At 43.4% G+C, this 116,267-nt stretch overlaps 2 protein-coding genes and 3 non-coding genes across 9 annotated transcripts; 1 reads left to right on the top strand and 4 right to left on the bottom strand.

The window, feature by feature from the left end:
* Positions 1-322: 322 nt before the first annotated feature.
* Positions 323-26,199, bottom strand: RPL4 (ribosomal protein L4). Its single transcript, XM_033920238.1, has 10 exons — positions 26,056-26,199; positions 24,194-24,365; positions 22,558-22,664; positions 22,036-22,174; positions 12,977-13,101; positions 9,878-10,007; positions 8,801-8,957; positions 8,443-8,526; positions 1,144-1,264; positions 323-431 (listed from the first exon to the last, which is right to left on the bottom strand). The coding sequence occupies exons 1-10, from the start codon at positions 26,056-26,058 to the stop codon at positions 396-398; spliced, it is 1,074 nt and encodes a 357-aa protein (XP_033776129.1). The 5' UTR covers positions 26,059-26,199; the 3' UTR covers positions 323-395.
* Positions 21,861-21,931, bottom strand: LOC117348720. The gene has a single exon (XR_004537041.1). It is a non-coding gene; the product is annotated as a small nucleolar RNA SNORD18 (small nucleolar RNA).
* Positions 22,246-22,346, bottom strand: LOC117348722. The gene has a single exon (XR_004537044.1). It is a non-coding gene; the product is annotated as a small nucleolar RNA SNORD16 (small nucleolar RNA).
* Positions 22,743-22,814, bottom strand: LOC117348721. The gene has a single exon (XR_004537042.1). It is a non-coding gene; the product is annotated as a small nucleolar RNA SNORD18 (small nucleolar RNA).
* Positions 26,200-26,341: 142 nt separating the features above from the next.
* Positions 26,342-115,856, top strand: ZWILCH (zwilch kinetochore protein). 5 transcript variants are annotated; one of them, XM_033920234.1, is made up of 19 exons: positions 26,342-26,650; positions 28,957-29,002; positions 34,214-34,309; positions 35,766-35,911; positions 39,072-39,271; positions 41,284-41,357; positions 42,967-43,122; positions 45,682-45,756; positions 46,163-46,253; positions 47,816-47,868; positions 54,023-54,134; positions 57,801-57,880; positions 60,550-60,706; positions 60,802-60,830; positions 61,865-62,001; positions 63,930-64,025; positions 65,763-65,881; positions 67,854-67,973; positions 114,756-115,856. In XM_033920234.1, the coding sequence occupies exons 1-18, from the start codon at positions 26,598-26,600 to the stop codon at positions 67,943-67,945; spliced, it is 1,812 nt and encodes a 603-aa protein (XP_033776125.1). In that variant the 5' UTR covers positions 26,342-26,597; the 3' UTR covers positions 67,946-67,973; positions 114,756-115,856. The 5 variants fall into 5 exon arrangements, with proteins under 5 accessions (XP_033776125.1, XP_033776127.1, XP_033776123.1 ...); XM_033920236.1 differs by having other exon boundaries at positions 67,854-67,964; XM_033920232.1 differs by lacking the exon at positions 114,756-115,856 and adding an exon at positions 69,192-70,293.
* Positions 115,857-116,267: the final 411 nt, after the last annotated feature.

A 116,267-nucleotide genomic window follows, 5' to 3' on the forward strand; every position in this document is an offset into this window, starting at 1 on the left:
ATGAAATCAGGCCTTGCCCAAAGTCCTTTAAAAGCAACTTCTGTCTACTCCGACATAATCCTGATGTTGCAAAGATACAAAGTGGTGGCTCATTCCTTTGTTAATATAATCTCATTTGTTGTATTTATATACCTCTTATAGCCTAAGTGGTTTACATTCAGGTACTCAACTTAGAAGGCTACAAAACATAAGGTAATTCTAGATAAAAAGCAGATCCAATTGGTTTGCTCAATTGTAATGCAGCTGTATTAAAATCAGTTGATCCGCTTCACTTCCAAACTAGGTGGCAGATATCCCAATCAATTCAGCATGACACTATACACACACTTCATAATTGTTTTATTATCGTCACCTTACAACTCTTTAATAGGAGACAAAAAAGTACTGCCAAATACTTATTTGGTGGTCTTCTTTTCAGTTTTCAGTTTCAGCTGTAAAAAAAAAAAAAAAAAGGGATAAATGTTAATTTACATTAAGCCTACACAATCTTATACTAAACCACTCTCCCTTGTACATTCAAAAGCTTACAAGAGTCTCATCAAAACTTCCTGGATGCCATTCATCTACAGCAATGGTTCTCAAAGCAGTCTAAGGAGCATGCCCAGTCAGTTCTGGATTCGACAATAAATATGAACTGTATCTGAATTCAAGAAAGCGAGGGACAGGTATGCTTGAAATCCACACGTTAACAGAACTGGGGACCGCGCGCCTCCACCGGCGGAAAGGCACTCGCACATGCACGGTGCGGCCTAACTAGAACTTTCTAAGTTCTTAGAGTGCAATCACTCTAAAATTGTCCGTATTGGGGCTCCGTCGGTGCCGTCACCCATCAGTTAAGAATATGCTGCCTGCTTGTCCTGGGATAATGCTTGAAATCCACACGTTAACAGAACTGGCTAACAGCACCTGTTGCCCTTGAAAAGTACAATTAGTTGCTGCTTTTCTAAGATGCATCCAGTACAGTCAATAGTATGTTTGGGAATGGAACAATTTCTCAACTCACTACTGCTAACAATTCTCCAAGTATCAACATGCACTAGAAGCACCATATGCAGATATTTTTCATGCCAACTGAGGTTAATTCTGAACACTGGGCTACAGAACTGCTATTTGGCATGAAGGTGACAGAAGTGCTGTACTCACGTTCTGAGCCTGACGCAGGATAGCACGGCGACGGACAGTCTTGGCATATGGGTTCAGTTTCAACATAACCCGCAAGTTCTTCAGTGGGTTCTTCTTTAGAACTCTACGTCGAATCTTCTTGCTGTTTTTAATGTAAGCATATGTTGGATTATGTGCATGTTTAAAATCAATAACCTCAATATAATATGGAGAAATTAGGTTCTTACCTGCTAATTTACTTTCTTTTAGCTTCTCCAGACCAGTAGAGGTTAACTTTACGAATGGGTATATATCTAATCATGACCAGCAGGTGGAGACTGAAAACAAAACTTTGGGACAGTATATCCTAGCCCCTCCTCTCTATTTCCCTCAGTCTGCCGAATAGCCAAGCAGAACCAAGAACTGGAAAACAACAGAGAGAAAAAACAATACTCCGAAAGGAGTAACAAATAACATACCCAAAAATGCTGTTGGAAAATGCAGAGGAGAAATTCCCGAAGGAAGAAGGTCCCCACAGCTCGCCAGCTAAGCCAGCCGAGCCACAGCCGCTGTTCTTCAATTCTCCCCGGCCCTAGAAAAATACTAGAACCCGCAGCAAAAACCAAAAAACTGCCCGCGCAACAGCCCCAACAACAACAACAACAGACAGGGTGGGGACCTCTACTGGTCTGGAGAAGCTAAAAGAAAGTAAATTAGCAGGTAAGAACCTAATTTCTCCTTCTTTAGCACTCTCCAGACCAGTAGAGGTTAACTTTACGAATGGGACGTACCAAAGCAGTCCCTCTCACGGGCGGGACCCCCGAAGGGCCGATACCAGAACACGCTCACCGAACACCGCGTCCCGACGCGCCTGAACATCTACCCGATAATGCCGAACAAATGAATGCAAGGAGGACCAAACCGCAGCCTTACAAATATCCACCGGAGGCACGAGCGACAACTCAGCCCAAGAAGCTGCCTGACCCCTAGTGGAATGAGCCTTGAGAAACTCCGGAACCGGCTTCTGACTCAGAAGATAAGCGGAAGCAATCGTCTCCTTGATCCAGCGCGCAATAGTAGCCTTAGAAGCGCCAGCCCCCCCGACGAGGACCCGCCAGAAGCACAAAGAGATGATCGGAGCTCCGAAAATCCCGGGTCCGCTGCACATAAGCATGGAGGACCCGACCGACATCCAACTTGCGCAGCTGTCGTTGCTCAGAAGAACCCTCCCGACTACCCAAGACCGGGAGGACCACCGATTGATTGACATGAAAAGGAGAAACTACCTTCGGCAGAAAGGAAGGAACAGGCCGCAAAACAACCCGCTCCTTCGAAAACTCCAGGAAGGGAGCCCTACAAGAGAAAGCCTGTAGCTCAGACACCCGTCTAGCGGAAGTAATGGCCACCAAAAAGACCGACTTCAGCGTAAGGTCCTTCAACGAACAGCCATCCAACGGCTCGAAAGGAGGGCGCACTAGAACAGAGAGAACCAGATTGAGATCCCAAGAGGGAATCGAGGGCCTTATGGGAGGCCTGATCAACTTGGCCGCCCTAAGAAAGCGAATCACATCAGGAATGGCTGACAAACGCTGACCTGTCACCAGCCCCCGAAAAGCCGACAGGGCCGCCAGATGAACCCGGAGAGAAGACCAGGCCAGGCCCCTATCCAGGCCATCCTGCAAAAACTCTAGAATGTTAGGCAGAGAAGCGCGAAAAGAGACCACTCCCCGCGCTCGGCACCATTCCTCAAAAAGACGCCAAACCCGTACATAAGCCCGAGAGGTAGAAAGCCTCCGGGACCCCAAAAGTGTAGAGATCACCTTGTCGGAATATCCCTTCTTACTCAGGCGGCCCCTTTCAAGAGCCAAGCCGTAAGACAAAAGGGAGACGGGTCGAACATGGGAATGGGACCCTGCGTCAGAAGATCGCACCCGAGAGGCAGAGGAAGAGGATCCGCCACCAGATGCCTCACCAGATCCGCATACCACGGACGACGAGGCCAATCCGGAGCCACCAAAACCACCAGCCCCGGATGGCGAACAATGCGAAGCAGTACTCTGCCCACTAATGGCCAAGGAGGGAACACATACAACAGCCCCTCCGTTGGCCACGGTTGGACCAGAGCATCCAGACCCTCGGCCAGACCGTCCCTGCGACGACTGAAGAAGCGGGGTACTTTGGCGTTGCCACTTGTAGCCATCAGATCCATCAGGGGCTGCCCCCAAGCACGCACTATCAACTGAAACGCCTCGGCGCCGAGACACCACTCTCCCGGATCCAAGAAGTGACGACTGAGGAAGTCCGCCTGAACGTTTTCTACCCCGGCAATGTGAGAGGCCGAGAGGTCCAGAAGATGCGACTCCGCCCAAACCATGAGCCGAGCCGCTTCCTGCGCCACCAGAGTGCTCTTGGTGCCCCCCTGACGATTGACATAAGCCACCGCCGTGGCATTGTCCGACAGGACTCTGACCGACTTGCCCAACAAAAGGGAGTGGAAGGCCAACAGCGCCAGCCGGACCGCCCTGGTCTCCAACACGTTGATCGACCAGGAGGCCTCCTCCGTGGACCAGGTTCCCTGAGCTGAGTGACCCAGGCACTGGGCCCCCCAACCCAGGAGACTCGCATCCGTAAGGAGCACCGTCCACCGCGGAAGATCCAGACCCACCCCCTGAACTAGGTGAGGGGTCCGGAGCCACCAACGCAGACTGCAGCGCGCCAAGCCTCGCAGGGGAACCGGAACATCCATCCCGTGCCTCTGGGGAGACCACCTCCGGAGCAGAGCATACTGGAGAGGACGCATGTGGGCCCGCGCCCACCTCACCACGTCCAGGGACGCCGCCATCGACCCCAGGACCTGGAGGAAATCTCGCGCCCGAGGACACCGGGACGCCAAAAGCAGGCGAATCTGAGATTGCAATTTGCTCACCCGGGCCTCTGGGAGGAAGACCTTCCCCAAGGAGGTGTCGAATAGCACCCCGAGGTACTCCAGACGCTGAGCCGGAACCAACCGACTCTTGGAAAGGTTGACCACCCAGCCCAGCGACCGGAGAAACTCCACCACCCGAGCCGTAACCCGGGAGCTTTCCTGCAACGACTTGGCCCGAATTAACCAGTCGTCCAGGTAGGGGTGTACCAGGATGCCCTCCGACCGCAAGGCTGCCGCGACGACCACCATCACCTTGGTGAACGTCCGGGGAGCCGTGGCCAGCCCAAAGGGAAGCGCACAGAACTGATAGTGCCGACCCAAGATCGCAAAGCGCAGGAAACGCTGATGAGAGGCCCGAATGGGAACATGCAAGTAGGCCTCCGTCAGATCGAGAGAAGTGAGAAACTCCCCCGGCTGAACCGCCAGAATGACCGACCGCAGCGTTTCCATACGGAAAGAGGGAACCTTGAGAGCCCTGTTGACCCCTTTCAAATCGAGGATGGGCCGAAAAGTCCCCTCCTTCTTGGGCACCACAAAGTAAATGGAGTACCTGCCCGTGCCCCACTCCGGGGGGGGCACTGGAACAACTGCCCTGAGATCTAGCAAGCGCTGAAGGGTCTGGCGAAACGCCAGCGTCTTCCCAGGAGTCTGACATGGAGAAGCGAGGAAAAAATCCGGCAGAGAGCGGGCGAACTCCAGGGCATAACCGTCCCGCACCACCTCCAGGACCCACTGATCGGACGTGATCTCGGCCCATTTGGGAAAAAAGTCGCGCAGCCGGGCCCCCACCGGAACCAAGGGGGGCGCCGGCAAGGCGTCATTGTGCAGGACGGGAAGCGGGGGAACCGGCGGAGGGATTCCCTGCCCCCCGACGGGCCCCCCGAAAGGGCTGCATGCGCTGGAAGAACCGACCCCGGGAAAACCCCGGAGACTGGAAAGAAGCAGCCCCACGCCCAGGGCGATACTTGCGAAATTCCCGCAAACGCCCCCGGGCCGCACCACCCCGAGACGCCGGGCGGGCACGGTCCTCCGGCAAACGGGGAACTTTCGAGTCCGACAGAGTCTGAATCAACTTATCCAAGTCCTCTCCAAATAAAAACGACCCCCGAAAGGGAAATTTAGTAAGCTTAGCTTTGGACGCAGCATCCGCCGCCCAAGCGCGCAGCCACAACACACGCCTTGCGGCCACGCCAAAAGCCAGAGACTTAGCCGAGATCTGCACCAAGTCATACAGAGCATCAGAGAGGAATGAGGCAGCCATCTCAATCTTCGCCACCTCCTGATCCACCAGAGACCAGTCATCAGACTCTCGATCCAAGACCCGCTCCGCCCACCGAAACACGGCGCGAGCGACCAGTCCCCCACAAATAGCCGCCTGGACCCCAAAGGCAGAGACTTGAAAATTTTGCTTAAGGATGTTCTCCAATTTGCGCTCCTCAGAGTCCCGCAAGGCAGAACCGCCCTCAACAGGCACGGTATGCCGCTTGGAAATAGCCGAGACCACCGCATCCACGACTGGCGAAGCTAACGTAGCCCGATCCCCTTCAGGAATGGGATACAGGCGAGCCATGCTGCGCGCCAGCCGAAACGGCGTCTCCGGCGTTTTCCACTGCTCAAGAATAATATCCCGAATATCCTGATGCATAGGAAAAGAGCGGGAAACGGAACGGATCCCTCGTAACAGAGGGTCCCCCACATGCGGAGTCTCCGGCGGCGCGTCCTCAAAACGCAAAACCGAAGAAACCTGTTGAATAAGGTCAGGCAGCTCATCTCTCTGAAAAAGGCGCACCACGGACGCCTCGTCACTGGAGAACGGGAAACCCGACAACCCGCCGCCAGCTTCCGTCCCCTCCAGAGGGTCCTGGAATTCCTCAGAAGGGTCCAGGTCCTCCTCCAGACCGACACGTTCCTCCGACCACAAATCCTCGTCCCACGACACCCGCGGACGCTTGGACAAGAGAGGCGGCGGAGGGGACGTCATGTCAGACGAGAGAGGCAAAGCCGCAGGGAGCGCGGAGGAAATCCCACCCCCCGAAACCCCCTGGGCGCAACCGGGACCCCCAGCCGCCTGAAAATAGGCTTTGCATAAAGAAAAGAAAAAATCAGGGGAAAAACCCCCCGAGGGTCCCAAGGGACTCCCTGCCACAGCAGGGGACCCAGCAGAAACCTGCCCCTGCTTAGACAAAACAGGGGGAAGGTCACCTGAGGTGGAAGACAAAATGGAGGGGCCAGACAGAGAAGATGGCGTCTTTCCCGCCAAAACAGCTCCCTCCATAGCCTGCAGCGGCTGAGAGACCTGAAAAGTCTCAGCCGCTAAAGCAGGCAAGCCGGCATCAGCTGTCAAAATATCAGCTGAGAGGGAATCCTCTAAAACCCGACCGTCGGCGGCTCGGGGAATCCCTCCGTGGGCGGACGGAGAAGACCGGGCTTCTCCACCGTTCCCTGCCGACTCGCGAGGCACCATCGGCGGGGAGCTCTGGGCGCCTGCAGCCGCTGCCGACGGAGCTCCTCCACCGCACCGGCCTGAACACCGCTTGCACAGGCCGGCCGCGAGTGCCTCGCGTCTGGAGCACAATGAGCACTTTTTCCCTTTAGAAGTGCTCATTGCTCCATACGCGACCTAGCTGTAAAAAAGTGCCGGTTAGATGAAAAATACAGTAAAATACAGTGTTCTTAAAGGGATACAACCCTCCAGACCAGCACTACCTCAGGATTTTTTTTTTTTTTTTTTACAGAACAGACTCCACAGGCTCTCTAAGCAATATGCCTTGCTTGATTTAGGGGGCAAGGCTTACTGCTGAGGCTCCTCTAAAAAAATATGGGGAGGTGGAGGAAGTGGGGGGAGGGACCCCGCTCGAGACCCGCCGGGTTTGACACCCCCGAGGTCGGACGAACCCCCAAACAGAGTCCGTCCAAGCTCCGTCCGGCCAAAAACAGGGACAATAAACCCCCTAAACAAATTCCAACAGCCCTACCAAGGGAGATGGGTACAGATCACATCAACACCTGCTGGAGACTGAAAGAAGACTGAGGGAAATAGAGAGGAGGGGCTAGGATATACTGTCCCAAAGTTTTGTTTTCAGTCTCCACCTGCTGGTCATGATTAGATATATACCCATTCGTAAAGTTAACCTCTACTGGTCTGGAGAGTGCTAAAGAAATTGTTTATTGTTCCTCAGAGATGATCCCCAAGTGTTATTACTTGAGAATCCAAACTGGAAAATGCAATCTTTTAGGTGCAGTAAATCTACCAGATTGGCCTTTTGGTACCATTAAAATGTTAAAGCTTGAAAGATCTCCAATTAGTTGTCAACACCTTGTATTTTATGGTCTCTTCACACATACAGCTCCATACTCCTGCAGGAACTCTGCACTACTACACAGAATATATGCGGTAGACACCATCTGTCATCTCCCGCACTCCTGGTCCTGCTCCTAACCCAACAACCCCCTCTCTCCCCTTCCCCCAATCAGGTCTGGTCCCCGATCAGACCCACTCCCTCTTCGAGCTGGTTTCTCTTACACGTGGGACCTCCCAAAGCAGCAGCAGTGGTCGGCCAGCAAAGGCAGTGCTGTAAACAAGCTGCTTGCAAGGTGGGAGAGAGGGTTGTTGGGTCAGGAGCAGGATGGCAGGGAGATGCAGTGTGTGGGGGGGGTGTCACAGCGAGAGGGCAGATCTGCAGAAGGGGGAGGGGACAAGGGTCCTGGACCTACAGGGTGGAGGGGAAAGGAGACAGATGCTGGACTCATAAAGGGGGTGGGGGGAGTGACCCAGACCAGATAGAAAAGTGGGAAGGGAGAAAGATGCTGGACTCATAAAGGGGGTAGGGGGGGAGTGACCCAGACCAGATAGAAAAGTGGGAAGGGAGAAAGATGCTGCACCCATAAGGGGTGGTAGGGGGTGTGACCCAGACCAGATAGAAAAGTGGGAAGAGAGAAAGATGCAAGAGGTGAGGGGACATGGATGCTGGACCTACAAGTGGGGGTAGAGGGAATGGTAAAGATGAGAGTGACAAACCAGAAAGGGATGGTAGGGAGGAAGGAAGAGATCCTTGACCATGGATAGAGGGAGACAAGGGGGAGAGGGGGAAGAGATTCTTAGCCTGTGACAAGAGGGAGGGAAAGTTGCCACACCATTGCGGGAGAGCAGGGAGGGGATTCAGGGTGTAAGTGAGAGATGGGATTTAGAGGGGGACAAAACTGTAGTTGGAGTGAGAGAAGGAACAGAGGAAGCTGAAATACCTGAGAAAGGAAAAAGAAGTTCAGGCCTTAGGATAAGGGAAGTCTATACAAAAGACACTACAAATAAACTTTGCAGACTTTTGAAATATTGTACACAGAATTTTCAATTATTTTGTGCAGAATTCCGCCAGTGGCACTTGCCTTCAAATGCCATACACCAGGCTAAGACTTACTTTGGAGCACGCAAAGCTTTCTGGATCTCTTGACTTTTCAAGATTCTACTAAGGTCGGTGTTTGTCATCTTGTGCATAGGAAGGCTAGAATACAAAAATGAATTTTCAGACATAATTATCCAACTCCTCAATAACTGATCCCTTGAGCTGTTAATCACTAGCTTTCACCTCTGTTAAGTTCAATCAATCTGTACCATCTTTTAATCTCTGTAAACCACATAGAACTTTACAGTCCTGCAGTATATAAACTGTTATTATTATTAACTCAAAACTGAAGTGCTGCAATGGACAGACCAGAGTTTGAGGCACAGCCCAAAACATTTCTTGCTTGTACTTCAATGGAAACCAAAGCCCTTACTTGTATTTGGATTTTAGGGTGGCAGCTTTGCGCCAGGTGCCATACAAATCATCCAGTTTGCGGAAGGCACCTTCTGTCCAGATACAGAAACGTCCAACATGCCCTCCAGGAGCCAATCTCAAGAGATTAAGTTTGTTTACATTAAGAAGAGTGATGCCTAAAAGGAAAAAAAATATATATCACAGTACTATTACGAAATCTTCCTTTTGCAGATGCATCTTTCGTCTATCCCATTGCATGAACAAAACGCATAGGTGTAGAGTACAGGGGAGCCAGCAGCTGGGTATTGGATGGATCCATGGTGATAGCTAGCCCTTTACTCAAACACTGGGTAAAGCTGGATAATGGAGAGGACTTGCAGATACCTAGCTGAAAGTAGGCAACATGTACCCCACTCCCCATAGATATTCACATTTCAGCAGAGAATGGTGGGACTATGCAATCAATTATTCATGGAAATACCAACTGAACAACTCAACGCCATTCACAGAGAAGCTCAGACTTCAATTCTCAACCACTGCCTTATCTGGTTCATAGTCTAAAGCGCGCGAGGACAAAGGCGTGCCGACAACTGAGCGCAGGACTTCATCACGCCGAAGAAAAAACGTATTTTAAAGGGCTCCGACGGGGGATGTTGGTGGGGAACCCCCCCACTTTACTTAATTTAGATCGCGTTGGGGGGGCGTTGTAAACCCCTCATACTGGAAACTTAACTTTTTCCCTGTTTTTTAGGGAAAAAGTTAAGTTTTAAGTATAATGTGGGGGTTACACAACCCACACATGGCAGTGTGAGGCAGTGCAATTCCTATTAAGTAGAGTGGGGGGGTTCCCCACCACACCCCCCCCATCAGAGCCTTTTAAAATACGGGTTTTCTTTGGCGTGATTAAGCCCTGCGCTCAGTTGTCCGTGCGCCTTTCTCCTTGCGCGCTTTTGACCCGTCACTGCCTTATCTCACTATACACAGCCTAAGTATTCTCACTACAGGAAATTAAACATACTGAAATGGACATGAGATTGAAAGGCAAACCAGACCAATGACGTGGAAATGACCATGCCATTCACTGCAGTAAGATTACCTGGAATATTTCTGAAAGCCTTGATGATACCATTGTTCTCATTGTATATGATGCAAGGCCCCCTGCGCTGAATGCGACGGCGATTTCTCATTTTACCCTTACCAGCACGCATGCGCTGAGAGGCATAGACCTAAAAAACACATTGTGAAAACTGACATGGTTTACCTATTAGTTTTCTTTATACTAGACCAATCCAGAACGGCTAGTGAAATCCTGCAAGTTACAAGGCATAGTGCTACCCATCACCTCAGTTTTAAAGTTAACCCCCACCCCCAAAAAAAAAAAAAATTATACAAACAAATTTCTCTAAGGGTTACCCCAAGAGAAGAGGAGATCCAGATACTACATATGTCCAACAGGGAAACCACTAAAGAAGAGACAATTGCATTCACATATTAAAATAAATTTTGAACAATCAGAACCAGCATCAACATATAAAACAAATTAGGAGGAATTTAATTTGAGTACAACTCAACTGATCCAGTAGGATTCAGGGAATTTCAGTATTCCATTTGTTATGGAATGGTTAGAGCACCCCATTAAACTATGAACAATGTCCTATTATGGATTAAGAACTGGTTAAAAGATAGAAAATGCGAGTAAGATTAAAAGGTGAATATTCTCAATCAAGATCTTAATATATCAATAATCTAGAGATGGGACTAACAAGCGACTAAATTTACTGATGACACAGAGCTTTTGTACAATCCCACTCTATTCCTAGACCAGTGGGTTATTTTTTCCATATTCACCAGAGCTAGTCCAAGAATTGTGTGGAATTACAAGAAAATATTAGCAACAGTAAGAACCTAATTACCTCCTATATGCCTTTTAAAAATCCAAATACACAATATCAACCGGTTCACCTTTATCCATGTTTCACTCCTTTGAATACAGTAGATTGGTGAGGCAAGATTTCCCTTGACTAAATCTATTTTGGCTTTGTCTCAATGTTGCTACTATTTGGGTTTGTTACCAGGTACTTGTGACCTGGATTGGCCACCATGAAGATAGTATATGGGGTTAGATGGACTATTGGTCTGACCCAGTAAGGCTATTCTTATGTTATCCATTCTTATGTATATGCTCTGTAATTTTATTTGCAGTTTTTAGTACACTCCTTAACAGCTAAGGAGAAATTAGGTTCTTACCTGCTAATTTTCTCTTTTTTAGTCCCTCCAGACCGGCACAGAATGGATGGCTTTACGCTCCTCTGCCAGCAGGTGGAGACAGACACTGACTTTTGGCTAAAGTAGAAGTGGGCTATGCAGTCCCATCTACAATCAGTCTGACGAATAGCCAAGCAGAAACTAACTGGACTTGGCCGAAGCCCGCAATAGATCATACATGGCATCAGAAAGATAAGAAGCACCAAGCTCAATGTTAGCCACCTCTTGATCCACTAAGGACCAGTCGACTCAGGGTCCAGGACCTGCCCAAACCACCAGAAACATGCCCGGCCTACAAGACCGCCACATCAAAATTGTTAGAGAGCCTCCATCTTACAGTCCTGAGGGTCTTTCAGGGCCAAACCACCCTCAACTGGCACTGTACATCTTCGAGCGGAGACCACAGCATCAATTACAGGAGACTTTAAAGTATCTCTCTATCCCCATCAGGAATGGAGTAGAGTCTGGCCATGGACCGTTCCAAGCAAAAGAGCATCCGGAATCTTCCACTGAGCATACACCACATCCCGAATATCCAGCGCATGATGCCAACCGGATCACTCGCAGAGGCTCCACAGCTTCGTCCTCAAAGCGTAAAACCAAAGACACCTGAAGAATAAGCTCTTACAGCTCATCCTGGTGAAAAATGCACACAGTTAATGCATCCTTGCCAACCAACGCCTCCAAAAATCCTCCACATCAGACCCCCCTTAGAGGATTCTGGAGTCTCACCCCAAGATCCAACTCCTCATCCAGAGAAACTAGATCTGCCATAAAATATGCTTGTCCCAAACCACTTGTGGCTACTTGGATGATGGCAGCAGGAGCCTGAACCGGAGCAGCAGGTAAAAAAACCCCTAGAAGGCCCAGAGTTCCCCGGGACAGATGCAGGAACCCCAGCTGCCTGTAAATAAGTCTTGTTCATGGCTAACACAAAATCAGCCTCAGAGATGGAGCCTACGCACAGTCAACGACTGGATTGATCAGCGTAGTTGCCACGCTCCTTGCTCCAATCAGAGTTGCAGGGGTTAATGAGGCTGTCACATTTTGAACTTTTATCTGAAATTAGTTGACAGGACAACACAGTGTAATAAGTTTGTAGTATTTTTAGATTTTTGTTTGGTCGTTTAAGGATAATTCTGACAAGATTTTTTCTTGTATGTAGTAATTTTGAAATGCCTACAACTCGGCCCTGAAGCAGCGGTTGCAGACATTCCCATGAAACGTTGGCCTCTTTGAAGTGGCATTTCCTGAGACCAAACACTGTGCTAAGCTAAGTGTGAAATTTAAATGGCGTTAAAGTCACTTTTTTCAGTCAAATAAGAGTTGTGCATGTATAAGTGTGTTAGTATGAAGCTATCTAATGAATATAGGTAATAAGAAGAAAAGAAAAATTTAAAAAATCTAAAAAAAATAGATACTTTTAGAAGTTAAGATTTTATGGTAAATTAACATTTAAATATTAATCACTTATTTAATGTGAGCGGGTTTTTGGTGGCTTGCATTAGGATAAAACCCACTTGTTCAGAATGACACCTATTGCACTAGAAAATTTATCAAGGTTTATTAAGAACATAAGAATAGCCTTACTCGGTCCATCTAGCCTAGTATCCCGTCTTCACTGAGGCCAATCCAAGTACTTGGCATAAACTCAAATAGTAGCATTCCATGCTACCGACCCAAGTCTGTCTCAACAGCAGACTATGGACTTCTCCTCCAGGAGCTTGTCCAAACCTTTTTTTAAAGCCATCTAATATATTGCCCAGAAAACACCCGAGCTGTGTACCACAACTAAAGAATATACCAAACAAAACGGTACCAAAGATAAGCAGCTACACCATGTTAGGCAACAGGTTTGTAAGACTTAACAGCATTCAGTATTTTTACAAAGTCCAAATTCTTAAGGAGACCTGGACAGAGAACAAGTCACCTTTTTTATGTCATTCCATGCTTTGAGCTTCTTCAAAAGTAGCACTGCTTCTTTGGTCTTTTTGTAATTCTCTACCTTATCTTCAACCACTAGAGGAACTTCTGGGATCTCTTCAATGCGGTGACCTTAAAAACATGTTAGCAAAACAAGTTATCCAATTGTGCTTATAGCTATACTTTACAAAGTCAGCCCCAATTCTATACCAGAAAACAATGCTAAATGTGTCATTAGGGGAATTTTGTAAGAGAAAAGGGGTAAAGATAGCAAACCACCCCCACCCCACATATGTCAACCATGGAATCATTTGCAGGAGGTAGTGCTTATAAAAGTTCACTCTTCGTACAGTGATCAAACTCAGATTCTCTAAAGTTTATTGTTAGCACTTAATAATTTTATGTATTATCAGAGGAGAAAGTGTCTTGATAATTTTCTCTCTCTTAGTCACAGCAGACAAATCCAGACATATGGGTTAAGTCCGACCACCAGAGCATCAATTTGTGATTGATATAAGATGACATGCTCCTTGATCACCCAGTATTCTTCCGACACACAGTAGAACTATCACGAACAGGACTCTCTCCTCACACAGCTAAATAGTCCCTACAAGAAATGACTCTTGAAGGAACAGAAAGAGGCAACTATGTACAGAGACAGACCTGAAAAAGAACCTCATCTAGCGTAAGGGCAGGGCTCTGGATTCGTCTGCTGTGATTAAGGGAAAGAAAATCGTCAGGTAAGAGTTTCTCCTTCTCTGACTTCAGCAGACAAATTCAAACACGTGGAACGTAGCAAAGCAGTCAACCTGGGTGGAAATTAACGCTGCTGGCAGACAGAATCAAAGTCTCAAGAGGCCTTTGACTGCACCACCACATCCACTCAGTAATGTCCGATTAATGTATGACCCAAAGACCAGCTGGCCACCTAGCAAATGTTTCCCCCAAAAAACTTATTCAACACTGCCTAAGTGCGCCCGGATAACTAAGGGTGATGCCTTTCTTACCAACGTGTAGACTGAAAAAACAGCCTCTTGAAGCCACTAATCACCTTAGATGCCACCAGGCCCTTGAAAGGACCACCAGAAAGTAGGAATAGATGATACGCTGCACATCCCAGGGAGCTGCCAGAGTCTAGTACTTGGTCCCCTGCCCTGCACACAGTGGCATTTAATGTTTCCTTTTATTTGGGGGGGGGGGGTTCTACTCACCAAAATCAAGGTAACTGGGGAAGAAGCCTGTTACTCTGGTTCCCCCCCACAAACTGAAGCCTGGGTTTAAAGGCTCTTTTTTTAAAACCTTTAAGGGACTGCAAGACTGGCTGTCAGTGACCCAGAGATGGAGGATCAGGGTGAGGGAAATTGACCTGGCCCTACCAGGCACCTAGGTAGCCGAACCCCCTGTCTCAACCAAGGGGGAAAACCCCAATGGAAGCTTGACCACACATCAATTCAGGAACATAGGGTAAGTCATCCATCTGCCTGCTGGAGACAGAATACTGGGCGATTAAAGAGCATGCCATCCAGTATCAATGATCACAAATCTCTCTTATCTCTGCCTGCTGCTGGATGGACTTAACACATGTTTGCTGCTGATGAAGCAAGAGATGATCTGATTGGTATATCTGATATACCACCTTTCTGTGATTACAATTAAAGCTATTTTACATTTGTATATACGAGTACTATCATAGGAGGGTTAAGCGACTTGCTCAGTCACAGGAAGCTGCAGCAGAAATCAAATGCAGTCCCCATGGTTCACAGGCCACCGTACCAACCATTAATCTACTCAACGTTCAGCTTGAAAGATAAGGAGAAATTAGGTTCTTACCTGCTAATTTACTTTCTTTTAGCTTCTCCAGACCAGTAGAGGTTAACTTTACGAATGGGTATATATCTAATCATGACCAGCAGGTGGAGACTGAAAACAAAACTTTGGGACAGTATATACTATCCTCCCTTCTCTATTTCCCTCAGTCTGCCGAATAGCCAAGCAGAACCAAGAACTGGAAAACAGGAAGAAAACAATACTCCGAACAGGAGTAACAAATAACATACCCAAATGCTGTTGGAAAATGCAGAGGAGAAATACCCGAAGGAAAATGTCCCCACAGCTCGCCAGCTAAGCCAGCCGAGCCACAGCCGCTGTTCTTTAATTCTCCCCGGCCCTAGAAAAATACTAGAACCCGCAGCAAAAAACAAAAACTGCCCGCGAAAACAGCCCCAACAACAACAACAACAACAGACAGGGTGGGGACCTCTACTGGTCTGGAGAAGCTAAAAGAAAGTAAATTAGCAGGTAAGAACCTAATTTCTCCTTCTTTAGCACTCTCCAGACCAGTAGAGGTTAACTTTACGAATGGGACGTACCAAAGCAGTCCCTCTCACGGGCGGGACCCCCGAAGGGCCGATACCAGAACACGCTCACCGAACACCGCGTCCCGACGCGCCTGAACATCTACCCGATAATGTCTAACAAAAGAATACAAGGAGGACCAAACCGCAGCCTTACAAATATCCACCGGAGGCACGAGCGACGACTCAGCCCAAGAAGCCGCCTGACCCCGAGTGGAAAGAGCCTTGAGAAACTCCGGAACAGGCTGCTGTTTCAGAAGATAAGCGGAAGCAATCGTCTCCTTGATCCAGCGCGCAATAGTAGCCTTAGAAGCGCCAGCTCCCCGACGAGGACCAGCCAGGAGGACAAAGAGATGATCGGACTTCCGGAATTCCTGGGTCCGCTGCACATCAGAGCGAAGGACCCGACCGACATCCAACTTGCGCAGCTGCCGTTGCTCAGAAGAGCCCTCCCGACCACCCAAGACCGGGAGAACCACCGATTGATTGACATGAAAAGGAGAAACAACCTTCGGCAGAAAGGAAGGAACAGGCCGCAAGACGACCCGCTCCCTAGACAACTCCAAGAAGGGAGCCCTACAAGAGAAAGCCTGCAGCTCAGAAATACGCCTAGCAGAAGTAATGGCCACCAAAAAGACCGCCTTCAAAGTAAGGTCCTTCAAAGAACAGTCGTCCAAGGGCTCGAAAGGCGGGCGCACCAAAACAGAGAGAACCAGATTAAGATCCCAAGAGGGAACCGAGGGCCGTAGGGGAGGCCTAAGCAACGTGGCCGCCCGCAGAAACCGAATCACATCAGGAAGAGCCGATAAACGCTGACCTGACACCAACCCTCGAAAGGTCAACAGGGCCGCAAGATGAACCCGGAGAGAAGACCAAGCCAGGCCTCTATCCAGGCCATCCTGCAAGAACTCTAGAATGTTAGGCAGAGAAGCGCGAAAAGAGGTCACTCCCCGCGCCCGACACCATTCCTCAAAGAGACGCCAAACCCGCACATAAGCCCGAGAGGTAGAAAGCCTCCGGGACCCCAACAGTGTAGCGATCACCTTGTCTGAATATCCCTTCTTGCTAAGGCGACCCCTTTCAAGAGCCACGCCGTAAGACAGAAGAGAGACGGGTCGAACATGGGAATGGGACCCTGCATCAGAAGGTCGTCCGAGAGAGGCAGAGGAAGAGGAACCGCCACCAGGTGCCTCACCAGATCCGCATACCACGGACGTCGAGGCCAATCCGGAGCCACCAGCACCACCAAACCCGGATGGTGAACAATGCGAAGAAGCACTCTGCCCACCAGCGGCCAAGGAGGGAACACATACAACAGCCCCTCCGTTGGCCACGGCTGGACCAGAGCATCCAGACCCTCGGCCAGCCCTTCCCTGCGACGACTGAAGAAGCGGGGCACTTTGGCGTTGCCACTCGTGGCCATCAGGTCCATCAGGGGCTGCCCCCAATCTTGCACTATCAACCGAAACGCTCCGGCGCCGAGAAACCACTCTCCTGGATCCAGGAAGTGACGACTGAGGAAGTCTGCCTGAACATTTTCTACCCCGGCTATATGAGAAGCCGAGAGGTCCAGAAGATGGGACTCCGCCCAAACCATGAGCCGAGCCGCCTCCTGCGCCACAGGAGTGCTCTTGGTGCCCCCCTGACGATTGACATAAGCCACCGCCGTGGCATTGTCCGACAGGACTCTGACCGACTTGCCCAGCAAAAGGGAGTGGAAAGCTAACAGCGCCAGCCTGACCGCTCTGGTCTCCAACCCGTTGATCGACCAGGAGGCCTCCTCCGCGGACCAGGTGCCCCGAGCTGAGTGGCCCATAAACTGAGCCCCCCAACCGAGGAGACTCGCATCCGTAAGGAGCACCGTCCACTGCGGGAGATCCAGACCCACCCCCTGAACCAGGTGAGGGGTCCGGAGCCACCAGCGCAGACTGCAGCGCGCCAAGCCTCGCAGGGGAACCGGAACATCCAAATCTTGCCTCCGGGGAGACCACCTCCGGAGCAGAGCATACTGAAGAGGACGCATGTGGGCCCGCGCCCACCTCACCACGTCCAGGGACGCCGCCATTGACCCCAGGACTTGGAGGAAATCTCGCGCCCGAGGACCCCGGGACGCCAAAAGCAGGCGAATCTGAGATTGCAATTTGCTCACCCGGGCCTCTGGAAGGAAGACCTTCCCCAAGGAGATGTCGAACATAACCCCAAGGCACTCCAGACGCTGAGCCGGGACCAACCGACTCTTGGAAAGGTTGACCACCCAGCCCAGCGACCGGAGAAACTCCACCACCCGAGCCGTAACCCGGGAGCTCTCCTGCAACGACTTTGCCCGAATCAACCAGTCGTCCAGGTAGGGGAGAACCAGGATGCCCACCGACCGCAAGGCTGCCGCGACGACCACCATTACCGTGGTGAACGTCCGAGGAGCCGTGGCCAGACCAAAGGGAAGCGCACAGAACTGAAAGTGCCGCCCCAAGATCGCAAAGCGAAGGAAGTGCTGATGAGAGGCCCGAATTGGAACCTGCAAGTAGGCCTCCGTCAGATCGAGAGACATCCAGGATGGGCCGAAAGGTCCCCTCCTTTATGGCCACCACAAAGTAAATGGAGTACCTGCCGGTGCCCCACTCCGTAGGGGACACCGGCACCACTGCCTCGAGATCTAGCAAACGCTGAAGGGTCTGACGAAAAGCCTGCGTCTTCCATGGAGTCTGACATGGAGAAGCGAGGAAAAGGTCCGGCAGAGAGCGGGTAAACTGCAGAGCGTAACCGTCCCGCACCACCTCAAGGACCCACTGATCGGACGCGATCTCGGCCCATTTGGGGAAAAATTTGCGCAGCCGGGCCCCCACCGGAACCAAAGGGGGCGCCGGCAAGGAGTCATTGCGCAGGACGGGAAGCGGGGGAACCGGCGGAGGGATTCCCTGCCCCCCGACGGGCCCCCCGAAAGGGCTGCATGCGCTGGAAGAACCGACCCCGGGAAAAACCCTGAGCCGGGAAAGAAGCAGCCCCACGCCCCGGGCGATACTTGCGAAATTCCCGCAAACGCCCCCGGGCAGCCCCACACCTAGACGCAGGGCGGGCACGGTCCTCAGGCAGACGGGGCACCTTCGAGTCCGTCAGAGTCTGAATCAACTCATCTAATTCCTCTCCAAACAAAAAGACCCCCTAAAGGGAACTTTAGTAAACTTAGCTTTGGACGCAGAATCCGCCGCCCAAGCGCGCAGCCACAAAATACGCCGCGCGGCCATGCCATAGACTTAGCCGAAATCCGCACCAAGTCATAAAGAGCATCTGAGAGGAACGAGGCAGCCATCGCAATCTTCGCTACCTCCTGATCCACTAGAGACCAGTCATCAGACTCCCGATCCAGGACACGCTCAGCCCACCGAAACACGGCGCGAGCGACTAGCTCCCCACAAACAGCCGCCTGGACCCCAAAGGCAGAGACATCAAAATCACACTTAAGAAGAGTCTCTAACGCACGCGCCTCCGAGACCCTAAGAGCAGAACCGTCCATAACAGGCACGGTATGCCGCTTAGGAAGTGCCGAGACCACCGCGTTCCCCATTGGCGAAATTAAGGTAGCCCTACCTCCCTCCGGGACGGGATACCCAAGAGCCAAGGCGCACACCAAACGAAACTGCGCCCATAGGCCACTGCGCCAACACAAAATCCCGCAAATCCTGACGCACAGGAAAAGAGCGGGAACCAGGACAGACCCCCTGAAGCAGAGGGGCCCCCATACGCGGGGTCTCCAGCGGCGCCACTGCAAAAATGCAGCACCAAGGAGACCTGCTACACAGGTCTAAAAGCTCATCCCTCTGAATAAAAAAGCGCACCACGGACGCATCTGCTCTGGAAGACGGGAAACCCGCCGCCCCGCTGCCAACAGGCGTCCCCTCTAGAGGATCCTGGAAGCCCGCCAAAGCAGCCAGGTCCTCAACCAGGCCAACACGCTCCTCCGCCCACCAATTCGCAATCCAAGCCCCCCCGCGGGCGCTTGGATGAGGGAGGAGGAAGAGGGGACGCCAAACGAAAAGAGGGAGGCAAAGCCATAGGGGGCGCGGAGGGAAACCCCCCCCGAAACCCCCCAGGCGCACGTGGGACCCCCAAAAGTCCGCACAAAGAAAGAAAATAAATTGGGGGCAAAAAACCCCTGGGGGTCCCCAGGGACTCCCTGCCCCAGCAGGGGTCCATGCTGAAACCTGCCCCTGTGTTCGCCATACAGGGGGAAGGTCACCTGAGGTTGCAGACAAAATGGAGGGGCCAGACAAAGAAAATGGCGAAGTTCCCGCCAAAAATGCTCCCTCCATGGCCTGTAGCGGCTGAGAAGACTGAACAGTCCCAGCCGCTAAGACAGGCAAGTCGGCATCAGCTGTCAAAAAATCAGCTGAGAGGGAATCCTTCGGGGAATCCCTCCGTGGGCGGTTGTGGAAGACCGGGCTTCCCCACTGCTCCAAGCCGACTCGCGAGGCACCATCGGCGGGGAGCTCTGGGCGCCTGCAGCCGCTGCCGACGGAGCTCCACCACCTCACCGACCCAAACCGCCGAGTTCAGGCCGGCCGCGAGTGCCTCGCGGCTGGACTAAAATTGTGGCCTACTCCCCCGGAGAAGGGCACAATTGCTCCAGACGCGACCTAGCTATAAAAAAGTGCTGGTTACATGAAAAAATACAGTAAAATACAGTTTTCTTAAAGGGAAACAACCCTTCAGACCAGCACTACCTCAGGATTTTTTTTTTTTTTTTTACAGAACAGACTCCACAGGCTCTCGAAGCAATATGCCTTGCTTGACTTAGGGGGCAAGGCTTACTGCTGAGGCTCCTCTAAAAAAATGTGGGGAGGTGGAGGAAGTGGGGGGAGGGACCCCGCTCGTGACCCGCCGGGTTTGACACCCCCGAGGTCGGACGGACCCCCAAACAGGGCCCGACCAAGCTCCGTCCGGCCAAAAACAGGGACAATAAACCCCTAAACAAATTCCAACAGCCCTACCAAGAGAGATGGGTACAGATCACTCAACACCTGCTGGAGACTGAAAGAAGACTGAGGGAAATAGAGAAGGGAGGATAGTATATACTGTCCCAAAGTTTTGTTTTCAGTCTCCACCTGCTGGTCATGATTAGATATATACCCATTCGTAAAGTTAACCTCTACTGGTCTGGAGAGTGCTAAAGAATTAAGTTGTGCCACTTTGCAACTTCCATTATCCAAAGTTCCTCTCTGCCACACCTTTTAAAGTAAGGCTCCAATATCTACTCAAATAGAGTTAATGTACAAATTTTCAGCTGGGTTGATCATCAGACCCGTTACCGTTTCCAATAGTGGTCCATCCAGATCACAAGCATCTCTCATTATGCCAAAAGTTAGAATCCACAATGCTTTTTCCAAGAATGAGCAGTAGCTTTTCCCTGAGCCCCCCCCCCCCAAACAGTGTATGGACTTTTCCTCCAGAACTTAATAAAAAGCCAGCTACAACCCTTGGTAAATACCAGAGCTTGATTACGCTTCGAGTGAAAAAGCATTTTCTTCAGTTTGTTTTAAATGTACTACTTAGCAGGGCTGTGGAATCGGAGTCGGAGGAAATTTCGGGTACCTGGAGTCGGAGTCAGAAGTACAAAAAACTGAGGAGTCGGAACATTTATCTACCGACTCCATTTTTGAACTTAGCATACCAATCACGAGCGATTCTTTCAGCTATAGCACCCACTATATACACAGCACAAATGTTGCGAGCAGCTTCTGTGGCCTTAGAACCTTGATTAAAAGCAAAAAGAAGGTGGTGTCGAAAATGCTCATTTCTCTCAACTTGACATTCCATTTTAACGATCTGAAAATTAACCAGTGCTGTGGAGTCGGAGGAAATTTCGGGTACCTGGAGTCGGCGTCTAAGTCAGAAGTACAAAAAACTGAGGAGTCAGAACATTTATCTACCGACTCCACAGCCCTGCTACTTAGTAATGTTCATTGCATATCGCACCCCCCCCCCTTTAGCCTCTATTTTACTAGGAGAGGACTCATTCCATCCCCTTTGGATCACCTCTCATTTTAATTGCACTATGTTTAATTGCACACAATGCTTAAGGTGTGGTTGTATCATGGAGCAACAGAAGCATTAGGACAGGAGTTATTCTTTCCCTAACATCCTACTTGTTTTGTCTACCACACAAATGATTTCAACATATTGTTCACAACTGACACTTGGATCCCTTTCCTGGTTGGTGGCTCCTAATATAGAATCTAATATTATGTAGCTATAATTTGATTTCTCTATGTGCATTTGTCCATATAAAATTTCATCTCTCATTTGGATACCAAGTCTCCTAGTCTTGCAAGCTCAAACTTAAAGTTCTTAAATCACAAGAGATTGTATCATCTGCAAGTTAGAAATGGAACAAGTATCAATATAATTTATAAAATGTTCCATCCAGTATACATATCTTTGGGAAGGGGGTATGATCATTCAAACTTAAATAATTTGAAATTGTATAATTGAAGGTGTACCAATAACTTTGTGCTCTAGCATAGAATTCATTTCTTCTAGATAAAGATCAGAACTTCCACTGAAATCATGTGTCTCAGAAACACGGACCAATGAAGTGGAAATCATCATTTCTAGAAAGAATTCTTAAGAACTATACTGAGTAAGTCTCCATCAGCACGATGGCTTTTTGCAAATAAGAGCTGCGAACATGCCATATTTCTGTTAAACTTGCACTTACCCTTGGACATAACCAGTGCTGGGAGGGCTGAAGCTGCCAGGGCAGAGCAAATGGCATAACGCTTCTGGGTTGTGTTCACACGGCGGTGCCAACGCCTCCACGTTTTGGTTGGGGCAAACATGCGACCACCACGACACATCTAAATTTTTTTTTCAGTCAAGAAACATTCTGAAAGTTCAAGGTTATTATTATTTTTTTTTTTTTAAGTGTTGCTCAGACAATAAATTTTCGTCAATCATCTGTACCAGCATAACGACAGCAGGCAACTGTCACCGTGTACAGAGTAGGACGCAAATTACAACATCATAGCAAGCAAAAGTAGCGTAGCATTCATTCCACTAGGAATTCATCACCACACTAGCTGAAAATGTAATGATCAAAATCTAACATAAGTACTCAAGAAAAAGAAAGCAGAGTAGTGTTCCAACAAATAAAAAATGGCTTTTTTCATTAGTGTGTAACTTTCCAGTGTCACAAAAGACTTTTACATTGGTCAGATGGAACACTAGTAGCAAAGGATACATTTCCAAAAGCACCTTGGCCAGAGCGATGAGTACCACCACCTCGCACACGGGGAATACGAGCAACAGCACGCCCAGTGCCCCAGGATTCAGCACTGGTTTGGTGCCCTTAAAAAAAAAAAAGTGTTTCAAATGGTAATTATACAAGTCCAAAATCATCCCCCACACACACACCAATAAAAAGTAAAGATCAGAACTTCCACTAAAATCATGCGTTTCAGAAACACGGACCAATGAAGTGGAAAATCATCATATCTGCACAAAGGTGCACATAGAATTAGCAGAATCTCACAATGGTTACAGACTAGCTACCATGTTGGACTTTCCTGCTTCAACATTTTCCCATAAAGAAGTTGCCTGGCACAATGCAAATTTTTAAATTTCTAGCAATAAATGGGCAAACTAGCCCATTTATCATTTTATCATTCTGATAAAAAAAACCAAACATACATCTGGTTAATAGAAATAAAACCTCCCAAAATGGTCCAATAAAAAGACGTTTTTGTCTTAATATATATTTGACAAGCTTTCAGAGGCAGTTCTTTAGGTCAGTGAATCATGGAAAACATTCCAATGACAATCTTGAGGTAAAAGTGGGGGAGGAGGGAGGAGCGAGAAACAGGAATAAGTAGATGGAATGGGTATCAGAAAATTAAAAGTAGTAGAATATATAATATGTTAAGAAAACTAGGCTATTTTATTTTTAATTATTTATATCCTAAGGGGATCCTAAACAGTTTACATTGAATGGTGATCAGGAACTGTAAGTTTTCCTATCTGTACCAGCGGGATCACAATCTAACTGTAGTCAAGTCTCGACAGGTGTGTGCAAAATATATCATCTTAACTTCAAAGGTCTCACCTTCGTAGATTGTTTTGAAGTTGCCTCTTAGTATTCAGACCTAAAGCCACTGATGCAGTGCCCAGGTTCTGAAAAATGCTCCCCCCCCTCCACACGAGATGTCACCTTTATCAGCTTTGTGGTGCTTCATGAGTTTATTCTCACTTTTAGCATCTATCCTGTCTCCTCGATAAAGCATCCTTCACATGTTCTGCACTGAATATATATAATCTAGGGAAGAGCACATGTGTACAGTGCTGCATAAAATCTGGTAGGCCTAAGTAATAGTTCATACTAAAACAAAACCCAAGACTTAATGGAAACCGTTTTAAGCCATGAACAGATTCTTTTACCACAGCCATAAGGAGAGTAATTTCATGCACCAATTTGAATTTTAGATTTATTCCTCACTTTTCTCCAAGCTCAGTAAGTTCTCTCTTTGCCTAATTTGGCTTACAATCTAGCTGTACTGGAGGCAATGGAAGGTAAGGCTCAAGGACAAAGAGAAGCAGCTCCTCTAATCACTACTGAGCAGAAGCATATGTTATAAAAGGTGAAATTCCTCCTCAAATACCCCTATACACAGCTAAACCTTGGCTAGCTTTTCCTCTCAAGCTTGCACCATCATTCTCATCACATCTATGTGCATATACCCCAAAGTAATTTTATAAGCACTTAAATGCACAAGGGCTTACATTTTGGGGAGGTTTTGTAACTAATTACAAAATTAACTAACACTAAAGCTCAAAGAATCATTGCTTTATGAGTTAAAAGAACTATATTATGTTCTACTCACCTGCTAGTTCACTCACAGCATAGGGCTGCCTGTTATTCTTACGTAAATTTGTGTGAACAAAATTTACAATATCAGGGCGAATGGGAGCCTTGAAGACAGCTGGCAGTGTAACATTTTTGCCTGATGCCTCCCCTTTTTCTGAGTACACCGATATTAAAGGACGCGCACAAGCCTAAAATTAGAACGGATGGAAGTAAATGCACACAATGAATACCAAGGAAGGTGACCAATTTATTCATTTCAGATTGATCATCAGGTGATAGGTATGCTATTTTCGACTACCTTATCAATAAGAACACAGAGGAGAGTGGCTGATAAAGGAAAGCTTGTTCTCAATTGTAATGCAAGTTGTAAGGTGAAATCTAGAGATTAGGGCCCGATTCACTAAAATCAGCAATCGTTGCTAAACCTGTTTCCACAGGTTTAGCAATGATTGCTGCTAACCGAACCGATTCACAAAACAGCCCATTTCCCGATCCGGTCATGCAAATTAGCCAAGCGATTTTGGCTATTTTCCATTTGGTTTTACGATCCTAAAAACCCGACTACTTTTGTAAGGAATTTAGGATGGGTCCAAAGAACCACCTCATGATGAAACAAGTTTCTGAGCCACCATCCACAGTAACATTGAAACATGATGGCAAATGGCCCATCTAGTCTGCCCACCCACAGTAACCATTATTTTTTTCTCTCGCTGAGATCCCATGTGCCTATCCCACGCCTTCTTGAATTCAGTCTGTCTCCACCACTTCTACTGGGAGACTGTTCCATAAACTACCACCCTTTCTGTAAAAAAAGTATTTCCTTTGATTACTCCAGAGTCTATCACCTTTTAACTTCATCCTATGCCCTCTCATCCCATTCAATTGAAAGAGACCTGACCCATGTGCATTTATGTCACGTAGTTAGATCAGTGGTTTCCAACCCTGTCCTGGAGGACCACTAGGCCAATCAGGTTTTCAGGATAACCCTAATGAATATGCACGGAGCAGATTTGCATGCCTCTCACTTCCATTATATGCAAATCTCTCTCATGCATATTCATTAGGGCTAGCCTGAAAACCCAATTGGCCTGGTGGTCCTCCAGGACAATGTCTCTAACATATCTCTCTTCTCCCATCTTTCCTTCAAAGTATACATATTGAGATCTTTGTCTGTCCCTATACCCAGGGGTCTCCAAGTCCCTCCTCGAGGGCCACAATCCAGTCGGGTTTTCAGCATTTCCCCAATGAATATGCATGAGATCTATTTGCATGCACTGCTGTCAATGCATATTCATTGGGGAAATGCGGAAAACCTGACTGGATTGCGGCCCACAAGGAGGGACTTGGAGACCCCTGATTTAAAGCCATTCCATTGGATTTCACAGATTCTGGAAGCTGTAGTTATTCTCCCCATCTTTCCTACTTCAAATTGCAGTTCCTCCCTCTCACGTGGTGCTTTTTAAATATCCTCTGGTGCAGGGTAGGGAACTCCGGTCCTCGAGAGCCGTATTCCAGTCGGATTTTCAGGATTTCCCCAATGAATATGCGTTGAAAGCAGTGCATGCAAATAGATCTCATGCATATTCATTAGGGAAATCCTGAAAACCCGACTGGAATAGGGCTCTCGAGGACCGGAGTTCCCTACCCCTGAACTTTCTATTAGCCGCGCACATGGTCATAAGTTTTACTCAGCTTCTTTTTCTCGTTTCCGAGGCACCATCAGAAAGCGCGGGGCGGCCGGGCGCCCATCCCCCACCGCCAGAGAGAGCGAGGGAGAGGCCGCCGCCGCGCTTAGGAGGGCTCCCTCCTCCTCGACCAGCGCCCCGTCTTTCCCTCACTTCGCCTCCCCCCGGACCCGACCCCTTCGCCGCGCCTCACCATGGCTCGCAGAGGGTCCCTCGGCCCGCTCGAGCTCCACGCTCCTCTCTCGACGGCGGCCGCAGAAGGAAAAGGAAGTGCGCATCACTCCCCGGGAACTATATGTCTCCTGGAGCCCCGTCACCTCGCTCGCCGAACCGGAACGGCCCCGCACGGCAGCGCTCCAGAAAATGCCCGACACGGCTCCCCGATGCTTTCGCCACGGAAAACGCTGCTTCCAGCGCCCCTTTCCCGAGCGGGCTCTGCAAGAAGCCAAGGACTACTTTCACCGCGGAGGAACATGTGAAAGGAAGCTGATGCGTGGCTCGCACTAAAAATCGCTTTTTTTGATGAATCCATAGTATTTTTTCTCGGACGCGAAAACTGATCCATAAATTTAAGAACTAGTACTTCTTCGACGGGTTTTAAACGATTATATTTCAAGAAAAACATTTCCGGAAGTCGCGCGCGATTTGGGGATGTTGTGACGTCAGGGGCGGGAGTTTGCTCCAACTTGAAAGACTTGAGTCAGTTGAGGCGGATGAGAATTCTGCCAATACAATATGTGCAAAACCCGCCATCAGGCAGCCGTGGACTGGCGAGCCTTTCTGCAAAGGTACGTTAGCTTTACACGCCTAACTCACTTTTTCAAACTTTAGCATTGTGAAGATCAAGTTGTGAAAGACATTTTTTGTATGCTATGGGAAGATCAGGTTCTGATGAGTTTTTTATAGATAAGAACATGAGAGTTGTCAAAACTGTTACAGACTGAAAGTCCATCAAGCCCAGTATCCTGTTTCCAGCAGTGGCCAACCCAGGTCCCAAATGCCTGGCAGAAACCCAAAGAGTAGCAACATTCCAGAGCTGAGATTGTGATGTCATAATGCCTCATTCCACCAATGCCTAAGAACCAACCTCACCAGTGATGTCACAATGGCTCGACTGTCCTATAATTGGCTCACATAAGAACAGCCATGCTGGGAGAGACGGAAGGTCCATCAAGCCCAGAATCCTGTTTCCAACAGTGGCCAACCTAGGTTCCAAGTGCCTGGCAGAAACCCAAAGAGTAGCAACATTCCAGAGCTGAGATTGTGATGTCATAAAGCCTCATTCCACCAATGCCCAAAAGCCAAACTCACCAGTGATGTCACAATGGCTTCATTGTCCTAGACTTAGTTGCATAAGAACATAACAATTGCTGTATTTGGAGAGACTGAAGGTCCATCAAGCCTGGTATCCTGTTTCCAACAGTGGTCAACCCAGATCACAAGTACCAAGGAGATAAACAGATTTTTTGCTGCTTATCTTAGGATAAGAGTAGGGTTATCATATGTCCTCCAAGTTTTGATTTTTTTTGTTTCGTTTTTAGGAAAATGTCCTCTTTTTTTTTTTTTTTTTTTTTTTTTTATGTGCCAGTGGCCAACACATCTTTCCACATATTGAAATAGTCTCGGGCCTATTAGTAAGCCTGGACACATGGGGGTGTTAAAGAAAGAAAGAGGCATTGCTGATCTCCTCTCCCTGCTAGTTGAATCTGTCAAAGGAATTTTGATCCTGTGCACAGCTTTAAGCATGTCATGCAAAGGGGGATGGGACTCAAATATATGCCATGTTAATCAGGTTTTCTATTCCACCTTTACTCATTCAGATCAAGATCTCGTTACGTTACAGGAGGTTGGGTCAATTACAATGACACAGACATTCAAAAGAGTTGCTAGTACAGGTAGATCGATACAGCTAGGTCATAAGTAGGTCATCTTTGGCTCATCATTTTGTCCCAGGAGTTGCATTGGACACTTTAGAAATGGGCTTTTACAAATACCATTTCAGTTACTTCAGGGTTGGCTCCCTGTCTTCATACAGAAATGCTTTTAAAAGTTTTCTGAACTTGAGACAATGGTCACACGATCGTAGTGTAAGTGACAGTTGGTTCCAGCATTTTGCTAATTGATATGGGATGGATAAAGTAATTGGCCTGGTAGACTTTACATCAGTGGTTCTCAAACCTGTCCTGGGGGACCCCCAGCCAGTCAGGTTTTCAAGATAGCCCTAATGAATATGCATGAGAGAGATTTGCATACCTGTCACTTCCATTATATGCAAATCTCTCTCATGCATATTCATTAGGAATATCTTGAAAACCTGACTGGCTGGGGGTCCCCCAGGACAGGTTTGGGAACCACTGCTTTACATTATTGCATTCTGGGAATTTTAAGTGGAAAAGATTTCTGGTGGAATATCTGTTGGAGGCCCCTGGCAGGACTTGCAGTTTTCTCTCCAATGAACACTAGGCTTTATCAACTGTGCAATCACTGACATTTGAGATGGCGTACACCCCCTCCCTTGCTTCCACCTCATTTAGGCCCCCTTTTATCAAGTCGTGGTAGCGCTGCTGCCGCGGTAAATACTCTGACGCTCATTCAATTCATATGAGCATCAGAGCATTTACTTTTCCCGCTTCGTAAAAGGGGGCTTAGAATTGAACCAAGGTCAGTCAGTTGATGCGATGATCTACCCCTGTGGTTTGGGACCTCAAATGGGATCACAACCTAGATTGCATCTCCATAGACGCATCATTGTTTTGTACCTCTAGACCTAGGGAGTCGCACAATTTTATGGGGTAGCACCAATCTACCCTTTAGATTTTGTAACTTTGCAGTAGAACTAAAAACTAGCTTGAAACCCAGAAGCAATTGCACAGGTGCTGCTGAAATATTTTTCTAAATGATGTTGGGAATATTTTTTATTGGTTTGTGTGTTGCTACTTTTCCAAACGGTAAAGATATGGTTCTGCCTGCTAGCCATGGTAGAACTTTTTCTTTTTCCAACTGCTTCCCCTGCAAATTCAAATTGCATGTTCTAAGAATATAAGTGCAGCTATCGTTTATTTAATCCATTTGCTTATTTCTTTCCTCTTTACAGAATATACAATGAAGGAGGAACTCCAAGTGTCCCATTTATTTATGAGGTAATTAACATTCTATCCTTATTCTTTGTCTCCTTGTTTTAATGTGGGTGATGCTAAGTGAACAGAAGAATCTTACTGACTGAGGGTTAGGATTGTTCTGAAAGCAAAACCTTCTGTTCTGATTTTTTCTAGCGGAGCCACGATACTTTCATGCCGAGATTTCCTCTGCATGCTAATCAGGCTTTAATTATGTTGGTTCTTAAACCACGTTGTCCTTCTGAGTTGTCAGACTCCTATAGGCCAATCTCGTTAATTAATGTAGACATAAAGTTGTTTTCCAAAATACTTGCAGGGCGCTTGGCTCCCTTCTTGCCAGATTTGCTGGGATTCAGTTCACAATGTCCGTATATTACTTTTGGCAATGTCTCATTATGTGGCTGGGACAATCCCATCTCTAGTGACGTTTGGATGTGGAGAAGGCCTTTGGCAAGGTGACTTGGTCTCTTTTGTTTTCAGGCCCTCACTGCATTTGGCTTAAATGGACAGTTTTCACAAGCGATAAAAACACACTATATATGCAACCGTCAGCTCAGATTGTAGATAATGGGGTGACCACTTCTTTTCAGACTCAACGGGGCAAAAGACAGGGATGTCCTTTGACGCCCCTTCTTTTTATTTTAACCCTAGGGCCACTACTTTCGTATTCAGGAAATTTCAGGGATAACATTCCATAAGAGTCTGTTTAAGGTCTTGGCTTTTGCAGACAGGGAATCTACTAGTGATATTGGCAAAGTCTGAAAAATCTTCACCACACTGTTTTACCCCAGATACAGATGGGATGGGTGACAGATTTTGCATTGATTGGGGAAGAGAAGAAAATTTTAAATATTAACATATAATCATACCAGTCTCTATGAAGTAGATAGAGATTTAATGGTAGACATTCAGAATATATCTAAAAAAGGGGAAGTCTTGCTAATAGGTGATTTTAACATGCCGGATGTTGATCGGGGTATCCCTATTGTGGGGTCTTCTAGAAATAGGGAGATTCTGGATTCTCCACAAGGAGAACTGTTCCAGAAGTTAGCCGTATCATGTTCAGTCCAGCAACCTCAGCTTTTGGTCAGTTTCCCCAGTTCTCTCAGGTTTAAAGTACCATAAGCCTGGTTCCTACTTCACTTGTTAAATAATCCAAACAGAAGACCATTTAGGAGAAATAAACCCCTTTTCTCCAGCAACAGTCTCAACTGGCTTCAGCTCAGCTACCACACCCCAAACACAGGACAGTCATCTTTAAAGCAGCAAGTTCAGTTTACAGAGGTCTTGGATTAGAAGCTCACCTCTCTAGTGTTTTCCTGGATGGGTTCTCGGCTAGTGTTCTCACTCTTCACTGGGGCTTGAATGCAGCCACGGCTAGGGAAGGGGTCTCTCCTACCTCCCCCTATTGATTTTCGTCTGTGGCAGATAAAACACCTCCCTGCTGACCCCCCACCTCCTGACTCAGCAGGGTTACCTTGTTAAGCTAGCTCAACACTGAGCTATAAAGCACAGTGCAGTCTGGGACATGTAGTCCATTCAGTCTTGTGCTGTATGGAGGTGGAATGGTAGCATTAGCGGAAGATAACTCCTTCCTCTTTCACTCTCTCATATACACATTTTGTTATGTTCAGCTGTACAATGTGAGATACCATCGCTGATAGGGAATAGACTTAGCAGATAAAGACAGGTTGTTCACCCTTTCCAAGGTAGTGAGAACGAGAGGGCACTGTCTAAAGTTAAAAGGGGATCGATTCCGTACAAACGTAAGGAAGTTCTTCTTCACCCAGAGAGTGGTAGAAAACTGGAACGCTCTTCCGGACGCTGTTATAGGGGAGAACACCCTCCAGGGATTCAAGCCAAAGTTAGACAAGTTCCTGCTGAATCAGAACGAACGCAGGTGAGGCTGGACTCATTTAGAGCACTGATCTTTGATCCGGGGGCTGCCACGATGGACCACTGGTCTGACCCAGCAGCAGCAATTCTTATGTTCTTATGTAACGTGTTGTGCCGCTATTGGTTGTTTTTCACTAATTATGCAATAGTACACGCCAAGCACAATGCTTTTTTAAAGCTTCTTCATTGCACTTGGGTGTTTTGTTTTTTTTTCCAATCCTTTTCGATCCCTTGGCACTGTTTTGAATGGTTCTCACATCATCATAATAACTTAATTTTTATACCACAGCACCTCTCAGTTCTATGCGGTTTACAATAAGAAAAAAGCTGTTCAAAACAGTGATAATGCATCAAGTACATGAAAAAGAATAATAATAATAATTTTATTTTTTATATACCACCTGACCAGGAATGGTTCTAGGCGGTTCACAAGTAAAACTGAACATACAGCGAAGAATACAATTTAAAAATGGAAATACATCAGATAGTAAAACATGAGCAATGCATAAAATCTTAAAAGACAACAGAATGCGTTAGGATACAAATTGATCAAATAATTGGGTCTTCAATCATTTTCTAGCATAATTTTTCCAAACCAAACATTCCATTTAGCAGCCTGAAAAGAGAGAGTTCTTTCAAGATTCCTTTTATAACAAGGGAATGTAAACAAACAAACTCTACGTGCAAACTTATTTGAGCGGTTCAAAGAAAAATGGGAAACAAGATAGCCGGGTGACAAGCCAAAGATTGACTTAAACAAAACTCTGGCAATGAAGTTTCTGATAATATGGAGTAATATGCTTCCATTTTTTTAGACCAAGAATATTTAAAACGGATGACTGCACTAACAGACGGAATATTTCTTAATGGTGCGAAGTTTCCAAAGCACCGAAAAATATTTCTTCAATAATAGATCAGTATGGTGTTTCAAAGTAAGGTGTCTTTCTATAGTCACTCCCAATATTTACCAAATAGATAATTTTTAAATGTTTCCTAAAATCTTGGTAGGAACAATTAAACCACTTAAGTTCTTACTCCATTTACCTGCTTAATAGGACAGAGTTCTTTCAAAAAATCTCTTATACATACATTCCTTTAAAGATAGAGAGCTACTAGGAAAAAGGGAAATTTACATTCGTGGCAATTGAGATGCAGAAATTTGGTGCTTAATCTCAATGCTCCAAATATCCCTCAACCCGGTTTTCTTTTTTTTATTCAAATATTCACTTAACAATTTATACCACTGTGCGGCTTGGTGACCCAAGAAATCTGCTTGAAAGCAAAGGAATTCCAAACTATATTGATTATTAAGATTCTTCCATTCAGGGAACCCCTCCTGAATAGCTTGCTTCAATTGCAACCATATTTATGTTGCAATTGTGAAAAACTAAGCAGCGAACCATTTAAAATAACATCATTCAAAGTACGAATACCTCCAAAAATCCATTGTTTCCAAACGATTTGAAACCCGCCAATTTTAATCTTGGAGTTTACCCAAATGGATTGATGTAATGATTTAGTAATTGGAATAGGTGACAAGTTACTAACATACCGTAATGTTTTCCATGTATCAACAAATATTTTATTTTCTCTATATCTTCTAGGTATTTTTATACTAAGTAAATGAACCAAATGTAGAGGAAACAGGAGTCGCCATTCCAAGTATAACCAATCTGGAACATTCTCCATGAGCTCTGGGAGGATCCAATACATACCCTGATGTAAAATTTAGGCCTGATGATACCTATAAAAATTTGGAAAATTTACCCCTCCCTCCATAATTGGTTTCTGTAAAGATACTAAAGCAATTCTTGGCCTTTTACCTGACTTTTTCAAATTAAAGATTAATTGCACTGCAGTGTTTTGGATAACTCTCATCCTCCTGATAATTTTCTTGTAGGAACCAAGGTAAATATTACAATAGTCCAATATATTTAGAACCAAAGATTGCACCAGCAATCTGAAAGACATCAAATCAAAATAGGATTTTATAGAACAGAGTTTCTATAGAACAAAGAAACTTTTTCTTCTGTTTTGTTTCTTTGTCGAGTCTCCATTCTGAAGATATGCATATAAATGTGAGTGCCTAGGTTATAGAATTGCATCACCCCTCTTATTAGTTATCTTTTTATTTATTTAAAACATTCATAATCTGTATATCAAAATATCTGTGCGATTAAGAATAAAAACATACAAAATTTGGTATATAAAACAACAAAATTGGTTTAACCCATCACTTCACATGACTACAAACTGCAGCCTGTACTTCATATCTTCTGTCATAAATTGCCAAGCTTTCACTGCTCTCTTTAGATTATCAGACAATTGTAAATCAACTGGATATTATGCAAAGACCTGCAGAAATAGATAAGTTCTTTTATTTCTTTGGTCATAGTATGCAATTCACTCAGCAATGCATTCCATAAAATAGATCCTGCTTCAGAAAACATACAGACTTGTATTAATGATATCGGTGGGGGGAGAACTCACGGCAGCCAATTTGCTAGTGGCTCTGCACGAGCAGAAGTGAAAAAGTTGCTCCTGCCGCGATTCACCACTGGACCACCAGGGATACTAAAGGTACATGGGGGAGGCGGGAGGGAGATGAAAATAATTAGAATCGGCTAGGACAGGAGATGAGAGGGATCCCTCTTGTCCCGGCCACTACTGGACCACCAGGTCTCATGGCAGGCCCAGCAGAGGCCTGCAAACAGGTTCATAAGGGGGGCAGATCAGCACTGACCCGAATATAAACTGAGACCTCCCCGGCCTTTTTTTTGGGGGGGTCCCAAAATCTCAATTTATATTCGAGTATATACAGTATATCTGCAAGGAAGCCTTTCAAACAGAAGAAGCGGGATTTAAAATTAAAAAGAAGACTAGCCTAGCCATAGGTCATCCCTCACTTTGCTGCTCTGACCCATTCTTCTGTTATGATAGAGAATTGCAACAGATAAGACCTTTTCTACTGTGATCAGTTTACCACCTCAGTTCCACTTGACCTCCTTTCCCCAAACAGCTGTTGGATCAAAGCTTCACCTTGTCCTTCAAATAGCATTACCTGGCAGAGAAAATAGTAAAGCTACCATTTGAATGATTATATTTTCATATTCCTTTAAGGTTAACATAAATGCTTAAACATTTCTAGGAATTAATGCACTGTCCATACTAATAAAATTGCTTGAAATTAATTTGGAAAAGTTATTTGTGAGGCAGTAGGTTGGAGGTGCAGAGCTATGGCCTTTTTCTTCTATTTTTAACTGAAATGATGGCTACATGTTTGATATATACTGTGTATATATATTTTTTATTTTTTTTTTCATGTGTGTCTTTTGCCAGAATGATCTCCAGGTGCAATTGATCAGAAAAGGTGACGATAATCCTTTAGAAAGCTTTTGGAATGAAAATGATATGGCATTTATTGTGGAGAAAAGGGTAAATATGATCTAATTCTTTCTTTTCTTAGGCACAAGACTAAGTTCATTATATCCCTGGTGTCTAGCAGCACGCCCCTCCTCCACCCCGATTTCTCTTCCCCTAATGTAAAAATAAAATATATGCTGGTGATCTAATGACCCACCTTCACAAAAACAATCCCTGGTAATCTAGTGTCAGGCCACCCAGCCAACCCCTTTCCTCACATGAGGCAGGAGCAATGCCCACTTGCTCATGCCTTCGGGTGCGTAATAGAAGTGCCCTGCCTTGTGCAGTGCATCATGGGATGCACTGGGTGGGGCCTTTCTACCATTTAATGAAATTCCATATTAAGGGAAGGGGTCAAGGGATTAAATATCGGGAAAGGGAGCAGGAAGGAGATGATGGTTTGAAAAGCAGTGAGGTGAGGAGCCCATTAGACTACTGGGGGAGTGGTTAAGCTGGAGCCAATGCACAAAGCAGTTTGGTTGGTTGAGTTGGAGGGAGAGAAGGGGGCTGCACAAGGAGCTGCTGCTATTTATCTTTGAGCATTAACATCCATTCAAATGTGTTTGATGTCGTCTGCAGTAATGGCTAAAGCCATTTGAGCATTGCTCAGCCAGTAAAACTTGTGGTAAAACCAGGCTAAAGCAGAACCAATGTTTTGGACATTGGCCTCTCAGTATTTCTCTGCCTTATTTGGCATTTATGTAAGTTTCCAGGGTATTTTTTTTCCTTTTTTCACACGAAGTGTGCTTTTGTAAAATCACTTTGCACTTTTGTACTTGAGCAAAATGGTGGTGTTATAATTTTTCCATTCCTGGAAACTGATTGCAAGGGAATCTCAAATGGTTATTTTTCAGTCACAAACAAGAGAAAAATCCAACAGGAACTGCAGCAAAAGCCAAAAACAACTGCAGACTATGTACAAGATGCAGGCACTGTTTATTTCAAGCTCTAATGGTATATACAACCTTATTACCAACCGAGGGACCCGACACGGTCTGTGTTTCGGACAACACACCTTTCTCAGGGGTCCTGAAATCAGCCACTACTAATCTCGGCAGCTTTCCTTCGGTAACCGCCCCTTCAAATGTGTTAGAAAATGTGCTGATACTAAAACTAAGCAAAACCGAGAAGAAAAATCTCTGCAGAAAAATGCAAAAACAAACAGCAGAAATAACTGTCCATTGATGTTAGAAAGGATATTTGAGGAAACCAAGGGGTCCTTTTATCAAGGCGGAATACTGCGCGTTAAACCACCTGCCGCGCTAGTCACTAACGCCTCCATTGATGAGGCATTAGTATTTTGGCTTGCCGCGGGGGTTAGCGCATGATTAAATGTCCGACATGCTAACCCCCGTAGCGCACCTTGATAAAAGGAGCCCCAAATGTTCATTGTAACGTCTTTATTTGATAAGAACACAGTTATTGAGTAGAATCTGCTTTCTTTGACTGACGCTAAATTTCTTGTAAGCCTTTCCGAACTGAAGGAGATGGCACCCTAGATGAATTGCAGACAGATGGCAGCCTGGATGAATCTCAGAAAGATGAAAGCTTTGTGTTCGAGGGCCTTTATCAGGAGCAAACTGGAGCCATTGCTTTGCCTGTTACAAAAGCGAGGTAAATCTGCAGGTTTAACTCAGTGATTTAAATATCTGTAGCTATTACAATAAAGTTAGAAACAAAACAAGAAAAGTAAAGATCATCATCACTTGAACACCTTTCATGGTATTAGAAGACGGGGCATCAAAATGGCAGATGACGTTTAATGTGAGCAAGTGCAAAGTGATGCATATGGGAAAGAGGAACCCAAACTAAAGCTACGTGATGCTGGGATCTGTGTTAGGAGTCACTGCCCAAGAAAAGGATCTAGGTGTCATAGTTGAGGATATGTGCGGCGGCTGCTAAGAAAGCAAATGGAATGTTAGGAATTATCAGGAAAAGAATGGAAAACAAAGATGAAAATGTTATAATGCCCTTCTATTGCCCTATGGTACGGCCGCACCTCGAATACTGTGTGCAGTTCTGGTTGCCGTATCTCAAAAAAGATTTAGGGGAATTAGGAAAGTTCAAAGAGGGGCGATTAAAAGGGATGGGACAACTTCCCTAGGAGGAAAGGCTAAAGCAGCTAGGGCTTTTTAGCTTGGAGAAGAGATGGCTCAGGGGTAATATAATAGAGATCTATGGAAAGGGTAGATGTGAATCGCTTGTTCACTCTTTCTAAAAATATTGATGAAGCTACTAAGTAATAGATTTAAAACAAACCGGAGAAAATATTTCTTCACACAATGTGCAATTAAACTCTGGAATTCGTTGCTGGAGAATGTGGTGAAATCAGTTAGCTTAGCAGGGTTTAAGAAAGGTTTGGATAATTTCCTAAAAGAGAAGTCCAAAGGCCATTATTGAGATGGCTTGGGGAAATCCACTGCTCATTGCTAGAATAAGCAGCATAGAATCAGTTTGCTACTTGGGATCTTGACTGACCAATGTTGGAAACAAGATACTGGGCCTGATGGACCTTCCGTCTGTCCCAGTACAGCAACTCTTATGTACTTTTGGCAGAATATGAATTTGACCTGCTTTTTGGAATCTGTCTGACACTTATGACTTGTAGTGGCCTCTGGCAAAGACAAGGTGCTGGGTTCAGTGGACCTTGATATGACTCAACCTGTCTCTCTTTTATGTATTCAATTTTCTGTACCATTCTCCCAGCTCAGAATGGCTTCCATGAATTTATTCAGGCATTTTTCCCTGTCTGTCCCAGCGGGCTCACAAGGGAATGGGGTAGTGACTTGCCCAGGGTCACAAGGAGCAGTGTGGGTTTGACCCCCAACCTCAGGGTGCTGAGGCTGTAGCTCTAAACCCTATGCCGCAGTCTCAGACTTAGTTTGGTAGAAGATAGCTTGGCAAACATTGTCTGACAAAGATGGTTATGAGAAAACATGGTATGGTGAGATATGCATGGCGAGTATAGTACGGGAAACATTATTCTTATGCTTCCATCTTAGTTCTGCTTTTCCAGTTAACATAGTGCAGACACTGGGCTTGTGTGTTGCTATGGACCGTCTGGCTTCCCACATGTGGGGGAAAAGATTAAGAGGCTCCAGAATATGAAACTTCCAGCTTCCGTTAAGCTGCCATAGCAGAACGTTTTGCATTTAGTGAAACAAAAGCTAGCTAGAAAAGGCATTTTGTTTTGAAATACTGTGCTGATAAGATTTTATTGAATGACTATTCAGCCGAGATGTAGGATGCTTTAGCAATCGCAAGCACTTAAAACGCATGAACTAGCTTGTAATATAAAGGGAACTCATTATCTATTAGTGCAGTGGATGATGTGCATCTTAAAGTGTGCAAAATTCACTGCCGATGCAAAGGATCATTTTTCTTTCTTTACAGGGAATTTTCTGTAGCTCTTCCGTTTGTGACAATATTGTTAAGATGTCCGATAACTCGATTAATCTAAGGCTGCTTATTCTGTCCCTGAGAAGATAGTTACATGGAATTGTCTATGACAGAGTGGTCAACACATTAAAAATATGTATTAAAGGAAAAGAAACATGCTAATAGTTCTCAACAATCTGTGCAGTTTTACAGCAGCATAAAAGCGCCCTCTTGTGGCAAAAGACAGTCTGTGGAGTCGGTACCCAAAACCAAGTTCCGACTCCTCTATCTAGGTGCTTGCAGGGACAGGAATAGCAACAAACTTTATCCCCATGTCATTCTCTAGGTGTTTTCACTAATATAAATGTCATAAAATATATTACATTTTGTAATCATCAAACAACTTGATAGCAAAATATACTCTAAAAGTGGCTTAATCAAATTATTATCTGTGAAATAAGAAATTGGCATGAAATAACAATTTAAACTTTATTAGGAGTTTGAGTTGGAGACTGCGCATTTCCACTGACTCCGATGCCACAGCCCTAAAATTGCTTTCGACACCAACTCCATAGCCCTGAAATAATATTCTTCTGTGTTATTTTTGATGTAGGAATGCAACTTTTTTAGCATTGAAAGTTTAACATTTTTTCTTCCTTTTTTTCTAGAGAATTCCATAAAAAGAGGAAGGAGTGCTATGTTTTTGTAAAATTAGCATGCAGATGTATAACTTTCTCGGATGGTCATTTGTATATTTTCTTGAAGCTAAACAGTTCTTAGAATTCTTTGTTTCTAAGGCAGTGGGTATTTTCTGACTATGTTACCCACCCACCCTTTACTAAGCTGTGGTAGAGGTTTCTACCATGACCCGGACGCTCATAGAAATCCTTTGAGAGTTGAATCATTTAGTGTTCTGGGCCGCTGTAGAAACAGGGCTTAAGAAAAGAGGGCCTCTGTCTTTTTTTCTCTTCTGTTCCTGGTATAAATATTTTTGTTCTTTATGAAAAAATTTCTTTGTTCTTGGCCTTTGTGGTGTGAATGAGATGATAATTTATTTCTTTTTTTTCCCCTCACTTTAGATTTATTGTATAAACTTTTAATGCTTTTATTCTGCTATATTTCCTTTCATATACTTAATGATATCATAAATTAATAAATTTAAAAAAAACAAAAGTTTCCGAAGACAAGAAAGTCTGGGATAAGCATAGAAGATGAAGAGAAAATTGGAGTTTAATTTGTTTATCTCATTGCACTAGGAAGTAAATTGAGCAGATTAGGAATGTCCTAAGATCCTTATTTGCCATCCTAAGTAGACGGAGAAGCAAACTTTAGGGTAAATATTATGGTGGTGGAAATTGGAGGACTATGATACACTTACCTTGTCTCTTCCATTCAGGCAGTTACTCTCCATCTACACTCTAGCACACAATCCAAACATGACTCAGCTGAGTGAGGGCGGTCCTGTTGCAGTGCTTCCTCCACTCTGGGTGCGATGTGATAGCTTGGATCCTGAAGGCATTTGTTGGCTCGGAGCAGAACCGATCAAAGCCAGCAACAACATTACTGGAATGAATCTCCACACAGTAACATCTAAAGGTAACTCCCGATAGGATTTCCGTTACGGCCCCTGCCATCTGGAATTCTAGAAGAGAAATTACATCCCTTGAAGGCCTTTCTTTTTAAAAACGCATTCGGCGTCCTTTTAAGGATGCTAATGGAAATCTGTTCCTTGCCATTTTTTCATCATTTTAGCTTATTTTACATTATTCTAGAGTATTTTATATTTTGTTCCCCTTCCTTTTGTCTTGATCCCTCTTCCCCTCTTTCTTTTTATACAAATTGTATTTCTGCCTTTCTCCATCTTGTATCAGTAAGTTTAATGTTTGTCAGTGCGTTTGATTGTTTATACTTTGTTTTTATATTATGTCAAACCACAATAAGGTGGTATATCAAATTTTAAAATAAACCTGAAACAAATTAACCCCCCTCCCCCCCTTTCACAAAGCTGCAATAGCAGTTGCCACTGTGGTAAATGCTCCGAAGCCCACAGGGATTTAAAGGGCTTCGGGGATATTGCTGCACAGCTTTTTAAAAGGGGAAGTGAATATGAAGAAAACCCAAAAGGTAATATAAGAAAAATGTCTCAAACATTTCTGAAAGGAAAAATAAGAATTCAAAAGCTACAAATCCTTGGGCAAGGAATTCTAAGTTTGAACTACCTGATGACGACAGATAAAGACCCGAATAGAAACATAGAAACATAGAAGATGACGGCAGAAAAGGGCTACAGCCCATCAAGTCTGCCCACTCTGCTTACCCACCCCCTGTCTATGCCCTAATGACCCAATTTCCTTATCTTGACCCTCGTAGGGATCCCACATGGATATCCCATTTATTCTTAAAGTCTGGCACGCTGTCTGCCTTGATCACCTGCACTGGAAGCTTGTTCCAATGATCAACCACTCTCTCTGTGAAGAAATACTTTCTGGTGTCGCCATGAAATTTTCCGCCCCTGAGTTTGAGCGGGTGCCCTCTTGTGGCCGAGGGTCCCTTGAGAAAGAAAATATCATCTTCCACTTCGACATGTCCCGTGAGGTACTTAAATGTTTCGATCATGTCTCCCCTCTTCCTGATTGAAACATTTAAGTTTCGATCCAATCTGCCCAACCTGATTCAATTTAAATTTTTTCTTCTTAGCTATTTCTGGGCAAGAATCCAAAGCTCTACCCGGTCCTGTGCTTTGGTTCCAACTGCCGAAATCTTTGTCAAAACCGACTCCAGCCCATCTACACCCTCCCAACTATTGAAGCCCTCTCCAGCCCAAGTCTGCCCATTACTGGCCTTAGTTTAATATTTCTGATTCTAACTGATTTCTCTAGTATCCTCTTGAGGCGTACCCTGAAAAAGAAGGAAGCAGGACTCGGTCGCCCTAGAAGATTTAGAACTATTGGGAAATCAAAATAAGCCAGTAAGATATTCCGGACAGGACCCTTCAAAGACCAATTTATCCTGAAGAGGCAACCGGTTTAGATGGATCAGAGAAGGAGTTGTACTTTCTCACCTGTCCCTGCTTTTCTCAGTGTCCAGGGCTAAATAATTCCTTATTTATTAAGGACTCCTTTTACAAAGGTGCGCTAGGCCTTAATGCGCGGAATAGCGTGCGCTAGCCGCTACCGCCTTCTTTTAAGCAGGCGGTAATAATTTTGCTAGCGCACCTTAGTAAAAGGAGCCCTAAAAGCCTGTTGGGGGGGAATGATCTTTTACCGTGCAGTATCTCAGTGCAAAAGTAGGATTTTCACCACTTATCTTAAGCCTGCAATGCAAGATTTTGGAGAGGATGATGGTTTATTAATGATTTGCTTTGTTAGGGTGTAAAAAAGTTACAAGTTTAAGAGACAGATTTATAAAGAATATTTTTCCCATAAATACAGAATGCAAGGAAAACCTTTTGCAGTCTTGCATTCAGCTCATGTTCTAGGAGAACAGGGATGATGTAGGTTAGTTTTCTCATTCTCAACTACTTTTCTTCTTATCTGCAAATAAACCTTATTTGCTCATTTTCTTGCAGTTCAGATTCTGGTATAGCTCATTTACTTGTATTTTTGCAGGTCCTGTGGCTGGGAAAACTATTGAAAATCTGGGCGACCTCATTAAAATTCACAAAGGAAGACATTCATCAGCTGTAGGTTTTCCAGCAAGTATGGAAACTGTGGTGCTTTGTATGAGTTTCCTCTCAGCTCGTGGGCAGGGCAAATGTATTGTGTTTGTAAATTCAGAGAGTTTTACTTTCTGGGAAAGATCGCCTGATCAGTGGACACTTACAAGCAATGTTGACAGGATTCAGGTTCTTAGACAGATGTTTACTTAGCGAGCGGTACCGAGGTAGGTTTCCTTAGGAGGCACCTTAGGATAGGTGGAATTTACCTACTGAGTCAAAGAGGTGGGGCTCAGGCAGGGAGGAGGTTAAATGCTCTAGAGCAGAATAGATCCAATGTAATATGCAAAATGCAACATATATCAATGCTTAAAGAAGAACATTGATATTAAATAATATTGTGAATCCTTAGTGTGGGATGAAGAGTTACAGAGTCGCCCTCCGAAAGAGACCAAGACTCCACTTGGCTCTGGACCTCCCTCATGTTTTCAGCTGCACACCATCGTAGGAATTTGCACGTGCAAAGTAAATTGTGTAAGATATAATAAATTAACAAAATCATTTTTACAGGGTCCACAAGCACAGCAGAATAGATCAGGGAGAGACTTCCGTAGCATATGTTTATATACTCCTTAAGCTACAAAATAATCCAATTGAAGTAATGAAAAGAACATTAAAAATAGGAAAGAAAGAGAGAAAAAAAAAAAACCAAACACAAGAAAAGTAGATCGCTTAATCCATACATACTTCCTGATACATATGCGCTTTGTAATGCAGATGTTCAGCAGTTAGCTGAACATGGAAAAGCTAACTGAAAGTAATGAGCTTTTAAATGTTTTTTTCAAGTTTATTAAAGATTCTTCATTCCTCAACTCTAATGGTAAACTATTCCGTAAGACTGGGACCAAATAAAAAAATGCAGAATTTCTAGTTGATGCCAAATGAGCCTTAGAAATATGGGGTAGAGCTTACTTTACTGTCATTCAATGATATACAGGCTTTATGAGCTAACATCAATTTTAAATACAAAGGAGTTGCATGATCCCTAATGTGAAAATGACCTAATAGCTGAATAGCAGTATTCTGCAAATGGTTTAGTCCTGCATATACTAAATACATGTATTAAAGCATGCAAAGAATTCTTAGGCCAGTAACCTGAGCCTAAGTATTTCCTGTTTAACTCGGCCCCCAAGTGTTAATTATACGTGTAAGAAGACTGCCACAATAGGAGATAACCTTGAAGTATATCCAGACAGTACCTCATTTTAGTGTGTTCCCAGACAAGTGTCCAAGATGACATTATGAGCCAGCCCTGTTAGGAGTATTTCCTGTGACTATATTGAGGGAAAGAAAGACTCTAATTTCCCCCTCTTTTACAAAGCCACACTAGCGGCTACTGCAAGGCAACAGCCCCGAAGCCCTTTAAATCTCTAAACGCTAAAAGGCTTTGGAAAAGAGGCCCTTTGTGTACATAAATCAAGTATTTTGACTTTTACCTGCAATTTATGTGAGTGTGGGCATGCACCACATTTGTGCAAGGTGCTGCTACCAGCTACTTGCCACACTTGTATAGAAGATTCATTGTAAACCAGCCTCTTCATCAGGAATTTTTGTCTAAAACATATTTTTCTTCCAGATTGCAACCAAGGGCTCTGCTCAGTATAATCTTTATGAAAGTGCCACAGTGGAGAACTCAATAATTGAATCTGAGAGTAAAGTGTATGTGGATTTTACATGGCATAATGTGGATAAAATTTTACAAACACCACCACTCACATCAGCTGCAACATTGGTAAGAACCAACAAGTATAATCTGTTTTACTTAATGTCCTCACCAGACCAGTTCAGAAACCAATATTTCTGTGTGATTCGCCCTTTCAGTATTCCTCTGTCTCCAGCAGATGGTGGGCAGAATGTGCAGTTTCTGCCCTAGTTGGAGAACTGGATGTCAGTTGAGCAGATAGGTATTTTGATTTAGATTTATGCCTCATTCAAAAAAACCTCTCCATCACAAAGCCGCCTGAGCAAAACAATCCTTAAATTCTTCCTAGGACCTCAGCTGAATTTGAAAGAACAATGGTGGATGTATGTATTGAACGGGGACTCTTCTTGGCCTTAATGCTGAGCTTGTGTGGGGAGTGACCTAGTAGTTAGAGCAGCTGCCTCAGCACTCTGAGGTTGTGAGTTGGATTCCCACTGCAAGTCCCTTAACACTTCATTGTGCCATGTCAACTGCATTATTAACAGTCAGTTTGGATTCCTGATTCCAAAGTTCCTTAAACTGGATCATCATATTTTCACTTTTGTTGAAGAGATCAAAAAAATGACAGACTTTCAAAGGTCACAGGTTCTGTTTCATCTATATGCACGAGATATCATGGAATGTTTGGCAACGGTGGGTAGCTTTGTTTCTGGTGCAATTCTGTCATTAAAAAAGGCATGTGCTTGGACAGAAACCATAGATGTCTGGAAATGGCTGTGAGCGCCTTGTTTGCAACAATTTCTGTACTTTCTTCAGCTTCCTAATGCAAGAGTCTGTTCCTTGTAATCCCATACTGCCAACGCTGACTATTGCTTTAAATGATAAAGTCTATAGCATCCAGCCAATCATAAAGATACTTGGTCTAATTCTAGATCGTACCCTTATCATGAAAAAATCAGGTTGACTCGTTGGTTTGAAAGGGTTTTCTATACTCTATGGAAACTAAGAACTATTAGAGCATATTTTGATGTTAACTCCTTCGACTGTTGGTTCAATCATGGTCATTGTTCATCTTGCTGGCACTCAAAAAAAATCTTCAAAGACTACGCATAATTAAGAATGCAGCAGTTAAGACTGATTTTTGATTAAAGAAGTATGACCATGTCACAGATTTCTATCGTTGATTGCACTTGCTTCCGGTTGAGTCACGGGTTAAATTTAAGTTTGGCTGTATTTGTTTTACGGTATTAAACAGGCTTAATTCCAGAGTATCTTATGGAATCTTTCATTATTACAAATTCTAAACATTCTAGAAAATCTCATTCATCATTTTCGTTTCCTCCTGTAAAGGGATGTAAATATAAGAAATTCCAGGAACGATTGCTGTCTTTTCAGGCAGCCTCATGGATTAGGGATATGACTCGCATATTCACACTTTCAAGCTCGTATCAATAATTTTGACATGCCTTAAAGACGCATCTTTTTACGGAAACTTTCGGAAGTTAGATATTGGATGTTTATTCATTTGTATTACTTGTCTCTGTGAACAGCATAGAACTTAATGGTATTTTCGGTGTACAAGTGAGTTTTTATGTTATGTTATGTTATGTAAACTGCCCTTTGTGTGGGCATCACTGATTTATCTGAAGAAATCTGTGATTGGGTGACTTGGATGAGTGATGTAAAGTGGGGCAAAGGCTGCCACCATCTTGGATCAGTAAAGAGCTGGGGTTTGATAGCGTGTGCGGCAGAGAAAGGCAAATAGAAAATTGATATCGATTTGTATTAACCAATATGTTATGATTGTAATATACTAGTTACAGTATATTGTGTATTATTATAGGGGAATGTCCTTGAAAAAGCAATTGAGCAAAACACAGTGGATGTAGTCATTGAAAAGAAAAGTTTAGAAACGTTATTTATTTATTTATTAACCACCCAAGGACGTGAAAAATGGAAATCTAATAAGGACCAATGATGATGGAAACACAGAAAGCTAAGAGGCTATGAAAGTTATTTTGAGCCTTAAGTGATGTCGCTGAGGTCCTAGGAATAATCTAAGAACTGCTTTTTTCACACATGTAGGACTTTGCATTTGAGAGAGATGTGTAGATAGCCCTGAGGCATGAAGCGATTGGATTGAATTGGATCTGGAACTGGTATGATACTACCCTCACCTCTCCTTCCCTGTCCCTTGTTCACTACACTTTTCTTCTTTTCCCCAGAAAAGGCTTAACTAACTGGATCAAACATTAAAGGCTAGATTCACTTAACTTCCCGATTTGTGTCCAATCCGTTGGAGGCCGACGAATTCTCAAGGCGTCTTCATGCAAATGGGGCGATCATAGGCACGCCCCCCACCGACCGCATGAATCACTCTCCAGTGATCCTGACGCATGCGCAGACCATCTCCTTTGCCTGTAGATGGTCTGTGCATGCTCACCGCGAAGATAGAGCTTGAAACTTTTTTTTTTTGTTATCACAGAGCTGGGGGAGTGTGTGAGGGTCTGTACTTTGTGTCTGCAGTGGTTATCTGGTATTTAGTTCTCCTAAGTGACAACATATATATTCTGCCTAGGCAGTCTTGTCAAACTTTAGATTATCCCTGCAGTATGTCTAAGACTACGTCTAGGTTTTTTGTTCTTTCAGAATATTCAACTGGAACCTGGGGATCCACAAAGTCCAGTGTATCAGGTTTATAAAGAACTGGATTTTCTGCTTGTGAGTACACATCTGAAGTTGCTGAAATATTTCAATTTTTAATCACCAATAAGAATAAGTGAAAACTGATATACAGAGTTCTATTTCTTCACTCAATGTGTAATTAAACTCTGGAATATCGTTGCTAGAAAATGTATTAAAAGCAGTTAGCTTAGCGGGGTTTAAAAAGGCTTGGATAACTTCCTAAAAGAAAAACCCATAAGGCTACTATTAAGATGGACTAGGGGACATCCACTGTTTATTCCTAGGAAAAGCAGCATAAAAATGTGTTTTATCTTTGGGATCTTGCCAGATACTTGTGACCTGGGTTGACCACTGTTAGAAACAGGATACTGAGCTTGATGAATCTTTGGTCTGTCCCAGTATGGCAACTCTTATGTTCTTTTGTTTTCCTCTGTATTCTAGGTGTTTGGTGGAAAGCTTGAAGACTGGTATGACAGAGTGGCCAGAGACTTTGGAGAGCAGAACAGCTGTTGAACTTGTCCAGGAACTTTTGAATGGTAACTTGACTCATTATAAGGCAAACCATATAAAGTGGAGATGGAAATGGCCTAGTGGTTAGAGAACTCAGGGAAGCCAGGGTTCAATTGGTGCTTCTACTGCTGATAACGTCTTGCGACCATGAGCTAGTTCCACTTTGGAGATATATTTTTGTGCATAAAACATATGTAGAAGACCTCATTAAGTTTCAAGCTTTATTAAAATTTGTTATACTGCCAAATCAAATATTCAAGGCGATGTACGTTAAAAAGTACATATATATATATTATATAAATACAGAACACCATAGACTTAACAAGACAAACAGACAAACTGGAACAAGAGGAAACTGGTAGAACTACATTATTTAAGATAGAAAAGCCCAAATTGGAAGAACCCGAGGAAAGGGATCAGGTGTCAGATAAATAAATAAAGTTCAGGGAAGTCACGTCCTTAGCAGGACGGTTATACAGTTCAAAGCGTCCTATAAACAAGTAGGTTTTAAATTTGGACTTGAAGCCAGGTAAAGATGTGTCTTCTCTTAAGTAGTTTGGCGTAGCGTTTCAGAGGGTAGGAGCTGTAACCGAGAAAAGAGTTTGAGCGCATTGAATTGGATGTGTCTCAAGGATGGAATCACGAATAGGTTTTGAGATATGGAGCGGAGGGACCTTTGGGGGTATATGGAATTCATGAAGTCTGGGACTGTGGAACAGATTTTGAATGTTAATAGAAGGATTTTCTATGGAAGCCAGTGGACCTTAATGAATAGTGGCGTGACGTGGCATATAAGATTAGGTAATGTCTAAATATGTATAGTTGAAGTAAATTCCAACCCACTTGTAAAGGTAGCCACTGTAAGTCCCTGCCCCCAATTGACCTATTTGTTTGTTTGATTAGATTGTAAGCTCTGTCGAACAGAGACTAGTCTCTTACATGGCTAATGTAATGGACAGTTTGCGTCTGGCAGCGCTATAGAACTGCTAAATCATGCTCTGGGAGGAATTTTGGTGTGGAGCGGTCAGTCCATGGTTTACACACACCTTTTACTTACTGCCTGCTTAAAGCCTTCCATGTAAGCGGGATTTCTGTGGGGTTTGTGCTACTATTTTGTAAATATGCATACACACCCAATTGATGTAGGCCAACTGTTTGCTTTGGGAACCTGGTAAAACGACTGCTTTCTGTAACTTGATGTTGAATGAGAGCAGCAGTGCCAAGTAACAGGCATTTGGAGATGCAGATTGCCCCTCTTAGCTGTACCCTTCTCCTCCACTGCCAATTCCAGCTTCGTTCCTATTCATCTAGCTGCCCCATGCCTGGAATAGATTACCCGAGTTTGTCTGCAAGTCCCCTTCCCTTCCCTTGTTTAAAATCATAGGGAAAACCCACCTTTTTGATATGGCCCTCAATCCATACCCTACTCCCAACTGCCCCCTTAACTGTATCCACCAAGGAGCTGCAGGAATGAGCAGCTCTGAGCTCACTCAATAAGCTCAGCAAGGCTATACGTCGGTACATTTAATCCTACAGTGTTCTTTTAAGAGAATACTAAGTACAAACATTTTATTTTTTCCTTTCATAGATTTAAAGAATAAACTCAATGGCATTGGTGTGGCAACTAAAAAAGAGGTTGAGGTAATGTCATATTTTATAATTTTTTCATTTAGTTCTATGCTGCATTTACAATAATTCTATCAGATATGTGTCTTTTTATCATGTGCTGCTAACATCGGCACCATCTTCGTGGTCTGGATGACTGATTTGCTCATGATATAAGACTGAGAGAAGAGAAATACAAACATCCTATTAGTGTTAACATTTTGTCTGGGAAAAATGTAATTGTGAGTTATTGACAAATGCTAGCTTAGTAGATTGCATTTCCTTAGTGACTCTCCAGACCAGCCTAGACTGATGGGTTTTGCACGCTGAAGAATAGCCCCAAAGCAACCCAGAATGAAACACCCAGATTGGAACAGAAATATTTCCAGCTGTGAACTAGAAATATCAAAAGTACAAGCAAAAATATTAGGCCACGTTATTCAATCAAACAAACCGCTTTTAAAGTTTCATGATACCAGCTTGCCTAGGCTACTAACAGGAGGAAAGATTAAAACAAGAGATTCAATGTCATTGAAGGGACCAGACAGAAAGACCCAGCCATCCAGAGCAAGATTACATTCCTTACCAGGCACCAAGGGATAACCAGTATTTTCTGTACAGACCCCCTCCTCCCTTTTGTAGGTTAGCAATGGCCTTCAGTAAGAAACACTGGATGCTGACTGTACAGTTCATAACAGTAGAAAACAGAGGTTTATAATTTCCTTCAGTCCCTCCTTTTGATGTTATATGCCATTTATAATATCCACAAAATCCTCATTAATTGGAGTTCTAGGTTACATAGAATTTTGTGTAGAGTTAAATGTATACAAAGAATTATACATGTTATATAAAGTTATCAAATGGAGGGCTGAGAGCCTGATAATCACTTCCCATAAGTAGAAACAAATCAGATTAGAGAGTGACACAGTGACTGTTAACCTGCGGCTAGCCGCAAATAACCTGCAGAAACGGGGGGAAAAAAAGTCTAGTTGCTGTGGGTATGGAGACAAGGCTATTCACCGCCCTTGTCCCCGCAGTAAAGCATCTGCTGTGAGTTGCCTCCCTTCCCACCCCTCCCAGTCAGCAGCCCTCCTTGTGATCGCGCGTCCAGCAGCCCCTCTCACGATTGTGGGTGCAGCAGCAGCCCCCCCCTCCCTCCCTATTGTGGGCCAAACAGCCTGCCACTCTCGCACCCTCCCTCTCTCCCTCCTGATGGCGGGTGACAAAAAAACCAAACCAAACAAACCTGCAACTCTCCTGGGTCGGCCCCTATTGTGGTCGCAGGACTGCTCCAACCAGAACATTCTTGCCGCCGAGGTCCCTCCTACCGATGTAACTTCCAGCTGGAGGTTACCTTTGAAGGAGGGACTCTGTGGCAAGAAGGTTCTGGTCAGAGCAGCCCTGTGTACAGGAAGCTTCTAACAGGCTGGTAGACCTGCCCCGGAAGGGGCTGATCCAGGAGAGTTTGCAGGCTTGTTGTTTTGTTTGGGTTTGTTTTTTTGCTGCCCATCAGGAGCGAGAGAGGGAGGAGGGGGGCTGCTTGCTGCACCAATGAAGGGGGAGGAGTTGCTTGGGCTGATGGACCAGCTGAAGGGAGGGGAGACAGTTGCTGGATCTGTCTGGGGATTGGAGGGGAGGGAAACAGGTGCTGGGCCCATGTAGTGGGTGGAGTGGAGCTGGAGGGATGGAAGAGGTGCCAGACCCACACCTGGGCGCTGAACGGGAGGGGATAGAGATGTTTGGACCCATGGGAAGGGGACTAGAGGGAAGGAAGAGAGAACCACATTTTTTAAACTGCCTTGGACTTATGATACTATCTTATTCGGCACAGCAATGAGAGCAAAGAGTCAAATTTCTTCAAACAATAACAAACTTTTATTTATACTGACTGGGGTAGCAGTACAACAAATTACATATAACTGGAAAAATTATGATAGCTTAAACTATAACTTCTGGTGGAATTCCGTATGCCATATATATAAAATGGAGCGTGCATTAGCAACACAGAGAGGTTATTTTGGCAAGTTTCAGAAGATTTGTAATGAATGAAATCAATTTCCCATAATAAAAATCTTAAGAAGGGAGGGGGTGGGATTCATTTTATTTAATTTATCTCATAGAATATTTGTCATTATTTTTATTATAATTGTTATGTGTATTGGGAGGGGAGGGAAAAGAAGGGTTTAAATTTTAACAATTATTTTACATATTAGGTAATACAGATATTTTAAGTATTATTGTTTATAAATACAGAATAATATATTGTATTTACAGTGATACATGAAAGGAATTCAAGTGTATGTTTTATGTGATCTTTTTAAATTTCCATGTTACACTTGTTGATATATGAAAATGAATAAAAAAACAAAACAAAACAGCTTTCAACTCTTAACTCCTACTCACTGCTGTCGGATACCTAGACCCACTGTATCATTTCCTTTACCATAATCTCCCCAACCCTGTAATGTCCTGTCTAAATTAGATTGTGAGCTCTTCTGAGCAGGGACTGTCTATTGTATGCTAAAACGTACAGTGCTGCGTAGGCCTTTTCAGCACTATAGAAATAATAAATAGTAGGGAAGGGAAAGAGAAAAGCTGAACCAAGGGGATGAAGGAAGATAAGCACATAAGCATGGACCTCTGCCGAGTCAGACCATAGGTCCATCATGCCCAGCAGTCCAGCTCCGCGGCGGCCCCCCAGGTCAATGACCTGTAGTGATCTATTACTCAAGAGCATTTTGTCTTGTATAGTAACCCTCTAATTGTACCCCTGGATTCCCTTACCCTTCAGGAATTCGTCCAATCCCTTTTTGAAACCCAAAACCGTACTCTGCTCAACCACCCCCTCTTGGAAGCGCATTCCAGGTGTCCACCACCCTCTGGGTGAAGAAGAACTTCTAGCATTTGTTCTAAACCTATCTCCCTTCAATTTTTTTGAGTGTCCTCTAGTTCTTGTTGCCCCCGCCAGTCTGAAGAATCTGTCTCTCTCTACCTTCACTATACCCTTCATGATCTTATAAGTTTTCTATCATATCCCCTTCTAAGTCTCCTCTTCTCCAGCCTCTCAGCATACGAGAGGTTTTCCATGCCCTTTATCATTTTTGGTCGCTCTTCTCTGGACCCTCTCGAGTATCGCCATATCTTTCTTAGGTACGGCGACCAGTACTGGACGCAGTACTCCAGATGCGGTCGCACCATTGCCCTGTACAGCGGGAGGATAACTTCCTTGGTTCTGGTAGTGATACCTTTTTTGATAATGCCCAACATTCTGTTCGCCTTTTTTGAGGCCGCTGCGCATTGTGCTGCCGGTTTCATTGTTTTATCCACCAAAACCCCCAAGTCCTTTTCTAGGTTGCCTTTTCCCAATGTCATCCCCCCATCATGTAGTTGTACATCAGGTTCCCTTTCCCTATGTGCATAACTTTACATTTCTCCACATTAAAACTCATCTGCCATTTATCTGCCCACTCACTCAGTTTGTCCAGATCCCTTTGGAGTTTTTTACATTCCTCTACAGATCATAACCTTACCGGAGAGTTTTGTGTCATCCGCAAATTTTATAACTTCACACTTTGTCCCTGTTTCCAAGTCATTAATAAATATATTGAATAGCAGCGGTCCCAGCACTGACCCTTGTAGGACGCCACTTGTGACCCCTTTCCAGGCAGAATAGTGTCCCTTTACTCCTACCCTCTGTTTCCTGTTTGCCAACCAGTTATTTGATCCATTCTGTGTATGTCCCCTTCCACCCCGTGGTTCCACAGTTTCCTTAGAAGGCGCTCATGAGGTACCTTGTCGGAAGGCTTTCTGGAAGTCTAGGTATACTATATCTATGGGGTCACCTTTGTCCAAATGTCCGCTTATCCCCTCGAAGAAGTGCAGTAGGTTTGTTTGGCAGGATCTTCCAGTACAGAAACCATGCTGGCTTGTTCTCATCAGCTTATTTTTTTCTATGTGCTCACTGATACTGTTCTTGATCAATGATTCGGCCATCTTCCCCGGAACTGAGGTCAAGCTGACCGGTCTATAATTCCCCGGGTCGCCTCTGGTTCAATGGTGAGTGAAATATTGAACATAGTAAAGGAAGGGATGAAAGAGAGTGTGAGAGACACATTGATGTAACAGAGGAGAGAAGCTGGACACAGAGAGATATACAAAAAGAGGGAAGATCAAAAAGGGGGAATGCTGCATCTGCATGGACACAGAGAGAAGATGGTAGACATGGGGAGAATAAGAACACAGAAGGAAGATGCTGGACAGGGGGGAATAGGGATATAGAGTGATATTGTACATAGGAAGGGATCATAGAATGGTGATATGATGAAGGCAGGGAGATGAGCACAGGGGAAAATACTAGAAAGAGAAGTATAGGAGATAGAAGGGAGATGCTTGCTGAACATGGGAGGAGAAACCTACACAGAGATGAATAGTGAGCTTGGAGAAAGAAGACACATCAAATGGTCAGGAGCCCCTGGCAAGTGAGTTAAGAGTAGACAAAACGGAAACAGAAACCAGAGCCTGAGACCAATGTGATGTGAAGAATAAAAGGACCAGACAAAAGGTAGAAAAATTTTTTTTTCTATTTTGTGATTAGAATATATCAGATTTGAAATATGTATCCTGCTAGAGCTGGTGTTAGACATAACTGGGGACCGCAAAGACCAGGCTGGGCTTCTTTAGCTTCCATCTAGCTTAGGTCTCTCTTTGAACAAGGGGATAGTTTGCCCTAGTTGCTTTTCCCTAACATTATTCCTGCCAGTGTGTGACTGAAGCATTCTGTTAGCTTGATTTTTCTATGTAGCTTTCTGTAATATCAATTTGACTTCAGTTTTCTCGATAGTGGAGGGGATATTTGTGAGGGGGAGGAGAGGGGAGACAGGGGTTTTGTTGATCCTTGCTCTGTATTATTTGTGATTTATAAAATGAAAATTGAACAAAATATTGTTTCTTTTTATACTTTAATGAAATAAGTTCAGTATAAAACTATTTGAGGCTTGTGTGGGTGGGGTCAGATGGTTTGCAGGGACGCAGTAGGGGAAAATTGTTTCCCCATATCATTCTCTAAATCGGATCTTTGTGGACAATTATTAGTCTATAACCATGAAATTTGGGCATTGTGTGTCACGGAGAAGAGCAACATGGCAAGAAACAGGTGAAACAGAGTACGTAGCCAGCCAAAGTCAGGAAACCAGCTAGTGAGCCACGATAGCAGGAGAATGCTGGTGGTGTGAAGGCAGATTTGTTTAGGCCAGTTTGTTACCGCAACACACTAAACTTGGGGCTGCGTATAGAGGGCCTCCATATGCGTGGATTTCGACAGATGACATCACATGTGTGTGACATCATCACGTCAATGTCTGCGCATGCTCAGAGACCCTCCAGGTTCAGCCCTGAGCTGGGTAAACTGCCGGGTTTTGGAAATCCCTCCATCGCCGGGGGGGGGGGGCAAAGAGGAGGAGAGCTGCTGGCAGCGATGAGTTCGTATCTCACCTCAGCACACAGTTTGCAATTCACTGGTTTGGGCTAGCAAGAGCTATTCAATCATAACATTGTTATCAGTGAGATTAAAGCAGCACAGACCCTCAAACTCCATGCCATCCATGAGTGTATCTGAGGGAAAAATAGTTAGAAACAAGATTAATTTTTTTCTAGCAGTCTCCGACACTGCCATGCAAATGGGCTCTTCAGTACTGAAATGAGAATTCTGGTGGATTTTTTAAAATCGCTGAGCTATTCTTCAAGAGTGACGCTGGCTTTTGGTGACAAAAATCAGCGACTGGTCCAGGGGTGCCGGTACTGTGACAGCACTGTTTAAAACCCCAGCAGCAGGAGAGATGCCCACTCTCTCCCGCTGCCAAGCGACCCCCCCCCTCTCCAGCTGCAGGAGAGATGCCCATTCTTTACCTCCGCAAACAACCCCCCCCTGCAGCAGGATGTTTGAAAAAAAAAAAAAAAACCCCACCCAATTGGGCAGGAAAATCGAATCGAAAAACCAATTCAATAGGCTGAATCGAATTGAAATTTTTTTCCCTGAATCCGGCAGCACTAGTAGGGACAGGTTAAGCAGCAAGAGTTCTGAGTTACATACCAATCCAAGTTAAGAACAGCTTTAAAAACCTAATTTGCCTGTATTTTATTTCTCAGAATTCACTTAGCTGCTTTATGGCTGTTCAAACAAACTCTCTTGCAGAAAGTCCAAAGTGATGTTGCAGTTGTGGACTTCTCCATTCAGTCCTTCCTGACTCTGAGTTTGCGTGGAGACCTGGACTTTGCTGAACAGTTATGGTGCAGTATGAGAAAATGTAGGTGTCCTCTCTTAATAGGTTTTATACTTTTATGTGGCATCAACATGGAACTTGTGAAACCTTTATAAATGTGGGCGGGGAACAGAGGGAAAACGTCTCTTCCAAACCCAGGACCAGCTCCAAAACCCAGCCTATCACTTTAGTTATAGACCACTTATAGCCTAAGTGGTTTACATTCAGATACTCAAATATTTTTCCCCACAACCTCAGGGTGCCAAGGCTGCACCACACACTCACAGGGAAAGAGCAAAGAAATTTATTTTTATATTTCTGTAACTAAAAGTAGATTGTCCACAACTTCCTACCCCATGTAGCATTTGTGTTTATTTTGTGGCAACATCCCTCTTGCATTTAAAATCGGTGATTTAGGTCTGTCTGAATAGTAAACGGTTGACAGCTGTGCTGTAATGACTCTGCATATCTCTTTCTGCTGTGTTATGGCGTCTCTGACGGTTAAAGTGCCAGAATCAGGGCAAACCATTTCACATTCATCACTTCACGTCCTTTATTCATTGTAAAGTTTTATCATGTCGTTTCATAGCAATCCATTGGATCGTTCTGTTCATAAAGCTGAATACAACCTGTCCTCTCGCCCAATGACATAACACCTGGCGCTTTCTCTTGTCGTATGAGAGATTTGTGCAGTTTGAAAACTGCTTTACCACAGCTGACCATGGCTAAGATCAGCCAAAGTTGCTTTGGGGACTTGAGTTTCTATGGAGCACAGATTTATGTCATTTAGGTCACAGGCAGCAGGACTGATGCATGATGATTTGTGAAGAAGTGCTGGTGTCTGTTTTACAGAAAATGAAAAGAGAAGGTTTGGTTTTGTCCTGTGCTGCCTCAGTATTTGCTCTTTCCAGCGCAATAGGGATGGTATGCTGAACCAAGGGTCTTGCTCTCGTGAGTCCATTGAAGGAGTTACTGATTACCGTTTTCAGCACCTCCTCCTTCCTGCTCTCTGCTGTCCCTAGTCACTTATTTCTTCTGCAAGCGAGCCTGCAGGAGCAACTTTATAATCTGCTCAGTCATCGTTTTTTGTGTAGTTTTTGCAGTTTTTCGCAGAATTTTGTGTTTCGATTTAGCTCCAGTGACTACCTAGCCTGCATTGAGATAGAGCAGACATCAATCTGCAGCGGACCTGTTCAGCCAGCCCTTCTGGAACTGTAGAGCTCGGGGGAGTTCCCCTGCTGTTTGCTCACTTCTTGGCTTGATTTTCCTCCCCCCTCCTTGTGACATTTGGATCCTGGTCCCAGGGGTTAGGCTCTGTCCGTCTGTGGCCCAACTGGCAGCTGAAGAGGTCTGTGAGTAGGGCTGTCAAAGTACATAAGGCAGTTTGGGGGGTGGTGGGAGGAGGAGATCGGAAATTGTGGCTTTTTAAGGTTATGTTTTGTTGTAGCCTTGTTCTCCCATCCCCAGAATCCTAAAATCGCTGGGTTTTTAAGGTCTTTCAGTGGAGTAATAGCTGTTTTTTTCAGAAGGAAATTCCTAGTGGTGGCCATCTTGGATTTTTCTTGATTTGAATTCTAAGTTCTCAAACTTCTTTAAAAAGCCTTGTTTTTGGTTCTAACCTCCAAGGATGGAGTCCTCATGCTCCACTGACATGAATTTATGCCATGTTTTTGCTGGATGGGCACCCAAAGAGCGCCCTTGTTCCGCATGTTCCACCGCATATACTGGGGAGGTGGGAACCTCAGATTTAGCCTCTGACCACTTTATTAATGCTGCCAAATGTCTGTTGAGATGAATAGGGGACAATATTACCCTCTTGGGGTCCCGTGATGTTGCGCCAGTGCCTAATAAAGGTTCTGATGGCCCCAAAGTGAAAAGAAAGCGCTCTAACCCGCCTCTTGAAAGGGGATTCTCGGTCCTCTGTGCCCTTTACGCCTCACTTTATTAACTTGCTCTGGCAAGCCTATGTTGGCAGTGCTGCAGTGCCTTCAGGGGCAGCTGGTGAGCGACCACCGGCGCAGCCTCCTCATATTCTAGTTTCTGCTTCTCCACGAGACCTATGTCTCCCCTGGACACTGACAGCTGGTCGGACGGGGTTCTTGAGGATGATGATCTGGATGCTTATCCTTTCTTCCAAGGAGATGTGGATCAGGGCGAAGACCCTTCAGTTTGCAGACTGTTCAAGTCTGCTACTTTGACAGATCTGCTCATTGAGTTTCTGAAGGAGCTCAAAATTGATCCCCCCCGCAGCTCTGTTGAGTGGGGTCTGCTTTCAGCCTGCCGCCTTTCCCTAGCACCTGGACATGAAAGTCCTGATTTCTGAGCACTGGGTGAACCCGAGGGCTCTCTTAAAGTGGCAAAAGCAATGTCCAAGCTCTATCCTATGGATTAGGAGTTCCAGCAAATGTTTGCTATGCCTAAAGTAGACTCTCTGGTGGCCCAGGTGACCAAGCAAACATCCCTTTCCAGAGATGGGGGAGTAGTGCTTAAGGATCAACAGGATCGTAGAATGGAAGTGTTTCTAAAGAGGCAGTTTGAGACCTTGTCTCTGGCAGTGAGGACAGTTGCAGCAGCCTCCTTTGTGGCTCTGTGGCTCGAGTGTGCCAATCTAGATATGTGACCCAGGCTGTGCACCTTCTGATCCTCCATCCCAGCTGTTGCTGGTGGGAGTGGACTAATGCCCTATTGAGGGTAGTGGGCAAAGTATCAATTTAATCTCATCAGATCAGAGCCATAGCAGCCACTATGATTGATTAACTGGACACTATTTGTAAAACAGTGACTTGGTCATACCTTTCTTACACACTACTGGGTGGACCAGATCACAGTAAAAAAAAACAATATATTTGGTCCAGTCTGTCCATATGAGCCAGCATCTGAGTGTTTTGATGTTTAGAATGCTTCTGAAAATAGACAATACACAAACAGTTGAGCAGACCTGAGCTTTATAGTCGCGCACTTGATTGTTGACTCAGTCTTGCTTATCGGAAAACAAAGAAATTATGGAGAGTCCATGTCCAAGAGGAAGACTTTATTAAAACAAATAAATAATCCACATAAAAATGTCTAGGGCCTGAACCTCTGAACACATATGGACCCAACACAGTCTGTTTCGACACTATAGTCTTTCTTAGGGGTCCCTATTTGGTCCTAAATGCAGGCATGTGGATTAGATAATGAACGTGAAACCTCTGCGCTGTGGAGATACACTCAAGAGCGAAAGTCCTGCTTATTAACAGGGAACCAATTTATTTTTCTATTAATAGTAGGACTGATCAGGCACCCAACCATTCCCACCTCCCCAAGAGCTGCATTAGTTCCAGAGCTATGGACCTAACAGATGTCTTGGGCACAGGAAGGGTCATGTTTTGTAAGAGCTGTTCTGGCCTGACAGTGATGACATCACCTGTTTGTGTGTGATCAATCCTGCTCTCTACAGAAGATGTCATACTACTACTAATATTGCTGTTTCACAAAGGCATATTTCAAAGGAGGGTAATTGTGGGTAAACAGAGACCTGCAAGCTAAGCGGGAGGGCTAAAATGATCCTGTTCTTTAGGGCCATTTGAATTTCCTTATACTTTCCTCTCAAAAATCATCTCCATAGTCTTCAAGTTGCAGTGAAGCAAGAAGGTTGCTTAAATGTGTGGAGGAAATTTCCAATGAATTCATGATGGTATAAAATGATGACAGAATAATTTGCATTTTCAGCTGTTTCATCATATCAGGATATCGTAGATTGCTTCACGCTACTTATCCAATCACTGAAGCATGGTGATGTGCAGCCCTGGGTAAGTTAACCATTAAACAGGTATTCATATTTAAGTATAAGCATTGCATATGAATAGAAACATGATGGCAGATAAATTCCAAATGACCCATCCGCAGTAATCCTTATCTCTTTCTCTCTCTCAGAGATCCCACATGCCTATCCCAGGCCCTTTTGAATTCAGACACAGTCTCTGTCTCCACCACCTCTTCCGGGAGACTGTTCCACGCATCTACCACCCTTTCTGTAAAAAAGTATTTCCTTAGATTACTCCGTAGCCTGTCACCTCTGAGCTTCATCCTATGCCTTCTCATTCCAGACCTTCTTTTTATTTATTAAAAAATGTATATACCGCATACAACTATGCGGTTTCCATATCACATACATAGAATCTTGTTTCCCTCCGATTCTCACATATAACATAGACATGTCAAGACAATATCGTTAATCATCCCTGTTTATAATAGGGATAGAGCACAAATTCAATCAATTCAGAAGTACAAACAAGCTTTAAATCATACTTTGATGTCAGAAAAATTCTAAAAGGCGATTATCAACTGAAATACATCTTAGCATTAAAGAGACTTGACTCATGCGCATTTACATCACGTAGGTATTTAAACGTCTCTCAAGAAAAATTATATAATAACAATATTCAAATAATATATTCAAAAGCAATATTATTAGCCAAATGGTGAAGCACATTTAGTAATAGTGGAGAAAAAGCCTCAACTGCATTAAACTGCTTTCATTTCAGACGGCAACCCAGCGGGTTTCTAGCCGTTCAACTGATGTATCATAGGCAAAAAACCTCCACAGAGACAAAAATGCAATTTTCAAAATGGAAACCCAACCACCACTGTTCACAGGGAAATTACCAACAAAAAGAATAAGGGAGAACTTAGCTTTGCATGATGAAATCCTCACTGTGCATCCTTATGCGAAGCTAGGTTCAGAATTGCTTTCTTGTTCTTCTGTCAGTGGTTATCTCCACCACTTGGCTAATAACATTGCTTTTGAATATATTACTTAAACGTCTCTTTTATATCTCCCCTCTCCCGCCTTTCCTCTAAAGTATACAGATTGAGATCTTTAAGCCTGTCTCCCATACACCTCATGATGAAGACAACCAACCATTTTAGTAGCCTTCCTCTGGTGGTGGTCTCCAAAATTGTACACAATATTCTAAATGAGGTCTCATCAGAGTCTTATATAGTGGTATCAATACCTCTTTTTTCCTACTGGCCATACCTCTCCCTATGCACCCTTGCATCCTTCTAGCTTTTGCAGGCATCTTACAATCTGTTTGGCCACCTTAAGATCATCACATACCCACCATTTCTGGCTGCTTGGTTCAACAGTGGAATTTTATTTATATATATATATATATATATATATATATATATATATATATATCTATATCCTTACAATAAAACCTTAGCGGCGCATGCGCTTTTAAAAAAGCGTGATCCCTGCCGCTGTGGTGTGTGATCCGTGGCCGTGTTCCATTTTAGAACCCGGCCACAGGGATCACTCTGGCCACTCCCCCTCCTCCCGCCCTCACTCACCAGCCCAAAGCGCAGGCAAGCTCTCTCCCTGCCCGTGTCCGTGGCAGGGAGCACACTGGAGCTTCAACTCACCAACTGCCGCCGCCACTGCTCCTCCTCTTCCAAAGCAGCCTGCGATCGTGGCCGGCTTTAGCGAACCGCGCAGGCCACTCTCCAAACTCAGTAGCAGTTCCCTCTGACGCACGGGATCGCGTCAAAGGGAACGTGCTGCCAAATTGGAGAGCGGCCTGCGAGGTTCGCTAAAGCCGGCCACCACGATCACAGGCTTCTTTGAAGAGGAGCAGGCTAGAAGACACCGGGATGGAGGGAGGGTAAGAATGGGGACAGACAGCTTTGCTCTGGGGGGAAGACAGAAAGGGCCATGGAGAGACAATTAGGGAGAGGGCTGCTTTGGGGGGAGGTGTGTGCTGGGGCAAACAGCTTTGCTCTGGGGTGAATACAGAAGGAGGCCATGGAGAGACAGTTAGGGAGAGGGAAAGGGGGCTGCTTTGGGGGGAGCGGTGTGCTGCGGGCAGACAGCTTTGCTCGGGAGGGGGAAAGATAGAAAGACACAGACAGTGGCCAAGGAGAGATAGAGAGAAAGAAACACAGACAGACAGACACATCTATTCTAGCACCCGTTAATGTAATGGACTTAAAGACTAGTATAAATATTATATATATATATATATATATATAATTTCTAATGTCAGATTCATTACCTTCCTTAAGTTATATACAATCATTTAGCTGTAGCAGTGGTTACCAATAGAAATGGAAATGCTTATTCTTTGCATATGAGAGAGACTTATTTCTGTTCTGTTATCAAAGGACATGTAGACTAAATAGAATGTAATTACTACCATATTTAAAGGAAATTTAGTCCCCTCCACAGTATATTCAATCATTATATCAACAGCAATTTTCATGACAGCTTCTTAGGCCAAGAGGTGTCAGGCTTCCACTGACCAACTCTTGATGGATTTGGAGGAATGATTCCCTTCCCTGTTTGTTACTGCTTGGCTTTTCCCAGGAGACTGCCGACTGGTGTCTAATCTGATAGTCTCTTACTTTCCTTCTCGGAGAAAAGTGGTTGATTTAGAAAGATGAGGTGTCCTATAACAAAGACACGTTTCATTTCTAGATCCACAGAGGGAGCAGCAGTTCTCTAAGCAAATTAATTCAGCAGTCCTATTATGGACACATGGAATCCGTTTCCCTCAGTGGCCTCGCTCCCATTCACATGCTGATAGAGATCGGACTGGAGAAGATGAAAAGAGATTACATTAACTGCTTTATAGGTGAGGCTATTTGAGAATTCAATCTACAGTAGAAACAGCAGCAAAAACCAGGAACTTGCTGGGCTTTATAATAACATTATTTCTTCTTTTTGTAGGACAAGAACTTGCAACTTTGAATTACCTGGTGAGTAATTCTGTTTTCCTTAGCATCATCACCAGATTAGTCCAGAAATTTTGAGTTATGCCCATCTGCCAAAATGTAGCAGTAGAAACAAATGGAGGTCTTCCATAATAGGACAGTGTGCAGCTGGTTCAATCAGTATTTCTTGGATGGGGGTACTCAGTCGATATTTGTTAGACTTAGAGGGTACTTGGCATGAAGAAGTTGAGAAACTGTTCTAAATGATGGCCTCATTGGGTCTGTTTTGAAGGAAAGACTGTCCCCTAACCCCATGCCAAGTTACAGGGTCAGTACTCACTTCTAGGGAAGAACATCTATATTACACTTCCAGCAGAGGTTACAGGAACCAGGACAATGACAAAATCCAAACGAGCATAGGATAGACAGAAATACTCCTACAGGGAGAGGGAGGGCCACATTTCAAACAAGACCTATGAGAGCTCAATAGATGAGCACAAACAGATACACTGGATGGGCTAGCTGATCCTTTTCTGATATCCTCTAATATTTAAATCATTTTTATTAGAATTTTGTAAAAAAAAAAACACAAGTTAAGCGAGTACAGACACAACGCAAGCAACTTCAACTAAGAAAGCATCAACCAACCCATCTAATTGCCCCAAACCCCCCACCCACCCAGGGAACAGCAGTAACAACAAAGTCAAGCTAAATATGCAACGCTCATAGTATGCAAATTAATATCGGTACCAGATTTTGTTTCTGATAAAAGGAATCGTACATTGTTGAAAAAGACGATCTGCTCGAAGGTCCAAGTCTGGAATGGTTGTACGTTCCAATAACACTTGTTGTATCATGAAAGATCTCCACTGAGAAATCGAAGGTGGATGTGGGGAGAGCCAGCAAGTCAAAACACTCTTTCTATAGTCTCTAATAACATACGAGGACATTGAGTCAATAGTGTCTCGGAGGGAAAGCCCTCTGTTGAGCCACTCTCACTTTCTTCAACAGCGGGAGCCTTTGGAGGTCTTTCATCTAAGTAATTACTAGAACTTGTTTTTTTCTTTTCTTTGTTGCAGGAATACTTTATTTCCTCTTCTGTTGATCTCCAGGAGCAAGTCCATCGTGTTCAGAAACTGCATCACATACTGGAGATCGTTGCCTCCTGCAATGCTTTCCTAAATCTTAAGCATGAGAACCTTTATCCTCTGACCCAGTAATTGTGTTAACTGATTTTTCCACTAAGTTTGTATAGTGTTTCTGATTACCTAAAACAATAGGTCAGATCCACTCACATTAAAAAGATTACAAAAGAACAGTATTTACCCATTAGAATTATAACGGCCTACAAGTATGTCATGTATAGAAAAGCTGGAACCTTGCAAGCACACAAAGTACTAAGCCACAAGTAAATAATAATATATAGTGAATATAAAGGTGAGCCCTTAGTGTGAGGAGTGAACAATATGGAGAAGAATCCCCAGCGCTTAACAGAACTGGTAAGGGAGCTTAAATAAATTCACCTCACCTGCACATCATCACGGGGCTCACCATATGTGCAAATGAAAGTGTAAAACACAAGCAAATTAAATGAATGTCAGTGCTATTTATATGCTAGTGCAATGAGCTTGCCGAGAACCTGCTATGATCCCCTCCCCCCCAGGAGAAAAAGACTCTCCGTACTTCACCGCTTTGGCGGCAGCTTTGAATGGTTTTGATTTAAATTGATTTTTGTCGGGTCTCTGAGGAAGCGACACTTCGAGTCCCAGAAACCAGGCTTGGTTGGACCTCAAACACCTCGAGCGATTTACAGCTTTCCCGGACTAACATTCAAAAGTTAGGTTTAGAGTCTTTTTCGCCTGGGGGGGTTTTCATAGCAGGTTCTCGGCAAGCTCATTGCACTAGTATACAAAAAGCACTGACATTCATTTAATTTGCTTGTGTTTTACACTTTCATTTGCGCACATAGTGAGCCCCGTGATGGTGTGCAGGTGAGGTGAATTTATTTAAGCTCCCTTACCAGTTCTGTTAAGCGCTGAGGATTCTTCTCCATATCGCTAACTCCTCACACTGAGGGCTCACCTTTATATTCACTATATATTATTATTATTTACTTGTGGCTTAGGGCCAGATTCACCAACCTGCCCAATCCGGGCAGATCCGACGAATTCAGAAAAGAAAAATCTGCAGATGGGGGCGATCGTAGGAACGCCCCCGTCTGCCGGCACGGATCGCTTTTCTGCGATCCCCACACATGCGCAAACCATCTATAGATGGTCTGCACATGCCGGTCAGAGCTGCGATCTTTTTTTTTTTTTTTTTAGTTTTAGCCCTGCGAACCTGTGGTTTTAACCCACTGGTTAAAACCACAAGCTCGCAGTGCGGGGAAGGGCAAGAGCAGGCAGGAGAGATGGGAAAGAGCAGGGCGGCAGGCAGGAGTCAGATCGGGGCAGAGCAGGGTGACGTTCGGGGAGATCAGGCAATGAGACAGATCGGAGCAGAGCAACATTCGGGGAGATCAGGCAGGAGACAGATTGGGGCAGAGCAGGGCTTCTATGGAGCTGGAGAGTTTTCGACTGATCACCGGCAGTCGTTTCTTCAGTTGATCGGCCAGCCCAGTCAGTTTAAAATTTTTGGTTGATGAATCGCGTCACTGTCCAATTTGCATGCATGGATTCGAAGCAGATCGCAGGAGAGGTAAGTGAATCAGGCCAGAGGGAAATTTGTTCGTTAAGGGGTCGCAAACCGATCGGTACATGATCTGTTTGCTTTGTGAATCTAGCCCTTAGTATTTTGTGCGCATGCAGGGTTCCTACTATGAGAACCTGTTGACTTCGTTTTTCGTGTCTTTTGAAGTATTTGCTGCAGTATATTTTGGAGATTTGTACCATAATGTATAGAAAAGCAACTTGCTAATGGGCCACTATTTCTAGCAAACAGATTAAAACATCACAAATAAGCCTTTCTAGAGAACATAAGTATAGCTGTACTGGACCAGACCAATGGTCCATTTAGCCCAGAATCTAGCGGCCAACCCAAGTCACAGGTACTGACAGATACCCAAGTAGTAGCAACATTCCATGCTAGCAATCTCAGGCCAAGCGGTGCTTTCCCATTTCAATCTCATTTATTTTAACTTTGCAGGCACTGTTTAAAGTACTACAAGGAAAATCCTTGGAATATGCAGCATGTGTTCCAGCTACCAATCAGACCATCTTTCATCCATGAGTTTTATCAAAAGTAAGCCAAAGTTAGAGCACTGTTGTAACGCTCTGCATTTGCTTAGCAATTCCAAAATTTGCAGCAGTAGTGTGAAAAGAGGGACGTCAAAGATGGTGGACGGATCCACTAGTTGAGCGGTTTGCCGCAGGCTACTCCTATCAAAGTTTGTTTTAAAAACATTTACCTGAGAGCCATGCCGAAAAGGAGAGGCCGAAGTGCCGCTGGAGCCTCGCGACGCCCTGGCCAGACCAATTTCGGCAATATAGATGAGTTCCTGCGACGAATGCAGGAAGAATTGGTGGCATCAAGCACCCGCTGGAGGCGCTCCGTGGTGAGGCAAAGGTGACCTCCTTGAGTTTGGAGACCACCCTGAGCCCTGACGCCAGAGCACCTCCCCCTCCTCCCCAGACTGCCAGTTCCCCACAGAGGAGCAACCGGAAGGCAGAGTGCACTTCTCCCCGGAGGCTGTTGGAATCACGAAGGGGAGCTTGGAGCTGGACTCTTTGCATTCACAGGAGAGCCCTGGGATTCCATCTGCTTCGAGGGTGGATTGTGAGCGGGAGAGCCCTGACCAGGAGGAGATGCCGGTTGGTGAGAATAAAAATATTGAAATTCAAAAGATTTCCTTTACATGGCAGAAGCCCCGAGAGGTAACGTTGGATGCTATCTGGGATCTCGTAGCAGATCTAGCAAAATCGATTAAGCCCCAGCTGGCTCAGCTGGAGCAAAAAGTTAATAACCAAGAAACTGATATTAAAAATCTTAGAACTGAGTTACAGGACTATAAAAATTCTACTGTAGTATCCAAACAAATTATGGAAACTCTAGTAAGAGATAACACGAATTTGAGAAAGAAATTAGAATCCTTGGAAAATTTTTTCATGTAATAATAATCTTAGACTGATTAATTTCCCTCGAGTAGCGACAATACCACCTAGAGATGTTAAAATGCTACATGATTGAAGTTCTACAAATATCAGAGGATCTGTTACCACCATTCTCCCAGGTGTATTATCTACCTAGAAGAGAAGAACAATCACCTAATATTACATCGATTTTGGAACTTTTGGATAGGGAGGTGGCGACAGCGGCAACACTTCTCCTTACAGTAGCCTTAGCACCAGATAAAAATTGGTTACTTAGACTTTTCTTTAAAAACAAACAAAATGAATTTCTTGGATTCAAAACACAAATGTTTTGCATGAGACACACAAAAACGTAGATGTGAATTTCTTATTATGAAACCGGGTGTTATTGCTCTTGGGGCGACCTTCTTTCTTTGTCGCCCATGCAAATGTTTGATACAATATCAAATGCAAAAATATGTCTTCTTTGATCCTAGCCAACTAACAACCTTCTTATCAGTGGCTCCACTGAAAGCTGGGATAACATGAATGCTCATTGAAGTTTGATATACTTCCTTACTAATGGATTTTTCAGATTTCTTATTTTTGTCTATTTGAGTTATTAATTTGCTCAGGGATTCTATCTCTTGGATCCCAAATTGAGGACTTGAGTTTAAAGTTAAATATCCAATTCTTTTATTTTTTTTAGATCATTACTATTTGTAATGTAACCTTTCTTTAACTTTATCTTTCTATACAAGTGTATACTTGACATGTTAATGAAAATATGATAAATAAATTAAAAAAAAAAAAAAAAGTAAGCCAAAGTTCAAGCCTTATGTTACAATTAAGAGGCCCCTCAGACCAAGCAAAATGACTCTGTGCTGTGTCTTTGTTCTGGTTTCCTCAGCTCACATCCACAGATGTGGAAAGTGGAAATAAGCAGTGGACATGGGCCGAAGGAAGTGAAGACTGTGTGGCAGGTCACCACTAAGCCACCAGTTCCACATGCAATCTTCGCTGACTCAGGTAAGGAGATCTTGTCTCTAAGACAAGGGTGAGCAATCTTGGTCCTCGAGGGCCACAATCCAGTCGCGTTTTCAGGATTTCCCCAACGAATATGCGAAGAATGTGGTGACATCAGTTAGCTTAGCAGGGTTTAAAAAAGGCATGGATAATTTCCTAAAAGAGAAGTCCATAGGCCATTATTGAGATGGCTTAGGGAAATCCACTGCTTATACCTAGGATAAGAAGCATAAAATCTGTTTTACTGCTTTGGATCTAGCTGGGTTCTTGGGACCTGGGTTGACTACTGTTGGAAACAGTACTGGGTTGATGGATCGTCGGTCTGTCCCAGTATGGCAATTCTTATGTTCTTAGATCTATTTGCATTCCCTGCCTCCATTGTATGCAAATGGATCTCATGCATATTCATTGGGGAAATCCTGAACACCCAACTAGATTGTGGCCCTCGTTGCCCATCCCTACTCTAAGACTTCATTACGTCTTTGTGGTAATTAAAGCACAGATCTTTGAAATCTGGAGACCTACCTCTCCTATTTGCTTTGTGATATTCAGAAAGTCATGTGGCAACAAAGACAATTGATTATCTTTAAGAAAACTTTTGCTGAACCTAAGCAGTTAAAAGGCTCTTTTACTAAAGATTAGCACCTGTTATTCCTGTGGGCCCTGCTGCAGATAACATGCACTAATTTTGAGATGATTTTAATGAGTATGTAGTTTGTTAGATTTAATCTATTGAATTCTTAAAATGCAAACTTGGCCTGTTAATGCTGAAAATGAGTTCTAAGCAGTTCAGTCATAAATGTGAGTCAGGGTTGCTCCTGGTTTTTAACCGGCTAAGTTGGGCTCATTATGTATTTAGTTGATCAGCTGGAGACCTTTTTTAACTCATGAGGTTTAAGCAAAGTTAAATGGATCAAGTCTTTATTTTTTCAAATGGGCTTTTTAATCTCCCAGTGCATAAGAACGCAGATGTCAGAAATAGATTTAAGCAACTCTTCCAGGATACAGCTCTGCTTTCAAGCTTCAAGCATTTACTAAGTATTCTCTTTGTACTCTACAGTTTTTGGCAGATGGACATACAAGATCCCTCACTTAGAAACCAATTTCATAAAAGTTGAGTAACAAATTTAGCTTACTGCATCACGAGTTCAAGATATAAGCAAATCATGGTTAAAACAGATGCTAAAGAGGACGCCTTAGCAAAAGGACCTAAGTGGATCGTTTAAAATCACAGAATGCTATTTAAATCCTTCACTTTTACTGCTTCCTGTTTCGAACATCAAAAGGCTGTCTACCAAGCACATGCTGCTTTAGCATTTGATTTTGAGTGGAAACACTGGTGCATGTCCAGAAAGCCTTCTAGACTTTTCTGGGCTATAGGTGAATCTCTTCACAAAGGCAGCAAATAAATCCAAATAATTAAACAAACAGATATGGACTTTGTGCCCTTCTGCTGATATTGCCCATGTGGAGCTGGTTTTCCTGTTTTCTGAAAACACACATTGTTTCTGCAATTTTCTCTTCATAAAGTAATTCTCTCTGACAAGTCCCTTCGCTTGATTAGCACGTGCCTGGTGAAAGCTTTTTATAGCCATCTCCTTTCTAGAATGTTTGGTCCCAGGCTTGTCCAATGGAAAGAAGCAAAGCAAGCCTGGTCTTCAAACCCTCTTGAATAGCAACCAATAGTAAAAACCATGCATAAAACCGTCTTGGCCATCTTAAAAACACCTGTCAAATTAAGAACTCAACACAGCTAATCAGCCTGCATCAGGAGTCCTAATGGTGTAAATAATAAACCAAATCTGTGGAAATACAAGGTCAAAACAACCGTAGCGCCCATTGTGGTGGCTGGTCCCAGGCCCGAACGTCTTTTAGAGCAGCAGGCCTCATGTTTTGAGCTGTGTGTTTCGCTCTTTGATAATTTTGCTGTAGTACCTTTAACACTTCCACTTCTTGCCTTTTGTTTGTGGTACAGATCTTCCTTTGGAAACGACAGTCATTGGCAGCGGTGAAGAAGCTTTGTATTTTATCACAATGGTTAGCTGCAGCCTGGTGCATTTCATCTAAAAGGATATCCATCTTAAAGGTATTTTTGGCAAGTTTCTGGTTCTAAACTACTACTATTAATTATTTCTAGAGTGCTACCAGATGTGTGCAGCACTGTACAGAGTCACAAAGGAGACAGTCCCTGCACCAATGAGCTTACAATCTAAACAAGAGAGACAAACAGAATGTCAGGCTAAAGGGGATGATTAAACTGCTAGCTAGAGAGGTGAGCAGAGGGGAGTAGGATTATGAGTTGAAGGCTGTATGAAAAAGCGGATTTTCAGCCTACTGAGCACGTTTTGAATTTGAATAGACCATAACATTCTTTGTTTCCTAACATATTATTGTCAAAGTATTAACAATCTCTGAAATCTGCAGAGAAATGTGAATGTGCCATTGGGGAGGTTGGAGCTTGAAGAGGGAAATAGGAGGAAATTTTTCTGACTTTTCAAAATGTTTGCGCAGAATGCCCCCAGGAATAACTTGTAGAGCTCTGTGTGTGGATCTCAAAAGTGAGGTAATTGGGGGGTGGGAGGGAGGAAGTTCTGCAGGCCAGGATCAGGATGCATTGGTATGGTGGAGCTCAAAACCTCGACATAACCATTGGCAGTGGGACGATCGCTTAATTTGATTATATTTTCCAATCATTATATACTGTAGAGAGAGGAAAAATTCAGTGGTTTCAGTCACAAACTTTTTCTGCCATGACACACTCAACATTGACGTCTGTGCATGCTCACAGGTCCTTTAGTCACCCGGACAAACTGACGTTTTTTGGAAATCCCTCCATTGCAGGAGGTCAGAGAGGAGAAGAGGCACCAGTGTCAGCAGTAACTGACCTTTCTCTTTCGCGGCACACCTGGAGTCTCGCCAGGGCACACAGTTTGCGATACACTGGTCTAAGCCAACCTGGCCTTTCCTGTGAACGCTAATAATCCGTCCTTGAACCAATAAAAAGGATGTTGGCTGTTAGCATTGAATCAAATGACCATTTAATGCAGGCAAGCATTCATTTGAAGTTCCAGCTTTCATAGACATCTGAGAATAGGTCTGGAAGCCTGTTTATAAAGGCACTTAGTCACCTTCATTTTCTTATAAATATTTCCAAAATGCACTTATTTTTTAGGTGTTCTTTTATATAATTATCCCCATGTTAACTGTTCACTACATCTTTAAACTCCTGAGTGGCCCCATCATGGCAAAGGCAGGTTTTTATTTCCATGCCTAGATGCACACAGCACGGAGATGAATTTTCTTCTCATTCCAGGAAGATGGACTCCAGAACCTTTCATGCATTCAGTGGCCAAGGATTGACGAGATCTAGGATCTGGAATCTTTCTCACAGCTCGGATGAAGTGTGCTTGGAAAACTGATTATTTAGCTCTGCTTCCGGAGGACGACCATGAACAGGGTAGCTCTGTGCACACCGTCTCAGTCACCATTTCTATATCATTTGTCATGGCATCTGAAACACCAAGAGGAAGATAAAGACAGCATCAGTCTTTCAGACCCTAGAAGTGTTTTCACAAAAACCCATCCCTTGATATAGAGAGGGAGTATGTGTTTGCATTCTTTTTACCCTCCTATTTGAGATTTCAAAATTCTTTTTTAGTAAACGAGTCTCTTGGTACAGAGATTAAATCGCTGGATGGGTGACTTTAAAGGGATACGACATTCTACTCTAAGCCTTATTCTGCTCTACAGTTTCCAATTTAAGGCTGAAATTGTGTATGGGGGGTTGTTTACCTCATTCATCTGCCACAATTTTTCCATTTTATAGGCACTTAAGCTGATATTTATTCTAACTGTTATGACTAGTAGAAGCTGAAAGAGGCTCCTTTGATAAGACACTTTTATGTAAAATTCTATTTTCGTCGTTTTCCTTAAAATAAAAAAAACATGGGTGGAGTTGGCTTTGGGAGGAGGATAGGTGGGTGGAGATTGTTTTGTACTTGTTTCCTGATATATTGTGTTCAGCCTAGGCAATGTGTGTTGGTATGTTTCTTTTTTTTTTTTTTTTTTAAATCTTTATTCATTTTCATCAAGTGTACAAATATCAAAACAGTAACAATGTATACATAATTTGATATTTTTACTATTATAACTTATAATATAAATATTTAACCCTCATCCCACCCAGAATCGCCTCCCCCACCCTATAATAACTGATGTGTACTTCAAAAGAAAAATGGCGTTTAATCATTACAAAAGGATGTTAATGGCTCCCAAATTTTAATAAATTTCTTATAATTTCCATATTGTATAGCTAATGATCTTTCCATTCTGTATATGTGACATAATGAATTCCACCAAAAATTAAAATTGTTGGTATGTTTCTTAAAACAAACTTGTCCATAAATTTATTAAAAAAAAACAAAACCCAATTGTCAAGCTTATATAATATAGTAAATAACAGCAGATAAAAACCTGAACGGTCCATCCAGTATGCACCTTAGTTACACCCATTGCAAATAAATGATTAAATTAATGTGTCTCTTCTTTGATATTTCTGGGCCATAGACTAAAGTCCTCCTGGTATTCTCCTAGGTTCTAACTGCTGAAGTTGCCGTCTAAGCTCATTCCAGCCTATCCAACCATCCTGTTGTTTGCAGGATATCTACCGTAAAGTCTGGTTATTAATGTCCTCATGTTCCAAGTTAGTGGAGTTCCCATTGATGCCCTCCCCAGCCCATCCTACACAAAATCATCATATATATTGCAGTGCTTTATGTATAGGTTGCTCAGATAAGATTGCAAAAGTGCCTACAGACTATAGTAGAGGCCAATCAAAACTGTCTAAGCACTTTTGGCCAGAATTGAAACTGCAGCTGCTTAGCTGGTTTTGGCCAAAACCAAAAACTAAAGTTTGTTCATGTGGCATGTGAACCAAAGAGGCCCACTGGGGATTGTCAGAGCTTGTAGTCTTCAGCCCTCTGTTAAATTCCCAGGAACTATAAGCACAGGCTATCAAATGCTTAGGTGCTTTGCTAAGGTGTAATAGGACCATCGAGAGTGCAGAGAATTTCCCCAATTCCACAGGATCCTCTTCCCTCATTTTGTACCCAGATGTAGAAGCCAAGGGAATACCTGATCTCAGCTCTACCTGTATTCTTAAAGAGAGGGTCTCTACCAGATTATATACATAATATAACCCATTTCAACCCTCCAGAGTTCATGATCCAAACCTTGACCCACTATTGAAAATGTATAACTTAATTCCTATATAACTCCTGGTAAATGTAGGTAGCTAGGCAAAGGCCTAGTGTAAGTGGAGTAGGGAGTTGGTTGAAAGACAGAACCAGGACTGTTTTCCCTATCTGTTCCAGCAGGCTCACAATCTAACTGGGACCTGGGGCACTGGAGGGTTAAGTGACTTGCCCAGAGTAACAAGGAGCAGTCTGGGATTGAACTTGCAACCTCAGGGTGCTGAGCCAGCAGCTCTAACCACTAGCCCACCTCCTCCACTTGATGCATAGGGACAGGAATGGCCAGCAGGAAACAGGTGAGACCCCCATTTAGAGTACTATGAAGAATTCTAGAGTCCCATCTTCAAAAGAGATAAACAGAGTTGGTCCAGAGGGTGGCTACTAAAATGGCCAGTGGTCTTTATTATAAAGCATATGGGGACAGACTTATAGACCTCAATATGTGTACTTTGGCACAAAGACACGAGAGGGGAGATATCATAAATACCTCCTTGGATAAATGTACAAAAGGCAAGTCTCTTTCAATTGATAGGCAACTCTGGAATGAGGGGACATAAGATGAAAGTGAAAGGGAATACTTCTGTATGGGAAATGTAGTGATTTATCTGAGTGGCCTCCTCATTGAGGTGGTGGAGACAAAAACTATCTGAATTGAAGAAAGCTTGGGACAAGTATAGAGAGTCTCTAAGGGAGAGGAATGGATTGTAGAGTACATTAGTATGGATGGGCAGACAGGATAGGTTCTATGGTCTTTACATGATTTCATGTCTGTTTATCATAAGAGCATAAGCCTTTCTGGATCAGACCAATGGTCCCTCTAACCCAGTGTTCCATCTTCACGGAGGCCAATCCAGGTCACAAGTATCTGGCAAAAACCTAAATAGTAGCAGCATTCCATGCCACCAGGGCAAGCAGTGGCTTCTCCCATGTCTGTCTCAACAGCAGTTTATGGACTTTTCCTCCAGGAACTTGTCCTCCTCTTTCTGCCTAGAAATCAACCCCTCTCCCTCCAGCTTTATTCCTTTTTTCCTCACCCTTCTTTTTCCTGGTCTCCATCTAGAGAGAAGGCTTCCGGTTCAGATACAGGATGCATGAGGAGCCGCTGCACGCAGCTCCATGCACACTACAGCTGTAAGGAGGAGGGAGCCGGCCACAAGGTAACACTGGGGGGCATCGGACCACAGGCCGCATAAAAGGGCCAGGTTAGAGCCGGCCAGAAGGTTAGGAGGGAGGCATAGCATGGAGGGAGAGAGACAACAAAGGTAGGGGGAATGGTTTAATTTTCAAGTTAGTGTTTGAATTGTATCAATGTTGAGCATTTTAATCTGCTCAGGAAGAAATACATTTGATTCTTTTTCTCTGGGGATTGTACTGCATGCAGAATCTTGAGTCTTAGGGTGTTTTTTAAAAAAAATATATATATTAGTACTTTTAGATTTGGTCCTGTATTTGCATAGGGGTTATCTGTGTTCTGGTAGGAATGAATGTTGAGAAGCATACAGTGTGTTTTGTGTAGTTTAATTTTGTGGTTAACCATTATCATTATGTGTTAATAAGATTATATTGTATGTGTATATATGAAAAATGAATGGAAAAAATGGTGGTATAATTAGTATTATTATGGAGGCGGGGTCTGGGGCGGTGATTGGGCGAGGTCTGGCCCGCGACTTAGCCTGTGTTTTGGATTTCGGCCCCTTAATGTGATTGAATTTGACACCCCTGCTTTAGAGGCTTTCTTTCTGACAGATAGATAATGTTCTCTCAGCATTTCCATATGATGGCTGAAATTTCAGTTTCTACCTGACAAGATGCAGCGAGACCCAGAAATCTGCACCAAGTATGATGCCAGTTGCAGAAACCCTGAGAGAACATATAACCCAGCTTCACAGAGAGAACATCTTTAAACCCACCAGAGACTTTCCCATTCTAAGCGACAAAGAGACTAACTGATTTTCCCACCAAAATTCAAATTTGTGACCAACGGACTTTCCTGCGTCATTCACCTCAAGCCTCAACCATTCGGGTTTGAGGACCTACTGTATGCAGACCTCACAGCATACCCTGAAGAAAGCCACAGCATGAAGGCTGAAACGTTGGTTCTACCTGACAAGACGCCACAAGATCCAGAAACCTCCAACAAGCATGATGCCAGCTGCGGAAACCCTGAGGGAACATATAACCTAGCTTCAAGAGGAGAAAAATCTTTAAAGTCACCAGAGACTTTTCCATTCTGTTGGAAAAAGAGACCAACTGATTTTCCCACCAAAATTCAAATTTGTGACCAACGGACTTTCCTGCGTCATTCACCTCAAGCCCCAACCATTCGGGTTTGAGGACCTACTGTATAAAGACAAACTGCAGACCTCACAGCATACCCTGAAGAAAGCCACAGCATGATGGCTGAAACGTTGGTTCTACCTGACAAGACGCCACGAGATCCAGAAACCTCCAACAAGCATGATGCCAGCTGCGGAAACTCTGAGGGAACATATAACCCAGCTTCAATTGAAGAACATCTTTAAAAAGTCACCATTCTGTTGGAAAAAGAGACCAACTGAATTTTCCCACCAAAATTCAAATTTGTGACCAACGATCTTTCCTGCCTCATTCATCTTATGTTCAATTTGACACACTGCCAGTGTCTCCTAAAACTGAGACCATCCAATGACACTACTACCACTGAAATCTCCCAGCGTCATTCACTGCCAGTGGTTCCCTACAATGAAATCCCCCAACCCTTTCCACTACCAGTTATGCCTTCCTCAAACACTGTAATGTATTGTAACACCCAAGTGCCGAGAGCCCTAATGCAGTGAGTGTAGGAACCCATTTACCTAGCGGTATTGTCTCTTGTCAGACACTATAGGTGTGAAATCAGTCCAGCCACATAGCCAATCCCTGGCGGTCTCATCTAGCTCCATAGTCATACTTGTGACTTAGTGGAGGGGTAAAGGAGAAAATTAGTTCAGCAACAAACAGACCCATACCAGTATAGCTTCAGTAGCACAAAGTCTTTGACCTTCCAATATCACCTCCATATTCTCCCCCCAAAAAGCCCAAATCTCCCATCACCGCCTTTGCCAAGAGACACAGTTTGTTGACATCCCTGCCTGTGTGTCTTTGGATGCAGGTTTAAATTTCTGCAAGATGATCCAGACCTATTTATGATACTCTCGCTTCCCCCCCCCAAGGGCATCATCAAAGCTGTTAAGTATCAACTATTTGCCTCCCGCCGTGAACTGGCAGGAGCGGATGCCATTGACTGATGAGGACCTGCTGTCTTCCCAAGCAGGGTCTGTGTGATGGATATTACTTGCGAATATTAAGACTGGAAATTAGCACGTTTATTGAGCAGGGATGTGCTTGTTTGCATTCCACTACCTAGGCTCTGATCTGTGTTATGATCCCCTTTTTGATAACAGGGACACATGGGATTAGAGACCTCATTTCAGGGTAAGCTCCATTTGATCAGAATGGATTAGAGTCTGGTTCTCTTTCATCTGCACTGAAGTGCAAAATGATACTTGGAAAAACCATTCCAAGGATGAGCTAGTCGAGAGCCCTTTGGAGAAGGAAAGATGCAGGTGACGGAGGGAAGCTCTCCTCCTCTTTGATCAAACATTTCTTTCTATTTTCTGGATAATTTCCTTCTTCCAATGCTTCTAGTCCACTTCATGTTAGATTTCTGTGTGTGTGTCTTTCTTTCTTCTGTGAAACATTGACCTCTGGGCTGAGATGACCTTGAAGTTTTAGAGAGCGTCAGGCAGGGAAGATGATGCAGTTTGCCAGTTTCATTCATAGAATCTTAAAAAGGGGAGCCGCTCTCTGAAAAACATAGTGATGAGTATAAATATTACATCTGAGCTACAGATGGTAGGTAAATCGCCGAGTCTAGAAGGTTCCACTCTTGAAGTAATTCTCTCCTTGTATGAAATTGTATATTTACTGTATGGTAACATCGTAGATGACAGCAGAAAAAAAGACTAACCAACTCAGTTGTTTGGTTCACACTTCCAAGGATATGTCCCTAGTCAAAGGATATGATTGTCACCCTATCTAGGAGTCTTCCAGGTCCTTGGATGACCATAGAAGTCAGGTCTGTGGGTGCTTGAGTACTTCCAATATTGAGCAAACTCCATGAGTGTGTCCAGGGAGCGCTATGTTTAGTACCCCTAATCATTTTGAAAAATTGGCTCCTATATGGGTAATAGAAAAGGTATTGCTGCAGTTATAAAACACCCAAATCCCATTACTAGCTAGAGTCCTCTCTTCAGTTGTGGGGACCCTCTGACATGATGCCCCCTTGTGTCCCCTTGGACAGGACTAGAGAATGACACAGGGACAAATTTGTCCCCAACCCCGCAGGAACTCAATTTTCCCATCCCGTCCCCGTGAGTTTTGTCGCTGTCCCTGCCCCATTCCTGTAAGTTCTGCCTTAACTCTACAAGCCTCGAACACATAGGATTTTAAAGTGTTTAAAGCTTGTGCAGATGAAGACAGAGCTTGCAGGAAAAGTTTCAAGTTTATTAAGGTTTGTTGTACACGCAATATCAAATATTTCAATGCATATAACATTTTAAAAATAGGGGACAAAACAAAACAGTTTTATACAATTAAATACATAGTATTTATGTACAAATAAATAACTGGTACAAAAGGCGAGGGGGATGAACTACAATCTTTAAAGAAAGTGAAGAAACATTTAGGGAAAACACATCTGGTGGGTAACGAGAAAAGATATAAGAGCAAAGATAAGCATAGAAAAGAAAGAAGATAGGTCTAATTAAAAGAACTCACCGGGGCAGAAAAATGAGTTCCACAGGGATGGGGAAAAATTTGTCCCTGTGTCATTCTCTAAACAGAACATTTTGACGTCTACTGTACCAGACAGGCATTGGTTTTCTTTCACATTACAAACCGTCAGTTTTACTGCTTTGCTACCTTCATATTAACCTTCCTGTAAGACTCATTTGAATACTTTGATGTTTCACTCTTATATCCTGATAGCCATCAACATTTCCTTATCTCTGATCTGAAGAACAGTTACCTTTGAAAGCTAAACTAGTTTGTCCAGTAAAAAAGGTATCTGCTTAATTCTCTTTGTTTTGTTTTAGTTCTTTACATTTCTACATATTGACTAACACGACTGTCACACCATTTCTCACATAACATTGAACATGTTTAAAGCTTCCTTTAACCCTTAAATAGGAATCATCTTTCATTAATTTAAAATATCATAAATTTCGAAAACTTTCTACCTTCAGGTACCCCAACCCCAATGTTCTATCCTACCCTATCCAATTCTCTTCGCCTATCTATGAGGAAACAACAATATTGTAACTTTTTATCCCTCATGTTTTTCCCAACCACTCCAGTAGTGTCTGTTTTGTTAAGTGGTCACAAATATGTTTTTTTAATTCACAAAAATGATCTCAACTGTTTTTACCCCAATATTATTGTAATGTTATTCGCTTAGAATTCTTAAGCGAACCATTAAATTTAAATAAACTTGAAATAAACTTGAAACTTGAAATACTTGTGAAAATCCAGCCACAGATCGCAGAACGCCAAAAGAAAACGCAACAGAAAATTCAACTCTTAAATGAACTCCTAGGTCAATTTTCAAATGACGCCAAATGTTGATCTTGCAATTCTATAAAGTTCGGTGTTCACTCTACATATTTAGAATGCTGGCATTTCACTTGATGCTCTTTTGAAAATACCTGCTTGACTTACATAGTGCATATGTGGAAGAGGGGCGTACACAGAAGTTAAGCATGTGCGGCACATGGGTGAAGCCCCCATTTACACACGTGGAAGGGCATAATCAAAAGAAACGATTTGGACATAGGGCGCTAGTCACCCAAAGTTGGTAGCGGTAAAATGTCCATTCTCAAAGTATGTCCAAAATTTTTTTGCCCCAAAAATCATCTATCTCGATGTCTAGGCGTTTGATCGTCCAGACCAAAAATTTGTTCAAGAACCCAAACGCCCAGAACAAGACCATATGGACGTAGGAGGGGCCAGCATTGTGATGGACTGGCCACCCAGACATGGCAACAGAGCACCTTACGGGGCACTGCTGTGAACTTCACACAAAGGGTGCCAGATAAACATCTCACCAGAACTCCCTTATAGGTCATTATGAGCCCCCCAAAACCCACTCTACCCACCTGTCTACAACCCCAATAGCCCTTATGGCTGCAGGTGGCAAGTAAATGGCAGAAGACTAGGGTTTTGGAGGATACACATTTGCCTCCATAAATGTAGTGGTTAGAGTGGCTTATGGGCCTGGTCCTCTCTATGGTTCACTAGCTCAGCCCCAGCCCCAGACTACTTAAACCACCTCTGTGCAGCTCTAATAGGCTTTCCTTTGCCAGGTGCTGATGTTCTGGAGGCAGGTAGGTATGTTTTTATTCTGAACTTTGTGGGGGTGCGACGGAGCCAGTGAACACGGGAGGGGGGGAAGGGGGTCTTTGCTTTGTCCCTGCAGTGGTCACTTTAGATACCTTTTGGGCACTTATATGTGTCTTTACATTGCCTAGCTCTTCAAACATTCAATTAACCCTGCAGGATGACTAAGTCTAGGTCGGCCCACATCCCGCCCTAACCACTCCTCCAGAAATGCTCCTTTCAGCTCTGGGCGCACAGCAGGATTCAGAGGCCTAAAAAGTCCCTGGATACGTCTAAAAAACAGTTTTGATTACAGCACAGTGTCCTGTTTCCAACAGTGAGCAACCCAGGCCACAAGTACCTGGTAAGATCCCAAGGAGATAAAACTGATTTTATGCTGTTTGTCTTAGAAATACACAGTGGATTTCCCCAAGTCCATCTTAATAATGGCTTATGGACTTTTCTTTTAGGAAGTAAACTCTTTTGTAACCCCTGCTAAGCTGACTGCTTTTATCACAGTCTCTGGCTGTGAATTCCAGAGTTTAATTACATGTTGAGTGAATATATTTTCTTTCTTTGTTTTAAATCTACCACTTATAGCTTCATTGCATGCTTTGTAGTCATAGTATTTTCAAAAACAAAAACAAGCAATTTACATCTACCCATTTTTCTCCTGAGCCATCTACTGCTTTAGCCCTTCCTCATATGAAAGTTGTCCCATCCCCTTTATCATTTTCTTCACTCTTCTCTGTACCTTTCCTAATTCTGCTGTATGTTTTTTGAGATGTGATGACCAGAATTGCAGAATCTCAAACAATAGGAGAAGATTCCAAGTAGAATCTCAGAGTAGCAACATTGAGCTACTGATTCCAGGGCAAATAGTGGCTTCCCCCAGGTAATCTATAGGAACCTAAGAAGAGCCATCCTGGGTCAGACCAATGGTCCATCAAGCCCAGGATCCTGTTTCCAGGCAGAATCTCAAACAATAGGAGAAGGTTCCAAGTAGAATCTCAGAGTAGCAACATTGTAGCTACTGATTCCAGGGCAAATAGTGGCTTCCCCCAGGTAATCTATAGGAACCTAAGAAGAGCCATCCTGGGTCAGACCAATGGTCCATCAAGCCCAGGATCCTGTTTCCAGGCAGAATCTCAAACAATAGGAGAAGGTTCCAAGTAGAATCTCAGAGTAGCAACATTGTAGCTACTGATTCCAGGGCAAATAGTGGCTTCCCCCAGGTAATCTATAGGAACCTAAGAAGAGCCATCCTGGGTCAGACCAATGGTCCATCAAGCCCAGGATCCTGTTTCCAGGCAGAATCTCAAACAATAGGAGAAGGTTCCAAGTAGAATCTCAGAGTAGCAACATTGTAGCTACTGATTCCAGGGCAAATAGTGGCTTCCCCCAGGTAATCTATAGGAACCTAAGAAGAGCCAATGGTCCATCTAAGAACATAAGAATAGCCTTACTGGGTCAGACCAATGGTCCATCAAGCCCAGGATCCTGTTTCCAGGCAGAATCTCAAACAATAGGAGAAGGTTCCAAGTAGAATCTCAGAGTAGCAACATTGTAGCTACTGATTCCAGGGCAAATAGTGGCTTCCCCCAGGTAATCTATAGGAACCTAAGAAGAGCCATCCTGGGTCAGACCAATGGTCCATCTAGCCCAGGATCCTGTTTCCACAGTGGCCAATCCAGGTCACAAGTACCTGGTAGAAACCCAAGTGGTTGCAACATGCCAGAATCTCAAAGATTAGCAGATTCCAGGCAGAATCTCAAACAATAGGAGAAGATTCCAAGTAGAATCTCAGAGTAGCAACATTGCAGCTACTGATTCCAGGGCAAATAGTGGCTTCCCCCATGTATTCTATAGGAACATAAGAAGAGCCATCCTGGGTCAGACCAATGGTCCATCAAGCCCAGGATCCTGTTTCCAGGCAGAATCTCAAACAATAGGAGAAGGTTCCAAATAGAATCTCAGAGTAGCAACATTGTAGCTACTGATTCCAGGGCAAATAGTGGCTCCCCCCAGGTAATCTATAGGAACCTAAGAAGAGCCATCCTGGGTCAGACCAGTGGTCCATCTAACCCAGGATCTTGTTTCCACAGTTGTCAATCCAGGTTACAAGTACCTGGCAGAATCCCAATAATAGAAAGATTCTAGAACCCCAAAGAATCATAAGATTCTGGAAAGCCAAATAGTAGCAACATTCCGTGCTACCGATCCCTAGGGAGGCAGTGGCTTCCCCCATGTGTGTCGCAAAAGCAGACTATGGATTTTTCTCTAGGAATTTGTCCAAACCCTTTTTTGTGTAATATTTCTTTATTGGGCAAAACCAACAGTATACAGAAACAGGAAAAAACAAATACACATCCGCAAAACAAAGTCACCCGCCCAAGGTAGGCAGGCAACAGACACAATACAACAATACATCAAAAAACAAATGGCAAGCTGTCAGAACATGCCCAATACAAGATTTTAGAATAACCCGCTACAACCCTCCCCACAAAACAAAGCAACCAAAAAACAGAGATTGGAACAGCCAAACTCCCCCCCCCCCCAGACCTATGTGGTAGGCAACCAAAACAAGAAAAATGTAAAGAGAGATAAAACAAAAGAGAAACATAACATAGAAAGGGAATGCAAAAAGAAATAGAAAGAAGAGACCAAACTCCCCAGCAGACACAAAAGAGAAAAGCCTACAAGAGCGAATGGAGCACGAGGAGAAACTACACCCCACTCCACGAAGGAGCAGTAGAGCCCAAAAGGTCAACAATTTAACAACAGACTCCTCTCCCGATGTGGAAGGGATAGCCAATACTCTTCCCAAACATCCTGAAATTTGATCCAAAGGCTCTCAACCTGCGTCCCCGCTAGTCTTCGTTCCAACAGAGCTAAGTCATAAAGGGACAAGTGCCACTGAGAGAAGAACGGAGCCTGCGGTGCCCGCCAGGATACCAAAGACCAAACCCTTTTTTTTAAACCCAGCTGCATTGGCTACTGTTACCATATCCTCTGGCAACGAGTTCCAGAGCTTAACTATTTGTTGAGTGAAAAAATAGTTCCTCCTATTTGTTTTAAATGTATTTCCATGTAACTTCATTGATTGTCTCCTAATCTTTATACTTTTTGAAAGAATGAAAAATCTAGTCACTCTTACCATTTCTATACCAGTCAGGATTTTGTAGACTCATATCTACAATAAAATTTTAATAACATAAGACATGACACCATAAAAGCATTCAATAAGATTAATAACAAACTGAAAAAATGAATTTATAATTAAAAGTTAACCTCAAGATTGATAAATAAATCATAAAATAACACGGAAGTGTTTTAGCACGGGCCAGCAAAGTAAATGCTCCAACGCTCAATTCAATTTCTATGAGTGTTGAAACATTTATCTCACTGGGCCATGATAAAATGGGGCCCAAATTAGTGGGTTAAAAAGGTTTTTAGTCCTTGTGTGAGCTATCACCATTTTATAAAGCAACAGCATTTCAGATCATGTATAATTCTTCACCTCTTTTGGTATGAGTCTATATTGGTTTATGCTGGGTTTTTTTACAGCTAAAAGCATCATTTGCGTACTCTTAATAATTTTCAGAATCTGTCATTAGATACTTCTAAACTCCACATGGTAGGATTTGTTTTGTTGCACGCCTGGCTTCATTTATTTAACTGTTATTAATTTGTGTTTATGTAGAATTTTTTTATCATTGTAATCTTATATCTAAAAAAAATAAATTTACGACCACTTGCATGTTTTATTATTTATTATTTATCAATCTTTTAGCACCAACCCTAGTGGTAACAGCTCTGACGCTCATAGGAATTCTTTGTGCGTCGGAGCTGTTACTGCCACGGCCGGCTCTAAAAACCATGGTATGGTTTTGTATAAGGGGATCCATTTTTAATTATAAATTCATCTTGATGCTTTTCATTGCCTTTCGTATCATTGAAACAAAAAGTGTTAAGAAGAGTGTGGACTAACTCGTACGTTTCATGGCTCCACATTGTTCTCTTCTTGGTTGGGCTGAGAACTTTTCAGTGGCCCCTCATAAATCATATGCAACTGCTTTTATACAATACAGCTTATCTTATAGTCAAGGGGCCAAGTGCAGATATTAGATAGTGATAAGATGGGTGGTCCAGAGTCTGTTGAGATGAACTAAACTCAAGAATAAAGATAAATGAGCATGAAGTGGAATGATGTTTAAAAAGACTTCAAAAAATGGCGTCAACGTTTAACAAAGAATGGCGACTTTGTTAACGGTTGACGCATTTTTTTGTCAGTGTGTTTCCAGCTAAACAGCTTAGTTTTCATTCACACACCCACTGGTGAATAATGAAAAAGCATTCCCCTGATGAAGCTTTTGATGTGAAATGGTTAAGGCCACCATCAGGAAGAAGATAAGTGCTATTTTTCCATTTAATGTGGCTGCTCTGGGTGCATGAATTAAAAGAAGTTATAAAAAAAGCATACAAAGATTCAGTAGTGCCCTTGAAGTGTTGTTACAATACATAGGCACTGCCTAGTTCTTTTGATGTCTTTTCCTCATATTTTTAAACATATGTCCTCATTCTACTTCGTGTTCATTTGTCTTTCTTCATGTAACATGTTTTGTTGTAGACAAATTTATCTCCACATTTTCTTGTTGGCTAAACTCAAGGCAACAGAATATTAGGATGTGTGTCAAGTTAGTCCTACTGTATAGTCAGGCACCTTATGTAAAGGGATGGGACCTGATATACTGCTTTATACAAAGCAGTTTCCATGGGGCAACAAAGTGGTAAGAGTCAGAGGGAGCTGTTGTAGTAAAGGGGGGAAAGGTATGGGACTTGTATACTGCTTTTTTGTGGTTCCATGTTTGAAGCAGTTTACCTATATCCATGGACTTGCCTAGGGTCACAAGGGATAGTGCTGGGATTTCATCCTGCAACCTGAGGGTGCTACGGCAGCGGCTCTTTCGCTAAGCCACGCCTCACCTACTTGTGAGAAGAGCCAGGCTTTCACCTGCTTCCTGAAGTACAGGTAGTCTTGAGTTAGATGTAGCCCCTCCGGGAGTAAATTCTAGAGTAGAAGTGTCCAACCTGCGGCCCCGTGAAGTATTTTGTGCGGCCCCGGTCGAGAGCGATGCAGTATTTTCCTCTGCTGCCCCCGGGTGTTTACCGTTTTGCCGGCTCCCTCCTCTGTCTTGCTGCAGCGTTTGCGCGGCCCCAGAAACATTTTTTTGGGCCAATGCGGCCCAGGGAATCCAAAAGGTTGGACACCCCTGTTCTAGAGCATGGGGGTTAGTCCTGAGAAGGCTCATTGGCGGATATCACATCGTACAATAAATTCCAATACATTTTGTAAAACACATAGGGGTAGACATTGCCTTTATAAGGCTGGCACAACATTACATTAGTGATTTCTATTCCGCCATTACCTTGCGGTTCGAGGCGGATTACATAAGAATTGTCATGATATTAAGAAGTACATAAGGAATAGTTTGTCAGTCATTAGTCCCATAGTGGTCTGGGGACCTAAGCTTGGATTGACTGTTTGTTCTTGGTGATGTCACATTTATTCAAAAATTCCAGCACCTTTTTTTTTTTTTGGGGGGGGGTGTCAGTGATTCTGTCTTTGTTCTCAGCAGGTCCCTCTGCTAGATAATATGACTCCGAAATAGGCAGCAGGAAACAGATAGAAATGTTTTGGCTGGCACTGCCCGAGGAGACACAAATGACCCCAGAAAACTTGTTCATGAGGGTTATTCAAACTTCAGGATGCTTTTTAAATTGGGTGTTTTGTTGGGACTGCTGTTGTATTTATGATTAAAAGAAAAGAAAAGAAATGACTTCAGTTAGATAACAGAAAAATTAAGAATGCCTAGCAAAATAAAAAAAATAAGTCTGCTTTAATGTTTATGCTTTCAGTTTAATTATCCATACATAGCAATTTGTAATAGATGCCTTTGGGGTCCACACATTCGATAGAAAAAAAAAGCGAAAGAAAAGAGAGATTTTATGGGAGATAACATAACTGCTGCAATTTAGCTATTTATTCTGTCCTTGGCATTTTATGTTCTGCATTAGCTGAGGCAATTTCATGCATATGGATATAATGCATTAAGCAGAGACATTTAAATATAGTGAAGCTAATTTTATGATGATTAGTTGAAGGAAAACATTGCATTCCTATCATCTATATAGGAGCCAATTTGCATGAAAATGCTCAAAGTTGCTATGCCAACATTTCCTGCTTTGGCGGCCGAGGTCGTCTCTGTGTCAAGACTTTGTATTAAAAATCGGTCTGCAGAGCCCATGCCTTAATTCATGGAGAGCTGGAGGCCATTTGTTCACCAAGCGCTTGAAGTAAAACAAATGAATAGCTAAAAGACTCATTTGCATGATTCCCATTTGAAAACGATTCCCCTGAAATTAAAAAAAAGAAGAAGAAGAAGAGAAAAAAAAATACCCAAGGCACTGGCTTCCCGGTTGGGAAGATGGATGGGCAGATGAAGCGTGCAATTAATATTTCCGGCATTCTCCTTTTAAAGCCCTCCCAAGACTGCCCGAGCAACACATGCTGCCTTCCAGGGCATCCAATGCAGGGCCGCAACAGTCTGCCGCCACCAGCTCCCCATTATTGCCTCACTTACATTATGCAGTAATTAAAACTATTTACCATTCCTACTTATCTGCCATCTGCTGCCACCAAACTTTCCTCTTCTCGAATTTACAAGCTGGCAGGCTGCAAGGAACTAGGCAAGAAGATTAGATGGTTGAGGATTAAGGATTGGTCTAAGGGATAGAGGAAGATGACAGACCATCAGCTGAGTAGGATGGGCAGAAAGAATCCATCTTGGCATGGTCCACTTTGCAAAGTAGACTAGACCAGCGGAGGACCCACATTTCCATCCATTTAAACAGGTTTCCCGCGTCTTGGATTCTGTTGAGAGGCTTTTGTGCCACTCAAGTCTATGGACTGGCAATGGTGACCTTAGAGGATGGCAAACTGCTTAGGGCCCGAAAGTCGATAGCACCTAACAAAGGGTCCCTGAAGAAAGGGGAGATAAAGTGATTTGCCCAGGTTACAAGAAAAATCTCTAAGAGAGGTAGGATTTGAATCCTGGTTTGAAGCACATTTCTCTGATCTTTAGTACCACCCCTTTCCCTAAAGTTCTAAACTTTCATTTGAAAAATTGAGAAGCATGTGGTATACTCTGCCAATGTCTAAGAGGACCCAAGATCATCCGTGTTTCAGCAGATTGATGCCTGCTGTGGGGACTCCAACATTAACACATATGACATAGTAATGACAAACCAGATGTGGACTGATGCGACACCTTTTTTAAGATATTCAGTGCCAAAGTCTTCCAGTGATGATGGAGACAACACTCGAACGGTGGTCTCCTCAGAGACTGCTGCATAATCAGTGGTTGGCAGAGTAACATTTTCTCATTTATTTGCACCTGAGAATACTAATCAGAGAATTCCAATAGACTCTAAGATTTCTGATAAGGTCAACACGGAAACAAGAATGGGTATTTTCCAAACCGAAAAAATACCCTCCATGTTGTGTGTCACGCCAGCATCCAAGGAGCAAGGAGTATGGACAAAAAGTAGGCAATCGTTGAAAAGTCCAGCACTCTCTTCTAAAGTTTAAAAGGGAGAGCGTGATAGAGGAGAGCAGAGGCTTAATGATTAGACAAAGAAGCCAAGAGCCAAGATATTCTATTGCCTCATATATAAAGTTAGGAATCCAACGTTGACCCCTATGGTCCCAGGCACTCCTCTCTTGGTTGTAGTTTCCTTTCGGATGTGGGGAGAGGTTTTGGGGGTTTCAAGATTTTGAAATTTTGAACATGTGCATTTTACCCTTTTTTGGCATTGTATAGATGCTGTTTGTAACACCTGTTGCTTTATCGTTGCTCACGAAAAATGATTTACACATAAAGTTAGAAATCCATTCTCAAAATATTTAGGCTCCTAAATTTGCCTCTTTGGACATTTTCTAGAACTGCATTCCTAACCTCAGGCTCCAAATTTCACTAAACTCAAATTTAAGAGCAGCAAATGAAGTTAGGCGCTTAGCACTTATTTTGAGAACTAGGACACCTCAATTAGGCTCTTAAATCTATGCCAATGAATGACAAGCTTCTAAATTTAGCTGAATTATTCAGATGAAAACAGGGCATCAATTAAAGCACCTCATTTAGGTCTCTAGATTTAAGACCATGGGGCCTTTAAATTGTAGCTTCTCTGGAGCAGGTCACGCTTCCTGTATTTGAATATACCTCTCCTTGACCTTGTGTTTGTAATGGCTGGTGATTTTGTATAAATCCGACATGGAGCTACAGGAGAATGAAGAAATCAGGGTTGTGCGGACAGCCAGATTGGTTAATTACCCATAACTGCTGCATGTGGCTTCCAGAGGTCCTCCACTGCTGGTGCTCCTAGCGCTCAAAGACAGTTACATTCAGTGCCTGGTACACCTCCCCTCCCACACAAACCCCCCTACCTCAGCCAGAGCTGGTGTGCCATGAAAACACGGCTTGGGTAATCTACAATCTAATCTAAATCTTGGATTTATATATCGTGTCGTCTCCCCACAAGGGAGCTTGACTCGGTTCACATAAAAATCGATAATCCAAGTGAAAGTAGTTAGATTAGAGAGAAAATAATTCATGAAGACCCTCATCCGACATCTTAGAAAGGAGATAACTAATCTTCTTTAAAACAATTTTCTAAGAACTGTTGAAATAACAGTGTTTTCATACATTTACGGAAAATGTGGAAGGAGAGAAGAGTTCTAACACAAGAACATAAGAATAGCCTTACTGGGTCGGGCCAATGGTCCATCAAGCACAGTAGCCCATTCTCATGGTGGCCAATCCAGGTCACTAGTACCTGGACAAAACCCAATGAGTAGCAACATTCCATGCTACTGATCTAGGGTAGGCAATGGCTTCCCCTGTGTCTTTCTCAATAACAGACTATGGACTTTTCCTCCAGGAACTTGTCCAAACCTTTCTTAAAACCAGCTATGCTATCCGCTCTTACCATATCCTCTGGCAACGCATTCCAGAGCTTAACTATTCTTTGAGTGAAAAAAAGTTTCCTCCAATTGGTTTTAAAAGTAATTCCCTGTAAGTTCATCGAGTGTCCCCTAGTCTTTGTAATTTTTGACAGAGTGAAAAATTGATCCACTTGTACCCGTTCTACTCCACTGAGGATTTTCTAGACTTCAATCCTATCTGCCCCTCAGCCGTCTCTTTTCCAAGCTGAAGAGCCCTAACCGTTTTAGTCTTTCCTCATACGAGAGGAGTTCCATCCCCTTTACCATCTCGGTTGCTCTTCTTTGAACCTTTCCTAGCGCCACTATATCTTTCTTGAGATAAGGAGACCAGAATTGAACGCAATACTCCAGATGAGGTCGCACTGTGGAGCAATACAGGGGCATTATAACATTCTTAATCTTGTTAACCATCCCTTTTTTAATAATTCCCAGCATGTTGTTTGCTTTTTTGGCTGCCGCCGCACATTGGGCAAAAGGTTTCATCGTATTGTCTATGATGACATCTAGATCCCATTCCAAATCATTGTAAAAGTATATGAGAAAGATCGAGTAATATTACCAATAGATTTTATTCCTTGTAGTGTAAATCTTTTTTATTGTTGACCAACAAAACACAAACAGCAAGATCATACATTAAGGATCAACTATTTTCCATTCCCCCCCCCCACCAACCAAGCCAAAGCATCCTACACCCCTTCTCCATCATCCACCCTCCCCCAGCAAGATACAAAGCCGATACAGATGTTAGAAAGTTGTGTTCTTATACTTTCCAACAATCCCTTAACAATGACTATCCCCCACCCCACTACAGTAGAGCAAACACCAGATTAAGACAAACCCTCCAGATTTTATTCCTTGTAAAGATGGAAAGGACAGTTTAAATTTCTGAGAGTTTCTTGAATCAGAAAATCTCTGGTTATTCAAAGATAGAGGAATCAAAGATGTAAATAGTCCATGTAGGATTTTAAAACCATATTTAAACTGTACCCTAAGATGAACAGGGAGCTCCTGCCTGTTACTTCCCAGACTCCAGGGCTTGTGCTGTAGGTGTGAATGAGAAAGGTAGGATTATAAAGGATGGATTGAGACATTACATTCAATGGAAGTGAAACCCAGATGTTTCTATCCATCCTCCTTTTTCTGGAGCCATAAGGTAACTCTAGAGCAGTGGTCTCAAACTCAAATCCTTTACAGGACCACATTTTGGAGCTGGAGGTACTTGAAGGGCCTCAGAAAAACCCCCAGTTAATGTCTTATTAAAGAAATGACAATTTTGCATGAGGTAAAACTCTTTATAATTTATAAATCTTTCCTTTTGGCTAAGTCTTAATAATAATATGGTAATTTATACCTAACGAGACAAATATCAAGAAACTTTTATTTTACTTTTGTGATTGATAAACATACCAAGGGCTTCAAAATAGTACCTGGTGAGCCGCAAGTTTGAGACCACTGCTCTAGAGAAAGGAATACAGCTCAGGTGCCGGTTTGGATCTAACTTTTCTAAGACACTCCTGCTGGGGAACACTGCCTTATACCTCCATGAAACTGTATTTCATTAGAAGTAATAGGAATGACAGAAAGGAGTGTGCAAAGGCACGCAGGAAACAAACCTTCTTCCAAGTCCGAGTCAATATTCAAGACATTTAGTCAAAATCAGCTTTTATCCTCATAAATTTAACAGATTCAAAGTATCCCATTACCCACATGATTCTGCTGTATAAATTTAGCTGGTTAAAAAAGGGCTGGATCGGGATAATATGTACCACTAACTGCTTACATTTGGGTTAACTCTGTCTGCACACATCTAAATGGGTCAGCCACATATCTAACCAGTTAAATGACCAAACTTAACCTGTTAACTCGGTCTGCTCTTCCACCTCTCACTGTCTGGAAGCTGTCATTGCACCCAGAATGACTCGAAAAGGAGCCGCGGAGAAAGTTCACACAGAAAACCCATTTCAGGCTACAAACACAATATTTGTATGGAAATGGAAATATTTTAGGTAGGAATTGAAAAGCAAATGATTTTTTTTTTTGTCTCTGCAGAGTGTAATGAGCCGTTTCAAATGCTGAATTCTCTCTACGTGTAATATTATCCCATGCTTCAGCAGACAAAGCATCTATGGCCCATTGTACACGAGCTTATCACTCGTGTTCTGCCTCTATTCTTTGCGAGGCAAGCAGGCTTTATTGCTTTGGTAAATTAAAGCAGTGTTGATTTGATTGGAGTAAATTAATAAGAGCTGAGCTTTGTGGCCACATCATGGGGATATTCGCTTAACGACGCAAACAAGATGATGACCGGCTTTCAGAGCACTGCTTCCTAAAGTCTCTTACAGAATCAACAGACTTCAGATTAATTAAGAGAAACGCTTCATCTGCCAATAGCATCTTCCACGGAAGTCTACAAAATGCAAAGTATCTTTTTAAATCTCATTTAATATGTCTTAAGGAGAAGATGATATATGATCTCCAACCCCACGTCTGACAGATACATCACATTTCTGTGCAGCTTTTAGGTTATTTCAAGGTTTATTTCTATCTCACGTCTTTCTAGCTTCACGCTCCCTTCTCCAAGGCATTTTGTTCCTTGACACTTAACCTTTCTGTAATATTTCTTGTCACTTACACGATATGTCCAATGCTGTGTGTGGTCCCTTCCCCAAAGAGCTTATAATGTAGAGTTGGGTCCAGGAACAGCTAAGGAATCTGCTGATCACCCTTCACTCCAACTTGTACCACCCCGGCAGCCATTGTGTCACCTCTTTCCAGCACATTCAGTTTGCACAGCTCGGTTGCTGTGGATAGGAAGACATGGCTGATATACGTACAAAGCAACACTTGTTTGCAGCTATCTGGACATTTTTAGAGACACTGAAAATAGCTGGTTAGAACTGAATTCAAAAGCAGCTAACTTATTTTTTTAGGTATTTATATACCGCCTAACAAGGTTATCTAAGCGGTTTATAATCAGGTCCTCAAGCATTTTTTCCTATCTGTCCCGTAGGCTCACAATCTATCTAATGTGGATTAAGCGATTTGCTCAGGGTCACAAGAAGCAGTGTAGGATTTGAACCCTCAACCTCAGGGTGCTGAGGCTGTAGCTCAGCACCCTGAAGTTGTGGGTGCTTGTGCGCATTCCAGGGGCAGAGTTGGGTTAAGCGCCGATTGAGCCACATAAAGCAAACCGCTTAAAGACTGCACTGCTATTGATGTGTTAGCCTGATCAAAAAAAAAGAATATTCAATGCCGAAGCCTGGACAGGGCCTGGCATTGAATTTCAGGACCACCACCAGCAGCAAAATGCTGAATATTGGCCAGATGGTCTCCATCTGCCATCCTGTTCTGCTTCTTTCTCTATGTCCTCTTTTCTTTAGGTCTCTTGTTCATAGAAATTTCAGGGTGCTCAAGGAGCATATAGACGCAGGAGTATAGAATATGGTTCATTCAATGATCTGAAACAATGTCAAAACATGGACTTTTCTTTCTACAAATCGGCACTTAATGAAATAAGATAACCCTCTTTTCAGCCACAGTGGCAAAATGACGCTCCGAATTTAGGAAGTTGGTTGGTTGGGCTGAGAACGTAGATCCTTTCTCCTTTCTGGCTAACCTCTCTTCCGCAGGTGGACCTTCTCCTCTCCTTACTCAAATCTTCACAAGAAAATCCCAGCTCCTTCAGTTCTACGAACTCTTTAGGTTCTCTGTGGACAATTCCTATATCTCTTCTTAAGTAGTGAGAAAATACAGCAAAAGTCAATCCATCTCCTGAACAGCCTCCTCAGCCTGAGTCCCTGTTGCTCTCACAAGCCCAAGGCTCAGTCTTACCCCCTCTCACATCTTCTGGGTCCTGTTCACCTACCTCCACAGCTTCTCTCAGGCTTGTGTAGCTTCTGGCTGTTTAACCTTTCAAACAACACTAAAACAGGAGCACACCAAGTGAAATTATGACCAGCAGATTGAAAATCAAATTATCACAAGCATTTTTTCACACATAATTAAGCTGTGGAATCTGTTGCCGGAGGATGTGGTCCAGGTATTTAACTGAGTGGCATTCAAAAGGGATCTGGAGGAAAAGACCTTAAAAAGTAATTAGTCATGTGAAAGGCAATGCTGAAACCATCTCATTCTCTGCTTGGTTGGGCTGAGAACTTTTCAGCACCCCCTGGTAGCAACATTCCAGAGCTGGGATTGTGACATCATAATGCCTCATTCCACCAATAAGAGCCAACCTCATCAGTGATGTCACAAAGGCTTGATTGTTCTATACTTGGCTCACTTTTATTACATAGGAGGGGGTGCAGAAAAGTTCTCAGCCCAACCAACTTCTTAAACTCTTTATTTTGCCACTGTAGCTGAAAAGAATATTATCTTATTTCGTTAAGTGCCAATCTGCAGAAACAAAATTCCATGTTTTGACATTGTTTGAGATCATTGAATGAACCAGATCCAGGTCATTCTCTTCTTGGTTGGGCTGAGAACTTGTCAGCACCCCCTCATCTAGCTTCAAAGCGCAAAACTTTAGAGCAGAGAAAGAGCAAAGGCTTCAGAAGAGTGATGAAATATAACAGCACCGGAATTCTCCAGTCCCAACTCATGGCAAGTCTCTATTCCAAAGTCGGTGGGATCCCCAGCCCCTCCTACAACGGCCTCGATTCCTGCGTTACTCAGGCGAGACGTGTCAGAAGCACAATCATCCTCCTTTAGACCTGATGCATTCTGTACCCTTCTGTTAAATAAGTTATTACTTAACATCTGTTAAGGGCACGGTATATCTTTGAGGAGGCAGGACACAAATAGCTGCTTTTAATAATATAGGAGCCCATTAGCTTCATTCACTGTTAATGTTAAAATAAACATGAGGCAATTTAGATATACTATTCCAATTTCACGCAAACTTTGATGTTTTTCTTCTGAAGTCACATAATTAAGGGGAAGCCCCTCCCCTCCCCCGCCTAATGACATTAAAGCTTGTTAATGACACAAAGAAGTCAGAGCAGAAATTGCAGCCATTAATATGAGGGGGGGAAATAAAATATTTAAATGCAGGAGATCGATGAGAGCAATTTTAATAAACCTCAAATGAAGAAAATTAATTTCCAGGACTAGTGTAGTTTTTAAGAAGAGAGCATGCCAGGATATGTCTCTCTCCCAATATTTACGAGGCATCTGAAAATTAAAGAAAAAAAATAATAAAAGAATGGACCCCACCCCCACAAAAAAAACCACTTAATGTTTCTTCCTGTGTAGCTTTGCCTGAGACTGAGCCGGAGGGAAGGAATGAATCTCTTTAAATGGGAGCCCTCGGCCTTATGCCAGAGCTGAGCAGGGTAGCAAGCCTGAGTCCATGCAGCAAAATGAAGCCGCTTCAGCCTGGCCAGCTTTAAAGAAAGAGGGTTTCCTGCCCCCACTTACGACACTAGAAACATTGAAAGCGACAAGAAGGAGTCATGAGACAGGACATCACAAGTATTCTCTTTAAATCTCTGATGGATTGTTCACCTTCTTCCAAAGCATAAGTGTTGTCCCCTGAGCTTCCACACCCGGGGGCCTAATTTAACACTCAGGCTGTGTGGCTCATGTCATCAGATGCTTCTTGTCAAATAATTCCTGAGCTTTGCCTGGAAATAGCTGGATGGAGTTGTCATTTTCATGTACTGCAAAAAAGATTGTTAAATTAGGATTGGAGGTGGGATATTTGCTTTTCTGCATGAGTTTTTGTACATTTTCAGAATTCATAGAATTTATTTATAAATCCAAAAGTATCAGGGCAAATAAAGAAGCATTAAGGTAATCCAAGAAAGAAAAATTCCAAACTAGGCCAAAGAATCAAAAAGGAAAGGCCACCAGCACATTCACCTACTATATCACACCCCATCTTCCATACATACAGGCAACTTTATCCCAAAGAACTTCCCTAATTGTGTGAGATCCATACAAACATACTGCCTCCCCTGAAAATCAACCAGACATTTCAGGGGAACAGAGCCTGGGCACCTCTCCCATTAACTTTCAGGCCCCTAGCCTGTAGCAAAAAAAAAAAAAAGGTTTTGATAGTTAAAACTCAACAAACCTGATCATCCCACAAATATTCCGTATAACTGCAGGATAAAGTGTGCCGATGGTTCTTTCAGTTTGTGCGGCTCTTTGATTTGCTTTGCCTTCAGCTGCTCTTTGGGGCTGATTCTATAAATGGCCATCCTGATTGTAGGCAGCGGTAAGCAGCCCTCAAAGTTGGCCAGCAGGAGGGATGCCCACTCCCTCCCACAGGAACCCCCAAATATCCACCCATGAAGTAAGCTGGGCGGGAGGGATGCCCACGCCCCCCTGAATCCAACACTCCTCCCAAGGCTCAGGCCCCACACCCTAAACTCTAAGCCCCCCAATACCTTTCAGTTGAATGTCCGGCTGGAGGGATGCTCACATCCTCTGTCCAGCCGGCCCATCACTCCAAAATGGTGGGCCTTCCCCTTCCTGGTGCGTTCTGGGATGCACTTGGGAGGGGTCTAAGACTCTGATTGGCTCAGATGCAAGTGAAGAGCAGCGGCAGTGTCTGGCGGGCCAATTTTTAACACACCAAGGGCCAGAGTTTGACATGTCTGCTCTAAGGGAACCTCAAATAACCAGAGGACCCAATTGCAAAGTAGTGAGCCTTCCTCTGCCCAAAAGATTTCCAGCACAATTGTGTAGGCTGTGTCGTGTCTTGATCTTTTGGCCACAAAAATCAAGTTTCTTGCTTTAAGAGTTAGCAGCTTATCCTGCTCTCTAATGAAGGAAATTCAGAGGGTGCCAGAAACTCAGAAAGGTCAAAGCTCACAGGAGTCCTCACCGGATCACCCTTCCACCTTAGACTCTACCCCGATATTCTGTGATAAACAGTAACACTTCATTATCCCAATCACCTTCACAATTCATCAAAAGACATGTTGGAAAATTAAAAACTCACAGATTTCTAACTAACATTCCCCCTTACTCTTCCATTCTATATATAAGCTCATGTAAACCTTTTCCTTTCTCTTCTTATATTTTAAGTTCTTGTAAACCGTGCCGAGCTCCACTTCCGTGGAGAGGATGCGGTATATAAACTTAAGGTTTAGTTTAGTGGGAAATAGGGCTCTGGGATTCCTGGACTTGAGCACATGATTCCTGCACTGCAGACATTCTCAATCTCCTCGAGTTTTCCTGAAGCCCCTTCACTAAACTCAAATAGTTGGACAAATGGTCCCTTCAACAACTGCAAAGATCATCAGATCAACCACTGTAACTTAATTTATCATGGGGAAGTGAAGCTGATGCTGGGTGGACTTAAAGTTTTATTCAAATTTGTTATACCACCAAAACAAATTTCAAGGCAGTGTACATTCAAAAGTTAAAAGGGACATATATTTAGAAATACAGAACACCATAGACTTAACAAGACAAACAGACAAACTGGAACAAGAGGAAACTGGTAGAACTACATTATTTAAGATAGAAAAGCCCAAATGGGAAGAACCCGAGGAAAGGGATCAGGTGTCAGATAAATAAATAAAGTTCAGGGAAGTCACGTCCTTAGCAGGACGGTTATACATTCAAAGCGTCCTTAAACAAGTAGGTTTTAAATTTGGACTTGAAGCCAGGTAAAGATGTGTCTTCTCTTAAGTAGTTTGGCGTAGCGTTTCAGAGGGTAGGAGCTGTAACCGAGAAAATGTTTGAGCGCATTGTATTGATGTGACTTCTATGCTCTTTGTCTCGTATATGGCTAAACAGATCAGGATGGGCTGGAGTTAGCTTTGACGGTGACTCCAGCACTGGGGCAATGTGGCTGACGCAGTCTGTGTCTTGTGTACGGCAAGACAGATTGGGAGCAAGTCTGTGTATTTTATACCACATTCATATCACCCGAGTACAGGTCTCGCTTATTGTTGGGTGGAGGAGGGGAGGATATCTTACAGAGGAACTTAGCACATTTTTTAGATATATTAGTGATAGGAAGAAGTGCAAAAGAAAAACGTGAATAGGGATGGAAGAGTAATAGACCCTGATTGATTTTCAGAGGGTTGTGTTTGTGAGGAGCTAGCTAAAATAAAGGTAGACAAAGCGATGGGGCCGGATGGTGTACATCCGAGGGTGCTGAAGAAACTGACTGACCTTTTCAATGAGTCTCTAGAGTTGGCAGTGGTACCGGAGGATTGGAGAAGGGCGGATGTGGTCCCTCTCCACATAAGTGGAAGTAGGGAATTACAGGCCGGTAAGTCTGATTTCTGTGGTAAGCAAATTAATGGAAACACTTTTAAAACAGAGAATGGTCAAGTTCCTGGAATCCGGTGGATTACAGGAGCAGAGGCAACATGGACTCAATAGAGGTAGGTCTTGTCAGACAAATCTGATCAATTTCTTTGACTGGATGAACAGAGAATTGGATAGAGGGAGTGCGCTAGATGTAGTGTATTTAGATTTTAGCAGGGCCTTTGACAGTGTTCTACGCATATGTCTAATAAATAAACGTTGTGCCCTCGGAATGTGTCCCAAAGTGACGGGCTAGGTCAGGAACTGGTTGAGTGAAAGGTGACAGAGGGTAGTGATCAATGGAGATTGCTCTGAGGAAAGGGATGTTACCAGTGGTGTGCCTCAAGGTTCTGTTCTTGGGCCTGTTCTTTCTAAAATTTTTATAAACAAGTTTCAAGTTTATTTAAATATTTTTTATACCGCCTAATCGGACTTTCAGGTGGTGTACATAAATAAAAATAATGTAAAGGTCATTAAGTTAAAAATAACAGTAAAATAATTAAATTAGTAGGTAAAATATTACTGGGGTAGATTAGTATACGAAAACAAACTGAGGAGACGTAGAGTCACAGGAGGAAAGAGGCTATTGGAGTCAAAAAACATCCTTTAAAGAATGGAAAAAGGATCCGAATGAAGAAAATACGAAGAGACCTAAGTGCTGGCAAGTTCGATGCAAAGCATTGATAAAGACAGCTAAGAAAGAATATGAGGAGAAACTTGCAAAAGAGGCAAAAACTCATAGCAATTTTTTTAGGTACATCAGAAGCAGAAACCTGTGAGGGAATCTGTGGGACCATTGGATGACCAAGGAGCGAAAGGGGTGCTCAGGGAGGATAAGACCATAGCGGAAAGACTGAATGAATTAAGATGTAAGAGATCTACCTCAACCGGAAATGTTTTCAAGGGTGATGATGCAGAGGAACTGAAAGAAATCTCAGTGAACCTGGAAGATGTACTAAGCCAAATTGAAAAGAAAGATGTATTATCTTGTGTACACATTTTTCTATGGGATGGGACGTGGTGGCTAATATTATACAGAAGAATTTGGATATTTTACAGGTTCATCCAGTATTTCGAGATAAGGCTGTACAGGTGGCTTTTTCCAGAACCCAAATCTCAAAGAATAGTTGTATCCCACGATGTTACCAGCTGATGAACCTCAAAGGTTGGGACCTTCAGAGATTAGACATCACAAGTGTGGAACATGTAATATCTGTCCCATGACTGAGTAATTGGATATGTTTGTTAATTCTGTGGATAAGAAGATATATTATTTCACGTAATACACAAACTGTAAGTCTGATTATGTGGTTAGATATGTTGAAATGTCAGTGTAACAAGTTATATGTGAGAAAAACAATTAGAAGTTTATCAACACATATTAATGAGCATCGCTTCTGTGTTATATGTGGGAAAACAGGAGTTCATTGCAAAGCTCAATTCCATGGTTTTGAGTCCTTTTCATGCTTTGCGATAGAACACGTCCCCTCAAATGTATGAGGAGCAGGGGGAGGGCACATGAACAACGGTGGCTTCATCATTTGCAATCTGTAGAACCTATGGGTTTGAATTCTAGCACCCAGTTTTTTATCAGTTTCACTAGCCATGTTAATTATTGTGGTTTTCTTCTCCTTTCCAAAGGGCGTAGTTGTGCGTTCAGCCATAACCGCTTGGCAGTGTTTGATCGGTTAAATGATTGACGGACTGTGATAAACACTCCATTCTTGTTCAACAAGCTGCCGTTTTTGACAGTATTGGCGTTTTCAAGTATGTCAATGTTTGCTTTTTGCTGCCCATTTTGGAAGTACTATTGTTTTCAAGTCAAATCTCCTTTTAGATCAGGGGTGTCAAAGTCTCTCCTTGAGGGCCGCAATCCAGTTGGGTTTTCAGGATTTCCCCAATGGATATGCATGAGATCTATCAGCACACAAGGAAAGCAGTGCATGCAAATAGATCTCATGCATATTCATTATGGAAATCCTGAAAACCCAACTGGATTGTGGCCCTCAAGGAGGGACTTTGACACCCCTATTTTAGATGAATGTACAAAATTGATTCTGTTGAAGACACCCTTCCCCCAATGAAGCTCTTAGTGAAACAGAGGTCCCTGTTGGGATTGTTGTACGGGGCTGTTCCAGAGGATAGACAAAGAGGAAAAGCTTAAGATCACTTTTAAATCTAAGTTTAATTAAGTAAGACAAAGTTGTTTTAACTTGCATAAAGAAGAAGAGATGGTTGAGTACAAGATCTAAGGGAGTTATTTTGACCGATGATTGAACATAGGGGGTTATCAACTATATGCTGATCACAACCACATATGGATTTGACTGAGGTCTTTTTCACTCTTGAAAAACCAAAGAAGTAGTAGAGAGTAAGAAGTCTTTGATTTGTATATTTTGGATTGAAGATTTGGGCATCATCACACTACTTGTGTTGCAGTTAAAAAAAGGTTTGGATATTCCTGGATGGAAAGTTCATGGGGAAGCCATTGCTTGTCCTGGGATTGGTAGCATGGAATGTTTCTACTATTTGGGTTTTTGCCATGTGATTTGGATTGGCTTCTGTGGAAAGAGGATACTGGACTAGATCCCATATGACTATTCATATGTTCATAGTCTCATTATCTGGTGGATAGAATTTGGGGAATAGTTTATAAATATTTAAGGATAAGGAAGTTATATGTTCCCTGACCACAAGTAAATATATAACATTTTTGCAGGTTGGCCCTTGTATTTCCATGCATACTGTAGATACAATGGGACAAGCCTATGCCTGGACCAGGCTGAAGTGGGTTAGCTGGTAGGCCTCCTTTGCATTAGCTTTGTCTGTGAGTAGCAGGTGCTGAGCATTAGTTCACAGGCTCTGGAGCAATCAGAGTGTTTCTACGGGCCAGATGTTAGCTTGCACTTTTCAGCACATTGCTGTGAAGGGTTTACAGAAATGCACAGCTGGTGCATGGAAATGGGATAGAGAGGAACAGAGTTCTGCACCCACTGAAGAGTGCCTGAACCAGGGATTTTTGGTGCATAGCTGCCTCTGTGCTCACCATGAAAAGGTACAAGAAAAATCCAATGCATAGACGTCCTTCTCATCCACCTCCTTTTTATAACTCAACTGAATCAAGCTTTAATCTAATGTAATCTAATCTCTGCTCTTTTATTCCACCTTTTCTCACAATTTGGACACCCAGATGGTTTACAAGAAGGCACAGCAAAGTGCAACTGAAACCCCCCCAGCAAAATATAAAAAAGATATTTTAAAAAAACAAAACTTAACTGTATAGAAAGCAACTAAGTATCGAGTAGAATCTTCTGAAACAAGATGGTTTTCAATTTCTTGCGAAAAAGACAATGTAAGACTGACAAGATTTTAGTGTAATCGGAAGTCTTCCATATCTAAAGAACTTTATAAGAGAGAGAATTTTCTAAAAATCTTCCTATAACGCCCAGCCTTAAAGGAAGGAAATACCAGTTTTACAACTAGTAGAAAGATGCACGGAAAGAAGAACATCTGGGATTGACAATTTAAAACCCAACACAGCTTAAAGTCAACATGCGCTTGCAAGGAGAGTTGATGTGATTCTTGAAAAGCCTAAGGTATCTCTATATGACCACCTTGAATATTTTCAAGCTGTCATCTTGGGAAACTATTCACTTATGCGGACAATATTTTTATTTTGATAGAGATAGATCCGGACATTACTGACCTATCATCTAAAGTAAATCTTTGTATTTCAAAACTTCAAGCCTGGGCTCAGTTCGTCCGGTGAAACCTAATACAACAAAAACCAAATTATTATGGTTAGGCCCAAAATTGGACTGTCTTCCTCTTTCTGTAGCTTTAGTTTCTGGATCCTCTCTACAGATTGCGTTCTCTGCCAAGGTATTGGGAGTTTTTCTTGACTTCTCTCTCTCTCTTTTAAAGATCAAATTAACTCCGTGGTCAAGAAATGTTTTTTTAATCTACGTATGCTGAGGAAGGTTAGACATCTCTTTCATCATTGTCACTTTTCCACCTTAGTTCAGTCAATTATTTGATCTCGTCTCGACTACTGCAATGTTATTTACCTTGGTGTTACAAAAACTTGCAATTAATTCAAAATACTGCTGCGAAATTGATTTATGGGAAACATAAATTTGATCACGTGACGCCATTGCTTCAGAGTCTCCATTGGCTCCCAGTTTGTTTTAGATTCAATTTAAGGGTGCCTGTGTTGTTTTTTTAAATTTGATATGGTATTTTTACTCCTCTCCTTCCTCTATCCTGGAATATTTATAGATTTTCTTTTGCAAGAGGTGATCAACAATTCAAATTATCTCTTCCTTCCAAAAAAGGGATTAAGGGAGTTCAGTTTTTCAGTCACTCTCTGATTTTTAAGCTCTCTCAACTGTGGAATGACCTTCCACTTCTTTTAAGGAGTTACGGCTCACTTCAACCTTTTCAAAATCTTTAAAAACTACTTTTATTTGCTAAACACTTTGAAAATTAACTTTATGAAACTTAGTCTTATTCTTTTCTGGTTTTTTATTCGATAACTTAACTATTGTAAACCGAGTCGAGCTTTCCTTGAATGATGACTCGGTATATAAAGTCACACATTAGATTAGATTAGGTGCTAAGATTTGCATGTAAATATTTAGTCTAGTGCTATTGCATACATAGGGTGTGTGGCTGGAACGTAGGGGGGGGGGTGCAGAATTACTTGCATAACATACACAGTTCTGCAAGTAATGTATCCTCGGGCAGCCTGGGTTTTACTTCCACTTGTCCCTGAAAGGTTTGGGTACTTGATTCATTATTAGGTTAGGTTAAACATTTAAACAGCTCTCCTGCTGGAGTAAGTGCAAATATAGTATAAACCTATAGTGGAGAGAAGGTCTGTTCTCTACTTTTCAGATTATGCGCCAATTGAGTGGCCTCTGGGACCTAGAGAGAAGTAGAGAATTTCATAAGAACAGAACATAAGACTTTATTTATATACTGCAAAAAGCCTTTTGGTTTGATGCGGTTACAAAAATGTAAAGAAGAGAATTTTAACAATAATAATAAATAAAACCATTTGTATGAAGTAGTAAGTAAGGCCCAAAGGATTTCCCTACCTGTCCCAAAATCAGGATTACAATGTAGCTAAAGTCCCTAAGAAGTAATGGTATAAACTATATATTAAAAGAAAGATAAATAAAACACAAAACAGGTAGAAAAGTGAAATACATGAGATGGAAAAGGTATAATAGATTAACACAAAGAAGAAATTAGCAAAATATAATAAGCTCCAAATAAAATATAATTCCAGTCAATGAGAAAAAATAAAAACTTAGTTCAGTCCATGTAGAGCGACAATCATCCGATCTCCGAAGACGGGAGAGCAGGCTGGCCATAGAAGATCTCCCAATGCTCCCACAAACCATCTCCGCCCCCAACAGACAGGAAAATGATGCACCACAGACCCTGGACTCCTGATGACATGAGAGGGAGTCGCCAGTGGAGGAACAGCCGCAGGGCTCAATGGTCTGGCTGTGTGCTGCTTTGGTTGAGAGCTGCCACAGGCACCAGCAGCTCTTCATCACTGGGCTCCGTCTCATCCCCAAGCAGGGGTTGAGGCCAGCAGTGAGGACTCAACGCCATCATCCTGATCTCCGCCAAACCACACCACTTGAACTGGAGCAGGCTACAGCAGAGTAGGAGAATAAAGCTGAAAGGTCTGAAAGAACATAAGACCTGACATACTGTTATGGACCGCTGGTCCATCAAGCCCAGCATCCAATTCAGGTCAGAAGTACATGGCAAGGTCCCAAGGAGTAAAATCAGTTTAAAAGGAACTGCTGTATCCTCAAGTGGATGTATTGGTTTTTCAGAACATTTTATTTTATTTCAGGAGCAGGAAGGTGAGATCAGATTATTCCCCCCCCCAAAAAAAAAAAAAAAAAAGAACATAAGAACATAAGAAATGCCTCTGCTGGGTCAGACCTGAGGTCCATCGTGCCCAGCAGTCCGCTCACGCGGTGGCCCAACAGGTCCAGGACCTGTGCAGTAATCTTCTATCTATACACCTCTATCCCCTTTTCCAGTAGGAATTTGTCTAATCCTTTCTTGAACCCCAGTACCGTACTCTGCCCAATCACGTCCTCTGGAAGGGCATTCCAGGTGTCCACTACACGTTGGGTAAAAAAGAACTTCCTAGTATTTGTTTTGAATCTGTCCCCTTTCAACTTTTCCGAATGCCCTCTTGTTCTTTTATTTTTCGAAAACAACCCAAACAAACAAACCCACAACAATTCTGGGATGTTTCTGTTTTTAGAATCATCTCAGCACTTCCCCCTAATTCTATAAAAAGCACCTAAAATTGCACATGGAACTTTGGTTGCATACCCAAATTATGCAAGCAATCTAATTGAATAATAAGCTAATTAGCAGAATAAGTGGCATTTTAACAAGGAATTATTGGAATTAATTAGGGTTACCCGCATGTGGGTCATGGGCGGATCAAGCGCATTCCTTTCAAGTACATGGGTAATCTTAGAATGTGGGCCTCTGGGCCTAAATTTAGTCACTTTCCCAGGCATAAATGTTTTTCTATAAACTTCGCTTAACTTTAAGTGCGTTTATAGCCTTTTGTTTCTAACTTGTCTATCTTGTTGACAACTTATTTAAGGTGAGGCTGGAAAGAAAACTATTTTGAAACTGAATTTTCATAAGGAGAAAGCTCTATTCTGTGGTCAAGAGACAGGGACTGGGAGAGAATCAGGCTCGAGTCTCACTGCAGCTCCCTGTGACTCTGAGGTGCCCGTACGTAATATGCACCTACATAAGGCCCATCCCCTCTCCCTTTAGGCCTAATATTCACATACTGTGGTAAAAGCAGCCTCCAATATTGAATATCTGAGTTAGTGCAGCAACCAGGAAGTTAACTGGACACCATCCGATATTCAGACTGGTGCCCAGTTAACTTGGCAGCTAAATTCAGGAAGCCGTTTGTCTGTCCAACTTTATCCTCTTAGCTCGTATTTAGCAGATCAAATATCGCCGAGAACTGCCCAAATTCTGCTCTTGGGCCACCCCTAACTTAGCCAGTTTCCAACAGCCAGTCAGTGGCGACGACCAGATAACGCTGCTGAATAATGGCAGCCAGCCAGGCCCCCCTCAGTGGGGTTTAACCAGTTAAAGCCCCTTTGAATATTGAGCCCTGCGTTTCCTGAAGTGGCTTTTAGATTTCCGTATCAGTGCCTAGAGACATATGGAAATAATATATATGACTTTTCTGAGCTCACTCATTTGGATAGAGATGGTTAGTGTAGGCTGAAGATGATTGAGGATTATATTAGTAAGTCTATTAGTTTTTTGGATTGGTTCAGAGTCTACAGGGGTGGGGGTGAGTCCCATAATGTGGTCTATGGTTCATCAATTTCCTGATTGAAATCTTTGTTTTAATGATTTCTTCTTTCCCTTGTTCTATTCCATGTTCTATTCTCAGCCAACCAACCAACTTCCTACCTTCTGAGCGTTCTTTTGCCACTGTGGCTGAAAAGAGTGTTGGCTTATTTCGTTAAGTGCCAATTTGCAGAAACAAAACTATGTTTTGGCATTGTTTCAGATCATTGACTAAACCATATCCAGGTCCCTCTCTTGGGCTGAGAACTTTTCAGCGCCCCCTTGTTTATAAAAATTGTTAATGAATGAAAACCAGAAGAAATAATGCAAACAATATTGAAATGGAAGCAACTGGAGTCATGTGAGATGACGCATTGCCTGTTATTAGCTGGTTTCAAATCTGCCTTGGCTAGGAAAACTTATAGAGATGCAGGTTGGGGGTTGTGTTGAATGAATCATGGCTTTTTGTGGGATGGGGGACAGAAACGTTTTTGGTGAGTTTGTTGAATTCATTTAGGATATGGGTGGACAAGTTCAATAATAATTTAAAAAAACAACAAAAAAAAACCCAGACCGTCCAGAAAGGAATTACAATTCTGAGAGAAAGCCAAGATCAGGGAAAGGTCCTGGACAAACAAACCAAACCATTAGTCCAAAAAGCAATAAGCAACAAACACACAAGCAGACTCAGGAGCCTGGGTGAAGACACCCCCAGAGAAGAAAACTCAGCAGTTTCAAGATCATACATCTGAATGACTTAGAAATGAGGAGGAGGAAGAAGGAGAAATCACATTTAAGGAGGTCCATTGGGGGGATAAGGAGCCAAATAGTGGGCATGAAGCTCAGGTTGGGCCTCTGAGCAAATTTTGTGACTCGGTGTAAGGATCTTACATCTAATATGCATATCAATAGGCAGCCAATGTTTTCGCCTAGGTAGAGGGAATCAATTTTAGCACAGCATTCTGAACACCTCCTTTCTTTTCTCAGTGGCATTTGACACCCTGGATTATAAGGTATTATCATGTCTGCCGAGGATGGAGGGAAAAGTACTGGAGTGATTTGCAGCCTATGTGGAAGGAAGAAGTTTATTCTGGGACTTATTCATTGAAATATGGAGTCCTACTGTTTTGCCTCCTTTTCATTGTTATTTATAAATGGCTATTCTGGTGAAAGTTATTCAGTGATTTGGTCATCGTCAGGTTTAGTTATCAACATGAAATTATCAGCACAGGTCAATGAAGGAAGACTGGAGCAGGGGGAGGTGGAAAGGTGCAGGCAGGTGTGATGGGATTTCAGGCACAAGTTGTCTCATTGGAAGCAGAGGATGTTAGTTTTGTTCCCATGGGTGCTTCATGATGGATGGAGGAAACTCCACCAAGCGACCATGTCTTAGGGGAATACTCTGCTGCTGATGTCATCACCAGAAGCATCTGCTTCAGCCAGGGGATGGGTGAGTATATGCAATTATCTGGTACGGGGACATGGATTTGATATATACCTTTCTGTAGTACCACCAAAGCAGGACTTTCTCTTCCCTGGTGGGTTCACAACCTAAAGTGTGTTTTGTACCCGGGCAGTGGATGGTTACGTGGTTTACTCAGAGTCACAAGGAGCTAATGGGAATCAAACCAGCTCTCTACTATATGAATCATCCAGATTGTGTTAATTTGCTTCTTTAAGGTGAGAAGGAAGATTTGGAACCAAAGGTACAATGACATCTTCAAAGAGGTGGAAGGAACTGAGCAGTGTGACGCTGAATGTGGCAAGGAATAGAGACCCTTGCCTTGCTGGTGTTTGGAAATATCCCCTGTTTGAGAAATCGATCAATTTGCCATAGTGGGACAGACCAAAGGTCCATCAATCTCAACAGTGGACAACCCAGGTCCCAAGTACCTAGCTAGATCCCAAGTAGTAAAACAGATTTTAGGCCGCTTATCCTAGGAAAAAGCAGTGGATTTCCCCAAATCATCTCAACAATGGCCTATGGACTTCTCTTTTAGGAAACTATCCAAGCCTTTTTAAAACCCTGCTAAGCTTACTGATTTCACCAATTTCTCTGGCAATGAATTGCAGAGTTGTGTGAAGAAATATTTTATCTAGTTTCTTTTAAATCTACTACTTATTAGCTTCATTGCATGCCCCCTAGGCATCTACCATATTTCCCCATGTATAGGCCACAGGAAATGCCGATTTAGGTTTTAAAACTCTTAGATAAGCCACCCCATGTTACTAGCCATGGCTTATCTAAATCGACCTATATATGGGGGTGGCCTATACATCTCTTTCCCCCCCCCCCAGTAAATACCTCCGTCGGCTGCCTCCTGCCTCTTGCAATGTTGCGTCCGCGGTGCAGGCCAGGAGCGGTCTTCTCAGCATCCAGCCGACCCTGCACTGCTTCCTCAATGCCTGTGTCCGTTCTTGCGAGAACTGACGCAGGCATTCATTGAGGAAGCAGCACAGGACTGGCTGGATGCTGAGAAGATTGCTTCTGCCCTGCACTGCTGGCCCCAACATTGCAGGAGGCAGTACTAGGGACTCGCGGCTGATCTACTAATGGGGCGGCTTTTTTACGATGTCTTTAGGAAAGCAATGGGGGACCTGCCTAGCTCTTGATTTTTTGAGGACATGTCCGGGGATCCGGATGGCTTTTCAAAACTTGGCACTTTGTCCAGGTTTTGAAAAGCTTCCACCTAGCAGCGACATCGGGACGGCACCTGCACTTGAGGGGTTGCAACATGGTGACATCACACGCATGCGGACATGCGTGTGATGTCATTGCATAACACCAGTGCATGCGCAGATGCCCTCCCAACAAGCAACCAGGTTGAAGGGGGGTTGGGGGTGGAACGGAGCGAGCCTGGGGGTGGGGCCATGGGTCCGGATTTTCTTACATGCTTCAGGCTCCAAGTATCTGCTAATCCAGAACAATTGGACTATACACACCTCACGGTACCCTAGTGCCTTAGGGCTAGATTCACAAAACAAACCGATCATGTATCAATCGGTTTGCGACCACATTGCGACCCCCTTCATTAACCTTTCCTGCGATCCGCTTCGAATCTGTGCATGCAAATGAGGTAAAACGTATGCAAAGTAGGCAGGGACACGATTCACAACACAGAATTTCATATCCGACTGGGCTGGCCAATCAACTGAAGAAGCGATTGCTGGGGACCAGTTGAAAACGTCTTTCCGACTCTGGAAGCCCTGCTTATCACCCTCTCCTGCCTGCTCGCCCTGAATCGCTGCATCACCACCCCAGTTTTCTCCTGCCCTTCCCTGCCCTGTGAGCCCGTGGTTTTAACCCACGGGCTCACAGGGCTAAAAACTAATAATAAGAGTAAAAGTTTAAAAAAAAAAAAAAATTACAGCTCTGATGGACATGCGTAGATCATCTACAGATGGTCTGTGCATGTGTGGGGATCGCAGAAAAGTGATCCGTGCCAACACATGGGCACGTTCTCCGATCGCCCCCATCTGCATATTTTTGTTTGCTGAATTCGGACCTCCCCGGATCGGGCAGGTTGGTGAATCTGGTATGTATGTTCCCATGTAACCTATTCTGGGCTCCCTGGGGAGGATGGGATTTCATCATATTAAATAATAAATAAAAAGCATTCCCAATGACGTAGATGTGAGCACTGCTGCTACCATTCCTTACTACAGTTTCAAATCTGTCTGAGCGATCCTGTGTATAATAGTTGCTAATTGCCACAAGAGGGAGCTCAAATACCAACAACTGCTAAAGAAAACCTTTTGGCCACTCCAGAACTTAACAGTCTTTAGCGCTGTTACCTTTATCCCAGTAAGGTGACTTCTCTAGATTAATGACTGTTTTTGCAAGATTTCATAATTACTGAGATCTGTTTCTCGGGCCAAGTCAGGACTCTAAGAACTTCCCAGAGTTTTTATCTTAAAATACGTTAACTCAGAAAAGATGTCCCCCTCAGTGCAAACCACCTGGCTTGGAGCACATTTAATTTTCCAAGGTTAACTGTGCATGTCTGCTCATTTCTGCCAGCCAGTTAGTCACTGGATCTTTGTGTCCCCAGTGGCCTGTAGAGGAGTTTGTGGGGAATTTCATGTGTGCACCGGCATGGTTAGAAAGCTGCAGAACCTGAGTATTTTTCCCAACTCAAAGATTTATCATATTTACTTGGATTTTAGATGTATTTAGCTTTCAAAGCCCAGCTCAAGATGTGCCAAGTAGAAAGGTCCCTACCCCAGAGGGTTTACAGTCTAAATTGTACCTGAGGCAATAGAGGTCAAGTAAGTTGCTCAAAGTCACAGGGAGCAGCAGTGTGGGAGAAACTGTCCTCATCATTAGATCATTCCTGTCTCCTGTCATGAGAATTAGAGGAATTCAGGGTTTTCTGAACCAAGACTGACTGCCCATTTTGGATGGGCCTGGACCCCAGTTGGATGGGCAAAAGATCCCCCTTATAGATGTGCTGCCACCAGGTGGGCCTGGGCCCACAGCATGGACCTACATTGGGATCCCACTCAAAAGTCTTCTGTGACCCACTACTAGATTCCTTTCCTGTTTTTAGAACACCAGAATGAGTAGGCCCAGATCTAGTAAAGAAACTGTCTTAAGTCCACTTGTAAACCTGCAGGATGGAAGGTTCAATCCCAAGAGGTTGATCTGGTCCTCGTTTTGTCCCTTTGTAGGCCTGTATTTCCTGGGAAAACTGGAAGTACAGTTTCAAGTCTGCAAGAGGACTGACGCGACGGTTGGTGTGAACGGTATTCAGGTGGCCACCTTTATCTGCAGCCAGCTGTCCTCAATTCCTGCTCTTTCCAGAGTCAAAGTTGCCTGGCAGGGCCCTATCTATCACTAGGCGAACTAAGAACTGAAACTGGAGCCTGCGCTGGCCCAACCTCCAATCCTTTTACAACCTACAAAGTTCTTTAGCAAGGCATGTGGAAAAAAAAAATACCAACCCTCTTCCCCTGCCTTCCTCACAGAGAGGAAAGAATAATATAGGTTATTTATACCCTTCAAGCCTCTGGCCCGGTCTGCTCCACATTTTGCTGGAGGCTCCATTGGATCTTTGAGCCCTTGTGTTAGGGCACATACAGGGGAGAGACTAATAAAAGAGCCCCGGAACTCAGGTTGCTCCATAATCGACTCCATATAGTGTACAAAGTGCATGGAGCGGGCAGGGACCTGTCCATGTGTTGCTGCTGTCTTTACACATCTGCTTTCTCTTTCTGCTCATTGAAACTCAGTAAATTCTTTGCTTGTTCCATGCACAGTTTTTTCTGTGCTCTGTTTTTGACATTTAGGAAAATGGTTGGAACAGTTGTTCAATGCATTAAGCATGAGGAACTTCTGGATTATTTTAGCTCAACTAGAACCGACCTTTGCATACATTTACATGCTCTTTCATATACAAGCATTGTTGCCATAAGCAGGGCCGGATTTTTCTATAGGCTAACTAGGCTTCAGCCTAGGGCCTCAAGATCAAGAGGGGCCTACATTCAAATTGTTAGCAAAATTAAAATTACACTATTCTAAAAACAGTGAACACTAAAACACTGAACCGAAAATAAGGAGAAATTCTATGCTTCGGGATCGGAACCGGCTCCGGCCGCAACGGGGCGCCGACTCGGCTTCTCCCTTTCTTTTTCTCACCCTGGGAGGAGGATCGGGGAGGGAAAGACGTCAGTCCGGAAACAGCTGGGCAAAGCCCAGCCCCGCGGGGAAAGAGGCAAAACGTGGATCCATCAGGACAGGGCGGCCCAGACTGGCATCGGAGGGGGGTGGGGGGGTTTAATGGAAGGCAGGATGGCATGGGGGGGTGTTCAATGGAAGGGGGATGGGAGGCAAGCGGGCATCGGAGGGGGGGTGAGGTGAGGAAGGACGCACTGGGGGCACTATGGACATAGGAAGGGGCAATGTTGTGTGTTATGTTTGATTAGTTATTGTTACAAGTACTATATATGGTGCTGAGAATAAATGTCCAAATAAGTGTTCTCGACTTTTTTTTATTTATTATCCATGTCACATTTTTTATAAAGGTTAGTACCAATAACAACATGTTTCATTTAACATATTAATATATATCAGAGTAATGATGTATTTTATTATCTCTCATGTAATTTACAAACTTAAAAATGGGAGGTGACAGGGCCTCATAAGTGGAATAGCCTAGGGCCTCTTTTCATCTAAATCCGGCCCTGGCCATAAGGCACTTTAGTGAATGTAGGCCTTTGATTTTTAAGCCCTCTGGGCAGGGAAATAGCTGCTGGTAATGGAATGGATTGGAGTAGTGAGCTGGGAAGCTGGGTTCAATTCCCACCACTTCTCCCTGCAACCCCAGACAAGTCACTTCACCCGCCATTGCCTCAGGTGCAAAAAAAAAAAAGTAACTCCTCCCCCCATCTTAGATTGTGAGCTCACTTGGGACAGATAAAGTACGTGCAAATGTATAGCACTAAATACATCTACTACTATAACTATTTATCATTTATATAACACTGAAAGGCGTAAGCAGAGCTGTACATTTTGACATTTAATAGACAGTCCCTGCTCAGAAGAGCTTGCAATCTAACTTGGACAGACAGGCAAGACATATAGGGTTAAAGAAGCAGAATCCAAGGTGAGAGGAGTTAGGAGTTGAAGGCAGTCTCAGAGAGGTGGGCTTTTAACTGGGCCTTCAGCACTGCTATACAAAGTAATAACTGTGGAGGGAGCCCTTAAATTGCTCATCTAGCCATTGAAGGGATGGTCCTCCTGGAAAAAGAATCCTAACATTGACCACTGGGTGTCGCTGTTGTGGTGAATGTTACTTCTGCAGAATTCCTAGCCTGCCCCATGAGACCAGCTACTGAAATCCAGCTCCCCCCATGATCTTCTGGCCTTTAACACCTACTTGGATTTTTAGAGTCAAATGTATCTTTCTTGTTCCCCTCCCCCCTAACATGCTATTTTATCATTTCAATTATAATGTGCTGCGAAAAAACATTTGCTTTGTTCAGTGTGCTGGAGCTAAAAAAAAAAGTTTGAGCAACATTGGTAAAGGGAGAAAAAGGAGACGATAAGGAAAACTAATGAACACCCTGGTTTAATTGTAAGATTAGCCAACTAAATTCCCGCTTGGCTTCCTTATCTAGCAACAGCCTCTTTCGTTGCTCTGGCTCAAAGAGAATATAATGACAATCAGGAAGTGTGATTAAACGTTTGGAGGGAAGTTTCAAAACCAAAGTAGCTCCCAAGGCCAAAACCCTAGTTTGAAACTGAAGGCAATTACTTGTGTCTTGCTTGGTAACCCTAGAAACATTGGGAAATATTTGAATTTCTCCTCCCCTGCCCCCCAACACACAAAAAAATAGGAAATCTCTCTTTTTAAAATCGGATTTAAATATCAAAGTGGCCTGTTAGGGGAAGTCATCATGCCGCTGTATCGTGCAATGGTGCGCCCGCACCTGGAGTACTGTGTCCAATACTGGTCGCCATACCTCAAGAAGGACATGGCAGTACTTGAGGGAGTCCAGAGAAGAGCGACTAAACTGATACAGGGTATGGAAAACTTCTCATATGCTGACAGGTTGAAAATGCTGGGGCTATTCTCCCTGGAAAAGCGGAGTCTTAGAGGAGACATGATAGAAACCTTCAAAATCCTGAAGGGCATAGAGAAAGTAGACAGGGACAGATTCTTCAGACTGTGGGGAACCACAAGTACTAGGGGTCACTTGGAGAAATTGAAAGGGGACAGGTTTAGAACAAATGCTAGGAAGTTCTTTTTTACCCAGAGGGTGGTGGACACATGGAACGCACTTCCAGAGGTTGTGATAGGCCAGAGCACAGTACAGGGGTTCAAGGAAGGTTTAGATAGGTTCCTAAAGGATAAGGGAATTGAGGGGTACAGATAGAAGCAGAGGTAGGTTATAGAAATGGTCAGGAACCACTTCACAGGTCATAGACCTGATGGGCCGCCGCGGGAGCAGACCGCTGGGCGCGATGGACCTCTGGTCTGACCCAGTGGAGGCAACTTCTTATGTTCTTATGTTCTACCTTCAAGAAATTGAGTTAATTTAGCAGATTCATCACTCTTTAATGACAATACATTGGGAGCAAATCCTAATTGGTCCTTATTCACTACCTTAACCGACAAATGATATTTTGAAACAAGAATTAAGTCTGCATTAGTCAACAATAATATTGTATCTCTTTCAGGTATTTCCTTATCAGAATCCCTGTTGAATAACAAGGAACAAACAAGAAAATTAAAAAAATCTCAAATTGAGAATCTGGGCTTGATTCTCCAAAAATTCCCACTACCTGTGGAACAGCAAACACACTCTAATTCTTGATATTCTCATTGCATGCGTGTTTCCAGTCTGAGAGTCTGTTCTTCAAATGTTAACCCACAAGACAATGTCATGTGCACGTCATCTACCTTAGACACTACCTGTTTGGAAAAATCCCAGAGTTGTACTGGTCCTAACACCATATCCAACTTGGAAATCTCTGGAATTATCTCTTCAAATTCGGCAGAGGGAAAGCACACTGGTTTCAAAGATGATGTTTCTTGATAAAAGATGAATGAGAAGGGGGACCAGAACCCTGGACAGGGGAAAAACCATCTTGGGATAAACTCCTTTGAGGGGGAGAAAGGAAGTGCTAGGCAGGTTAGGGGATGGCTTTCCTCCTGAATTCAAAGAGGCCCCAGAATCCAGCGCTGATGTTAAAGAGACAGGTCCTTCCCTACCAAGTAGGATCAGATGGTTGTCAATTGGATCTAGTGCTGAAGAGGTAATAACAACTGGATGGTTTACTTTAGCCTTTCATTAACCCATCAAATAAATAAATATAATATCTGTAAGATGTTAGAACCTAAGAATAGCCTTCCTGGGTCAGACCAATGGTCCATCAAGCCCAGTAGCCCATTCTCACAGTAGCCAATCCAGGTCACTAGTACCTAACCAAAACTCAAGGAGTAGCAATATTCCATACTACCGATCCAAAGCAAGCAGAGGCTTTCCCCATGTCTTTCTCAATAACAGACTATGGACTTTTCCTCCAGGAAATTGTCCAAAATTTTCATAAAATCAGCTACGCTATCCGCTCTTACTACACCCTCTGGCAACACGTTCCAGAGCTTAACTATTCTCTGAGTGACAAAATATTCCCTCCTGTTGGTTTTAAAAGTATTTCCCTGAACCTTCATTGAGTGTCCCCTAGTCTGCAATTTTTGATGGAGTAAAAAATCAATCCACTTGTACCTGTTCTACTCCACTCAGGATTTTGTAGACTTCAATCATATCTCCAATTTGTTCGTCCAGGCCCACCGAGGCGCCACTGGGCTCACAAGGTGGTTGGTAAGCCCCTTAGGGCACATTCCTGCGACCACACCATAGAAGCCGCTGATCATTTATTCTTAAAGTTGACCTGCAAAGAATGACATCAGGGAGCCAATTCATCTTATTGGTGTCTCTGTTGGCTGGTCTATGGACATCGTTTCTTTCCAGGTATTCTCTCTCTAAATGCTTTCAATAATGCAGGGGCTGCTGCTCTTTTATTCTTAATTGGACCACGGCATGCTCCGTCTCTGGCAGTGTTCAAGGCCCAGTTAAAAGCCCACCTCTTCGAGACAGCACCCCCCACTGGCAGGACTGTATGTGGAGGACTGCCAAGCTCAGAGGGAACAGTGGATGGGACCTCTCTGTGCTTTCAGGGACTTATTTGAGCTAATTAGTTCATGTGCAAATCTGCCCCTAACTTTGCATCCCCAACTATGGGTGATCTGGGAAAACGCCTCAGTGAACTCATCTCTTCAAAAAACACTTCCCATCATCATAACCTCACAAAAGTATTAGAAAATGCTCTCATGACCACCTCCATCACCTCCACCAGCAACACCCGGACAGTATTATCTCTATTCGTCTAAACAACCTATCACTATCTACTACCTGCTATCAATTTCTCCTGGAAAAGTCCAGACTAATAATTGTAACTGGATACCTTCTTGATTACATGTACTGCAATGCTACTGGAAATGTCCAGTCTTCTAACTTGTAATCCGCTTAGAACCGTAAGGCACAAGCGGAATAGAAATCACTAATGTAATGTAATGTAATGTAATGAATCAGGCCCTGAATGTTCCTTCATCTTTCCCTGTTTTCTATCATAGGAACCAAATGTTCAAAATGATTAAAGTGCTAAACCCAATGGAAATTACCTCTCCTTGGACACAGTCAGGGAGTTTCTTCAGTATTGAGAGTGCTCAAGCACCCACAGAGCTGGCTCCTATGCTTCCAATGGGTGACAGAGCCAGAACGCTGCAGGAGATTACCAGAAAGATAGGGAGGGCTCATAACCAGAGAAGCTCTACCATGATTCAGCATGGGAATTTGACAGTCAGTGAAGCAGAGGGAGCAAAGTGACCTGATCAGTAGGATTCAGGTATCTTCTCCCATCCCACTCCGCTATTAATATACTCAGATCAGGCCAGATGTTCTCACTCGAGCCCCATATGCACATCTTTAGGGAGCCACCTGTGTGAGTGAGGCCTGCAGGGCCCTTGCTTTGTCTGGAATACAGATTTTATTCCTCCGATGCCAGAAGCAGAGTGAATACTGCTTGAGATGAAACTCACATGTTGAACAGCAGTTCGCTCTCTCCTGTTTCCTCGATCTACCGTAATTCTTTCACAGGTGATTAACCCACGCCTCCTTTTTGGTGCCTATAATGTACAGTAGAGAATCGGGCAGCCTCCTAAAGGCCTTTGTAGAGGGGTTTAAGAATTGGGGTTTCTGAGGTGTGTAGAGTCTGTCGTTTGAAATATACTGAGGGAATGTGATTATTCTCACCCTTTTGAGCTGGTGAATGTTTTTGTAACCATTAATTCCCTATGTACACACATAGATTTGACCGGATAAATGGGACTTTTAGGCTATCAAGTCTAACTCCAGCCGCCTAATGCTGTCTGCAGAGACTTTATCACCAGTTAAACATGAGGCCTGATGCTGTGGTTCTAAGGAAACCATTGTAAATTTAAAATCCAGAACTTCCAGCACTTTCTGCTTCTTCCTGGACTTTGATTGCTTTCTACACAAGACACCAGATAAGAGGGGCCTGACTTTCAAATACAAACTGCAGTTATATAATTTTCCATTGTGGACGATAGAAGAGAAGCTGTCTTTATTCGATGTACTCTCAGAATACAAATGAAACGACCAATGTGGCTGTGTCAAGGGCAACAGTCATGATAAAATTAAAAAATGCTGCTTTACCAAAAACTGTTCATACAAGCAAGAGTTTAAAGTACACCGAAGCAACATCACGAATAGACCAAGAGAAATGAAAAGCAAGTTCAGCCACATGACCTGCAAGTGGGAGGGAGGAATCAGTCGGACAATTGTTTCTATTTGTTCTGGGACAATTGGGTTTGCAAATCTTTGGCATAGGTCATTCTGCTTTTGATAGTGTGTTGTTAGAGGGGAGACACCCAGTTATGGAATGCTGTAAGTTACGCATGGGCGCAATACTTCTACCAGTCACTAACCCAAGACCTGTCCCAATACTGACCCAGGTTCATCCCCCACCTCCATGTCTAGGGCTGCTTTTTGATGCTGCTCTTTGCCTCTTGGGAAGGAGAAGAGAGAGCCCTAATGTTATATCTCCATCTCGAGAAGAGACGCCTCTTTTCTTCACAGTTTGGAACTACTGGTGCTTACCTCAGATCCCAAATCATTAGAAGGCAATATTTATTTATTTTTAAAATTTCTATACCGTTTAAAACTAAACGGTTTACATGATTTTTACATACATAAAATTGTAAAAAAACATAATTAGACAAACAAACAAATAATCCTCGGAATATAATACCAAAAACTTATTTAAAGAGTCATGAGTGATTCTGCAATCAACAACACTACAAAAATAATGACTAGAAAAAGGTGTCTACAAACAATTGCGTCTTAAGTAATTTTCTAAAACTACCCTTTTCACATTTTTGTATTTGTCCCACAAGGGAGTTCCATATTTTAACTCCTGCAAAACAGAAGGTCATTTTACCAGTCTCCGCATTTCTTTTTAGCAGAGCTAAATTCTCAGAACGTAATGATCTATTTGGTAAATAATGAGACGTGTTGTTCTTGAACAATTCAGGTATGGTTCCATACAAGAATTGATGGCAAATCATGACTACTTTGTATTGTATCCTAAAAACAGTGCAATTGTTGGAGAAAAGGTGAAATGTGATCATACTTCGATAATGCCGTTATCAGTCTTGAGTAACTTGCAATGCCTTGCACCTCACTTTTGTTATTCCATTGCAGTAATCAAGTCTCGCCAAGTGTGTGGAAATCAAAAGGTGACAGCATAGGTTTTATTCGATGCAGTAAATGCATTTGAGCAAAGCATGCTTGTACTGTCTTAGTTACTTGCAATTTTATCCAGCCTTACACCTAAAATGGTCATTGACTCATTTACTGCTAATACATCATCAATTACTTTCACTTCTTTAGGCCACTGATAATTAGGTTTTCCTACAAATATTATTTCTGTTTATAATTTCAGAGCTGGTCTTCTTGGTATTTGAGAGGAGTGAGTCAGGAGATGCTGGAGAAGAGGAAGAGATCCAGAGGCAAGCTTCAGCTCCAAGGACTTGGAATGCTTCATCTAGTGGCCTATGCATTTCACTTTTCCTCTTATGAATGGTGGGTGTTTCATTTAGTATTACTTCTGCTACTCCTCACCAGGACCCATCAGACATGGTCCTTTTTTCTCTTTCCTTCCTCTTCAAATCAGGAGCCACCACAAATAAATTCCTCTGTGTGGACTCTCTGGGAGTACCCTCATCCCATGGTGAAAGGCCAGATCAGTTCTGTAACTGGGGACCTGACAAGAGTCTAGTCTACAAAGGAAAGAGGACATTTATAACTTAGGTGCCAACATGGAATATCTGTACTTAATTCAGCCTGTGAATGAAAGTGGATTAAAAATCCTGGGCTGAATACTGACCCCAATGGAAAATGCAGCAGACTTCTCCGCACTCCCCACTTTCACAGGCTGTAATTTTAACTTGGCAAGTGCAGAGAAATTCAGTTTCTCGGTTGGCTCAGAAGGGCTGAGCTTTGTGTCCCTCTGTCAGAGTTCATCTGTCTGAACATTAAGACTGTTTGCACATGGATTCCCTGAGGAGATGTCACACTGCTCACAGCCTCCCAGACTCTCCCGCAGACGTGGCAGGCTTGGGTTGGGTTGTTGTAAATATCGAAGGAACTATAAGCTCCAAAGCCACAGTTTGCCAACTTCCGAAAATGCCCAAATCAGATTACAAAGAAAGAGATATTTAAAAAGAAAAACCAGCAAATAAAACGGATTACATTAAGCATTATTTTAAACAAATATGTGCTCAAAAATTTCCAAAAGGGAGTCTCCACTGCCCACCACCCTAGCCAGCAGATTAACCCTTCCCCTTAATTGTATCCATGACATCCTGTTTGTTTGTCTGTTTAGATTATAAGCTCTTCTGAGCAGGGACCGTCTTCTTCTTTGTGATTCTGAACAGTGCTGTGTATGTCTTGTAGCGCTATAGAATTAATTCATAGCAGTCGTAGTATTTCCACAAGGCAGTTTAGCCCCAGGACTGCCTCACTCTGCATTTGACAGTGTTGTTCAAAGTACTTAAGTAAAAGTAAATGTATATTTTAAGTACATATTTAATTGTGTTTTTCACTGTCCTTTTACTTAAGTATGAAATGAAAGTTAAAAACGTTAATTGCCTAATATGACATTTATTGAGTACAAAGAAAAAAGAACCACAACTACAACGAATGCAACTATTATTAACATTTTAATCCCAATTCAATCCCCTGGGCTTTTAATAAAACAACATTTTCAAAAATGAAATAGGACTGGTGTGGGAGGGGGAAAACAGGGCAGCTGCCTTAGGACCCACAGCTCCAGGGGTCTCACTCAGCTGCCCTCAGCCCTGGCTCTGCTAAACAAAGAAAGAAGCCGCTGAGCTTTTCCCTCTTGCTTGAATCACTATTTGCTATAGGCTCTGCCAAGCTCAATCACACCCCA

This window comes from Geotrypetes seraphini, chromosome 14, assembly GCF_902459505.1.
Source record: "Geotrypetes seraphini chromosome 14, aGeoSer1.1, whole genome shotgun sequence".
Classification (NCBI taxonomy): domain Eukaryota; kingdom Metazoa; phylum Chordata; class Amphibia; order Gymnophiona; family Dermophiidae; genus Geotrypetes; species Geotrypetes seraphini.

Coding starts and splice junctions, on each gene's coding strand:
- RPL4 (XM_033920238.1), bottom strand. Junction 22,175..22,557: donor GCCAAGGTGCTTTTGGAAAT/GTATCCTTTGCT, acceptor AAAAAAATTTAG/ATGTGTCGTGGTGGTCGCAT. Junction 8,527..8,800: donor ACCCTAAAATCCAAATACAA/GTAAGGGCTTTG, acceptor TTTGTATTCTAG/CCTTCCTATGCACAAGATGA.
- ZWILCH (XM_033920234.1), top strand. CDS start 26,598: ATGTGCAAAACCCGCCATCAGGCAGCCGTGGACTGGCGAGCCTTTCTG. Junction 34,310..35,765: donor CATTTATTGTGGAGAAAAGG/GTAAATATGATC, acceptor ATTTCTTGTAAG/CCTTTCCGAACTGAAGGAGA. Junction 60,831..61,864: donor TTGCAACTTTGAATTACCTG/GTGAGTAATTCT, acceptor TCTTTGTTGCAG/GAATACTTTATTTCCTCTTC.